The sequence below is a fragment of the Schistocerca serialis genome, chromosome 6, assembly GCF_023864345.2.
Source record: "Schistocerca serialis cubense isolate TAMUIC-IGC-003099 chromosome 6, iqSchSeri2.2, whole genome shotgun sequence".
NCBI lineage: Eukaryota > Metazoa > Arthropoda > Insecta > Orthoptera > Acrididae > Schistocerca > Schistocerca serialis.
This window is the reverse complement of record NC_064643.1, coordinates 682,033,510-682,177,688: the sequence shown is the minus strand read 5'-3', so window position 1 is coordinate 682,177,688 and position 144,179 is coordinate 682,033,510. Positions and strand designations below refer to the sequence as shown.

Here is a 144,179-nt window from a genome sequence, read left to right as displayed (position 1 = left end):
GATTCTTGTTGTCGAAAGTGTTAGAAGATGCATAAATCTCTACTAAACTTTGGATGTCGTCATCTGTGCATCCTCTTTTGAATTGAGAGAGCAACAGCTTTTGCTTCCTCAGCATTTTCCAAATTTTGCCATTGAACCATGGTGGATCTTTTCTTTTATTAATCCATTTACTAGGCACATATTTGTCCAGTCATGATTTACAATCTATTTAAACTTTGCCTATAATTCCTCTATGTCCCTCACTCTGGAACTAAATGACTGCAGCTCACTGTCTAAGTGAGATGCTAACAATGGCTTGTCTCCCCTTTCTAGCAGAAACACTCTTCTAACCTTCTTGACTGATTTATTAACTTCATAACGATAGTCACTATGATAACATGATCACAAATCCCTATCTTCCTGTCGGTTAAATTTCACATCTGAAGCACGTCATCTTCGTGATGTAGCAATTTTAATGGCCGGTAGAGTAGAAATGCCTGCATTATGATCATGGGGGACTGGAATGCAGTGGTGGGTGAATGAAGTGATGAAGAAGCAGTAGGAAAATTTGGATTAGGAATAAGAAATGAGAGAGGTGAACAACTAATTAGTTTCTGTAAAGATAATTCATTAGCAGCGGGTAACACATTATTTGAACACCACAAAAGGAGATGTTACACATGGATATCAAATTTGAAAAGGGAAATATATCAGTTGGACTACATCCTGATACAAAAAAAGTTTAGGAACTGTTTGAAGAATGCTAAAGCTTATCCAGGGTGGATAAAAATTCAGACCACAACCTAGTAATGGGAGAAATATAGGTGAAGTTGAAAAAAGTCTGGATAAGTAAAGCAAAGGAAAGATTAAACATAGAAAGACTGAAATAGGTAGGAAAGGCATCAGATTTGGAGAACAGATTGATGGAAAAATGGCAAAGAGGTAGTGCTGATGAAAGTGTTGATGACAAATGGATAAAAATGAGGGAAGGACTCATGGACTCTGCCAAAGAAGTACTAGGAATACCCAAAGCACCAGGAAAGAATGGATAAAAGAAAACATGTTGAAAAAGGTGGAAGAGCAGAGAAAGTGGAAAAGTGTAGAAACTGAAGAAGGCAAAAAGAGGTACAGGAAGCTGAATAATGAATTAAGAAGAGAAACTGAAGAAGCAAGGGAAAAATGGATGAAACAGAAATGCAACGAAATAGAGAAAATGGAGAAAGAGGGAAAGTATGAAATGATGTATAGACTGGCTAGTGAGATAGTTTTTGAACGTAAAAGAAAGAGGACTAACATGGTAATAGAAAGAGAGAATGGTACTCTAGCAGAAGAACCACAGAAGGTTTTGAACAGATGGCAAGAATATATTGAATGTCTGTTTAAGGGGGATTAAATGCAAAGCGAAATTATGGTTGAAGAGGAGCAATATGTGCCGGAAGATGAAAGGGATTCACCATCTTGGAAGCAGATGTAGAAAAGGAGATGAAGAATAGGAAGGCATGTGGAATTGATGATTTGCCAGCAGAACTGTTGAAGAGTCTGGGAAACAAGGCAAGAAAAGAAATAGTCTACCTCTGTAATGAGATATATGACAAGGGGAATGGCCTGAGGACTTCTTTGCAACAGTAATGATACCAATAGAGAAAAAGAGAAACACTAAAAAATGTGAAGAGTATCAGACCATCAGTCTAATTTCTCATGCAGCTAAAGTCTTGCTGAGGGCGTTGAATAGAAGGCTATATGGCAAGCTGGATAGAGGGATTGCAGAGGAGCGGTCCGGATTTAGAAGAGGAAAACGAACAAGAGATGCTATTGGCCTGTTAAGAACTTTAGGGTAAAGGCATGTGGAAAAAGGTAGATAAATCTTTGCTGCTTTTATAGATTTAGAAAAGGCTTTTGACAGAGTTCAGTGGAACAAGCTGATGGATATTTTGAAGAGGGAAGGAGTAGATTGGATAGAGAGATGACTGGTACAAAATCTATATTTATGCCAGAAAGTAAGGATGAGGATAGGAAATGGAATGTCAGAAGGAAGCAGCATTGGACGAGCTGTTAGACAAGGTTGTTGCCTTTCCCCACTGTCATTTAATGCATACCTTGAAGAGATTATAGTGAAAGGCTTAGATGGGAAAAGAGGAATATGTATTGGTGGAAAGAGAATAGAATGTATAAGATTTCCTGATGACATGGTATTAGTGGCAGAAAGTGAGCAGACAGTTAATAACATGCTGAAAGATCTGATTGAAGCTTGTGTGGAATATGGAACGCAAATAAACACAGCAAAAACAAAGAGTATGGTCATCAGTACAAGACGTAAACTGTCCAATATTAAAATAGGACAATCTACCATTAGCCGAATAAGTGCATTTAAATATCTTGGAAGTACAATAACTGAAGACTTGAGATGTCACCAGGAGGCGAAAACTCGAATTACCATAGTGAAGGAGGCATTCAACAGAAAGAGGAGACTCTTATGTGGCAAATTAGATAAAAGTCTAAGGAAAAGGCTTGGCAAATGCTATGGCTGGAGTGTGGCACTATATGGGGCAGAAACATGGATGCTGAGACGAGAGGATGAAAAAAGGTTAGAAGCGTTTGAGATGTGGATGTGGAGGAGAATGGAGAGAATAAGCTGGATGGAAAGAGTGAGTAATGAAAGAGTATTGGAAAGGGTTGGTGAGAGAAGATGTCTGCTGAAGGTTATAAGAGAAAGGAAAAAGAACTGGTTGGGACATTCATTGAGAAGGGAGATGCTTTGGAAGGGTTGGTTTGTGGGAGGAGACTGAGAGGAAGAAGGAGATACAAGATGATAAGACAACACAAAGGGAAGAGCAAGTTATGCAGACCTGAAGAAGATAGCAGAAGACCAGACAACCTGGAGAACTACCATGTGAAAACCTGCCTTTTGGCAGAACACTGATGGTGATCATGGTTAGTAATGGAGTGAAGTTCAGTTATTAATTACAAGAACAAATAAATTTTTATCTTTTTCGTATATATTTTCTTTCCTGTTTGTGTGATCTGCACAAATATAGCAGTGTCCATGCACTTATATACAAGTATATAATAAAGGATAGTCTGCATGTAATGGCAGAAATCATGTTCTATGCTCTGATGCCTTAAAACAGACCCACTTCAGAGGAAGACAGACAGAGAGTGAAGGATACTCAGAAACATGTGATGAGTGAAATTCTGTCAGAGATAATTCAATTTAATTTTCTGGTGCTATTACCATTGAAAATATGTATTTTTGAAGACCTAAATTATTGCTATAAAGTCTGTAAGTTTTGTGGTTGATACCTGTATAGCAAACCTGGAATTTACACACCATGCTCTGCCGCTTAGGTTCTGACATGAAATGCAGTATTCACATTTCATTTCCAGTGACAATGCGGTCCAGGAAACTGCCATCCTCCTTGGCCTACTTTTGGAGATGATTTATTGAAGCAAAACATTCTCTTGCCTTTCATTGTGTCATCCAACAGCTTAAGGATCATTGACATGAAACTTTCCAGTACCCTAAGGACCACTTTCACTAGTGCATCGACATGGGATACGTTGTCGTCAGCCTGTAATGAACGCAGTCTCCCTGAACTGACATAGTCAAAGTCTTCAAGGTCTTTTGTGAACTTACAACACTACTACCACGCACTTCTCAAAGCTAGACACTTTTCCCCATATGTCGGCTGCATTTACCTGTGGATTTTGATAGGCGTTTGTCTCTTGATCCATAGAAAATGAATCACACTTGGTTGCTCACATACCATGAACATTCAACAACTGACAGCAGCATTGTGTCATGGAGCTACTGGCAGATAAGCCATGCTGGTCAGAAAAGGTCTGCCGCTGAGAATGAATATGTTGTCTTCACATTCACCCTCATATTTCTGTGTTACTTTCTTTACTTTTTGGTACATTTATGTTGCCCTCTGATGAATACAATTCTCTTTAGATTCTCTTATTACCTCGTTGAAATATTAGTATAGTTGCCACTTGAGGATACAGAAATTTTGAAGTTTTTGTCTGAGAAGATTTCAATGAATGCTTTCTCTAATTTAAAATTTCTATTCTCTCGACATTAAATATGAATGATTGAATATTAAATATTGTAAGTGTGATGCAATATGAATGATTGTTAAATAAAGTTTTGATTTTGATGCTTGGTGAGTCATTTAGGTAATGCATATGAGATTAAGTTTTTGCACATGTTTCGTAATTTCTGTTTGAGATATTCATTGGGCTTCTACATTTGCATCTGCATCTATACTCTGCAAACCACTATGAGGTGCATGGTAGAGAGTATGTCCTATTGTACCAGTTATTAGGATTTCTTCCTGTTCCATTCACATACAGAGCATGGGAAAAATGATTGATTGAATGCCTCTGTGCGTGCAGTAATTATTCTAATCTTATCGTCACGATCCCTATGAGAGTTATATGAAGGGGGTTGTAGCATATACCTAGAATAATCATTTAAAGCCGGTTCGTGAAACTTTGTTAGTACACTTTCTCAGGATAGTTTAATCAATCTTCAAGAGTCTTCCAGTTCATTCCCTTCAGTATCTCTGCGACACTCTCCCACAGAGTAAACAAACCATTGACCATTTGTGCTGCCCTTCTCTGTTATGTTCAATATTCCCTGTTATTCCCATTTGGTAGGGGGCCCTCACAATTGAGCAATACTCTAGAACTGGTCACACAAGTGATCTGTAAGCAATCTCCTTTGTAGAATGATTGCATTTCCCCAGTATTCTACTAATAAACCAAAGTCTACAACTTGCTTTACCCATGACTGAATCTGTGTGTTACACCTGGTATTTGTAAGAGTTAGCTGATTCCAACAGTGGCTCATTAATATTATAATCATAGGATACTGCGTTTTTTCGTTTTGTGAAGTGCAAAATTTTACATTTCTGAACATTTAGAGCAAGTTGCCATTCTCTGCATCACATTGAAATCTTATCAAGATCTGACTAAAAATTTATGCAGATTGTTTCAGATAGTACTTCATTACAGATAACTGCATCATCTGCAAAAAGCCTGATTTTACTATTATGTGGTGTTGCAGATGCAGTGTAGCGAAACATTCTCTGACATAAGCACAGGTATAGCAGGAGACCCCAGTGCAATATATCATTTCACAGAATACTTCAAGCAGAGCCCTTCCTTAGAAAAGTGTTAACAATGTTACACAAGAAAAAGAGAATTCAATTCAGCTAGGACAGAAAGATTGTTGTACAAAAGCCGTTATGTTGAAATACAACAATAAAACTGTTTGTTGCGTGAAAATCCTTAGTTATTCATTATAGTAAACTTAAATAACATCAGTATGTCTACATTTAGAAGAGGAAAATGGATCAGTGTTCAGCAGGATTGGAAGACAAATAATTTTATACTGCTGGACCATCACACCGTTTCCTTCTTTATTCTGGTATATCTGTCTTTTAACTCCTGATCCCTCACATTTTCTAATCACATCTTCCTAACTGATCTTCTCTCTTCAGTTTGTTGCTGGCACTCTTTACTGAACCACACCTTATCTAAGGTCTTTCATTTGCCTAGAATTCTGGAGGCTACCCTGTCATTTGTAGGTTTTATGCTAGTGTTGACTTGTATTTTCTTTTAATATATTTATATCATAATATGTAGTCTGCTTAGCTATTCTGCATACCTTCTTCAATTAAATATTCATCCTACGCTTCATCAGGAAGTGATCAGTGTCACCATCCACTCCTGTATAGGTTCGGGTATCTTTGATGCTGTTTGCTTGCTACTTCTGGATACATGTTGTTGTTGTTGTTGTTGTGGTCTTCAGTCCTGAGACTGGTTTGATGCAGCTCCCCATGCTATTCTATCCTGTGCAAGCTTCTTCATCTCCCAGTACCTACTGCAGCCTACATCCTTCTGAATCTGCTTATTGTATTCATCTCTTGGTCTCCCTCTATGATTTTTACCCTCCACGCTGCCCTCCAATACTAAATTGGTGATCCCTTGATGTCTCAGAACATGTCCTACCAACCGATCCCTTCTTCTAGTCAAGTTGTGCCACAAGCTCCTCTTCTCTCCAATTCTATTCAATACTTCCTCATTAGTTACGTGATCTACCCATCTAATCTTCAGCATTCTTCTGTAGCACCACATTTCGAAAGCTTCTATTATCTTCTTGTCTAAACTATTTATCGTCCACGTTTCACTTCCATACATGGCTACACTCCATACAAATACTTTCAGAAACGACTTCCTGACATTTAAATCTATACTCAATGTTAACAAATTTTTCTTCTTCAGAAACCTACTTCGACCATCGTCAGTTATTTTGCTCCCCAAATAGCAAAACTCCTTTACTACTTTAAGTGTATCATTTCCTAATCTAATTCCCTCAGCATCACCTGATTTAATTAGACTACATTCCATTATACTCGTTTTGCTTTTGTTGATGTTCATCTTATACCCTCCTTTCAAGACACTATCCATTCGATTCAACTGCTCTTCCAAGTCCTTTGCTGTCCCTAACAGAATTACAATGTCATCGGCGAACCTCAAAGTTTTTATTTCTTCTCCATGGATTTTAATACCTACTCCGAATTTACTTTTGTTTCCTTTACTGCTTGCTCAATATACAGACTGAATAACATTGGGGAGAGGCTACAACCCTGTCTCACTCCCTTCCCAACCACTGCTTCCCTTTCATGTCCCTCGACTCTTATAACTGCCATCTGCTTTCTGTACAAATTGTAAATAGCCTTTCGCTCCCTGTATTTTACCCATGCCACCTTCAGAATTTGAAAGAGAGTATTCCAATCAACATTGTCAAAAGCTTTCTCTAAGTCTACAAATGCTAGAAACGTAGGTTTGCCTTTCCTTAATCTTTCTTCTAAGATAAGTCGTAGGGTCAGTATTCCCTCACGTGTTCCAACATTTCTACAGAATCCAAACTGATCTTCCCCAAGGTCGGCTTCTATCAGTTTTTCTATTCGTCTGTAAGGAATTCGAGTTAGTATTTTGCAGCTGTGACTTATTAAACTGATAGTTCGGTAATTTTCACATCTGTCAACACCTGCTTTCTTTGGGATTGGAATTATTATATTCTTCTTGAAGTCTGAGGGTATTTCGCCTGTCTCATACATCTTGCTCACCAGATGGTAGAGTTTTGTCAGGACTGGCTCTCCCAAGGCTGTCAGTAGTTCTAATGGAATGTTGTCTACTCCGGGGGCCTTGTTTCGACTCAGGTCTTTCAGTGCTCTGTCAAACTCTTTATGCAGTATCATATCTCCCATTTCACCTTCATCTACATCCTCTTCCATTTCCATAATATTGTCCTCAAGTACGTCGCCCTTGTATAGACCCTCTATATACTCCTTCCGCCTTTCTGCTTTCCCTTCTCCGATTAGAACTGGGTTTCCATCAAAGCTCTTGATATTCATGCAAGTGGTTCTCCTTTCTCCAAAGGTCTCTTTAATTTTCCTGTAAGCAGTATCTATTTTATCCCTAGTGAGATAAGCTTCTACATCCTTACATTTCTCCTCTAGCCATCCCTGCTTAGCCATTTTGCACTTCCTGTCGATCTCATTTTTGAGACGTTTGTATTCCTTTTTGCCTGCTTCATTTACTGCATTTTTATATTTTCTCCTTTCATCAATTACATTCAATATTTCTTCTGTTACCCAAGGGTTTCTACTAGCCCTCATCTTTTTACCTATTTGATCCTCTGCTGCCTTCACTATTTCATCCCTCAATGCTACCCATTCTTCTTCTACTGTATTTCTTTCCCCCATTCCTGTCAATTGTTCCCTTATGCTCTCCCTGAAACTCTGTACAACCTCTGGTTTATCCAGGTCCCATCTCCTTAAATTCCCACCTTTTCTGGATACATAGACAACATGTATTGTAGAAATTCCAAGTTCTTAGGCATGCAATTGATGAAAACCATATAGTAAACCTGCTAAAATGTTTAGGTTCAGCTACTTTGGCCATAAAAATAATTGCCATTGAGATATAGAAGTCAGTAACGGAACAGATTTTGCCTATTTTCATTCACTTATGTCTTATGTGGTAATATTTTGGGGAACTCCTCACCTAGACAAAAAGCATTTATTGCAGTAAGAAGTGTATGAAAGAGGGCTGACTACACCTGTAATATAAAGATTTAAGCAATGCTTTTCACTGTCTACCACATGGTATCTCCAGATCCTTAAGCAACTTACAGGTTCTCTGATCAATGACACAGGAAATTGTGATAAAGAAATAAAATAGTAAATCATCGTTGGCCAAGCCTTAATGGTTAAACTCACTAAGATCTGGCAGAACTGGTAATATCCAAAGCAACAAAGATGTGCTTGGTGGAATCACTGGTGTTAACTGTGTTCTTGTATGGCTGTGAGACGTGCACCATGAAAATTAGTGCAAGAGTCTAATTGATGCCTTCGAGATATTGTGTCAGAGGAAAATGTTATACATATCACAGGCAGAAAGGACAAATGCTTCCATTACAGGAGAACTTAGCATCACAAGAAGCTTTTTTTTCTCTTGTCTTTTAAAGCTATTTCCATTTCCTTTGCCACACATTGAGAGAGATTGAGCTGGATCACATGAAGAAGATTACTGGCATCCCTCCTCATATTGTATGAAGAAGAGCTGAAGTTCTCTGTGAGTGAATGGAGATGTCTGGTTGAAGATTCAGTTACTTAAGAAATGAATAAGGAATGAGGTCACGGCACTTACTAATGAGTAATCTGACTAATGGTGATAACAGTCACGTCATACAGTAATGAAGAAGTTAGCACTGTGTGGATTGAAATAAAACGCCAATTATTTTAGCAAGAGACCATAGCTGGTATATGTGAGTACAGATCATCATTACTTAACATAAAAATACACTGAAGCGCCAAAGAAATTGGTACAGGCATGCGTATTCAAATACAGAGATACGTAAACAGGAAGAATACAGTGCTGCAGTTGGCAACGCCTGTATAAGACAACAAGTGTCTGGTGCACTTCTTAGATTGGTCACTGCTGCTACAATGGCAGGTTATCGAGATTTTATTGAGTTTGAACGTGGTGTTACAGTTGGCGCATGAGCAATGGGACACAGCATCTCTAGGTAGCAATAAAGTGGAGATTTTTCCATATGACCATTTCATGAGTGTACCATGAATATCAGGAATCCAGTAAAACATCAAATCTCTGACATTGCTGTGGCCGGAAAAAGATCTTGCAAGAATGGGACCAATGACAACTCAAGAGAATCGTTCAATGTGACAGAAGTGCAACCCTTCTGAAAATTGCTGCAGATTTCAATGATGGGCCATCAACAAGCGTCAGCGTGTGAATCATTCAAACAAACATCATCAGTTTGGGCTATCAGAGCGAAAGGCCCACTCATGTACCCTTGATGAGTGCACGACACAAAGCTTTATGCCTCACCTGGGCCTTTCAACACCAGTATTGGAGTGTTAATGAATGGAAACATGTTGCCTGGTCGAACGAGTCTTGTTTCAAATTGTATCGAGCAGATAGACGTGTACGGATATGGAGACAACCTCATGAATCCGTGGACCCTGAATGTTATCAGGGGACTGTTCAAGCTGGTGGAGATTCTGTAATGGTGTGAAGTGTGTGCAGTTGGAGTGGTATGGGTTTCCTGATACGTTCAGATATGGCTCTGACAGGTGACACGTATGTAACCATCCTGTCCGATCACTGGCATCCAGTCATGTCCATTGTGCATTCCAACAGACTTGGGCAATTCTAACAGGACAATGTGACCCCCACACATCCAGAATTACTATAGAGTGGCTCCAGGAACACTCTTCTAAGTTTAAACGCTTCCGTTGGCCACCAAACTCCCCAGACTATTGAGCATATCTGAGATGCCTTGCAACATGATGTTCAGAAGAGATCTCCACCCCTTGTACTCTTACATATTGATGGACAGCCCTGCAGGGTTTGTGCTGTCAATTCCCTCCAGCACTACTTCAGATACTAGTCGAGTCCAAGCACATTGTGTTGCGGCTTTTCTGCTTGCTCGTGGGGGCCCTACATGATATTAGGTAGGTGTACCAGTTTCTTTGGCTCTTAAGTGTATGAATTCCACAAACAACTTCTATCAGACCTTACTTACTGCTTTCCTGTGTTAATGACTGTTTGCATTATACAATATGCAAGACTGTGCCATATACTGATGATATGAAACTTATGACTACAGAAGAAAATTTGTGTCCTAGGAAACATTAGAGAAATAATACCAGAGATGAGTGACTGTGTTACACCACCCAGCTATGTAGTAACCAAAAAAAAAAATAGAAGAAATTATCTTTACACTCAAGGTAGCCAAAAGTAAAATATTGAAAATAACTAAAATCGATGATTGTCCAAAAACAGTCTTCCAATGACACATCATCTAGGCAGCAATCTTGTTCACGTACTTTTTTAAAGAACTTAGTAAATACAAAATAGTGTTCAAACACTTATTCATTCATTATATTCTGTAGATACCAAGGGACATGGAATGCGTAAAGATATACATTAATAACAGACAAACATGTCATAGAAACTTAATCTGTATACCGTATTAACAATAAATTATCACTATACTGTTTAATGCTATTCATGCTCATGCCAGCTAAATTTAATCAAGCAAATTACAAAGAAAGCTGCTAATTTGTCATTTTGGCTGTCTTCCATTCTTCTCAGTTCTATCATTAAGCTTTTCTACACCTACTGGCAGCTTAATATTTAATTGATTACATCAATATTTTTGAAACAAAATTACTCATGTCCCTCGTCATGTAGCTTAATGTCATTATCTACTCCCCCCCCCCCCCCCCCCCAGATACAGCTTGTCATCACCGCCACTTTATGTGTCACTGATTTTAGTTATATTAATAACAACAAAAACATAAAGAGTTTAAATTTTGTAATAATAACAATATGTTTCATTGTAACAAAATACATAACACATTATTTTAATAATAATCATAATTTGTTTACATCAGAGCTTAGCATGAGTGATGTTTAATAAGTAATGCAACACACTTTGTCTTCTTGGCCTAATTTGGTTGAAAAAATGCAGAATTCATTGTGGGACATCACAGAATATTCCCACTTCATCCTCTAAAGTTTAATGAAGTTCTGATAGGTGGTGGCACAATACGTAGCTTTCAAAATGGAGTCTGTAGTGGAGGTGCATTCCAAGCAGAGAGCTTTCACTTAGTTCCTTTTGGCAGAAAAACAGAGCATCACAGATATTCACAGGTGCTTACAGAATGTCTACAGAGACCTGGCAGTGAAAAAAAAGCATAGTGAGTCACTGGGCGAGGCATCTGTCATCATCGCAAGAAAGTTGGGCAAACCTGTCCAATCTTCCAAATGCTGGCTGGGAGCACACAGCTGTGACTCCTTCAATGTTGGAACTTCAGCATGTTTGTTGCCACAAAAATGCAAATGAATTTCTCCTTCTCCATGACAACGCAAGGTGTCACACAAGCCTGGGCAACTGAGAGGAGCTCAGAAAACTTCACTGGACTGTTATTCCTCTTCCACCCTACAGCCCAGATCTGACACATTCCAGCTTCAGTCTGTTTGGGCCAATGAAGGATGCACTCCATAGGAAGCAGTACATGGATGATGGGGAAATTATCGATGCAGCAAGACATTGGCTCTGACGTTGACCAGTAGAATTGTACCATGTGGGCATACAGGTCCTCCCAGTAAGATGGTCTAAGGCCGTCGCACTGAATGAAGATTATATTGAAAAACACGGTTTTGTAGCCAGAGGAATGGGTAATAATATAGGATATTGGAATCATTAATGAAACCAACCTGCTTTTAGAAAAATAAAATGTGTTGCATTACTTTCTGGATGCCCCTCATATATCATTTTAACATATCTTCCTAAAAATTGCTGTTCAGAGAAATCAGCATCTGAAAAAGATTTTCAAAAAATATGAGAATACGTCATGCAATTGGCTTATGGACACTAATAGCAACAAACTCACAAAAATTTGGTGTCGTCATGATTTATACAATATGAAAGTGTATTGTGCACTCACATTTCATTAAGCATTATGACTGTGAAAACAGATCTGCAGTCTAGGGCTATGCAAGTGTCTAAATGAGAGAACTGCTCTTTCTTTCAGTTGTTTCTGCCTATATTCGGGATGTAAGTATTTTTTTTTTTTTTTTTTTTTTTTTTTTTTTCCTTAGTGAAGGGTATTTCTCTTTCTGTACTACCTTACTCAGCTTCCTGTGGTTTGCCAGGTCGGTCTGTGGACTCATGTTCCTTGTGGGATTAGTAGTTTGGTAACTGTTTATGAAAGTACACCGTTACTGGCTGGAAAATTCTTTGTAGGCAGTCAGTCTCAATGCCCATCCACATCGGAGGTCCTCATACGACCAACTGAAAGGTACCCTGTGTTAAACATAACTTGTAGGTTCTACAATTCCTTTGCAATTTTGAGATACTTATTTTTCACTATACTTTAGTCTACAAAGACTTAATTTGTGGGATCTAATATTGTTCTCTCTGTGGAAAATCCTTTACAAAAGCTACACTGAGAGGCAGTTAGTTAACTTCTGCTTAGTTAAATGAGACAGTGTTCTATTATAGGCTACTTGCTCAAATACTTTTGAAAAGATGGGAGGGGTGAAACAGTTCTATAATTAGAGGCAGTTTGCTTATTTTCAGTTTTAAATACGGATGTTACTTCAGCATATTTCAGTCAGGAAATATGCTCAGAGTCACTGATCGAGTACGAAGATAATCCTATCAAATCAGCATATGATTTTAATATACTACTAGAAACATCATCATTGGCAGCAGAAATGATACTTTTTTTGTAGTGACCATATCAATTTTGGAATCTCCTTAAGTGTTGTATTTTTTACACTAATGTCTACTGGTGGTGCACACAGTGTTTGCACAACTAAATCTAGTGCACACGTATTTAGTTGCTTATTACAGGGTGCAATGATTGCTGCCACAGTGACAAGGTAATCATTGAACTTGGTGGCCAATCATTTCAATATGTCACTTCTTCCACGGCTGTTTCCTGGGGGTTGAATTTCATTTGGATTGCTACTTTTGTTTGTCTTTGTTTAATATTGTTCCAAATAGTCTGTGCCTTATTCTTGGAGTATTATTTCTTGGCCAAAGTATGCGAGTTCACTTTTTTAATGACAGACTGGAGTATTTTACAATACTGGCAGTATTAGTTTCATTTCTGGACTACAGCTTGTGTTACATGTTAGAAAGAGATACACTACTGGCCATTAAAATTGCTACACCAAGAAGAAATGCAGATGATAAATGGGTATTCATTGGACAAATATATAATAGTAGAACTTACATGTGATTACATTTTCACGCAAATTTGGTGCATAGATCCTGAGAAATCAGTACCCAGAACAACCACCTCTGACCGTAATAACGGCCTTGATACCCCTGGGCATTGAGTCAAACAGAGTTTGGATGGCGTGTACAGGTACAGCTGCCCATGCGACTTCAAAACGATACCACAATTCATCAAGAGTAGTGACTGGCATATTGTGACGAGCCAGCTGCTCGGCCACCATTGACCAGACATTTTCAATTGGTGAGAGATCTGGAGAATGTGCTGGCCAGGGCATTTGTCTATTTTCATTCCAATCATAAGCTACATTTTCGACAATTTACAATTCTGCTTTAAGTACATGTCTAACTAACCAGTGGGAATCGGATTGTCGTCAATATCTGCCCACAAGGCAAACTTCTGTACTTTTGTTCATGGAGGTAAAACAAAGACTTTTAATATACCATCGAGCAAATCATCAGAATGTAAAAGTACTATCAGAAAAAAGTTCCGTTCTTAAAAATATTTGAATTGTTTTCCAACATTTGCGGACTTCGTCAAAATTGCTCTCAGATTCTACCAATTCACGTATATTTGGCTATCATTTAGGTGAATATACCTGAGATCACCCTCTTTTCTGCAGCCAAATTTAGTACTGTTTGGTGGATGATTCTTCACGAGGGAGCGTCCTTTTGTGAATGGTCACTCAAAATTGTTGATGTAGTTGATACTGAATTGTATGCTTTATCCCTCCCACAACTTCATGCCTCTGAGATTCAGACATAATTTTCAGATGGCGAAATGGTGCTCATAGGATAGTAGCAAGCTCAAGGTGGCTTTTCCTATACATAACTTTTCAGCCGGATTCGCAATATTTGTTTCAGGGGCTTCTCCATCCTGAGGTTCTTTACTTAAGCATTTCAGGAGCTATATCTTCCATGGCAATAGGATGTGCAGTGAAGATAATTTTTCTGTTTTCAGTTCTTTTGACATCTCCTCGAAGGGATATAAGAAAAATACATGTTTTACAATTCTTCAAATTATTTACATGCTAATGAATACTAATTTAATATAAAAACACAACAGCATACATACCTTTAGAATGGAAATCAGTTCGTCCATCCACGTGATGGCAATCCTACTCTCTGTTTCTCATTTCTCAGAGAGCTTTTTACACATTACCGAATGCTGCCTTTTGACCGATTAAAGCATGGCCAGTCATGTGTTCCAGCGAGTACCTTTCGACCGTTCTCTCTAGGCTATAAACAAGGCCACTTTGCTTTGCAAAGTAATTCACTGTGGTTGGAACAAAATGAAGTCTCGGAAAATTGGATGACATATACCGCACATTAAAACCATTAATTAGCACTGTGTTCAGCATGTGACAGGAACAATTCAATCTAGAATATCCACTAAGAGCAGTGATTGTGTTGGCACCTCGGTCAATCATAAAAGGTACACTACATCTTTGAGATAAGACGTCTAAAAAACCTTTCTAAATTTTTTATATATTTTAGACTCGTCTGGAAATGGGGTCGTAAACAACAAGCATGATCTGTGGCGCCAGTTAACAATATAAGGAACTGTACGTGTCAGGTAACGAATCCTCTTTGCGTTACACATCCACCTACAGGGGTACTAGCAAAGTATTGCAAAACGACGCAGCAATAAGTCAAATCAAATGGTTCAAATGGCTCTGAGCACTATGGGACTTAACATCTGAGGTCATCAGTCCCCTAGAACTTAGAACTACTTAAACCTAACTAACCTAAGGACATCACTCACATCCATGCCCGAGGCAGGATTCGAACCTGCGACCCTAGCGGTCGCACGGTTCCAGACTGAAGCGCCTAAAGCCGCTCGGACACTCCGGCTGGCTCAACAATAAGTTGCAGGAGGCTGATTGTTGTGGTGTTCCGAGAACACTTCATACTTGCATTGTAGCCAAGTCAGTGGGTGCAGTCATTTATCAACACATTGACTGACATGAAGAAATTTTGACCATGCATTGGTATGCCACACTGATATCAGGAATATTAACTCTGAAGCCAAATTGATTCTTTGCTTCAAATGTCTTCTTTTGAACATGCAGAATTAAATTACTTGATAAAATGTCAATTTATGACTGATCTGGACTGATAACAGGCGTGAGCCATATGTGGCTCAAGTGGCCCAACAACATTTCAACACAATTATAATCTGTGGCCACAGGTTGCTCACATTATTTAAAACCAAAATAGGTAAAAAAAAACCGTGTTTCAAGAAATGATTCAAACACTTAGTTTATTTGATTATATTAGCTACATATAATACTGCATTATTTACAATTTTTTTACTTGTTCTGACAATAATGTTCATGAATAAAGATCTTAGAATATTCCACTTCTTCAACACAGCATTGTGAATGTCACTAAAACACTTGTTGCACGTAAAACTGTTACATTTAGTGCACACCCTCTTCACTTTCTTAGCAGCATCCTTTCTTTCTTCTGCTCTCTGCAGGCACTTGTAACAGCACGAACATCATCTTTGATTGCTCTGCTTTGGTCTCTCTACTGTCACCTGGCGATGGCGGCTGTTATCTTCGTGAAACTGTTGTAGTGTTGCTTGTGGTTGTGGATCTTTGGCATTCAATAGTAGTAGAGTCAAGAGCTCTCTGAAAGGAATTATTTGTATGCGACACGTGGATCCTTTTTTCGCCAAGTTGAACAGCACTTGAGCATTTACAACAGATGTTCCAAAAAGGAATTAAAAAACGATCTTTCCATGCCATTTAACTGTACACCAAACTGTCGTTGAGTATGAGCTCATTTGATTGGATACATCAATAAATGACTTGGTGGCATTGTAGTCCATGACTGCTTTGGGTTTCAAAACTTCCATGGCATTTTTATGTTTTACAGACACCATATCATCATTATATGTATCTCTGATGTTTGCAATTAGGAATCACCATAGCTACCAATTGCAAAAATATTGAGTGCTACGAGCATGAGAGTGTTCACTGGAGCCACCACTTTTAAACTCATGGTTCAAACGCATTATCTGTGAGGCCTCTAAACATAACTCACCATGTGAGCCAGTTAGGCCTCACACATCCCACAGTACAATGTACATGTTAACCAAATATGGCTCACGTGGCGTCACAACCCATGTAACTGTTAGCCAACATTGGCTCACGTGGCAGTCAATGTGTTAAAAGGGTTAAGATGATGGTGATGATGATGATGATGATGATGATGATTGGTTTGTGGGGCACTCAACTGCGCGGTTATCAGCACCTGTACAAATTCCCAACCTTTTCTCAGTCCAATTCTGCCACTTTCATGAATGAAGATGAAATGATGAGGATAACACAAACACCCAGTCATCTCTAGGCAGGTGAAAATCCCTGACCCCTCCGAAAATTGGCATCGTGGTCACGGAGTGAGATTCGGTCAGTTTTGCGATACAACTTCGCCCGTTCTTTTCAATATAGACCAGAGCTCTGAAGAAATTACTCTTGCACTAAGTCCACACCGTGCAACTATATTTGGTTGGTACGGAGAACTGCAAAGAGGAAATTTTACTCTGAAGGAAGCTGAGAGAACGGGAAGGCCATGATCATCAGTTACGAAGGAAAACATTGATGCTGCGAGGAACACAGGCGAGTGACCTGTAAGCAGATAGGGGATACCTTAGGGCTAAATGCACCAGCAATTCGTTCGATTCTGCATGAAAGTTTGCAAGTAAAGAAACTTCGTTGTCTCTAGGTGCCGCATAGACTAACAAAAGAGCAGATGATACAATGTGTGGCTTGATGCCGGGAGATGTTAAAGAAGTTTTCTAAGGGACAATCTCAGTATGTGAATAACATTGTGACAGATGAAAAGACATGGCTATATTATTTTGACGTGCTGACAAAGACTTGAAACGAAGTTTGGATCTTTGAAGATGATGACACACCCCTAGCTCTCAGAAAGTCCCGATCAGTAAAGAAAATATAGATTTTTTTTTTTTTTTTTTTTCCTTTCAAATCAAGTGGAATTGTGGAGCATGTTGTTTTGGACATACAGAAGAAGGTCACAACTAAGTGGTACACTGAACAGTGCCTGCCCAAAGTCATCCAATCTTTGAAGAACATACGACCGAAGTCAAGACTGAACACTTGGTTCCTCCATGACGACAATGCTCCCACTTACTGCACCAAAGCATGCACCGAATATTTATGGGGTACAGGACTGAAACTACTTGAGCACCCTCCTTACAGTCCAGACATTGCTCCTTGTTACTTTGCATGTGCACTGTGCATGTGAAAATGAAGCTTAATAGTACGCAGTTTTCAAGTGGTGATGACCTCCTGAGGGCTTGGGGCAACGAGTGTGCTTTATTCCCTTCAGAAACTTGGGAGGATTGGTTTCGGCGGATGGAGAGGTGTATTCAGTGTGGTGGAAATTACTTAAAAAAAAATTAAATAAATAACGCTGTATTACAAAACTTTCCTAGTACCCTTTGTATCTGTCGGCAAGCATTCACATCCGTTCACGTATTAAATTAATTCAGGCATAATTTCTTTTCTAATGTTTTTGACTTTTTCTGCAGTGTGTCGTGAGGTGAGGCATAATAGGTTCTGCAGATACTTTTCCAAGTCACTGCAGTGTCAACTAATCTCTGAGCCAGATCCAAAAATCCGTCACCTCCAATAGCTTCAGAAAATCTCAAATCTCGTGGACAGATAGCGGCGCATTTCTCAGTAATCTTGCCCTTTGCAGATTTGGGAAGGTGTTTTTGGTCAACAAATGTCACTTGTTTGTTAGACACACACGAACAGTGCGTCCCTCTACTGGGGAAGTAAAGTTCATTGCGCTGACCAAATTGAACTTTTTGAGATCTGGATCAGGCTCTATGGTTCTGTTCTCACCAGCGATTAGATTTTGTTGTACTTCCCGCTTTCTTTATTTACTTTCCTTTCTTTTCGAAGCACTTGCAATTTCTTCAGTCATTCTCTGTATTGCAAGAAAACATGAAAGTCTCTTTTACCATCACTTCTGTTTGACTCATAATAAGACAACATACCTTTGCAAAAGATTAAATACGAACTTTTTTAAACAATTACCTAGAATTTATTAACGATTTGCGCCTCATTTATGCCCGTCGCAATAAGACTGCTGCTAATTGTGTTGGAGCAGTTGTGTTACAAAGCATCTATTTTAGAAGTATGAAGATGTCACAATGTCGTACAACTGCAGCCATCCTGGTTATGATAATTTGAACAGCGTAAACGGTGCGCATGAAAATGGCTTCGGCGATTAGTGTCATTTGATGAGACAATAAAGTGGCCGATGTGAGGAAAGATGGCACCGAATTAACCCAGATAGTCCTGAATTATTTGTTTTTCAAAATTGATTTATATCTTACCTACAATGATTCACAAGGTTGTAAGGAAGAAAGTAAAAACAATTTTGAGTATTTATTTTTATTTAATATTTCCAAAAATGGGCGTCCTTCCAGAAGGACGTCAGGGCAATAAGGGAACATGTTTTTAAAGTATATGACATTGCACAATTAACTTGTTTTGGTTTTTATACTTTCAAATAAACATAAATAAATTTGAATTATGGGCTAAAACAGCTAATAAATACAAAAAACAAAGAAAATAACCTATACACATGTTTTATGCACTAGTATGGTAAGACAAAAAGCAACAAACATGAAGTGGTTCGTCACATTTTACGCACATAGTAGCAGTTTTTTCTGTGGCAACTTCGACATTTCAGCTGCTTCTTCTTTTTTGTTATCTCGTCCGTTGGTAATTCAGCAACCTAATGTTCTCTTCCATCAAATCTAGAATCTAGTTTTGCCCTCTTACAAGGACGTCCTCTGCTGGTAGTGACTCTTCTGTTACTTTCAAGAATTGCAGTGACAATTCGACGACAAAATGTCAGATGATCTATGCGTTTTTCGTTGTGCATGTAAAGATCCCAGGCATTTTGCTCTGCAATGACTATAAAATGTGCAATGATTGGGAAATACCACTTTTTCCCTCTTACAGAGCATCTATATAGGGATACATTTTGGTCAGCTCGATCTATGCCTCCCATATGAGTATTGTAGGAGTGTAATAAGTTAGGTTGAGGCACGCTAATCTTTTTCTTTTGTTCCCTGGAAAATCTTGTTACAGAGCGTAGTGGTTGCACTCTGTGAAAGTTGGTGGCTACAGTAACAACATTGTTGTCATTCCAACGTACAATGGAAATCCCAGATGCTGAGTCAGAACAAACTTCATATGATCGTCTATCTTTTATCATTTTATCTACAGATGATAGAGTACAATTCTTAGCTGTTTCTTCTTATTGTTCCTGTTGCTTCCATGCCCCTCTCTTTTAGGTCATGTAGTAGTTCAACACTGCTAAAGAGGTTATCAAAGTATATTCGATATGGAACATGTGGAAGTAACTGGTCAACGTAAGTCATTACCACACTGTACTCCATACCTTTCATTTCATAATCCTTACTACACGTGCCAGTGTTAGGTATTTCCCCATCTTTTGATTCTAACATGTCCAAAAGTTTCATCAGTGTACATCATTTTCTGTGAATACAACAAGACAACATATTACCCTGACGTACTTCTGGAAGGACAGTTGAAAACATTATTGAATTACAACTAACAAAAAACTTTCAATCATAATATGAACCCGTAAATAATATAGGTTAATTCTTGAAGATATTATATGGCAAGTTTCAGAATTATTGATGCAATATGAAAGAAAATATACATACACATCCATGACAAGGTCGGTCAGTTCGTCCATGGTAAAATAGGCCCTATTTTCAAGAGACAGTTTCTCACTCACTATGAACGACAGCGTCAAACTAACTGTCGCAGCGCACAAGTGACTCGGCCTACTTCATATAACAATGCGTCACAGTCCATTGCAACAATGCGTTATTGCTAAAAACAAATAATTTCAACAGTGAGTGACGCCATACTTCCAGAAGGACGTCAGGGTTATCTGGGTTAAGACGCAGTATGTTGCAAAATACAGAAGCGAGTTTTTCTACGAGTGCTTCTGCAAAGTCGTATGCTCCAAGATTTCAGACAATACGTTTGTTTGCGGATAAGAAAACAAAAATCGCAATATATTGAGAAAGGAGGATAGTCTCTGTTTGATAATGATCTTGATTGTACGTGAAATAATATGAATGGGAGGAAAACGGCCTCAGAAGAAGATAACGAAAATCGAGAAAAGACAGGGAACGTATTATTATATGATTGTGTATATCAAAGCAATAATAGTAGTTAATTTATTGTTGAATGACGACTCCAGATGTAGCTACTGAAATTAATAATAGTTCTACGCTATAGTAGGAAGATAAGTAAACACAAATCCAGATATATCTGTCGATGTTTTAACGCAGAGTCATAAATAAAGGTAATTTCCTTTGATAAATACCGACTGACACACATCTCAAGCAGGTACCCTCAATCCACAAATAAAGCCAAAATAATATCTTTGACTCTGTATCCAGTAGTGAATTCCTCTACGTATTTTCCTGAACGAAAGTATTTGCCTCAATTTTTTTAAAACGAATTTTTCAATGTACGGTATATCAGTTCGACTTTAACAATAACCATTGCTAACGTTCACTATCGAATTGTGGCCGGATTATCTTTGTTTCACATTGCATGCGATATTTTGTATGTTACATATTTGATTACGTATTAACAATCCTTATGTACTTAGCTCTATAATTATTTTCTTTTAGCGTAATGCATACAGCATTGGGAAAATGATCGTTATTTAACACCCTATGTACACATGGGGCCAAACCTACAACTTTCGCCAACAGAAGCAAAGATCTGCAAGTGCACAGCGACAAACACCAGAAATTTTCAATCCAAATACATTTAAGACGCCACATTAGGATTTCTTACAATCAACTTTGTAATATTCCAGCTTCAGACACTACAAAAACTACACACAGTTTCAGAAGCTGTGTTATGCTAAAATTAATAAAAAAATCTAGTAAGTAACTATGATAAAAATTATTCTGAGCCTTACGCCGTGGCAGCGGCGAGTGAATGCTGCAGTTACAACACCGAGTTGCGTGTGTTGATTGAAACGTTCTTCCCAACATAGCTCTAATTATACTACATGGGCGGCGCCCACGACATGTAGTTTTTATTAAAAGTAAAAATTAGTTTGTGAAATAGGATTACATAAATTAATGATAAAATAAAGTGTGTGTTCACAATTGCGGGAATAAAAGGAAAATACTGTGTGGAGCAGCCTGGCCTGCGCAGTGGCATCATGGTCTCGCTTCGACCGACAATCTATTGCCGGTGCGGTGTCAAGGGCAACGCCGGCTCGCCACATTCCCGTCACACAGTGTCCCAGCCGGGCCCGTGCAATGACGTCACGAGCTCGTTACTTCCAAGATTGCTGATGCCCAGTGCGGTTTTTATTAAAGCTTGCTAGTATTGAGGAAGTAGACGTAGATTTGAACATTTACTAATTGTGTTCATGCCAGACGTAGTTTGATTGACCTGCCCTAGTTGCATTTGCCTGTATAAGTACTATAAGAAAGTAGCCACAGAAGTATTCTTGTGTGAAGGGAGATATATATATATATATATATTGACTGTAGAACATTTATATGGTTTTAACTAGGGCAATGTTTAAGATGAGTCAAGCAGAGCAGAGCAACACGCAACAGCCTTCAGCTGGGAGCACGGATAATAGTGATGTAGTAAGAAGTGTTGTAGAACCGATCGATACAGATAGTGCAATAGAACGCCCGGTAGACACGGCTGGAGATGTAACAGCAAGTATGCAACATGGATTAGATCCATTAGTAATTATCATGAGACAGATGCAGATGATAACCGAGAGCATGAATAATATGAAAACCGACATTAATGCGAAATTGGCCTCAGTTACTGAGGGGCAGGAAAATCTGAAAGCTGAGATTAAGCAGCAGTTACATGACAGTTTTTCCGAATTAGAGCAGCGGATAGAGGCGAATGATGGCCTCGGTGGTGTAGGCTCCCGGGCGGTCGTCTTCTCGCTGACCCTTTTAAGGAATTAATCTTCATCTGACGCTGGCACAAAGGCGCGATGGAGGTCGGTGGGCTAACCTGACGCACTGCTCGCCCACTGAGCGGTGTTTTTGCACCCGCTACTGCCTGTCGGCGGATGCCCAGGCCCCCCCACACACTACTGCATGCTTGACAATCAGGCTTGCGCAAGCGTACACAAATTCCTCGCGCCTCCAAACTCAAGCACGCACATACAAGCATCAGTTTGTTTACGTTGGAAAACGTCGAGCACAGACGACAATGCGTTTGCTGTTGCAGCCTTTTTGCTTGTTTTACGGAAAAAACAAAAGGGGAAACGCGATATGTAGAGTAATGAGTGGCTTAAAAAACGAATATCGTATTTTCATACAAATTTACTGAGTGAACTGAAGATATATCCTAGTGATTGGCATAATTACCTCAGGATGAATGCAGAAACGTATTTGAATCTTTTGTCCCTTGTGACGCCTTTCATTAAGATGCAGGATACAGTCATGAAGGAGGCTATAACACCACACGAAAGGCTAACAGCAACCTTAGGATTTCTCGCGATAGGAAGGAGTTACGAAGACCTCAAATTCACGTCTGTAGTTTCACCACAGGCACTATGTGTCATAGTGCCTGAAACCTGCCATGCTATCTGTGAGGTGCTCCAAAGTAATTTCTTAAAGGTAAGTTAAATACGTTTTCTGATTATGAAGTTTTTCTCTGGCCACTGAATGTATTTTTGTTTTATGTACTTTAACTTCTTGGAGGCAAAACCTTATTGAGCCCATGGCATTTACAGTCCCTACTATATAAGTATTGTAATAGTTGTTCACACCAAATAACTGCACATTTTTGGACTTGAAATGAAAACATTTCATATGCTAGCAAACTATTTTTCATCAATGCATTCATGGCAACATTTCATCAGTCTGCTACCTGTGAACCTCTTGCTTTTGTTTCAAATGGTTGTTGCCGTACCATACAGCATAATTTTATTTTATGGGCATTTAATGACAGCTGTCTCTCTACCTTTTGCTTTGGTTTGAAATGGTTGTAGCAATACCAAACTGCATTACTTTATTTGGTAGGCCTTTGATGACAGTTAATTCAACTGGAAAGTTGCAGGTCATTAATTGCAAATATCTTGACATTTCAAAGTGAATCTTCAATACTGTATGTCTTTACTTATTATTAACACTCGTTTTTCTTTTGGCACTGCCTGCAGTTACCCAAACCATTACATATAGGAAAAATATGGTACTAGCCATTAAAATTGCTACACACAGGAAAAAATTCAGATGATAAAGGGGTATTCACTGGACAAATATATTATACTAGAACTGACATGTGATTACATTTTCACGCAGTTTGGGAGCATATATCCTGAGAAATCAGTACCCAGAACAACCATCTCTGGCCGTAATAATGGCCTTGATACGCCTGGGCATCGAGTCAAACAGAGTGGTGTGTACCGGTACAGCTGCCCATGCAACTTCAACATGAAACCACAGTTCATCAAGAGTAGTGACTGGCGTATTGTGATGAGCCAGTTGCTCGGCCACCACTGACCAGATGTTTTCAGTTGGTGAGAGATCTGGAGAATGTGCTGGCCAGGGCAGCAGTCAAACATTTTCTGTATCCAGAAAGGCCCGTACAGGACCTGCAACATGCGGTCGTGCATTATCCTTCTGAAATGTAGGGTTTCGCAGGAATCGAATGAAGGGTAGAGCCACGAGTCGTAACACATCTGAAATGAAACGTCCACTGTTCAAAGTGCCGTCAATGCGAGCAACAGGTGACCGAGACGTGCAACCAATGGCACCCCATACCATCATGCTGGGTGATACGCCAGTATGGCGATGACACATACATGCTTCCAATGTGTGTTCACCACGATGTCGCCAAACACGGATGTGACCATGATGATGCTGTAAACAGAACCTGGATTCAGCCGAAAAAATGATGTTTTGCCATTTGTGCACCCAGGTTTGTCATTGAGTACACCATCGCAGCCGCTTCTGTCTGTGATGCAGCGTCAAGTGTGTAACTGCAGCCGTGGTCTCCGAGCTGATAGTCCATGCTGCTGCAAACATCGTCAAACTGTTCGTGCAGAAGGTCGTTTTCCTGCAAACGTCCCCATCTGTTGACTCAGGGATTGAGATGTGGCTGCACGATCCGTTACAGCCATGCGGATAAGATGCCTGTCATCTCGACTGCTAGTGATACGAGGCCGTTGGGATCCAACATGGCAATCCGTGCTGGATCCACCCCATACAATTTGCAATGTGAATGCAGACTCCACTCTGCTGTATAGCAATTACTGTGCAACAGTGGGCAGAAGCAGTTCAGAGTCACTTGTATCATTTGTCAGTAATACCAGTGACAATGTATAATTAATATGTAAAGTTATTCATTTTGTAATAAAAAATTAAAATAAAATACCATTCTTCATTTAATACAAGTTCATTTGCACTTTTAGAGTAAAATTTAAATTTTTCCAATTTTAGAAAGTTACACTGTCCTTTTGATTACACTACTGGTGGCCATTAAAATTGCTACCACACAAGGTTGGCACCAGTGGCGACACCTACAACATGCTGACATGAGGAAAGTTTCCATCCGATTTCTCATACACAAACAGCAGTTGACCGGTGTTGCCTGGTGAAACGTTGCTGTGATGCCTCATGTGAGGAGGAGAAATGCGTACCAGCATGTTTCAGACTTTGATAAAGGTCGGATTGTTGCCCATCGCAATTACGGTTTATTGTATCGCAACATTGCTGCTCACGTTGGTCGAGATCCAATGACTGTTAGCAAAATATGGAATTGTTGGGTTCAGGAGGGTAATACGGAATGCCATGCTGGATCCCAATGGCCTCTTATCACTAGCAGTCGAGATGACAGGTATCTTATCCGCATGACTGTAACAGATGATGCAGCCACATTTCAATCCCTGAGTCAACAGATGGGGACGTTTGCAAGAGAACGACCATCTGCACGAACAGTTCGATGACGTTTGCAACAGCATGGACTATCAGCTCAGAGACCATGGCTGCGATTACCCTTGACGCTGCATCACAGACAGGAGCACCTGCGTTGTCATCACCATACTGGCATATCACCCAGCATGATGGTATGGGGTGCCATTGGTTACACGTCTCGGTCACCTCTTGTTCGCAATGACGGCACTTTGAATAGTGGATGTTACATTTCAGATGTGTTAAGACCCGTGGCTCTACCCTTCATTCGATCCCTGAGAAACCCTACATTTCAGCAGGATAATGCATGACCACATGTTGCAGGTCCTGTACGGGCCTTTCTGGATACAGAAAATGTTCGACTGCTGCCCTGGCCAGCACATTCTCCAGATCTCTTACCAATTGAAACGTCTGGTCAATGGTGGCCGAGCAACTGGCTCATCACAATAAGTCAGTCGCTACTCTTGATAAAATATGGTATCGTGTTGAAGCTGCATGGGCAGCTGTGCCTGTACACACCATGCAAGCTCTGTTTGACTCAATGCCCAAGGGTATCAAGGCCAGTATTACGGCCAGAGGTGGTTGTGCTGGGTACTGATTTCTCAGGATCCATGCACTGAAATTGCGTGAAAATGTAATCACATGTCAGTTCTAGTATAATATATTTGTCCAATGAATACCCGTTTATCATCTGCATTTCTTCTTGGTGTAGCAATCTTAATGGCCAGTAGTGTATTTAATGACTACTGTGAATCAAACTTATGCCCCACGTGATTCTCTTGATTTCGAGGACATGGAACATGGCTTGTTCCATAATGGCTTAACAACAGAGGATTCTAATATGCTACCATTCCAAAGGTCTACTGCAGGACACATTCCACTTGATGCCAAACATCTGAGAGAGGAATTTATGAACTACTTTGTGAATGAAGGACAAGTTCCTTGGCAACATAATTTTGTGCATTAGCAGTAAACAAAAATGTAAAAGATAACAATGTGTATTGCAGTATAATATAAACAAATAAAAGCATAGGTATATATCTTAATTGTAACAGTGCTACTGTAACTAAATACAACTACCAACCTATCTCACTTACCTCTATTCCTTGTACTCTAAGAGCATCTTGGTGTCTCGTGTTCACTTAAAAAGCGGAAAATGATCAAAGTACCACAGAACATGTCTGTAAACTTCGTCTGCTGCAGCCTCTGATTTGTAACTGCTGTCATGTTTCCTTTTTTTCGCCTGTAATTCGTTCGTAATGTATTAATTTTCTTAACAGTATCTTTAGTTGCTGATGGCTCTCCTGCTCTGTACTTTGTGAGAAGCACCTCATATGCTGTGTCTATTTTCATTTTATCGCAATATTCTTTACTTTTAATATTCCATAAACATTGGTGTACGTAATAAATTCCTCCAGCACTTCCTACTCTGACATCAGAACGAAGAAGGAAATGACATAAAATCTAAACAAACGCGCACTCTCCACAGCCTGTGCCTGAATGACAGATGTGTGCTTGTTCGAAACAACCCTGCTCTAGGCACACACGAGCAAGCACAGACACGCTTGGAGGCTTGCACAAGCACGCATAATCGAAATTCAGTCATGCGTCAAGCTGCTTGTGCAAGCCTGATGCTTGCGCTAATTTACCCTACACACGGTCAAGCATACTTGCGCAAGCGTGATTGTCAAGCATGCAGTAAGTGTGTGTGTGTATGGGGGGGGCGCTTTAGTTTCTTGCGCAAATATCTGTATGGCAGTGGCCTTTTGCTGCATCTTGAGCTCTATCATGCCCATCATTTGATGGGGCATAGACGTAAGAGCTATGACTAGGCTGCTGATGTCTCCTCCTCTCATGGCATCAGTGAAGCTGTTGAGCGGCACCAATGTTGCCACCGTCAACGCCTTCAGCGTCACTCCTGGTCCTCTCTTCTGTTATAGTGGGCTGCCCTGCACTTCCAGCTCATGTAATAGACTGCCCACCTGCACCTCCATGGTGCGCTTCCTAGCGTGGGTGAGCCATCTTCTTTGGTGACTGGCAGTCCTGTCTGCTGTGACAGTGGCCAGATGCCATGACACATCTGCGCTGCTTGCCCTGCTCGCACTGAGAGTCCTGTCTGTGGACGGATGGCATGCTTCTAGATCTACATCTATATGGGTACTCTGCAAATCACATTTAAGTGCCTGGCAGAGGCTTCATCAAACCACCTTCACAATTCTCTATTATTCCAATTTCGTACAGCGCGCAGAACAAACTAACAGCTAGCTCTTTCCGTACGAGCTCTGATTTCCTGTATTTTATCACAGTGATAATTTCTCCCTATGAAGGTTGGTATCAACAAAATATTTTCGCATTCGGAGGAGAAAATTGGTGACTGGAATTTCATGATAAGATTCCGTTGCAACGAAAAATGATTTTGTTTTAATGATGTCCACCCCAAATCCTGTACCATTTCAGTAACACACTCTCCCATATTTCGTGATAACACAAAACGTGCTGCCCTTCTTTGAACTTTTCTGATGTACTCCATCAATCCTATCTGATAAAGATCCCACACCACACAGCAGTATTCTAAAAAGAGGACGGGCAGGAGTAGTGTAGGAGGTCTCCTTTGTGGATCTGTTACATTTTCTAAGTGTCCTGCCAATAAAATCCAGTCTTTGGTTAGCCTTCCCCACAGTATTTTCTGTGTGTTCCTTCCGATTTAAGTTGTTCATAATTGTAATTCCTAGATATTTTGTTGAATTTACTGCCTTTAGATTTGACTGATTTATTATGTAAATGAAGTTTTACAGATTCCTTTTAGCACTCATGTGGATGACCTCAAATTTTTCATTAGTTAGGATCAATTGCCAATTTTCGTACCATACAGTTATCTTTTCTAAATCGTTTTGCAATTTGTTTTGATCTTCTGATGACTATTATTCAATAAACGACAACATCATCTGCAAACAATCCAAAATGGCTGTGCGGATTGTCTCCCAAATAGTTTATATAGATAAGGGACACAAGGTACTATTGGAAGTAAAGCTATGATGGGTTGTGAGACATGCTTGGATAGCTCAGATGGTAGAGCAGTTGCCTCTGACAGACAATGATATCGAGTTTGAGTCTCAGTCCGGCACAAAGTTTTAATCAGCAATGAAGTTTGATAAGGAAAAGACAGTTTGCTGCTTACTGTAAAGATTACATTAAGTTGTAGACAGGCATAAATTAAAGACAATTACACATCAGCTTTCAGCCACAGCTTTCATCAGAGTAGGACACACACACACACACACACACACACACACACACACACACACACACACATTCATTCAAACATACAAGCAAGCACATCTCAAACACACATGATCGCCATCTCTGGCAGCTCAGATCGGAATGCCAATTTTTGTTTTTTTTAAGGACAACTCTGAGCCAGACACCGTGTAGCATGTATTACACTGACCCCAAGCCACTGCCATTTGCAACTTCAGTGGCATCAAGAGAGAGCTCATTGGAGGGCAGCATGGAGGTCTGATGCTTTTACTGATGAAAGCAGGTTCTGCCTCAGTGCTGATGGGCACGTGTGGGTTGAGGGCCCTGATGATTCGAACTATTGTGCTGTCATTCATGAATAGTGTTCTAGGGGGATGTTTTATAACAGGATAACACTCACCACATATTGATGTTGCAACCCAACATGCTCTACAGACTGTCGGCATGTTGCCTTGGTCTGCTCAACCACCACATCTGTCTCCAAATGAGCATATATGGGACATCAGACAACTCCAGCATCAGACAACTCCAGCATCAGACAACTCCAGCATCAGACAACTCCAGCATCAGACAACTCCAGCATCAGACAACTCCAGCATCAGACAACTCCAGCATCAGACAACTCCAGCATCAGACAACTCCAGCATCAGACAACTCCAGCATCATCCACAACCAGCAATAACCACCCTGTACTCACCGAGCAAGTGTAACAGGCATAGAATTCTGTCCCACAAACTGACCACCACCTATACAACACAATGCATGCACATTTGTATGTTTGCATTCAACATTCTGGTGGTTACACCAGTTATTAATGTACCAGTATTTCGCATTTGCAATGGCTTCTCATGTGTACATTACACTGTGGTCTTGCAATGTTATTCACTTACACGTTACCTAGACAAACATATTCCCAAAATTTCATTACTGTACACTAATTATTTTTTAGCGTTGAGATTTTTTTTCTGTCAGTGGATCTGTATGTGACAAACTGATCAAAATGTGAGGATTCACAACTGCCACCATATGACAAAATACTGGCTAGATCCAGATCCAAGGAACTATAGTTCACTCCAAAACAGCAGGTCGCTGTGTTCCGAGAAGGGGGAGCAATGCCACCTGCTGTATGTAATCCTCTTGTGTGGCATTGAGCCACTGGCTGTCAACATTGCCTTTTGCAATTATTTGTCATTTAAGATTTTTATGTACATAAAGGTACAGGACCTTACTTATTTACGGCATATTGTAATTTACTACAACATTCTAGATACTTAGAAATGTTCTCACATTTGGTGCAGAAAGAGATGCTTGGATAGGGGTGACTACAGAGGGGCTGCAACTAGGATAACTGTGAAGTAGTTAGAGATTTAAAGCAAAACTTCAACCTGAATTATATAAGGGACTTCCTTACCAAGAAGTGGTGAGCTTAATAATTAATGAAAATGTGAGAAAGAATCAGACTGGTCAAGATTTCCACAGGAGTTAATTATGGTTGGCTTCAAACAAAAACAGCATTATCTCCACAGTTTAATAACTGAAACAGGACCAGACAATTCAAGTCGTTTACACAAATGCACTCACAGGAAAGCAAATTTCCAACCAACCTTTTTCAAATAGGATTGAAGGAATCTCCATTACATGACTTATGCGATGGAGAAGATGTGAAGCGTCTAGCATTCTTTTGCACCCTCTACTAGATATAATAAAAATATTTCACCAAATATTAGCTCCAGAAGAGGTTCCCCTCTTCAACACTGGTGCAGTCTTTGTATCAACCAAAAAGAATGGGCTTTTTTTAAAATGTGATGTTAAACACTTAAATATGTGTCATCAACTATCTACCGACACAGTATATATGTTGTGTGGATATTTGTCATGATGCTGTGTTTTTAATGGTAAATTTTTCTAATAGCCATGTTTCAATCATTTATTTACACCTTTTTTAAACTGCAATTATCTAAACGCATAACAGAACAGTCATAAAGAATGACAATGTGTAGATGTGATGGATGGCTGGATGGTGTATGCCAAATGTCAACAGAAGAAAACAACCTGTGCAGAAGAGCTTTAAACAAACACTGTGCATGACAATTTCCTAACAGTGTCCAGCCAGATTACATCAGGAACTATAGATCCAAAAGTAACTAGATTTTATTTAGTTATGGAAACATGGTGGACACTGTCAAAAAATAAGCTGTAGATGTGAACCACTGAGTCATTCTGTCAAGCATTAGATAGAAATACAAAAATATGGATATTTCCTGGGATTTTATCGATTTTTGACTGGAAGATTACGTCAATTGGTGAACAAATAATTACCACTACTAGTCAGATCTTACCTGAGTGTATGGATAACAGTCATATTTTGGTTCCCATAATGAGGTTGGTGTTACCGAGAGATTTGGTACACAGTTGTGACTAACAATTGTGTTAAATACAGGGCGACAGTTACTGAACTACATGAAATACAATCTTCAAACTGCATGGCTGGCCACAGGGCATGATGGGAATTGGCATGCACAGTATGGTTTGGTTTAGCGGTGAAGCCCGTTTTCATTTGGATGAGTTCACCAAGAAGTAAAATTGGCGCATTTGGGGGACTGAGAATCCAAATTTCACAATCGAGAAGTCTTGTCATGCTCAATGGGTGGCTGTGTGGTGTGCAATGTCTGTTCACGGAATAATTGCTGTGATATTTCTTGAGGGCACGGTGACTACTGAAAGTCAGGTGGAGGTTTTGGAAGATGATTTCATCCCCATTATCCGAAGTGATGCTGATTTTGACATGATGTGGTTCAATCAAGACTGACCTTGACCCCATCAAAGCAGGAGTGTTTGATGTCCTGGAAGAGCACTTTGGGGACCGTATTCTGGCTCTGGGGTACCCAGTGGTCACTGGCACTCGATTGGCCACCATATTCTCCAGATCTGAACACGTGACTCCTTTTTGTGGGGCTTTATTAAAGACAAGATGTACACAATAACCCCAAAACTACTGATGAGCTGAAAACAACCATTCAGGAGGTCATCGACAGAATCGATGTTCTGACACTTCAGCGGATCATGTAGCATTTCGTTATTCGTCTGCGCATCATCACCAATGATGGCAGGTATATCAAACATGTCATAAGCTATATCCAAATATCTGTGGTGATGTTTACATGTTGAGTAAAGTGTGTGTACACTGAAGTTTGTATCTAATTTACGTTTTTTTTTCCATATAGTTTAATAATTGTCATCCTGTACATTCAGATAGTAGGCAACTGTGTTAAATACATTCAGATACTATAACCTCAGGCACCAAAGTATTTCTTGTTGTAAACAGTACAGGACATTCTGTTAATTGCTACCATCATTCTTTATAAATCAGGAGAAGCGAACTGTGCCATTCAGTCACTACAGCTGTCAACCATGAACAAAAGGAGATCAGTGACAGTCAGGTAAGTACAGTAACAGCAGCACTGCCAGTTCCTAATGACAGCTGTGGCATGAGAATGGGGCTGCTGCAAAATGTTCCTGAGACCCAGCAAACACGAAAATCAGGTTGCTGCTTCTGATTCCCACTTTAAGAAAATGCTTATGCTGTACGTGATATGTCTTGTCTACATAGTGTTTGTTCTATTGCATGATCTGAAGTGATAAATTTAATTTTATAATCACTATTTAAACAAACTGTTATCCTGTTTAAAAGTTCAATTCTTCAAACTGGAATACTTCAAAAGTACCTGATCATGCAAGGGACAGGCATAAATCGAGTGTGTTCCATCCTCCAGACAGCCCTCCATTACAGCACTTGATGAAAACACAGTCTGTTGTTAAAATATACACCTCTGCTACCATTATCAGATTGATTTCTTCATAAACTGAAAAATTCTGTCATCCTAGTATACATATTAGTATTACACGAGTGCTGCACAAAATACGTATTTACTAAGAGAAAAACTATTTTGGAAAAGCTCTTTTCATAATTCCAATTATGAAAGAAAATAAGATACATAAATAGGAGAACAATAAAAAGAAATTGCTCCACTTTGAGATCAGAGATTTTGTTTCTCAGATGAAAGGGAAAGAAGGGAGCCAGGGAGCAGGAAGGTTACTATTTAACATCACTTCATTGTTACTAATGATTAACGTTAATTAATGATGTTAATGTTTACGGGGCAACACACCAATATGAATGGCATCCATTTCCTGACATGTCACGCTGTAACATTATACCTCAAAACATGTGTTTTTGAGAGTGCATTAATCTTTTATTTACCACATCTTCAGATGTTTACATTTATTTGTGTGTCTTGAAAATGGTTTCTTTACTTAAATGATGTTTTACAGTAGCTGTCTTAAAACATCTGATGCAAAATTCTGCAACACCATTAGTAAAGAAACAATGTTCTTGACTTAGTCTTTAGTATCCACAAATACTATTAGCAAGCATTTTTTAAAAATGTTTATCCAAAAATACTTTTGATAACTGACTGTAGAACTATCTGAAAATGCATTCTGGATGTAGTATAATGCGAGTACCTTGCGGTGTCTCGCCCACACAAACTACTTCTGTGGGCCTGACTGAAATCAATTACGATATGGATCTGGCTTGCATTTGTCAACTTGTGTGTTAGTGTACACAACTTTATAATTGTTTTTGCCATGTAATCTTTCAACAGTGATATTTTTCTGCTGCAATTTCAGTTAGGGTTATTCCTTGAAAATGAAAGATCTACATGCAACTTCCTATTCATTTCAATAAAAACACAAATGCCAAAGTAATTTCAGTTTGATATGAAATAAAAAAACTGTTTAAATGTTGCACCTGTAGAGTATGTTACTAAAGCTCTCTCTTTGATTATCAATTACAAAAATTATATCACACAACATTCAAAATTACAATTTAAAATTTATTTGATGCAAAGATACACGTTACTTCAATGACTGGTATCCCCACACACTTCTCTCCACATCTGAAATTATTTTATCTTCCTTTTGATTAAGTGGCCCCATGAAAATGTGTAGATTTTAGAGTAATCTTATTTAAATCACAGTCTGCCAGTGTTTGATAACACCTTTTCTCTTCAAAAATGCCAAAAAACCTGATCAATGCTTTGTCATCATCAGAGAGTAGTAGTATCAACTGAAAAGAAGCATGAAGTTCATGTATCATTCACATGAAGAGGTATCACGAACTTCGGTCCAAAAGGTGATGTGTATTTGATACCAATTTCCTCAAAAACCTGTTGTGGACACCCAAGGTTACAAAGATAAAGCTTTCCATTATTTGAACTGTGAGCAAGTGGCAAAAATGGAAGCAATGAGAATTTAGTGTCAACAAATGCTGTCCCACCAGCTGGTGGATCCAGGGCAAGAACAGGAGCACGACACTCATTTGCCCACATTGCTGCAGGCATGTAGTTAACAAAGTTCCTTTCAGGTGTGCTGGACTGCTCATCCAAAAGTGCCAGAATGATTAAATCAATAGCCAGTGATGGTAAGTCTGCAATGTAAGAAAACAGTGTCAACAGAAACATGAAAGTTGGACACTCACATCAATGACGTTCACTATACTGAACAACAAAACTCTTATAGACTAATGAAATAATAATTTAAAAAAACTTAAAACTTTCACAACAGACTTTTTCTCCATTTAATCTGATGGTTAGGCAATGTTCATGTAAATAAAAAATTATGATGTGAAGCAAAATTCCTTACTTTAAACATAGTGTCAGCCTGACTGTCTTGTTACTCACAAATGATATGGCTGCCTGCTATGACAGAAATGTGTGACAAAACAATTGGGAGGTTCTTTGTTGGTGTCTTTAGAATATGGTGATTACTATACAATAGATAAATAAAAACACTGACAAGTTAACAGTAATTTGAAAAGGAGGAATATCTACTTGGTAATTGTTGAACCAACCAAATTCAGGCACAAGCATGTGCACACGTCATGAATTTAAAGCCATTTTTATTACATATTTTCACTTAAATTTGTTGCCCATGATGTTTTATGAGAGAGACTGGAATCAGACACACACAAAATACAAATATGTCATGAAATCAGAGAAACTGACCATCTCTCAAATAGCTGAGTTTGGAAACGCTGTGTTAGGGATAAAGTGAGATTAGAAAACATTTATGGATGTGTACACTGGCAAAATTTCACCACAGACTTTCTGCCTAAGTGCGTTTTGTTTTCATTCTTTGTAGTTCACAATTTTAGAAATGTAGCTTTGCACTCTTGTAGTGCCGCTGACATTTAATTTGTTCTTGTGTTATACAAACTCTCACTACATTCTCCTATTAGTCTCCCGCTACTTCCTGTGTGTAATTATATTGGTTTATGCTTGACAACATAAAATATGGCACTTACAGCAACTTTTTAATTTCTTGTAGGTAATTAAAAATATTTAATAAAACTTAAGATTAACTTTATTATGAATAAGATGGACTGTTATTAACCATAAAAATGAGACGTGAGTTGTGGACAGGCTCAACAAAAAAGCTGTTACACACTGAGCTTTCAACCAATTGCGCGAATGCGTATTGTTTTTTATTTTCTGAAGGCAGCTTTGCCTGAAAGCTCAATGTGCAATCATCTTTTTGTTGTACCTGTCTGCAACTTGATGTGTTATCTTTACAGAGAGTAGCAATGTCCTATTCATAATATGGTTGATATTCCAAATTGGACTTCTGATTGTTTGATTAAGATTAACTTTACTGTGAACAATAATTAAAGGACAAAATAGTAATATAGATAAGAACAATTCAATATGCAATTATGAACAATTGTAATACATTTGTATTCTGCAGACAGTCTCTTATTAACGAATCATGAGAGGAAGCATTTTCATGAATATAATCCAAATTTCATTTCTGGCAACTATTAAGGGAAATAAATCTGCATACACCAAACTGTCTTATTCACAGTGCATGGTGTGTAAGACTTGTATATTTTGAATGCTTTTTGGTTTCTCTCACCCAAAGCACTGTCAAGAGGGAAGTTCAGCATGACACTACCTGTATAGTAATGTAAACAATTCTCTAGTTGTGACTCTTTAAACTTTCCCAGTGGGTGTGTTGTAAATAGTCTTCACGGGTTTGCCACCGCATCACGTTGTGCAAATTCTACAATATTTCCTTGGAGAAACTGTTCGACATCTTCAGGTGGTTCAACCTTGCTCGTGGCTAGGTACGACTGACGGTATCCGCACAACGACGCCCCGTTTTTAGAACACGGGCGCATGAAGAATGCGCAGCCGCGGACATGGACATCACGCATGCGCAGTGATTTGCCATATTCAAACTCCCTCTGCCGAAAACCGCAGAGCAGCTCTCCCGCGCGTGCGCTGTACACTGCGTTTGTCAACAGTGCGACCAGACATTACTCACCAATGGCCGTAACTAGGGCAGTGCTATAAACGGGCCTGTTATCGAAGAATCCTGATTTTCACGTTGTGATTTAATAGCAGCCAATGCAGTGTTCCAGGCTGTGCTCAGTTTAAATCCTGTATCTTTGTTGATGAGATTATACGCTGTACGGATATGTATTGCTTCCTTAATGTCGCAGTCCCAGAAAGATGATGCCGGGGATAAAAGTTCCGCCTTTTCATAAATCATACCATGTCCTGTATTCAGGCAGTGTTCCGCAATTGGCGACTTTTTCGGTTGACAAAGGCGTGTATGACGCTGATGTTCATTGCAGGGTTCTTGTACTCTACAGAATGTCTGGCCTATATACGATGCCCCACATTGACAAGAAATCTTGTACACACCACATTTCCTCAGTCCAAGGTCATCCTTAACTGAACCCAAAACTGCAAAACTGAGAAACCTGTTGGCAGAATGTGTGTGTCATACATTTGTCTTTCTCCTGCAGACTGGAGAGGGATACTATAGGCCAGAGCATCAATTACATGACATTCAGAGACAGGACTAAATAAATAAATCAGACACATTAAATACTGATGGGAACATTTCTCCTTTGAAGGCAGAAAGGGAAAATGCTATAGTGTAAATAACCTGCAGAAATACCCATGGTAAGAACTCTTAATCAGTTCCTCTCCATAAAGGAAATAATGCACATAGAGTGTTGTTGTGGTCTTCAGTCCTGAGACTGGTTTGATGCAGCTCTCCATGCTACTCTATCCTGTGCAAGCTTCTTCATCTCCCAGTATCTACTACAACCTACATCCTTCTGAATCTGTTTAAAGTATTCATCTCTTGGTCTCCCTCTACGATTTTTACCCTCCACGCTGCCCTCCAATACTAAATTGGTGATCTCTCGATGCCTCACAACATGTCCTACCAACCGATCCCTTCTTCTGGTCAAGTTGTGCCACAGACTCCTCTTTTCCCCAATCCTATTCAATACCTCCTCGTTAGTTATATGATCTACCCATCCAATCTTCAGCATTCTTCTGTAGCACCACATTTCCAAAGCTTCTATTCTCTTCTTGCTCAAACTAGTTATCATCCATGTTTCACTTCCATACATGGCTACGCTCCATACAAATACTTTCAGAAACGACTTCCTTACACTTAAATCTATACTCGATGTTAACAAATTTCTCTTCCTCAGAAACGCTTTCCTTGCCATTGCCAGTCTACATTTTATATCCTCTCTACTGCGACCATCATCAGTTATTTTGCTCCCCAAGTAGCAAAACTCCTTTACTACTTTAAGTGTCTCATTTCCAAAGTTTTTATTTCTTCTCCATGGATTTTAATACCTACTCCAAATTTTTCTTTTGTTTCTTTCATGCAATATACAGATTGAATAACATCGGGGAGAGGCTACAACCCTGTCTCACTCCCTTCCCAACCACTGCCTCCCTTTCATGTCTCTCGACTCTTACAACTGCCATCTGGTTTCTGTACAAATTGTAAATAGCCCTTTGTTCCCTGTATTTTACCCCTGACACCTTCAGAATTTGAAAGAGAGTATTCCAGTCAACATTGCCAAAAGCTTTCTCTAAGTCTACAAATGCTAGGAACGTAGGTTTGCCTTTCCTTAATCTAGCTTCTAATATAAGTCATAGGGTCAGTATTGCCTCATGTGTTCCAATATTTCTACGGAATCCGAACTGATCTTCCCCGAGGACGGCTTCTACCAGTTTTTCCATTCGTCTGTAAAGAATTCGCGTTAGTATTTTGCATCCGTGACTTATTAAACTGATAGTTCAGTAATTTTCACATCTGTCAGCACCTGCTTTCTTTGAGATTGTAATTACTATATTCTTCTTGAAGTCTGAGGGTATTTCACCTGTCTCATACATCTTGCTCACCAGATGGTAGAGTTTTGTCAGGACTGGTTCTCCCAAGGCCGTCAGTAGTTCTAATGGAATGTTGTCTACTCCCAGGGCCTTGTTTCGACTCAGGTCTTTCAGTGCTCTGTCAAACTCTTCACGCAGTATCGTATCTCCCATTTCATCTTTATCTACATCCTCTTCCATTTCCATAATATTGTCCTCAAGTACGTTACCCTTGTATATACCCTCTATATCCTCCTTCCACCTTTCTGCTTTCCATTCTTTGCTTAGAACTGGGTTTCCATCTGATCTCTTGATATTCATGCAAGTGGTTCTCTTGTCTCCAAAGGTTTCTTTAATTTTTCTGTAGGCAGTATCTATCTTATCCCTAGTGAGATAGGCCTCTACATCCTTACATTTGTCCTCTAGCCGTCCCTGCTTCGCCATTTTGCACTTCCTGTCGATCTCAATAATGAGACGTTTGTAATCCTTTTTGGCATGCTTCATTTACTGCAATTTTATATTTTCTCCGTTCATCAATTAAATTCAATATGTCTTCTGTTACCCAAGGATTTCTATTAGCCCTCGTCTTTTTACCTACTTGATCCTCTGCTGCCTTCACTAGTTCATCTCTCAAAGCTACCCATTCTTCTTCTACTGTATTTCTTTCTCTCATTCCTGTCAATTGTTCCCTTATGCTCTCCTTGAAACTCTGTGCAATCTCTGGTTTAGTCAGTTTATCTAGGTCCCATCTCCTTAAATTCCCACCTTTTTGCAGTTTCTTCAGTTTTAATCTACAGTTCATAACCAATAGATTGTGGTCAGAGTCCACATCTGCCCCTGGAAATGTTTTACAATTTAAAACCTGGTTCCTAAATCTCTGTCTTACCACTATATAATCTATCTGAAACCTGTCAGTATCTCCAGGCTTCTTCCATGTATACAACCTACTTTTTTGACTCTTGAACCAAGTGTTAGCTATGATTAAGTTGCGCTCTGTGCAAAATTCTACTAGGCGGCTTCCTCTTTCATTTCTTAGCCCCAATCCATATTCACCTACTACGTTTCCTTCTCTCCCTTTTCCTACTACCAAATTCCAGTCACCCATGACTATTAAATTTTCATCTCCCTTCACTATTTGAATAATTTCATCATACATTTCTTCAATTTCTTCCGTCATCTGCAGAGCTAGTTGGCATATAAACTTGTACTACTGTAGTAGGTGTGGGCTTCGTGTCCATCTTGGCCACAATATTGTGTTCACTATGCTGTTTGTAATAGCTTACCCGCACTCCTATTTTTTTATTCATTATTAAACCTACTCCTGCATTACCCCTATTTGATTTTGTATTTATAACCCTGTATTCGCCTGGCCAAAAGTCTTTCTCCTCCTGCCAACGAACTTCACTAAATCGTACTATATCTAACTTTAACCTATCCATTTCCCTTTTTAAATTTTCTAACCTACCTGCTCGATTAAGGGATCTGACATTCCACGCTCCGACCCGTAGCACGCCAGTTTTCTTTCTCCTGATAACGATGTCCTCCTGTGTAGTCCCCACCCGGAGATCCAAATGGGGGACTATTTTACCTCCGGAATATTTTACCCAAGAGGACGCCATCATCATTTAACCAAACAGTAAAGCTGCACACAGAGTAGCAGGAGAAACAAAAAAAAAAAAAAAAAAAAAGATCTGAAACCAGAAGTGCTTAATCTGTGAAATATTAAATTTTGGCTGGAATATATATTGCAACTATTAGTTAAACAGCATCTAATTATTCCAGTATTTCATTATCTGTAAGATACAGTGATTAAAATTTCATCCTTATTTTCATTACTGAGAAGAGCCTGTAGCCTGTCCTACAAATGTAGAACGTAATGCTATTGGGTATGTGGGGCTTCACTGCAACTTTTCAGGTGTAGATCATAACACTGCATACCCAGAGAACATGCACATGCAGTTGATTGTTATCTTTCAGATTGAAAATGGGTGAGCCACTAGCATGAGGAACATGGGAGAATCATACAGACAGACTGCACAGACAGTTGCGTGTGGTGCAATGAGATGTTATATGATTGACTCAGGACAACAAGGTTACCAGACGGCATGGGTTCTTGTAGAAGATACCATGAGAAGGTCGTAGGACTGATTGACTGGTTCTGGCGAATAGTCAGAAAACAACACCTGAAATCATGGCAGATGCAACAGCAAGATCACTATGAACTGCCAGGGACAGATTACTGGAAGTTGGGTTGACATCTTGAAGTTGGGTTGACATCTTGAAGTTGGGTTGACATCTTCAACTGCCAAACATCACCTACTGCTGTCACTGTATCACGGACAACAGACATTCTTTGTGTAGAAACAGGGACATTGGGCAGCATTATGTTGTATTCAGTGTTATGTCTCACTACTTTTGCTGGCAGTCAGGCCGACATTAACACGACCATAGATGACTTGGTGAAATGCCTTGGGAAACATCAATCCTCGAGATGCATACCCCACCAACTCATGTAATCACAGTGTGGAGAGCTAGTGATTATAACAGGTTTTACTTGTTAATTGATGGAGGAACGCTGAATGCTCACCATTATGTGGCAAGAAGGAAAAACCATGTTGTCATACCAATATCCTTCATGACCAGAGTACAAAACGGCATATTTTAACATGATAATGCAAAAATCCATGCCATAGCTCACACCTAAAACACTTTGAAGAACACAAGGACCCTTTACTGGCCTGGCGATGATGATGAAATAATAATAATAATAATAATAATAATAATAATATGAAGGTTGAATGAAAAGTAATGCCTCCACCGTCGTTAATTGGGTTTGGATGCGAACATTTTAATAAATCAAATGCAGAAATAATCCTTAGAATGTGATCTTTAATTATCAATATTCACTTTTCCAGGTAATCACAGCCAATTGGATACATTTCTGCCAATGATGAACAAGTTTCCTGAAGCCGTCACAGAAGTCGTCACACTGTTTCCGCAACCAGTCTCACAGTTCTCTCAACGTCTTCATCAGAAGCATAATGATGTCCCCGTAGATCGTCTCTCATTATCAGGAACAGATGGGAGTCAGACAGTGCTAAATCTGGACTGTACGGAGGATGCTGTACTGTGGCGTGATTCAGTCTCTGAAGTCTGCTATGGTTGCACCCATCGTGCACTTATCTTCCAGTAGCCAAGCAAAGCAATGTGACCCACACGTTCTTGTGAAATGCTGATTGTGCTTGTAATTTCTCTCCAAGTGATATGATCAGCACCCTGAATCGGTCAACATATTGCTTGTGAAACTCGTTGGTTGCTGTCACAGATGTCCAACTCTGTTTGTCGCACAGATCAGATGTTCCTGCCTCAACATCTTTAAACTTACTCGCCCAACGACACAAGTACTCACATCAACACACTCACCATAAACTGCTTTCATTCTCTGATGAATCTCCTTTGGGGTGACACCTTCTACTGTCAAGAATTCTATGACTGCACGTTGCTTAAATCGCATTGACCGACTGTCTGTGCAGGGTTCCATACTTTACACTGTAACAACACAACCGTTCCATGCTAAGGTTTCCCATCAACTGGAGCTTTAGAGAAGAGGCTACGGTACAAGCCAGTACCTGCCGCATACCAATGCTGCCTACTGTTTAAGAGTTACGAAGGTGGAGGCATCACTTTTCAGTCAACCCTCATAATAATCTGATCATCACCAACACTTCATTTAAATGTAATATGGAGAAGGTTCCATCGTTAAAGTAATTGATTTTTGAAGAGGTTAACCTTATATAATTGTGTAGGCATCTGTGGCCAGCGTCAGTCAACATGAAAGTTTTCTGGGTATGGTACCGCGTCATAATGTATAAAACTAATGCTGCTGAAGAAAAACCAATGTCTCGACCAGTTGCAGTGGCCCTCTTCTGGGTGTACTGGTAGACTCAGGAGGAGGTCACTGCAACCGTGGCTGAAACACTGGTGTTTCTTCAGCAGCAGTAGGTTAACCTTATCTTATTCCCTCCTCCCCCCCTCCCCTCTCCCCCCTCCCAAGATACACCAGTGTGACCCGTGTAGTAGTTATAGCCTTGGAAACTTGAGCGAAGACAAGTGGAAGCAGCACTTAGAATGTAAAGGGCAAGCAAGGCTGCAATATGATCTGTAGTTCAATTAAAATTACATGATAGTTGACCAAAGCTATGCCCAAACCAATTGCCGTTGCCAAACTACCACTTCCAATTCCTTGTCCGGCTTTCTTTCTTGATGAGTGTGGATCCTGAATCCAGGGTCTGGTTCTTTAATTTGTATTTCATCACACACACACACACACACACACACACACACACACACACAAACGAAATACACACGTGTCATACAAGGACTAACCAAATACTACTGGATCCTTCTGTACAAGACATGATTCAGTGTCATTTATACATTAGATAAGCTTTGCACAACACTTTGTGAAGCCAAATTTTCAAAGGTTGTCTATCATTGCAACTGGCACACAAGAGTCATAAATAAAACAATATTTTGCAGTGTACTGGTATAACTTAGTGGTTGGCTTATAAACATGATGTGAAGAAGGTCGAAGGTTTGGATCTTGTCAAAAGCTGCACAATTTTTAATTTCTGTAAATCTAATCAAAAGATTGATTATTATTTTATTCATCTAATTGGTTTTAATGTATTTTTGTTAATTTCTAATACTTTGCCTCACCTTTTTCATCATCATACTAAGTTTCTTATTTGCTCTTATTTTATTCCTATAATTCTTTTTCGTGTGGAGTCTGCTTGTGTTGCCTATAATCTGCAACCAAGTGCCGACTAAGACTGCTCATTGATTGGTAACATGGCATCGCTTGTAGCCAGTGTGAGTATAGTTTAGGTAACCAATAACAGCAAGAAATTGGTTTGCTTTTACAGCAAAAACTGAAAATTTCATATGGAAAATGGTTATGCAGACAGACATACTATGAAATTTTTCTGTCTTGAGTTTGCTCATAGAGGTTAGCCTTAAATGCCACAAACAAAATGATCATGATTTAGTTCTGCCGACCGCTGATTACCATTTTCTCAGATACACTGCACACCACAAGGTTACGGTTAGGTTAGGATACGAGTTTCAGTCCAGGACTATGAAACCCATCATCTCCTGCAGTTCAGTGGTTGGTCACTTAGAATCAGCTGTCAACAGAGTCTCTCCTACTTCTGTCATACCTTGCAGTGGCTGCTTCCAACATTCCTTCGTGTTGTACATTAACAGTATTCATGAAGTGACCATCCATATTTGTGTGTCACCTGTAACTGAGCAATAGCCAGCAGCAGATGTGGCAACACTGTAATGGCAAGTGACAGACATCAACTATCAAGTAATTTTAATTGGACTGTAGATAAGAAAGATGCCCAGTGGAAGCTATGCTCAAAGTACACCATTGACTTGTAGGCGATGAAACTAGCTCCATTTTCACATGCAAGTGCAGTTTATAATACACAAAATTGGTTGTTCATAACTTTACAATGTATAATTTACAAAGTCAAGATGCAGTATGATACTGGTTTGATGAAACACAAGGTGAATTAGCTTCTTCAGGTTCATGTACAATGGAAACTCTGTCCAAAAATAATTAAAGAAAATCTTGTCCCCCAGTCATTTAGTATTCTGAAGGCTGCACATACCAGAACAGAAAAGTGATACTATTAAATTCTTTTTTGAGATTAGCATTTGATACTAGATTACTGATCATGCAAAAGTTTTGAAAGAAGGTCAGACTCAGATGGAATGAAGGATTGTTCACAGTTCCATTGAGTGCAAGCTTAAATATGAAGTTACACTTCCTAGTTGACAAACCTTGAACCTGAAGAGGAAAAAAGAAAAGCCATGAGCTTACAAAGTCCATTACCTAGATTTTACCTGTTTCAACAACTATGCAGAGAAAAGTTTGTGGTTGTATCATTCATTTAGGCCTGGAAGAGCAGTAAAAAATGAGACTATGGTTACTGACCTGAGGGTGATACAGTACCATGCAAATGGTATTATCTGCTGCAAGTGCACTTTCAATGTAGTATTCAAATAGTATTATCTACTACACGGTGCACTTTCAACAAAGTTTGGCAAGAAATACCAAGATGTTCAAGAAAAAATCTTAGAAAAGTTTGCTTCCTGAAACTATACAAAGAAAGACTGTACATCAAGAAAGCCAAATGGGATAATTCACAACAACTTAAAGCTGTTCTTCGTAAGGACTGTCATTGGTATTATGACAAATCTCTAACAAATGATTATCACTTGGAGGTTATGGTTTTAGGAGTGACAGCGCAGTGTAGCATAGTTCTTTGTTGCTATTTCAATGACATTTGGCACTTTTTTTGGTATCAAAACTGAACAGTATGGATATTTGGAGTTGTTTTTGTGAGGCCTTTCAATAAAAAATTGTTAATGTTCCAAAATGGTGTTTTTACTAGCTTCCTCAGCATCACAAACAATGTAAAAAAGGTAAGTCTTACAGGATACACTGGCAAACAAATAGCGCATGAATAACTTAGCCTGTCATAAATACTGAGAAAATTCCGCGTATCTCCCATAATTACGCTTTCCAAAGGGTATTTTCTTTGTTTCAGTTTCTGGTCTGATCCAAAATCTGATTGTAATGCTACAACACAAATTTAGTGTCCCTATGAAACTTATCACACAATCTAGGCAGTTTTTTCTCTCTTCTGTAAAATTCATATTTTGCTGGTTACACGCTATTATTTCTTTAACAATGAATTATTTATACACACCTAATTTCTTTTATTTATTTATATTTAATTCACATTAAAATACCAAAGTATCACATGAAGTTGTTATATTATTTCACATGAAGTAAACTGTACGTAATGGATGTAAAAATACTTCCGTTTGATAGGAAATGTAGAAAGAGAAGGACAAATGAATACAGACAGTCTTAAGCTGGACTCAGGTGTAGAGATGGATGGAAGGGACATGTCTGATTTTTAAAGAAAAATCTGTTATATTTTGAACAGTGTTTTCTTGTAATACTGAATGTACAGGGTAATGCGGAGAAGAGAACACAAGTTTTGAAGTGCTCTTAGTCTGTGCTGGGATTTGGAAATGTGATGATGGATTGAGTGTGAATATGCCATTAATAGGGAGCAACACTTAAAGTAGTAAAGGAGTTTTGCTATTTGGGGAGCAAAATAACTGACGATGGTCGAAGTAGAGAGGATATAAAATGTAGACTGGCAATGGCAAGGAATGCGTTTTAGAAGAAGAGAAATTTGTTACATTGAGTATAGATTTAAGTGTCAGGAAGCCATTTCTGAAAGTATTTGTATGGAGTGTAGCCATGTATGGAAGTGAAACATGAACAATAAATAGTTTGGACAAGAAGAGAATAGAAGCTTTTGAAATGTGGTGCTACAGAAGAATGCTGAAGATTAGATGGGTAAATCACATAACTAATGAGGAGGTATTGAACAGAATTGGGGAGAAGAGGAGTCTGTGGCACAACTTGACTAGAAGGGATCAGTTGGTAGGACATGTTTTGAGGCATCAAGGGATCACCAATTTAGAACTGGAGGGCAGCGTGGAGGGTAAAAATCATAGAGTGAGACCAAGAGATGAATAAACTAAGCAGATTCAGAAGGGTGTAGGTTGCAGTAGGTACTTTGGGATGAAGCGTGCACAGGATAGAGTAGCATGGAGAGCTGCATCAAACCAGTCGAAGGAACTTGGAAGCAGGGGGAAGAAGGGGGAAACATAGCAATTTTTTGGAAAGAGAAGCAGTTTTCATTGTGGTGGAAGTCAGAAAATTTAAAGAGGAGAAGTGAAGTATTGCACTGAGAGAGAGAGAGAGAGGATGCCTTAAGAAGCATTTGAATATGGGCGAAACATATAAGTTTACAGAAAACTATTGCACTGACACAGTTGCAGTAGAACAAAAATTTTCGAGAAGAGATACAATTCCACATTTGTACAAAGAGGAAGAGTCAGAAGAGGGAAAAACTGGAACAAAGAAGAAAGCAAGAAGCAAGATTTTCAAGACGGGAGAGTCGTCAAGAAATAGGTGCAGAAAAGAATGGGCAGTCAAAACTAAAAATACATTAGGAAGAACAACACTATAAATGGTTACATCATGAAACAAGTGCCAGATAAATTTGACAAGGCATTGTACTGAAGAGTTATCATCATCATTTTGGTTTAGGATAGACTATGAAATATGTCAGTGCTATGGACTGTGTTACTAGGAGAGCCTGTACGTTATCATTCATGTTCGGAGAATATGGACTGCAAACAGACTGTTTAGTTGTTGGATAAGTTGGAGTACCAAAGCACGCTATTTGAAAATGAAATATTAATAAAATGACAATATAAAAAATGGAAACTCCAGGATGGAATGTAACAATACCAGAGAAGGAAAGTTACTACTCACCATATAGCGGAGATGCTGAGTCGCAAGAGGCACACTAAAAAGATTCACACAATTAAAGCTTTCAGCCATTAAGGCCTTTGTCAGCAGTAGAAGCGAGCGCGCGCGCGCGCGCGCCCACACACACACACACACACACACACACACACACACACACACACACACACACACACACACACACACACACAGAGTCATAAATACTGAGAAAATTCCGCGTACCTCCCATATTACGCTTTCCAAAGGGTATTTTCTTTGTTTCAGTTTCTGGTCTGATCCAAAATCTGATTGTAATGCTACAACACAAATTTAGTGTCCCTATGAAACTTATCACACAATCTAGGCAGTTTTTTCTCTCTTCTGTAAAATTCATATTTTGCTGGTTACATGCTATTATTTCTTTAACGATGAATTATTTACACACACCTAATTTCTTTTATTTATATATATTTAATTCACATTAAAATACCACAGTATCACATGAAGTTGTTATATTATTTCACATGGAGTAAACTGTACGTAATGGATGTAAAGCGCGCGTTTTCACACAAACACACACACACACACACACACACACACACACACACACACACACACACACATATCTGCAGTCTCAGAGAGCTGTGAATTGTGTGAATCTTTTTACTGTGCCTATCGCGACTCAGCATCTCCGCTATATGCTGAGTAGCTACTTTCCTTCTCTGGTATTGTTAAAATGACAATATGCTACACAATTATATTGTTAATTAAGTCTACTGTTAAGCTATAAAATACTGTTTCAGCATTTCAGCCAGGCACATTCCAGTCCCACAGCCTCTTAAAAATATTTTTAAAATTCAACAACGAGTTCTACACCGCAGACAGATAAACTGGAGCAGCAATGGATCGTTTAGTGTTTTTCTCAAATTAATTTTTCATTAACAAGACAGCACTCGCCATCTAATTCTGTTCCCGAAAATCATCTAACATCTACAACACAATGACACCAGAAATTGTCTGCAACTGTGCAGCATCCAGGTGAGAGAAGAAAACATTCTAGCGATTCAGTTCTGTTGTTAAACTTTGTTTTGCTTCTCAGTAAATTTAATCTCTTAACATACTCCTACATCATCATTTACAAAATACAATGAACAGTAAAAACTGAATCAATAAATAAAAAGTACAACTTGAGATTCTGTATGTATTATTTTCCTGTCAGCCTTAAATTTTCTCATGGTTAAAAGTTGTTACCATGCTATTTAAATTGACTGTGAAAGTGTAAGAGCTTAACTGTTGAATACCACATTGAACTACAGATAAAATATTGACAATGTAATTATGGAGTTGTTCATTTCTCTAAGAACATTCATATTCAATAGTTTCGATTACTTACTCTTCATGAGAATAAAATTAAAACAATACAATGCCATAGCATATAGTGGAAGTTTCTTAATAAATCTTATGTTACTGTCTTTTTAAGTTTTAAATTTTATGTAGAAGTAGCGCCATAAATTTCAATTTGTCAAGTCAATTTATACATCAGTTACTGTTCTATGTAAGCTGCATGCATTTACACACTCTTAGCTTCACACTGTAAAAGACATATTTAATGTACTCAAACAACATTTTTCAGAGAATCCAGAGAAACAGTTCATCTTTCAGATAGTTGTCGATTTATAAGCCATTCTTATTCTGTTTCTCTACTTGCCATTTTCACGTAAAGAGGTGTGTGTGTGTGTGTGTGTGTGTGTGTGTGTGTGTGTGTGTGTGTGTGTACTCTGCCATACATCAGAGGTGTTCATGTGTATGAAAACAGTAGCACAGCACGCGTAGGCAATCGTGTAGTGGCAGTACATAACATCATCATCAACTACTGACGAGCAGTTAATTAAGTATTAAACAGTTTTAGTCTGTTGCTCTGTGAGGCAATGAACTTGCCAAAGAGTTTGCTGTAGCTTTGTTGGTCATATGCTGGATTGTCATCTGACGACTGTGGCTTAAGTCTCAATTAGCAGAGTCCATTCTTCGCAGCGTGTTCAACTGGTGGCACAGGTTGGTGCTGAAGATCAACAGACCTCTTCTTTAACATTACCTATAAACTCCTGATGTATGGGGTCAAATTCATGGCCACTATCTCTTGTGTACTCAGTCTGACATTTCTGGCCACAATACACAGCTGTATCTCTTTTCTTAATATCTGGCATATGAGACAGGCAAGATCACACAGGCCTTCCACAACTGCCATAGGATCACAGTCAGGAATCACTCATATCTCTTTCATCTGACTTTTTTTCTGTTGCATTTCTTCGAAATGCTGGCACAACTTAAGAAATTATTCTACTGTTGTTACCTGCTTTACAAGAAAAGCTTAGTACATCATCTTCTGCGACCCATTTCATCAAATTTGAGTTTCTATTGGCTTCTGTCCTATCAGATTCACAATGTTGAATAGGGCCAAAACATCCTGTATGTCAGAGTGTGTTGTTTCCCAATGACAATAGGCCCCTTCTGCAACTGTTCTTTCTCTAAGTGGACTTGCTGCTGACTGATTCCAGCTCAGTCTGGAATTTATCCCAGCTATTGAGCTGATTTTCGTTGTGCTGGTACCACTGTTGGGCTGTGCCAACTACGTAGAAGTAAGTACAAATGCTATCTCATTTGCCACATTTGGAGACTCTGGTGAATCTTTGCAGCCATTTCCTTGGGTCTTGTTCATCATGTCCAGAAAATACTAATGAATGGCTGGTGGTGCAGCTGACGCACTGCTGCCTCGGAATCCAATGGTAACCTGAATATATGGATCTTGGGAATGATGTACTGCTTGTATTCACTGCCAAAGTGAAGCCATGGTGATGTACATGGTTTGAAGTACCCTGTGTCCCCACCAAACTCTTAAATCCAAAAGCAGGGTCACCAATGAAGTACAACACTTAGCACTGAAGGCATGATTACAGACATCAACTTCCAGCCAGAAAATAACTGAGCTCCTGGACAGACAGTGCTGCTACTTATACAAACATCACTTGTGTGAGTGACTGTGGTTATGACATGACAGTATAGCATGTAAGTTGCAAGTAAAAATCAAAATTTAAAACTGTGTATGTGCTGTTCCCCCCCCCATGAACCATGGACCTTGCCGTTGGTGGGGAGGCTTGCGTGCCTCAGCGATACAGATAGCCGTACCGTAGGTGCAACCACAACGGAGGGGTATCTGTTGAGAGGCCAGACAAACGTGTGGTTCCTGAAGAGGGGCAGCAGCCTTTTCAGTAGTTGCAAGGGCAACAGTCTGGATGATTGACCGATCTGGCCTTGTAACAATAACCAAAACGGCCTTGCTGTGCTGGTACTGCGAACGGCTGAAAGCAAGGGGAAACTACAGCCGTAATTTTTCCCGAGGGCATGCAGCTTTACTGTATGATTAAATGATGATGGCGTCCTCTTGGGTAAAATATTCCGGAGGTAAAATAGTCCCCCATTCGGATCTCCGGGCGGGGACTACTCAAGAGGATGTCGTTATCAGGAGAAAGAAAACTGGCGTTCTACGGATCGGAGCATGGAATGTCAGATCCCTTAATCGGGCAGGTAGGTTAGAAAATTTAAAAAGGGAAATGGATAGGTTGAAGTTTGATATAGTGGGGATTAGTGAAGTTCGGTGGCAGGAGGAACAAGACTTCTGGTCAGGTGACTACAGGGTTATAAACACAAAATCAAATAGGGGTAATGCAGGAGTAGGTTTAATAATGAATAGGAAAATGGGAATGCGGGTAAGCTACTACAAACAGCATAGTGAACGCATTATTGTGGCCAAGATAGATACGAAGCCCACACCTACTACAGTAGTACAAGTTTATATGCCAACTAGCTCTGCAGATGACGAAGAAATTGAAGAAATGTATGATGAAATAAAAGAAATTATTCAGATTGTGAAGGGAGACGAAAATTTAATAGTCATGGGTGACTGGAATTCGAGTGTAGGAAAAGGGAGAGAAGGAAACATAGTAGGTGAATATGGATTGGGGGACAGAAATGAAAGAGGAAGCCGCCTTGTAGAATTTTGCACAGAGCACAACATAATCATAACTAACACTTGGTTTAAGAATCATGAAAGAAGGTTGTATACATGGAAGAACCCTGGAGATACTAAAAGGTATCAGATAGATTATATAATGGTAAGACAGAGATTTAGGAACCAGGTTTTAAATTGTAAGACATTTCCAGGGGCAGATGTGGACTCTGACCACAATCTATTGGTTATGACCTGTAGATTAAAACTGAAGAAACTGCAAAAAGGTGGGAATTTAAGGAGATGGGACCTGGATAAACTAAAAGAACCAGAGGTTGTACAGAGATTCAGGGAGAGCATAAGGGAGCAATTGACAGGAATGGGGGAAATAAATACAGTAGAAGAAGAATGGGTAGCTTTGAGGGATGAAGTAGTGAAGGCAGCAGAGGATCAAGTAGGTAAAAAGACGAGGGCTAGTAGAAATCCTTGGGTAACAGAAGAAATACTGAATTTAATTGATGAAAGGAGAAAATATAAAAATGCAGTAAGTGAAACAGGCAAAAAGGAATACAAACGTCTCAAAAATGAGATCGACAGGAAGTGCAAAATGGCTAAGCAGGGATGGCTAGAGGACAAATGTAAGGATGTAGAGGCCTATCTCACTAGGGGTAAGATAGATACCACCTACAGGAAAATTAAAGAGACCTTTGGAGATAAGAGAACGACTTGTATGAATATCAAGAGCTCAGATGGAAACCCAGTTCTAAGCAAAGAAGGGAAAGCAGAAAGGTGGAAGGAGTATATAGAGGGTCTATACAAGGGCGATGTACTTGAGGACAATATTATGGAAATGGAAGAGGATGTAGATGAAGATGAAATGGGAGATATGATACTGCGTGAAGAGTTTGACAGAGCACTGAAAGACCTGAGTCGAAACAAGGCCCCCGGAGTAGACAATATTCCATTGGAACTACTGACGGCCGTGGGAGAGCCAGTCCTGACAAAACTCTACCATCTGGTGAGCAAGATGTATGAAACAGGCGAAATACCCTCAGACTTCAAGAAGAATATAATAATTCCAATCCCAAAGAAAGCAGGTGTTGACAGATGTGAAAATTACCGAACTATCAGCTTAATAAGTCACAGCTGCAAAATACTAACACGAATTCTTTACAGACGAATGGAAAAACTAGTAGAAGCCAACCTCGGGGAAGATCAGTTTGGATTCCGTAGAAACACTGGAACACGTGAGGCAATACTGACCTTACGACTTATCTTAGAAGAAAGATTAAGGAAAGGCAAACCTACGTTTCTAGCATTTGTAGACTTAGAGAAAGCTTTTGACAATGTTAACTGGAATACTCTCTTTCAAATTCTAAAGGTGGCAGGGGTAAAATACAGGGAGCGAAAGGCTATTTACAATTTGTACAGAAACCAGATAGCAGTTATAAGAGTCGAGGGACATGAAAGGGAAGCAGTGGTTGGGAAGGGAGTAAGACAGGGTTGTAGCCTCTCCCCGATGTTGTTCAATCTGTATATTGAGCAAGCCGTAAAGGAAACAAAAGAAAAATTAGGAGTAGGTATTAAAATTCATGGAGAAGAAATAAAAACTTTGAGGTTCGCCGATGACATTGTAATTCTGTAAGAGACAGCAAAGGACTTGGAAGAGCAGTTGAATGGAATGGACAGTGTCTTGAAAGGAGGATATAAGATGAACATCAACTAAAGCAAAACAAGGATAATGGAAAGTAGTCTAAGTCGGGTGATGCTGAGGGAATTAGATTAGGAAATGAGGCACTTAAAGTAGTAAAGGAATTTTGCTATTTGGGGAGCAAAATAACTGATGATGGTCGAAGTAGAGAGGATATAAAATGTAGGCTGGCAATGGCAAGGAAAGCGTTTCTGAAGAAGAGAAATTTGTTAACATCGAGTATTGATTTAAGTGTCAGGAAGTCATTTCTGAAAGTATTCGTATGGAGTGTAGCCATGTATGGAAGTGAAACATGGACGATAAATAGTTTGGACAAGAAGAGAATAGAAGCTTTCGAAATGTGGTGCTACAGAAGAATGCTGAAGATTAGGTGGGTAGATCACATAACTAATGAGGAAGTATTGAATAGGATTGGGGAGAAGAGAAGTTTGTGGCACAACTTGACCAGAAGAAGGGATCGGTTGGTAGGACATGTTCTGAGGCATCAAGGGATCACCAATTTAGTATTGGAGGGCAGCGTGGAGGGTAAAAATCGTAGAGGGAGACCAAGAGATGAATACACTAAGCAGATTCAGAAGGATGTAGGTTGCAGTAGGTACTGGGAGATGAAAAAACTTGCACAGGATAGAGTAGCATGGAGAGCTGCATCAAACCAGTCTCAGGACTGAAGACCACAACAACAACAACAACAACAACAACATGTGCTGTTCATGACAACCCTTATATCTATTTAATAGAGGGAAACATTCCAAGTGGGAAAAATATATCTAAAAGCAAAGATGATGAGACTTACCAAACAAAAGCGCTGGCAGGTCGATAAACACACAAACAAACACAAACACACACACAAAATTCAAGCTTTTGCAACAAACGGTTGCTTCGTCAGGAAAGAGGGAAGGAGAGGGAAAGACGAAAGGATGTGGGTTTTAAGGGAGAGGGTAAGGAGTCATTCCAATCCCAGGAGCGGAAAGACTTACCTTAGGGGGAAAAAAGGACAGGTATACACTCGCGCGCGCGCACACACACACACACACACACACACACACACACACACACACACACAGACACAAGCAGATGGTCTGCTTGTGTCTGTGTATGTGCGGATGGATATGTGTGTGTGTGCGCGCGAGTGTATACCTGTCCTTTTTTCCCCCTAAGGTAAGTCTTTCCGCTCCCGGGATTGGAATGACTCCTTACCCTCTCCCTTAAAACTTATGTCTATTTATTTACTTTAAGGTTACATTTTACTTTTTTGTGCTCTCTCTCTCTCTTTCTCTCTGTGTGTGTGTATGGGGGGGGGGGGGGGGGGAAAGGGGAGGGGGGAAGTGGAGAAAGGGGGGGAGGGGATGAGTGCACATTTTCTGTTTGTCCTTTCGATTTTGCAAATTATCTGTTAATGATATTTTTAACACTGGTCAGGTCTTTTGCAAAACTTCCACAGAAAATTATGACCACTATATGCCCACAAACACAGCAGTTTGCAATTGTGATAAATATTTTAAGAATAACCACATAAAATGGAAAAAAAATTCAAGAAGCTGTTGAAATTATAGTTATAAAAAGGCTGGTCAGCATTTAACTTCAGGAGATACAACAGAGTACTGCCAACAGAAATGCTCTAAACAGAAAAAAACAGTCTGTCTAGTTTTTTAATTATTTCTTGTGTCTTCAGGGAGGAAGTGATGACTCTGGAGGGGCTGGAAAGAGTGAAAGACCTGAAATCTACCTCCCCATTTCCCAGTTTCCTCATACAATCTGGCTTTCCTCCCAGAGAAAAGGGATGCACGTTCTTGAAAACCAGGAGGAACTTTTTTTTCTATTTTAAGCATTTTTATTGAAAATACTGCTCGCCATGCCTTTTGAAGACAAGTACTGGTCAGCCCTTTTATCTCTCGAAAATGTTCTGAACAGAAGTTTAAAGTATCCATTTGGCAAACAAACCTTCAGTATTTGTAAGGATGGTGTTTCCTGTAAACTTATAAAGCTGAAGTTCAGTTCTAACTTCTGGCACCATATTGAGTTGATCCAGTAGAAACACAACTGTTTTCACACCATGGCTAGCCAACTGCCGAGCACAACTTATAGCATATGCACCCTGACGATGTGGGCCACATAACGCTACTACAGTTGGCCACTGGTGAACATTGTGAGGGTTGAGCCTAGTAAAAGAATGAATACGATTAAGTAATCAGCTACATGTATTAACGGAAACAAAAATGACCTGTAGTATTCAAGTTAACAATGAAAATAAACAAACTCTAACTACATTATAACATACAAAATAAAATTTAACAAACACTAAATCATGTAACTGAAGTAAGCATGGTCACTGCTTTTCAGTTGATGTGAGAGTATTAATTAAGTTCACTATTTTTGAAGGGGCAGTGCAGAAGATGTCTTGTAACATTTCCCACGGGCAAAAACTGGTTTATTATTAATCAACTTGCAGTTATTCCTTGTGGGGTGGAAATGGGAATTTTACATGAAAACTTAACATGCTGCTTGTATCTTTTCTGTGTTGTCACTTATCTGTTGCATAAAGATTTGTGTGTGATATGATAAGCCGGGTGGTTATAATTAAAGTGCAGCTACTCACAGAGGTCCACAGTGGGCTGTACTTATAGTATGGCAGTGAAACTTGGTAGATATGCTAATATGTTAATGCAGAACTGATGTGCACTCGATAAAAATTTTTTTCAATTTTGGCCACCAGGTGCAAATCTGAGGAGGCACTGATCTCATCACCTCTGATGCTCATACTGAACTAACTGTGTAAGTGGTGGTTAATGTTATAATCAACATTATGCCCTTCTCACTTGTTTGACCTTTCCTGCCCACGTCCCATTCCTAACCAATCATAGATGGAAACATCTCTATACATCTTTCTTGCATTCACAGTGCCTAATTTGTACCTGGTGGTTAAAAAGGCAACTAGTTTTTTTCCAGCATTACTGCATTAAAAATATCTACCAAGTTCCACTGCCATATTCCAGCCCACACTGGACCTCTGTGAGTAGCTGAGCTTCAATTATAACCACCTGGTATTATTGTTGTTGTTGTTGTTGTGGTGGTGGTGGTGTTGTTCAGTCCAAAGATTGGTTTGATGCAGCTCTCTGTGCTACACTGTACTGTGAAAGCCTCATTATCTCCAAGTAACTACTGAAACCTACGTCCTTTTCAATCTGCTTACTGTATTCATCTCTGTCTCCCTCCTCGATACAATTCCCCCCCCCCCTCCAAAAAGCTTTCCAGTACTAAATTGGTAATCCCTTGATGCCTCAGAATGTGTCCTACCAACTGAACCCTTCTTCTAGTCAGGTTGTGCCACAAAGTACTTTTCTCCCAATTTCTACTGAGTGCTTCCTCATTAGTCACCCAATTGATCCAACTAATCTGCAGCACTGTTCCATAGCACCACATTTCAAAAGCTTCTATTACTGTCTTGTCTAAACTGTTTATCGTCCATATTTCATGGCTACACTCGAGACAAATACCTTCAGAAAAGACTTTCTAAGATTTTAATCTATATTTGATGTTAACAAATTTCTCTTCTTCAGAAACACTTTTCTCACCATTGCAAGTATACAATTTATATCATCTTTACTTCAGTCACTATCAGTTATTTTGCTGTCCAAATTGCAGAACACATCTTCAGCTTTGTGTGTCTCTTTTCCTAATCTAATTCTCTCAGCATCCAATTCCATTATCATTGTTTTGCTTTTGTTGATGTTCATTTTATATCGTCCTTTCAACACTCTGTCCATTCCTTTCAACTGTTCTTCCAAGTCCTTTGCTGCTTCTGAGAGAATTATGTCATTGGCAAAAAATCAAAGTTTTACTCTGAAATTTTCTTTGATTTCCTTTACTGCTTGCTAAACCTACAGACTCAATAACATTGGGGATAAGCTACAAGCCTGTCCCACTCTCCTCTCAAACACTGCTTCCTTTTCATTTGCTTTGATTATCGTAACTGCAGTCTGGTTCCTGTACAAGTTGTAAATAGCCTTTTGCTTCTTGTATTTTACCCCACTACCTTCAGAATTTCAGAGAGAGTACTTAAGTCAACACTGTTAGAACTTTCTCTAAGTTTACAAATGCTATAAACATAGGTTTGCCTTTCCTTAGCCTATAGTCTGAGACACAGGGTCACTATTGCCTCACATGTTCCTAAATTTCTGAGGAATCTAAACTGCTCTTCCCCAAGGTCAGCTTGTACCAGTTTTTCCATTCTTATGTAAAGAATTCATGTTAGTATTTTGCAACCATGACTTATTAAACTGATAGTTCAGTAATATTCACACCTGCCATCACCAGCTTCCTTTGGAATTAAAATTATTATATTCTTCTTGGAGTCTGAAGCTATTTCACCTGTCTCATACATCTTGCACACCAGACGGAAGAGTTTCACAAAACTGTCAGCAGTCCTGATGGAATGTATACTCCCTCCACATTTCAGCTTCCTCTTTTTTGCTTAGTACTGGTTTTCCATTATCGCTCTTGATACTCACACCTCTGCTTCTCTTATCTCCATAGGCCTCTAATTTTCCTGTACGCAGTATCTATCTTTCCCCTAGAGAAATATGCTTCTGAATCCTTACATTTGTCCTCTAGCCATTCCTGATTGCCCATTTTACAATTCCTGTCAATTTCATTTTTTTAAATGTTTGTATTCCCTTTCACCTGTTCGTTTATCGTATTTTTATATTTTCTCCTTTCAACAATTAAATTCAATATCTCATGTGTTATCAAAGGATTTCTACTAAGCCTTATATGTGTTTGATTCTCTGCTGCCTTACCTGTTTCATCTCTCAAAGCTATTCAATCATCATCATCTGTATTCCTTTCTCCTGTTCTTGACAACTGTTGCCTATTGCTCCCTTTGAAACTCTGAACAACTTCTGGTTCTCTCAACTTATCCAAATCCCATCTCCTTAACTTCCTACCTCTGTGCAATTTCTTCAGCTTTAACCTACAGTTCATTAGCAATAAATTGTCATCAGAGACAACATCTGCCACTGAAAATGTCTTACAATTTAAAATCTGGTTCTGAAATCTCTGTCATACTATTATATAATCTATCTGAGATCTTCTGGTATCTCCAGGTCTCTTCCACATGTACAACTTTCTTTTGTTATTCTTAAACTAAGTGTTAGCAATGATTAAATTATGCTCTGTGCAAAATTCTACCCGGTGGTTTCCTCTTTTATTCCTTTCCCCCAGTCTATCCTCAATTACTATTTTTTCTTCTCTTACTTTTCCTAATATCTAATTCCAGTCCCCAATTGCTATTAAATTTTTTGTCTCCCTTATTCATCTGAATAATTTATTTTATCTCCTCATACATTTCTTCAATCTCAATCTCTTTGCTATCTGTGGAGCTAGTTGGCAAATAATCAATTTGAAAATTTTCAAAAGTTTTCAAGTTGTGAATTTATACATTATTGACAGTACTGTTCTATATTTGTCTTCTCTCCATATTTCGGTGGTAGTACATGGTTTTGAGGGCTCATTTCCCCGAAACTGCATTATATATCTATGTGATCAGCAATTGATTTTACATTTTAAAATTTCTTTAGCTCATCACAAATGTCCAATTTGTGTTATTTTCAGATTTATAGTGAGAATGTTCTGTACAAATTATGTTTGTTGGGACCACAGATATATTGTGAGGTCACAGATTTTCAGTTTCACTTACTGCTGATTTACTTTATATTTTTATTTGGCAGTGTTTCCACACAATATGCTACATTTACTCTAATTGAGCTATTATTTGTTTGTTTTAATTAAGAACAACACTACTGTTAACACTGTTTCCAAACACAGGACGAGATCGCTGAAATTTACAGCTAGAAACTGTGTTTACAGTACAACTTCTGAAGCCTGTAATTCAGCTAAATTTGTAGTAAATGATTTAATAATTAAGTATACATCTGACAAGGAGAGGGCACGACTTGAGAAATTTGTCATGTAGCATTGGTAAAATGCACTGGCTAGCCAACTCCCAGGAAAAAGGTTTTGAAGTTTTACACCCACTTTATATACTAGTTTAATGTTCTCTTGAACTTACAATTTTTAACCTGCTGATCCAGGATAAATCCTGGCTCCTGTCATAAGTTTTTTAAGTTATAGTTGGAAGGATTTTTAAATAAAATGTATAAGCAAAACCACTGCAATTGAAATCATTAATGATTTTATTTTACATATAATGCAACGGTTGGTTGGTTGGTTTGTTTGGGGTATAAAGGGACTAAACTACAGGGTCATCAGTCCCTTTCTCCTCACACAAGCAAGGCTCAAGGAACACAAAAACCCAACACCACACCTAAAAAGAAAATGAATGGAATGAACAAAAAATGGGGAAAACATACACCACAAGGAAAAGTAGAAGAAGGTATTAAAACCATAGAGCAGATGGTCTGGGCCGGGTGATCACAATAATAAAAGAAGGTGAGCCAGCCACTCTGCAACAGATTAAAATGTCCACCCCAAAAAGACAAGGCGAGATGAACACATGTAGGGAAAAGACGACCACCATGACAAACAAATGCAAAGAAAGTGCGACAGAGTTAAAATGGAGGGTGGGTGGTGACCTCAGAGAGAAGGCTAAATGCCCACCCTTAGATGGTACGATAAACCCCACCCCCCTCACGAATAAAATGTAAAATTAAATCTGCTGTTACGGCATTGTCACCCCAACACTGAAGGTAGGGTGCTGGGAAGGTTAAAAGTCCGTCGCAGTGGGCAGTCCAGCAAGATGTGGACGACAGTCATATGTGAGCCACAGTGACACTGAGGTGGATCCTCGCGAGGTAGGAGGTACCCATGTTTTAGCCACGTATGTCCAATGCGGAGCCGGCAGAGATCCACAGAGTCCTTGCAAGAGGCCTGCATGGAGGTCTTCCACACATTCCTAGTCTATTTAAGGACACACAGTTTTTGTGTGTACTGAGATTATGCTAGATCATCATTGGTAGAGCAACCCCGGCTGAATCCGCCCTGACATGGAGCCAGTAGGCCACGTGACTCCAGGACCCAACACAATCGCTGACTTACATACATTCTAAAAACTTACAAAAAAACGTTGGTGAGGCTGATGGGCCGATAGCTATCCACATCAAGCGGGTTTATACCAGGTTTGAGCACTGCTCTCCTGCCATTGCGATGGAAAGACGCCATTGCACCAGATCCGGTTGAAGATGATGAGGAGATGTCGCTTGTAGTCGGATAAGAGATGTTTGATCATCTAACTGTGGATCCAATCTGGCCCAAAAGCTGTGTCGGGGCAATGCGCAAGGACGCTGAGGAGCTCCCACTCTGTAAATGGGGCATTATGGGGTTCACTGCAGTGTGACACGCACTCAGACAGATTGTGCCAAGAAAACAAGAAGAAGAAACTGAAGAACACAAGTCATTGGCGTGCATTCCGTTTGTCGGAAACACCTCCAGAAAAATCTGTAGAATCCTGGGGAAACACAATGTGACATGAGTATTCCGACCCCCTGCAAAAACCTTGACTACTGGGTTCAGTGAAACATGACCTAGGCCTTCGAAAACCAGGCGTTTATCAAATTCCCTGTCAGTGCGGAAAGTCATACATTGGGGAGACAGTGCACACTGTAGAATAGAGGTGCGAGGTGCCGCGAACACAAGCGACATACAGAATTACACCAGGCCACTAAATCAGCCGTGGCTGACCATTGTATAAAGACTGGTCATACTATGGACTATGAAAAAACAAAAATACTATGTCGATCCTCCTACTTTTGGGACTGCGTTAATAAAGAGGCCATCAAAATCCGAATACAGGATGATCTAATTAACAAAGACAGCAGCCTTCAACTTAGTCGGGCTTGGAACCCTGCACTCAGCCTGGAGAGAAAGATGCGGTCCCAGAGATCGAGGACCGCCCCCGACGGCGAGGACCGCCCCTGACGGCGGCAGCAGGGAGACTGCAGACCCCAGTTCAGACCCAGCCGCTGCTTCCCCCACCACCTCCAGTAGCCGCCGTGCCAGCCGCACCAAAGACACCAGGAGAGGAACGGTGGACGGGGTAACGGCTAGTATATATAGGGCACCGAGAGGAACAGCACAGCATTCGTCAGGAACCACCTGAAGATGGCAGCGTGTAGGTCTGCTGAAATATTGTGGAGAAATTACGACGCAACCTGGTCAGATACCCGAGAACTGTTCAAATTGGAAATACGCCGGGAAAACTTCAGATCGCACAGTTTTCATTGTTGTGGATGAGTTCTTTCTCAGTAACAAATATTTTTTCAGTCAGTAAGTCCATAGTACTCAACTATCAACATCGCTTCACAAGAAATCAAAGTTGAAGATTCTGGTGCAATCAGATCACCACCACTCAGCAAGCCTATGTAATGAACAACCGCATCTCTCAACAGTAACTCAGCTTTTCACTGTATAATGAGTGTTTAGTAATTTTATCTCCCACATCTCCTCGTAGTTTCCTTATTAACTGACATATTCACTTCAACAATCTTTAACAATATAAACATTCCAACCTTGGCAATATTTCAGAAATAACTGGCATGTGTATTCGAGTTTATTCAATACAACCAGTTAAATGTAGAATATGGAAAGCCTGTTTGTACTATTATTTGAATAGCTCCTGTAGTGCCTTGGATGCTCTGAAACATCTGCCTATCAACAGTTAAACTCTTCCACAGAAGAAACATGTTAAAAAAGTTCGAATGAACAACTCGCACCTGTTCACGTATAATAATAGTTAAAAAAAACACTAATGACTTTTTAATGGAAATAGTACTGTACTAAATCTACTTCTCTAAAAATGGATTTACTGTTACTTATCTATTTTAAAATACAATACATATTAAGTCATTTCATTAGTTTTAATAAATAGCTGCATCAGATACAAAATAAAATCATTAATGATTTCATTTACGATACTGTTTGCAACTACAAAAAATGTGTGTTTTTTTTTCACCAGACATGTTCCACATTATTGAGGTAAAGCATCATCAATGATCTGTTATTATGTTATTTACAGTTTGATTTGTTTCAAGGTTGAAAAACAGTTCATTAACAATATACTGATTTTTACTTACAGTGAGTTCTGCTTGATTTCTCACCTACATTGGGAAATGCTGTTGCTAGCACATCATTGATGTTTTTCTTCTTTAGATACTGATAGTTATTGTCTAATTGTTAGTTGCTCTGCAGAACTATGCATTTTTATTTTTTTTTTACTCAGCACACTTTTTTGTACACCACTGCCTTCTGTTAGTTAAGTATGTATTGTGGTTTGTGTTTTGTACTGTTGCCATTGTCATTAGATTGTTTCTGATCTACACTTTTTATTTTTTTAGTTTATTGTACTTGTGTAATTCTATTTAATTATGCTGCCATATATTTATATACTGTGGGAGAGTATTGAAGGAATAGTGATGGAGGTTTTTTTTGGGTGGGGGAGGGAGAAGCCATGATGAGTGGACATAAGTATGTACTAATGTGATGGAGTGTGAGTTGAAGAAGAAGGTGAGGAGCAAGAAGTGAAATGAAACTGGGAGTGGGGGATTGGGTGTGAGAGTCGGAGATGGTGAAGGATGAAACATGCTCTTTTCTTTTTCATGTAATTTCATCAATTATTTTATATAGAGTCTGGTTTCCAATATTTGTCACTGAGCAACTGTTTATTTTGTGTTAATGGTTTGGGTATGTGGAAGAATTGGAAAGCAACTACAGACAACATGGCCATACAAATGAAGAATTCATTTACAATAGTTTTGGTTATTCATTTTATTTAAAATTCCTTCGAATTATAACTGGATAAAAAATTTTTTGGTGGAAGCTGGGATTAAACCCGGATCAGCAGATTAAAAAGTAAGCATACTGCCAATGAGCTATTTTTACACAAGTTCAAGGGAACATTAGACTAGTCTACAAAGTGCATGTAAAACTTTGAAACCTTTTTTCTGGGGACTGGCTGGCCAGTCCATTTTACTACTGCTACAGGATAACATCATTTAGGTAAATGACAAACCAACCAAGCCTTACTCCAATCTGAATGTTCCAAGTCATGTCCTATCCTTGTGAGGGGCGAACATCCACTCTTTAAGCTCTAATGTAAATTACCTTAGGTATTCTGACATGTTACGGTACTATAATCATAAGCATATAAATGTCAGGACACCTTACTTATGGACTTGCACTGACCACGGTGTTACAAATTCAAATAGGGCAGAATTAGTGATGAGAACTACTGAAAACTCTCCCTCGAGTGATGATGCTCTATCCACGAGATAAACAGACTGCCAAACAGTTCTACATAGCGATTTAATCACTTTTTTAAAAAATCGACCATTATAATCTTGAGGAGGACCTTCCACGCACAAAATGGTAGCAGTTGTACACATCAGATTATGATAATGGATAGTATCTATTCATTTATATTATATTATGTTACCAATAACTGATTATTTTCATTGTTAGATTATGATAAAGAGATTTATAACAGATATTAAACCACAGTTTTAATGGGGCATGTGCAAGGGGTAAAATCAGTGATGAAATCAGATTATTCAAAAGATCTTAAAAATTCCCCAAAGAATTCACTAGTTGAAGGAAAATATGAAGGGCATGAATGTGTTGTTCCAGGATACAAACTTGCAACAATGCCTAATGAAGTACAAAAGCAATAGAAAATCACACAGAGGATTCCTGAAGACTAAAAGCACATAAGGGTATTCATTATCACTAGTAAAATAGCCTGAAACATAATAAACAATGGAAGTGAAAATGAATATGCCCGTTGTTGTAATATAGCATTAGGAGAACACTGAATGCTGATGAGCAACTCAAAGACAGTATGTGAATCCTTCATAGAACATTTTAGTTAGACATGCTAAGAAGAAGTTTTTGAATCAAAACTAACAATAAACTCAATTAAAATAGGTAATTCATGTTTTCTAAGAAATGTAACACAATATGTGGTAATGAAAATAACATCAAAACTAAAAATAGAATGTCTAGTGGCTGCATTACACAAAGAACATAGAAATTAATTAATAATACCAGTGACATGTTTAGTAAACAGTTCAAATGGCCAAAGGACCTCTCCTGATATTTTAAAAATTAATGCAATACCACTAACATATAAAAAGGGAGCAACAGCTGACATACATAATTGCAGGTGAATTTCATTTACTTCAATGCCTTGCGAGCTGCCTGACACAATAATTTTAGACCAAACGGAATCTTTCTTCTGGAGTTGCTGTCTACGCAGGAGGTAGTGAATCATGTCTGATGTTTTTGAAGTAATACTGTGTAGATCTTGATAGTGTACAGCATTCTGTTTCAGAACATGGGACAAGACTGCTACTAAAACGTGGAAAAATGCAACAAATTGCCTGTAATGTCCTACGTAATAACTCATGTTACAAAAAAGGTTAAACCTTGAAAGCTGTTGTGGAAGCAGGATCATATTGCTGGAAATATTGAGTCAACAACACATCAAATAATTTATGGACAACCAACAGAAATCAAAAATAATTTCATTGAATATTAACTTGAAAAATATTAATCAGTAATTCTAATTTCATGTTATAAATGCTTTCCATGGCACTGGGAAGTAATTAAACAAATCATGTAACTGTGGCAGTTAGTGAGTTTATGAAGTATTATCATCATTACTTACAATATTTCTGCATTGTACAAATACAGGTTAGCAGTAGCAGCTTTTTTCCATGAACTGATAAACAGGTTGGATAAGAAGAAAATCATTGGGAGTTTTCTAGATTTATCTAAAGCGAAACTCACACATGCTGCACACTCACTTCATTTTGAGCAATGTGAACCTCAGCCCAATCTGCTGACATTGTGAGTGAGTAAATCTACAAGACTAAGACTCGTATAAATGTGAGGATACCACAGTTTGTCACTGGCAATGGAAGTGCTACAATGTGCATTGTTTACTTGGGTGCACAAGACCCCAAACTGGTGCAAACTTTGAGTAGTATCAATCCCTGTGGTCAGGACAACAGTACCAAATCTACAATCTCTGTGCAAATTGAAGGGGCCAGAAGAAGAAAGTGTTAACTCAAGAGTATGTATTTAGTGTTACTGCATGTTAAATGATAGGTTAAATTCAAAGATAAGAGTGTAAACACAGTAAGATAAAGCAGTATATATATAAAAAAATAGAGGGAAGCATTCCGCGTAGGAAAAAATATCTAAAAACAAAGATGATGTAACTTACCAAACTAAAGTGTTGGTATGTTGATGGACACACAAATAAACACAAACACACACACACACACACACACACACACAAAAAGGTGAAGCACCCATAAGACCTAGTCCAATGTCAACATAACTTATGCACATGCATACTATCAGTGGTTATGTACATGACTAGCGAACCCAGATATGCTCCGCAGTTGCTAAATATGTATGAGAATTGGTTACACGCCCTAATCTGTGTATCTCTAGGAATTGTCAGTATGCAAATTTTGGTTCCTTACTGAAATTTTGCACAGTACTGAAGGTATAGAACTTCAAAGTGTAATAAATCACACAGAATATGAATGAAAGGAAATCTGGTAAGTTCTTAATTTTTATGATACTCTAATAAACATTTGGACTGGCACAAGCTTTATTTTTTTAACAATATATAGTTTTTCTGTTAATACTGAATGCAAGAAAGGAAGGGCTGTGCTGTGAAAGTGTGTCGAATAAAACACACACACACACACACACACACACACACACACACACACACACACACAAAACAATCTGATCTGTCCACAACTTTGTAATGCTACCCATTTGTAGAGTGAAACTGTGCAAAATAATGTTACTGAAGCTGCTATGCTCAAAGATACAGCAGCTAGAGAAGTCCTCCTCACATCCCATACACCAATGATCCCAACTGATTTACCCAATCAATTTAAGCTGTCTTAGTTAAAACCTACTGCGAGAAAGAAAACAAAACTGCACATTTATACAGGAAAGCACAGTCCAGCATTTTCTTCTTCCTACTCGGTTTGAACATAGAACCTACACATTATTTTTTTTTATATATATCCCATGGCATATACACAAACCAGTAGTGGGCATAGGACACCACGTGATTGACAGATGAAACACGCAATACCTTTGTCAGTGGTGCCGAAAATGTGGAAGATTTGACTGTGTGATGTGGTATTTTGCACATAGAGGGAAAATAGTATGTTTCCAGACATAAGTTCTTATGCTGAACTTAATCATCTTGGCCCAAACTACAGTCCTCAACATCTGTAAAGAGAATTTAGTTACACTGTACAGTAGTACACATTGGAGCTGCAATTCTCTGGGACCAGTAAACTCACAATTCTTTAATAATCCAATACTTGTGTATATAACAGCTTCAACTGTCCGATTACTTTTATCTCCTGTGTATCATATAATGATATTTTTTGCAAGCGCATTCAGTGATATATCTGTACATACTGTCTGCAAAGTGTATTGTGACTAAAGTAAAAGAATAATATATTAAAATGTCACGTCTGCTGATGATTTCTGCCGAATGAACAGCAAAAATGTTGTAAGCAATAAACTTATTTCCTTTTGTCATTTTGTGATTGGTGACAGTGACAAAAAGTTTTGTAAATGTTTAAAATTATGTTTAATGTTTATTTCAAGTAGTTCAGTATTCTAATTTTCAGATACTGGATGAATGATGCCTGTGTATTTGTGTGCTGTCAGTTATGTTGGCTCAAGACAAACACACAGTTTCTAACAGTAATACTTTTCTTATTGTGTTGGAAGTTTCAATATCAAATTCTACCCCTTAATGTGCAGATTATGGCAGCATTTTAAATATTTAAATTCAATGAATAATTAAATGAAATATGTTGCCCTTTGAAACTATTAGGTAGGCCACCTGCAACTGATACCAGATTCAGGTTTCGCTGCTTAGTAATGTAGATACATACAATGGCCACTGGAGAGCATTAGCACTGTTAGTGTTTAGTTTTGTTACCAGGCCTTGTAGGATATATAAGGGGGTGTGAACAGTGTCAGATGTAGAGTGATCACTGTGAGGGAGACATATCATGTACTCATGCAAGACAGCGTTATCAGAACCAGACAGAGTTTGAAAGGGGCCTCATTGGTTAGTCAAGTAATGCAATACCGAGAACTGAGGGCACTCATATGTGACAGTGGCCCAATGTTGGATGCATTGCACCACCAACGGATGACCACAAGATAAATGAGGTCAGGAGTACTCGTCTTCAAGGTTCTGGTCAACCATGACTGGCCACCACTAGGGTGAATTGCCATACTGTGCACCAAACACATAATAAACTCTTCACACCTGTGCATGCCATATGAAAAGAAGTAATTTACTCACTGCAACAGTCTGTGACATGCTGCACCACTGCTCAGAGATGATCAGCAGCTGGACAAGAGAATTATCATTCCATGCACATAAACAACACAGCTGCGTTCGGACTGGGGCTGTGACTGGGAAGCATAAACTACAGATGTATGGAGTTGCATTGGGTTCAGAAGTAACTCAGATGACCGTCGTCAGCGAGTATGGTGAGAACCTGGGGAGAAGTTCCATCTTTGCAATGTTTGGGAGAGGCACAGCAGTGTTACTCCTGGTGATGGCTGGCAGTGATGGGGAGAACTATGTTGGTACAAAAGTACATCACAGATACCCTGTGTCCTCACACTACCTCTCAAGAGACAGAATGTCAATGGCATTTTTCAACAGGACAATGATCGTCCATGTGACAAGTGTACCTATCAACTGCCTGTGTGATGTTGACGTATTCCTGTGGCAAGCAAGATCCTCAGATCTGTCCCTGATAGAACATGGGTGGGCCAACTTGCCTCAAGAGGGGATGCAACAGCTTTATGCCACCCTTCCTAAGCAGTTTAATGCATGCAACTATGATGTAGATAGTGCAATGTCAGACTGATACATGGGCTAATAACGCCAAGCTCTATGTAAATTTTATTCAGTAGTGTGATCCTTGAAACATAACATGTCTTCCAACCTGTTAAGTTTCATTTCATTTCCTCCTACCCTTCTGAGTGCTCCCTTCTTTTTTTTTTTTTCTGTCAGGCACTGCAGTGGACGGCATGTTATGAGGGTACAAGTGGAACCCTTTGGGTGCTTTCAAAAACAACAAGATGATCAGACTAACCCTTATTAAACTGGAGATCAGTACTTTCTTCCACCAAACCCTTCAATTATCCACAGCCAAAGCACATAAATTTACTTGGAAATCATCCAACATCTACATGCCAATGCAGTAGAACATAGTCTCTTCTGCAGTGTGGAGATGATGCGAACAGCAGCATTTTTATCAGAAAATAAACGCCCATAAAACTTTATGAACAATGTGTCACAACGTATCTTCACCTTCAGGGAGTCCATTCTTTTTAATCAACCCGTGTAATGGCTCACCATACAAGAATTCCTCTCAAGCTGCACATTTTAACCACAATTATAAAAGAAGGAAATTTACACAGAAATTAGAAAATTTTGACATACTGATGATCCGCACCTGTGCCCACCACCTAAAAGTTGCAGAGCCATTTCAGTAGCTGCACGGCCCATGAGCTCTATCTGTCGTTCTGCTGTCAGTCCTCTTTCTTCGGCAGCTCGGAGCAGATCACAACGCAACTCTAGACTGATACTGGGGATGACCAAACCATCATCTATAAACAGACAAATCTCTGTGAGTTATCCAACATCATTAATCATCACTGCATTTTTTTGTAATTCTGACTATGAGTGCAACTGTCACAGTGATACTATGACTTGCTAGTACATGATGTACTTAGTTTGTATGATAAGAAGTCCAACTGCAGTGGCCTCATTTAAAAACCGTACTTGTATAAAACACTCACCTTATAATTTCTTCAATTTAGCAGACAGCTATTAGAATTGGCAACTGTTAGACTCGTCTCACTTTTATTTGATAAACACTTATATCTCGTACTGTGTTTTTATCACATACTGCTGATAACAAATGTGCACTTGTGAGCATTAATTTATTCCAGTTTCTCTCTGTTCAAGACAATGTTGCTGATGTGAGCTGCATTGTAAACAGCATCGCAATAATCTTTATCATACCACAGTATTTGCCTTAGGCTAAAGTTTGCCTTCGTTAGGGAACCATGGAAGAAAACTAAGCAATTTTTTGGTCTGCCAAACTTGAATCGGTGAATGTTCCTCATACATGTAACTTTGGCCTGTAAGTTTATTTAAGAGGAGAAATCTAAATTAATTATCACAATTGCAAACATTTCTTTAATCATCCGAAAGATGACATCTGACTGCTGAAAAGAAATAATCATGGACAGAATCTGTTTACTACATTTGCAACCGTCTTTGCCTATTTACAAGGCAGTTAAGTTCTAGTTTTTCTGTTACTGCTTTTCACATTATTAATTATAGCTTGAACTGTAATGTAAACTCTTCAATTAGGCTGAGCAATATTAGACTTGGCCATTAAAATCAAACATCTATGACATTACATTAGAATACCACACACAACTGCACAATTTCACTTCTGAATTAATTAATTTATTTTTTTTTTATTTTTTTATTTATTTATTTATTTTTTTTTTTTTGATCTTGCCGTTGGTGGGGAGGCTTGCGTGCCTCAGCGATACAGGTAGCCGTACCGTAGGTGCAACCACAATGGAGGGGTATCTCTTGAGAGGCCAGACAAACGTGTGGTTCCTGAAGAGGAGCAGCAGCCTTTTCAGTAGTTGCAGGGGCAACAGTCTGGATGATTGACTGATCTGGCCTTGTAACATTAACCAAAATGACCTTGCTGTGCTGGTACTGCGAATGGCTAAAAGCAAGAGGAAACTACAGCCATAATTTTTCCCAAGGGCATGCAGCTTTATTGTATGGTTAAATGATGATGGCGTCCTCTTGGGTAAAATATTCCGGAGGTAAAATAGCCCCCTTTTGGATCTCCGGGCGGGGACTACTCAGGAGGACGTCGTTATGAGGAGAAATGAAACTGGTGTTCTATGGATCGGAGCATGGAAAAGTTAGATATAGTAGGAATTAGTGAAGTTCATTGGCAGGAGGAACAAGATTTTTGGTCAGGCGAATACAGGGTTATAAATACAAAATCAAATAGGGGTAATGCAGGAGTCGGTTTAATAATGAATAACAAAATAGAGGAGTGTGGGTAAGCTACAACAAACAGCACAGTGAACGCATTATTGTGGCCAAGATAGACACGAAGCCCACGCCTACCACAGTAGTACGTGTTTATTTGCCAACTAGCTCTGCAGATAATGATGAAATTGAAGAAATGTATGATGAAATAAAAAAAATTATTCAGATAGTGAAGGGAGACGAAAATTTAATAGTCATGGGTGACTGGAATTCGAGTGTAGGAAAAGGGAGAGAAGGAAATGAAGTAGGTGAATATGGATTGGGGCTAAGAAATGAAAGAGGAAGCCATTTGGTAGAATTTTTCACAGAGGACAACTTAATCACAGCTAACACTTGGTTCAAGAATCATAAAAGAAGGTTGTATACATGGAAGAAGCCTGGAGATACTGACAGGTTTCATATAGATTATATAACGGTAAGACAGAGATTTAGGAACCAGGTTTTAAATTGTAAGACATTTCCAGGGGCAGATGTGGACTCTGACCACAACCTATTGGTTATGAACTGTAGATTAAAACTGAAGAAACTGCAAAAAGGTGGGAATTTAAGGAGATGGGACCTGGATAAACTGACTAAACCAGAGGTTGTACATAGTTTCAGGGAGAGCATAAGGGAACAATTGACAGGAATGGGGGAAAGAAATACAGTAGAAGAAGAATGGGTAGCTTTGAGGAATGAAATAGTGAAGGCAGCAGAGGATCAAGTAGGTAAAAAGACGAGGGCTAGTAGAAACCCTTGGGTAACAGAAGAGATACTGAATTTAATTGATGAAAGGAGAAAATACAAAAACGCAGTAAGTGAAGCGGGCAAAAAGGAATACAAACATCTCAAAAATGAGATTGACAGGAAGTGCAAAATGGCTAACCAGGGGTGACTAGAGGACAAATGTAAAGATGTAGAGGCTTATCTCACTAGGGGTAAGATAGATACTGCCTACAGAAAAATTAAAGAGACCTTTGGAGAAAAGAGAACCACTTATATGGATATCAAGAGCTCAGATGAAAACCCAGTTCTAAGCAAAGTAGGGAAAGCAGAAAGGTGGAAGGAGTATATAGAGGGTCTATACAAGAGTGACGTAATTGAGGACAATATTATGGAAATGGAAGAGGATGTAGATGAAGATGAAATGGGAGATACGATACTGCGTGAAGAGTTTGACAGAGCACTTAAAGACCTGAGTCGAAACAAGGCCCCGGGAGTAGACAACATTCCATTAGAACTACTGACGGCCTTGGGAGAGCCAGTCCTGACAAAACTCTACCATCTGGTGAGCAAGATGTATGAGACAGGTGAAATACCCTCAGACTTCAAGAAGAATATAGTAATTCCAATCCCAAAGAGAGAAGGTGCTGACAGACGTGAAAATTATCAAACCATCAGTTTAATAAATCACGGATGCAAAATACTAACACAAATTCTTTACAGACAAATGGAAAAACTGGTAGAAGTCGACCTCGGGGAAGATCAGTCTGGATTCCGTAGAAATATTGGAACACGTGAGGCAATACTGACCCTACGACTTATCTTAGTAGCTAGATTAAGGAAAGGCAAACCTACGTTTCTAGCATTTGTAGACTTAGAGAAAGCTTTTGACAATGTTGACTGGAATACTCTCTTTCAAATTCTAAAGGTGGCAGGGGTAAAATACAGGGAGCAAAATGCTATTTACAATTTGTACAGAAACCAGATGGCAGTTATAAGAGTCGAGGGACATGAAAGGGAAGCAGTGGTTGGGAAGGGAGTGAGACAGGGTTGTATTCTCTCCCCAATGTTATTCAATCTGTATATTGAGCAAGCAGTGAAGGAAACAAAAGAAAAATTTGGAGTAGGTATTAAAATCCATGGGGAAGAAATAAAAACTTTGAGGTTCGCCGATGACATTGTAATTCTGTCAGAGACAGCAAAGGACTTGGAAGAGCAGTTGAACGGAATCGATAGTGTCCCGAAATGAGGATATAAGATGAACATCAACAAAAGCAAAACGAGGATAATGGAATGTAGTCGAATTAAGTCGGGTGATGCTGAGGGAATTAGATTAGGAAATGAGACACTTAAAGTAGTAAAGGAGTTTTGCTATTTGGGGAGCAAAATAATTGATGATGGTCGAAGTAGAGAGGATATAAAATGTAGACTGGCAATGGCAATTGCATTGGTAAAACGGGACCTTCCATAGTGTACAAAAAAACATTACCCCACTGAATTATAGCATGCTGTTACCGAATGTAAAATAATGGTGTTCTTTTCCGACATATGAGCCAATGGATTCAAAGGCTGTATTCTGTAATGTTATTTCATGTGTCTGAAGTCTGTAATACACCCTTGCATGACAGTTAATGTACAGACGCTGATTTGAGAGCTAGGGAGGTGCTCAAACCATGCAAGTTTGTCCATAAAACTTAAAGAAATTGTGTAGCATAGATAGTTTATTTCTTTGAATTTTAAATTCTCGCTTTTTCTTTACCCCGATGAAAGTTTCGAAAGAACGAGGACATTCTACAGTGATCGGTAGTTTTTGGGGCAAAATAGTGAAATGCATTTCTGAAGAAAAGAAATCTGTTAACATCGAGTATAGACTTAAGTGTCAGGAAGTCGTTTCTGAAAGTATTTGTATGGAGTGTAGCCATGTATGGAAGTGAAACGTGGACGGTAAATAGTTTGGACAAGAAGAGAATAGAAGCTTTCGAAATGTGGTGCTACAGAAGAATGCTGAAGATTAAATGGGTAGATCACATAACTAACGTGGAGATATTGAATAGGATTGGGGAGAAGAGAAGTTTGTAGTACAACTTGACTAGAAGAAGGGATCGGTTGGTAGGACATGTTCAGAGGCATCAAGGAATCACACATTTAGTATTGGAGGGACGCGTGGAGGGTAAAAATCATAGAGGGAGACCAAGAGATGAATACACTCAACATATTCAGAAGGATGTAGGTTGCAGTAGGTACTGGGAGATGAAGAAGCTTGCACAGGGTAGAGTAGCATGGAGAGCTGCATCAAACCAGTCTCAGGACTGAAGACCACAACAACAACAGTCCAGAACAGTGAAACTTATGTGTGAAACTGTAATAACTGAAGGAAAATGGAAGCAGATAGTTATGTATAATATAACAGTCATAAGTGAAGCACAACATCAAATACATCTAATAAATCATATGTTGTATTATTTCACAGAAGTCTTCCAGTTTTCCAAACAGCTCCACCTAACTGAAGACACTTGGAAAAAGAGAGGCTGGATTCATTTAAGAAAATACTGTCATTTTTCTTGTGATTTGTTTATTGTACATGGTATCTCTTCTCTTTAAAGATAGTGACAATTTTCTTTCCCACTAAAAAAAACCACTCTCAAAACAAACAAAAACAGAATCACACTCCTCTGTCGAATAAATCAGGTAGCCATAAGCTGAAATCTCACTGTATCGGCAAAAGTAAAAGCTGGAGATGTTTCAAGCATGTAAACATGTCATTACAGATGACTTACATGCATTCCAAGATTAAATGCATGACAGTTTCAGGAAGAGTTTGTTCACTCAGTGACAAAGCTGAGAGAAGAAGCACTGCTAATTCTTTATCACTGTCCAGTTCAGTTCATGCACCTACTGATGTCTCTCAGTCAGAAGATAAAAAAATAAAAACTGTTTTTGCCCAAACACACAATGGTATTAATTCAGCCTCCAGATCAGGACTTCATAAACATATTTAACACTCATCATCACTGTGAACTGCTCACACACGAATAATAAATTTAGATGAGGAAATGAAAATGTCCTTTAAATCTGAAGACTGCTGCAATATTCAGCAGACCTGTCATGATGAATCATCAATCTGACCACTACTAAGAATTGCCAGAACAATGGTTCCTCTGAAGGAAATGCAGCAGAAGAAGAATTTAGTGATGTAGTGACACAGGTTTCAACATCAATGATATCAGGTCTGCACATGGAGTTCTGTAGTGCAGTAATGATTTTTAGACTTGAACCACAGGGCAGTCAATGAGGAATCAATTTCAGAGATCATACAAGACAAAGACATTGCTGATGCCGTACAGAATGAGAGGGGTAAAGCAGACACAGGTGATGATTACGAAGAAGAAAACAATGAAGGTGCTCCCAGTACACCTAAAACATTGGGTAATATAACTAAGTGAGAGAAACTGAACCAAAACTGTATTCAGCTGTGGCATTTGATCAACATAAAAACAATAGACACAAAAGAAAATGCTTGAAATGGCCTGCTGAAGAAATCTTACCAACTTCTTTAAAGCAGTGGAAAAATGAACTTACAGTAGCTTGGATACAGTGTTGTTAATTGTGACTCGCATTCTAATGTATTTTATCCACCATAGAGCAGTACAGTATTTTATTTGAACTACCGTACTGTTCTTGGTTGGACAACATTTGAGTCAAGTTTGTCAAATTTCTGTATTTGTTAAGGCTTTTAAACATTTTTTTTAAATTTAAACATTGTACATTATATAATTAAGTATAACACTGCATTATGTGCTTTTCCAATCTTTGCCATTCTGTAGCTCACTCTAGTTTATTTTGTTAAGCTATAAAAGGAGGGTCATACATTTTTCCTGACAACAGCATTAGATCAAGCCTATACTGTACCTTTTAATTCGATTTTGAATGACATAACTAATTTAAGATTAAGAAACATCAAACGAGAGAGAGAGAGAGAGAGAGATTTTGTTTCTCTTTTAAATCCTCACTGATAATTCTGATAAAAATACTATAACAAAAATAGTAATTTTTTGAAAATATTACATACCTAGTTACATAAAAAATCTACTCATCAAACAGGGGCGGGAGGAAAATATGTAAAGGTAGAAATTTTCAATCTTTCAGAGCCAGTGGCTCCTCATTCTGATAGAAGGGTAAGGAACAGGATTGAAGGAAAACGACTGGTTAGGTTTAGGAAATGGGAAGAGTTCAGAAAAATCACCCAGAACCCCAGATGTGGGAAGACTTACCAGACAGGATGAGAAGGAAAGACCAATTGTTGGGGACGGCACTGGACGAGACAGAAAAACCTGAGAGCTTAAAGGTGGAAGGTAGGGCAAGAAGCAAGACACACATTACTGAAAAAACACCATACAAGAGTTAATAAGAGCAGAAAGCTAAGTGCATTGTATGTGGTTGAGGTAGAGGATGGGAAAAAATAGACATGTCAGAAAATAAAAGATACAGAAAACTAAAGCAGAATGAAGAAAAAGTGTTTACTGAGAAGAAATGTTGAGATCAAAGAAATTAACATAAATTAATGCCAATTAGGTGGCACGAACCAAGGGCATGTTGTAATGCCAGTTCCCACCTGGGGGACTTTTCTGAACTCTCCCCATTTCCTAAATCTCACCAGATGGGTCAATTATCACACAGAAAACTATTTTTCAGTCTCTTGAGTCGTCAATATGCAAAGGGAACCTTTTTTTTTTTTTTTTTGGAGCAATTGATAACTGGTGATGAAATATGGAGTTTCTGAGCACAATCCAGATATAATAATTGATACGAGTGGTGGACTTCAATATCTCATTGGCCACAGAGTGTTGACTAAGCATGTCTTCCATAAGAAGTTTCTGTAACAGGGACAGACAGGCCTGGGAAAGAAGTGGGAAGTGTGAGATATGTGCATGTTCACCCTGATACTGCCAAAAGCGAGATTCCTCACTGTAATAACGCACCCAGGAGAAAGATTACAGTTACTAAAACAGTTTCTGCGAAAGCAAATCAAAGCACCCCCACCTCATCCTTTCACCAACTTCATCTAAGTGCCACCTCTACACAATTTCTATTTCCATGTTTCAAACTTGTCAGATCATCATTTCAAATCTTCTAAGTTGAGCAGGATTAATTATTTTTAGATTTTAAAAGCACTGAGACAAAATAAGGCAAGTGAAACACCGGAAATGATTATTCGAGCTCAGCAACGTTACTTTAAAGATTATTAGGCATACATGGAAACATCTGTAAAACAATTTATCCTCAATTTTCAGAAATATCTTTTGATTTATAAAGTCTCTGAAGCTAAATCACAGACATAATGAAGCATATTGAAATTATCATTGTGTGTTGTCCTCTTCCGTCTGAAGACTGGTTTGATGCAACTCCCCCGGTTTGTCCATCCTGTGCGATCCTCTTCAACTCTACTTAACTACTGCAACCTACATCCACTTGAACCTGCTTACTGCTGTCAAGCCTTGGTCTCCTCTTCAAATTTTTACTTTTCCCTCTCCCTCTCCCCTCCTCCCATTACCTAACCAATAACTCCTTGATGCCTCCAGACTTGTCCTTATCAACAGATCTCTTATTTATACAGGTCGTCCCACTAATTTCCTTTTACTCAGTTTGATTCAGTACCTTCTATTCAGTTACTAAATCTACCCATCTAATCTTCAGCATTCTTCTGTAATACCACATTTCAAAAGCTTCTATTCTATTCTTGCCTTTACTGCTTACTGTCAACATTTTGCTTCTGTACAAGGCAATACTCAAGACAAATGCCTTCTGAAAAGACTTCTTAACATTTAAATCTATATCTGATGTTAACAAAATTCTCTTTTTTAGAAATGCTTTTCTTGCTATTGCTAGTCTGTAATTTATACTCTCTTTACTTCAGTCCAAACAGCAGAACTTACGACAAAGCAAGTTGGAGCCATTCTCTTGTTCTTATATCACCACTGACAGTAAATACAAATTAGCTACTTTATTATTCAAACAAAGAATATTAAAGTCTAACTGTTCACAGTGTAATTTCCACATTAATAAATCTACCAGCCTAACTGGTTTACACAGAAATAATTATTATGAATAAATATTCATGATTTGGGGCTCTCAGATGTCATGTGGAGATAGAATTTAGAGTGAGCTGGTAAGTGGTTCTGACTGAAGCAATGTCCTTCATCCGAAAGCCCTCATACCTATCTTCTCAGAAAACATTTCATTTTTTTCCACAAAACTTCCTATTTCCTACGTTATTTGTCATCAAAATTTTGCATAGTTTGGAATGTTCCATTTTTGACTGGTGCTTATTTCCAAAACTCAGAGCCATAGTTTTGAAGCCCTGATTTTTCAGATTTGAGAAACATCCACTTGCACTATGTCAGCTAGCTCATTGTTCAATCTAGAAAATTCCATATTTTAGCCATTTCTAGCATTAACTGTGGAACCCCATGGGAGTAAACACAGTATTCACAACATAGTCCACATAAATTTGACAATTTTCCCGTTTTGAACCCATAGTTAAACCAGATTATGCCTTCATTTAATGTAACTCCATATCCACTAATTTTGCTAGCTTTACTGTTATAAAGTAAAATATAACAAAGACATTTATTCACCTGCACATCTGTAAATAGTAGTAACAATGCTTCAGGCAGTTCGTGGTTTGCATTCTTTTCGTCAACATCTTTATGATCAGATCTATCAGTCATTCCTGGGTTAGTTATCAATGTGCAAACATTTAAGTGTAAATGTTTTTGTGAAAATTTTGAGTCGATCTGGGTTAAGTAATCAATTAGTTAACATCTTATGATCACTCCAAAATTGAAGCATACCACTGGTCAGCTAAATGATTCCAGTCAAATATACTAATAGGATGAGAACAATATAAGGAAAAGCCAGATCATTACTCACTGTAAAGATGACATGTTGAGCTGAAGACAGGCACAGCGAAAAGACACTTACACACTAGCTTTCAGCCAAAGCCTCTGTCAGAAAAGGAAAAACAAACAAACACACACACACACACACACACACACACACACACACACACACACACACACACAGTCTCCAGCAGCTCAGATCAGAATGCAAATGTCATGTAGAACATAAGTAGCAATTTGTGAGGGGTTGGGGAAGGAATAGCAGGGTACAGCAGCAGGGAGATGACAGCATTGTATAGCGGAATGTGCAAGGATTAGACTACTGCCAACAGGCACAGCATCAGAGGCTGTGGGGAAGGGAGGGAGGGGATTGTGTGTGTGTGTGTGGGGGGGGGGGGGGGGGGGGGGGGAAGGGGGGGTGAAAAAGGAGAGGAGCAGGCAAGGGAAAAGACGGACAGGCACATTGGTAGAGGGTGGCACACAAAGGTCGGAGACGCGAACAGACAGGAGGTGACAGGATACAGGGGGTGGAAACTGTAATATCTCTTTATATTCGATGAATTATTCTGATACAATTCTACCCTTGAATGACATTTACAAATTTTCTATCTTCATACTCGCAGAATCCATGTGCAAAATAGTTTCATACAATAGCTATGCCATGAGCGCATAATTATTCTTTGTAGTACTCTCTCTGGGGGTTGTTAGAAAAAAAAAAAAGCTTCCGAGATTGTCTTCATGCCGATTAGCCTGAGCTTGGTTTGAAGAATTGTAATTTGAATATTGAGATTTATGACAAAAGATAACTGAGACGAAATTGTACGATTAAAAGGGAAATATACATATATATCGCTCCTTCATACAAAAGGTGTGTATTTGACATTTGAGAATTAATGAAATTCATCGATATATTGTGTAGTTGTTAATCAGAAGGGAACTTCCGAAAGACGGGATACGAACCTGCATTTAATAATCCAAGAGCTCCATTACTTCTTCGGAAGGTTAAACATCATCAAAGCCAAATATCCGCTTGATCTGAGGTTTTCCGACTGATTATACAACGCTCCCAAAAATTACGAGGCATTTTATTTGTACAGATTAGCAGACTGCTGCAAAGCATGAGCCTCCAGAGAAGAAGAATCATTGCCTGATTTCATTCTAACAAGTAAAGTTTCTGAATCATTTGGAGTGAATGAGTTATGACTGTTTCATATTATGAATGACTGATTGCTCGAATGAATTGAGAGCTACATAATCACGTAGATAGGACGAAAAATTACAGTGGCGCCAGTGTGACAGGACTCTCTTGGTTTGTTATATAATATATGTATTTTTTGTTTCATGAAAACCAACGAGAACGAGAGGTAACTAATCTGAAGAGAGATTCGGTGCCCATATTAAAAGATTGCTGATACCAAGGAATGATTTCAACTATTGGACAACACTGAGACTACAGAACAGGGCCAAAGAAATCTAATTTTTTTTTTCCTGTAGTTAAAATAGTTTGAAATCAATTTAGAAAGATCTTTTTTCCAGATAGTGGTTAGATTGTAGAACTGTATATTGTGTGATTTTCGTATCTGGACATTGAACTTTATACCATCTGTGAAGTAATTTGAAAGTTAAGTGTGTCTACAACAGCAAATTTGAAACTGTATTTAGTGATTAGAACCTGATATTGACAGTTATTTAATGGTATTGACTAGAGCGGCATTTAATGTCATTGAATCAGCAACGAGACGTGCAACAGCCTTCAGCTGTTTGCGCAGAAGCAGAGGCCACGGATAGCAATTCTGAGACTGTTGTGGCTAGCGGTAGCAATATAAATAATCCTGCTGGTTCAGAAAACATTCATACAACAGCTGATCAGAGGGTTGTTAACACATTATTTGTTATTATGCAACAGTTGTCTCTATTAGCCGAAGGCCAAGCGGAGGTAAAACGAGGCTTATCCGTTACACAACATGAACTTCAAACTCAATTAGCCGAAAATCAAACAGAATTACAAAATCAATTAAGAGCAACCTTTACTGAATTAGATCAGAGATTAAATACCCAGACACAGGAAATAAAAGAACAGGCAAAAAGTACCGAACAGAATCTTATTGCTCAAATTGAGCAGGTCCGCCAACAATGCCAAGAAAACAATAGTAAATTAAAGGCGGAACTAGCCGAATATGTATCCGTCAAAATTGACACGATACAAAAACAAGTAGAATTGTTTCCTCAAGTAATACAAGCTCAAGAGGACATACAGTGTTCCGTAGCTATGATACCAGAAATTATAGAATCACAAGATAATCTAAAGAAGCAATTTGATGAAGTGAGGGAAAAACAGACGACAGTGGAACATAGAATGAATGTACTTGCGGGAAAGTTTTCAGAAATGACATTAGAGCGGCAAAATTTTCCTTCGGAAACGATAGAAGAAACTGTGAAAGTAGCTTTACAGTCAATTTCGGAGAGTTCCGAGGAGAATTTTTTCAACAAAGGGTTAAAGGAAGTTCATGAACAACTTGGCAAAGAATTCTCGCGTTGGAAAGGAAATATCGAAAGAGCACTAAATCTCTAGCAGGAGGATTTATGTAGAAACAGCGAGAAGTAGGAAACAAAACTCTCAATCTGCGCGTGACATTCCGTCCAAGTCAAGATCCGATGTAGATAGAACTGGAACGTCACAAGTTAGATTCGATATAACGGATAGCCACAGGGAAGAGTACGAACAGGATGATTTTTGGAATCTTAGTACCGTTGAGGAAAAGATGATTAAACAGAGACAATTTCAAGTCTTTAACCCTGACAAAAAGAATGTTCATCCTGTAGTCTTTATTTGAAGTTTAAGAGGTCTATTTCCACAATCTTGGACAGAATGGCAAAAGATTAGTTTTGTATCTGGATATATACAAGGATCAGGAGCATTGTGGGCATCCGAACAAACATCTGCTTGTAAATGTTATAAAGAATTTGAGCAGGCTTTTCTAGCAAAATGTTGGTCTGTTGGAATACAAGAAAGACTTAGGCAGGAAGTATTATATCCTGAGCCTTTCTCATTTTCTAGAGGATCTCTAAAGAGATATTTTGAGAAATACATTAATAAATCTTTGTATTGGGATGTACCGATTCCTTTGCCGGATATACTTAGGATACTCAAGTCCAGACTACCCACCAGTATAAGGAATCAGCTGTTATATATAAATGATAAGGATATAGACTCATTTATGACTACGCTTGATCATATTGATATAACTGAGGAGGACAATAAAAGGGCAAGAGAAATGTCATATCAAAGAAGAGTAATAGAAGCGAATCTGAGATGCAACTCGAATGGGAATGGCAGTAATGGTAGCAGTAACAATAATCATAACCAACTACACTCTCCGAGGAGACTTAGAAAGGGACAAAATGCAAACAATAATTATTACCATAATGGAAACTTTAGTAATGGTGCAGCGAGGGGCTATTTTAGGAACAATAGGAATTTTAATCGATATAATCCAATGTATGCCAACACAAGACAGTTCTACCAACACCAGCAGAACAACAATAATAATTACACGAATCAGGCAAGACAATATAGACAGAATTCACCACAACAACCGATAATCACTGAAGTAGCTGAAGAGACAAATACCAATCGGACCAACAATCAGTCAAACTAAACATGACCGCATCTTGCCCCGGAGGAGCGGTCAGGGGATCTGTTAGGGGCGAAACAGTAAAATTACAATTGTTAAAATATAATGATGGTGAGCTGTTGACTGAAGAGTTAACAAAGGATTTAATAACGTGTCATAATGACAGATCGAGTGTTCCGGTATCTGAAGTATTTGTTGAAATAGAGGAAGTTCCAACGAATGTGATATTAGACACCGCCACTTCCACCAATGTCATCTCAGGCGCTCTTTTTAGGAGAATTATTAGGAAGAAGAAGGTACCAACTTTGCCGATACAGAACTGCAAAATCATCGGAGCTGTTGGAGCACGCTCTCCCAATGTCAAAATACAAACACAATTAGAGATGAAAATGGGAAATGTAGCGATAAAATGCACGTTCCTTGTAGTGGAGAAGTTATTAGTGGACTGTATTCTTGGTATTGGGAGTATGCAGGAGTACAATTGTCAGATTGATTTTTTGGAAGGAATAGCTAAATTTAGATTAAATGGAGAAGAGATAGCACTGGCTTTAAATAGAAAGGAAACGGTGCAGGAGAAATATTGTCGCGGTGTCATAATTCAATTAATTGACACTACAAACGGTCGTTGGAAGCAGCTTTCAAAGGATTTGATACAACAGGAGGACTTTAACCAAAAAACAATGATAAAAGCTAGTGAATCAAATCAGCTTACCGGAGAACAAAGGCAGCAGCTTCATTATTTGTTAAAGGCATATGAAGAGATTTTTGATGAGAAACCAGGAATTATTAATGGGTATATTTGTCACCTACAAGTGAAGCCACATCAGACTTACTGTTACACGCACTATCCGATCCCCTGGCATTTAAAACAATCTGTTCAAAGGGAGATAAATAGAATGTTAGAATGGAACTTGATTGAGCCATCAGCTAGTCCATATTGTTCTCCACTCTTAGTCGTTCCAAAACCTGGAGGCAACGTAAGATTAGTTCTGGATGCGAGAGAGATTAATAAAATAATAGTACCTGTAAGAAATCACCCAGAAAATACAGATGAATTAATTCAAAATTTCCAGGATGTTTCGTACTTAACTAGTGTTGATTTGAGAAGTTCGTACTGGCAGGTCCAAATGGATGAAGAATCTAGGAAATATACCGCATTTATCTATGCTGGGAGAAGTTACCAATTTAGAGTTAGTTGTCCCATTCGGACTTAATATTAGTGCTGGAATATTTATTTCAGCGTTGGATTATGTTCTTGGACCAGAATTGCGTAGTCGTATAACTGTGTTTGTTGACGACTTATTAATAGCCACGAAAACATGGGAAGAGCATTTGCATATTTTGGAAAGGATTTTTGCTGTTTTCAAGAAAACTGGAATTACAGTAAACTTACAAAAGTCTCATTTTGCTTTACCACAAATTAAGTTCTTTGGACATATGATAGATGCGAAAGGTATCCTGCCTATCGAGAAGAAGATAAGTGCAATTCGAAATTTTCCATCACCACGGAATAAAAGACAGCTGAAGGGATATCGTTCTTCCGTAGTTTCATGAAGACTCAAGCCATGAATTCTAAGGCATTAAACCGGCTTCTACGGAAGGATGTGCCATGGCAATGGACTGAAGAATGTGAACTAGCTTTTCGAGACATTAAAGACCAACTCGTTAACGCATCCTTATTATATCACCCTGATATGAATTGTGAGTTCTGTCTGTCCACAGATTCATCGGATGTTGGATTAGGTGCTTGTCTCTTCCAAATAAGGAAAATAAAAGGGGTACCAACATTCTGCCGGATAGCATTTGCTAGTCGAGTGTTATCGCCCTGTGAAAGAGCCTATACGACCACAGAACTTGAAGCACTTGCAGTTATCTGGGCATTCAAGAAGTTTAACTATTATTTATATGGTTCGAAAACGATTGTGTATTGTGATCATCAATCACTAACCTTTTTGCAAACATGTAAATTATTACATCCCAGACTGTCACGTTGGACAATGACACTACAACAGTACCAATTTAAAATTATTCATGCGTCTGGCAAAGAAAATATTATTGCGGATGCACTGTCAAGATCCCCAGAAGGTTTAACGCCGGAAATAGAATCAGTAAATATTTCGGATTTTCCAGTATTACTGTTGCAGGACAATATCTACAAGACTTATTATGTACATCTTTGTAGAGATATGGGAAATTTACAACGAAAAGACCCTCGATGGAAGAAGATAATTCAGCTAAAAGAACAACAAAATTCAAGGGCTAGTTTAGATCATTATAAATTAGTAAATGGAGTATTATTCTTCATATGTGGGAAGGACAACAATCCATGGTGGTAAGTATGTATCCCAAAGGAATATGAGGAAAAATTAATTTGGTTTACCCACTTATCATGGGGACATTTTGGTATAATTAAATGTGCCAATAAAATAGGAACATACTGTTATTTTCCGAATATTCGGAGAAAAGTGCACCAAACAATACAAAACTGTTTACTCTGTCAAAAGGCAAAACCGGATAATAGAAGTAGTAAGCATGTTCTGCATTCAATTATTCCACGAGAGCCAAGGGCGTTAATTTCGTGTAATATCTGTGGCCCTCTCCCACGATCAAGAGGAGGAGTCAAATTCATTGTTGGATTCTTTGACGTGTTTACAAAATATGTAAAACTATATCCATTTAAGTGTGCTACTGCTAGAGCTGCTGTTGTGAGTTTGGTGCGTGACTATCTTCCACATGTAGGTTTACCGAAATCCATAATTACAGATAATGCCAGAATTTTTACCGGATTTAAATGAAAGCAAACATTAACACAGCTTGGTATTCGACAAATTTTGACATCATGTTACCATCCACAAGGTAGTCCAATAGAATGAGTTTTCCGAGAATTAAACCGATTTATGCGTACATACTGACACAGTAAACAAACATCACGGGCTGATTATTTGTCAGAATTTGAACAAATATTTAAAAACCTGACACGTACCTCAACTAACTTTACTCCAACAGAGCTTATGTTTAGTCAGATTGAAAAGAACTTCTGGATAAACCATCTGCAAAGTATGAAGACCAGAATTTAAAATGGGAGGAAAAGATTCAACTCGCACTTGTCAATATAACTAAAAAGGCAATACAACGGAAATTGACATATGATAAACGGATTCACCGGGATTCAGACGTTTCATCTTGGAGAAAAGGTTTTATTGAGGCGACACATCCATTCCTCGAAACTGATCAAGAACATAAAGAAATGGAATCTTATTTATACCGGACCATATGTTATTGTAAATATACCAAATCCTGGATCATACTTGTTGGCATATCCCGAATCGAAAAGAATAAAGGGATTATTCCCCCATAATGATATTAAGAAATTTTTTGAAGGATCGTAGATCTGTGATTTAGAAGAATTTAGAGTGGAATTTGACTACGAGTCGAATGAGTATATAAATATCAAGATGTTTATGCTGTTTAGAGGGTAAGAGACAGTGAGATTACTCCTGTGATTGGTTAAGAGACAGTGAGATTACTCCTGTGGTAGGTTAAGGGACAGTGAGATTACTCCTGTGGTAGGTTAAGGGACAGTGAGATTACTCCTGTGATAGGTTAAGGGACAGTGAGATTACTCCTGTGATAGGTTAAGAGACAGTGAGATTACTCCTGTGATAGGTTAAGAGACAGTGAGATTACTCCTGTGATAGGTTAAGAGACAGTGAGATTACTCCTGTGATAGGTTAAGAGACAGTGAGATTACTCCTGTGATAGGTTAAGAGACAGTGAGATTACTCCTGTGATAGGTTAAGAGACAGTGAGATTACTTCTGTGATAGGTTAAGAGACAGTGAGATTACTCCTGTGATAGTTTAGCACAAAATTTTAAGATAGGTAGAAGAAATTGTTAATTACTAGTGTTTGTAAGTGTGGACTATGAGCAGAAGCCACAGTGATATACAATGAAAGTGCATCAACTTACGTGAGGATTGCGTGTGACACTTGAACAGTGCGGGATATGTAGGTAAATACGCCGTGTGTATGATGTGCGCTATTCGCGCGAGAAAACAAATGAACTGTGAAATGGAGCAACAGTCGATAATGTCACTGCTGCAAACAATTGAAGAAACTCTCTGGTTGCGCGAGAGAAAATTATTATAATTTTTAGATTTTTCATTATGCCTTCTCTACCAGGAGAATTAATTTAAGAATATTAATTAACATTTTAAGAATAGCAGTTTGTGTGTTTCATATTATGGACATAATGGTTGAAATATATTTCCATAAATGTTCATGAGAGAATGAAGAAGATCCTGCGAGTGGCTGATTTGTTAAATGAACATATGTCATCATTAATGATATTTATTTGCAGGTGGATCTATAAATCAATTAATTATAAGAATAATGAAAATTTTTCAGAGAATGTTTTTTTCTAGAAATTATTCCTTTTGTGGACTCAGTGTCATATGCCTATGTTTAAAATTTTTCATCAGGTGTAAACTGAAATTTTATCCATAATTTCGTAATTGAAAGCAAACCTCGGACAGATTCAATGCTCTACTTCCACCTGCACTATAACAAAACGAAGACTAGATTAAAAAAAAAAATTTTTTAAGAGGAATACATTCGATATGAGCTACAACAAAATTTAAATGCCCACAGTCTATTTGGCAATGTTTTGGACAATCTGCAGTTGTAATGCAAAACAACTTTGGTATTGAGGACTACAAAAAAATTCGCGATTATCAGGACTGATGGATGTTCCAGTCTAGTACAGATGGAAGAATATAAGAATCCACTCCGACTTTGAGTTCAACGATGAAATATGGACTTCGTTGCCTTAATCCACTCTCTTCCAGGGATTTATTCAGTCAGAACCTTTTCTTATCCCATTTTAAACCTGTTCCATGTTCACGTCCATGACCATCTATTCCTGAGATCATCTTGCTGTTTCTACGGCACATTACCAGTTTCTATCCTGTACCATAAGCCATCGCTTGTCCTCCGTACTGCCTCAACCAAACGCTGTACGTTGCCTACCCGCTGTCCGTACCAAGTGTTCCTGTTCCATCGACTTCACAACGAGATCGCCGGCTACATCGCTGAAAGAAGAATTTTGAAAATTTTTTTGAGCAATATTGTAAAATTTTTTTGGCTATGAGGCACTTTTCCTTCGATCTAATATATCGAGCTTCTATATATTTCAAAATTACTGGATTTAGGCTTTCCTGTCTTCTTTAATACGCGAGCTGGGTTCTATTCTTCTGCGTTTTCCAGGGTTTCCCTGTGAAGGCCAGTTCCCAAATGGGTAGACCTTTTTCGTAATTACACCAATCTACATATTCCCTGGTTATGTACTCGGGATGCGGGTATACCCCGGTACATGTAAAAGCTACAGCTTAGGTATTCTCCTAACTTACTGTCTTAACATGATACCCATACTCTCTATAGTAAAATTCTATTAATTCAAAATATTCCTCTTTTGAATAAACAACCCAACAAATTTTTCCTGTTAGCTCGCAAAGTGTATTATCATTAACTTTGCTCGCTGCGAGGGGCAATTGTAATATCTCTTTATATTCGATGAATTATTCTGATACAATTCTACCCTTGAATGACATTTACAAATTTTCTATCTTCATACTCGCAGAATCCATGCGCAAAATAGTTTCATACAATAGCTATGCCATGAGCGCATAATTATTCTTTGTAGTACTCTCTCTGGGGGTTGTTAGAAAAAAAAAAAAAAGCTTCCGAGATTGTCTTCATGCCGATTAGCCTGAGCTTGGTTTGAAGAATTGTAATTTGAATATTGAGATTTATGACAAAAGATAACTGAGACGAAATTGTACGATTAAAAGGGAAATATACATATATATTGCTCCTTGATACAAAAGGTGTGTATTTGACATTTGAGAATTAATGATATTCATCAATATATTGCGTAGTTGTTAATCAGAAGGGAACTTCCGAAAGACTGGATACGAACCTGCATTTAATAATCCAAGAGCTCCATTACTTCTTCGGCAGGTTAAACTTCATCAGAGCCAAATATCCGTTTGATCTGAGGTTTCCGACTGATTATACAACGCTCCCAAAAATTACGAGGCATTTTATTTGTACAGATCATCAGACTGCTGCAAAGCACGAGCCTCCAGAGAAGAAGAATCATCGCCTGATTTCATTCTAACAAGTAAAATTTCTGAATCATTTTGAGTGAATGAGCTATGACTGTGTTTCATATTATGAATGACTGATTGCTCAAACGAATTGAGAGCTACATAATCACGTAGATAGGACGAAAAATTACAAAACTGTAGCATGGAGGGTGTGGGGACAAGTATGTTACCATATGTTGAGACCAGGACAATTTCGAGAGCAGAGAATGTGTTGTAAGGATAACTCTCATCTGCACAGTTCAGAACAGATGGTGGTGGAGGGAAGGATCCAAATGGCTCAGGTAGTGAAGCAGGCATTGAAATTAAGGACGTAATGTTTAGCTGCATGTTGTGCCACAGAGTGGTCTACTTTGCTCTTTGCCACAGTTTGGCAGTGGCCGTTCATCCTGGTGGGCATCTGGTTGGCAGTCACACCAATATAAAAAGCTGTGAAATGACTGCAGCAGAGCTAGCATATAACATGTTTGCTTTTCCCAGGTGACCTGGCCTCTGATGGGGAAGGATAAGCCTGTGACAGGACTGGAATAGTAAGTGTCACTTCCAATCCCAACCCCCTGCCACAGGGATCACATCTCTGTGGAAGCCTCTGGTGCCGGATCCACCCAGTTCACCCACCCGGATCATTTAGCTAGAGACTTCTGTGTTTGTGTTATGGGTGCAGACTCAGTTACTACTGGCAGTTCCATTTTAAGTAGACGGAACTGTGCTAGTCAATCACCATCTCTGTGTAAAGACCTGGTCTTTTCGTCAGTACAATTCCTTTAGGGCAAGTATATCATGAGTTGGTACTGTTTTCTGAATATAGTCAGAAGTTGTGAAACCACATATGTGTCATCCCAGTATTTGTTCCAAGTCTTAACTTTGTTTTTAAGGGAATTTTAACAATATTGTCAGGTCAAGACCCCATCTCACTTAGGCGAACCAACTATTTCCTTCTTCCAACACCTTGTCACCCAACTCCAAGTGACACTCATGTTTGGGATGCAACAAATCATCAAGTAACAATAAATGTGAAAAGATTTCAAGTTAACCACCATGGTGTTGCGTCCATCGTTTCACAATCAGGTTTGACTACATCTTGTTACCCACATTCTACTTTTGTTGATATTTATCTTATTACCTCTCTGTCCATTCTGTTTAACTGATCTTTGAAGACCTTTGCACCTAAGACAAAGTGTCATACGCAAACCTAAAAGTTTTTATTTCTTATCCCTGAATTGATTTTCCAAATTTCTCTTTAGTTTCCTTTACTGCTTGTCCAATGTACAGGTTGTTGCAGCCTATCTCCAATGTTATTCAATATCTCAATCATTTCTCAACCACTGCTTTCCTTTGATGTTCTTCAAATCTTGTAACTGCTATTTGGTTTCTGTACAAGTTGTAAATAAACTAAAGCTTCTTGTATTTGACCCCTGGTAACTTCAGGATTTCAAATATCATATTCCTGTCAACATGTTCAAAAACTTTCTCTGAATCTACACATGCTGTAAATGTTGGTTTGTCTAGCTTAAAATTGATGTGCTAGGGTAAGTTTTATTGTATTGCTACATTTATTCAGAACATAAAATAATCTTCCCTGAGGTTTATTTCTACCAGCTTTTCCACTCATCTTTAAATAACTGAAATCAGTATTTTTGCAACCATGACTTATTAAACTGATAGTTTGGTAATATTCATACTTGTCATCACCAGCTTTCTCTGGAACTGGTTTCATTATATTATTCTTGAAATCTGAGGTTTACCTGTCTCAAACATCTTGCACACCAGGTGTAATAATTTTGTCATGGCTGGCATTCCCATGGATATCTCTAGTTTGAAGGCATTTCATCTACTCAAGGTGCTTTGTTTCAAGTTGAGTTTTCCTCCTCAGTCAAATTATTCTTGCACTATATCTCCTATCTCATCATCTGTTACTTCTTGTCCCCTTTCTATAATATTGCCTTCAAGTTACTTTCCCTTCTACAGTGATTTTATATATTCCTTCCACCTTTCCCTTCACTGTTTTCTAGCGGTTTGCCACATGGGTTCTTGGAATTCACACAGCTGCTCCTTTTTTTCTGAAGGTCTCTTTAATTGTATAGGTGGCATCCAAGTTTCCCCTAATCAGAAATGCTTTCACAACTTTCCCTCTTTTGCATTTGTCAGTCTCTTTTTTTTTTTTTTTTCAGTTCTATATTCCCTTTACCCTTGTTCATTTTCTGCATATTTTTTCTCTTTTTATCAATTAAATTCACATTTTGTGTGTTATACAAGGATTTATGCTGAACCTCTCCTTTCACCTATTTGATCGTAACTACCTTCACTATTACCTCTGAAAGCTACCCATTCATCTCGTCTTGTATTCCTGTACACTGTTTCTGTAAATAAATTACCCCAGTCCCATTTCCTTAATTTCTTACCTTTCTGCCATTTCTTCAGTTTTAATCCACAGTTCATAACCAATAAATTGCAGTCGGAGTCCCTGTCTGCTGCTGCAAATCTTTTTCCATTTAAAAAAATTATCCTGGATTTCCTTTTTTTCATTTAAAACCTTTTTAAAGCTCTTTCTTACCACTATATAACAAGTTTTCTGAATTATCCACATCTCTCGCTTGTGTACAACCTTCTTTCATTTATAGCAATGATTTGTAATTAGTTTGGGTGAAATAGAGAAAGCAGAGAGATAAGCATATGGTAAGATACGTGTCAAATTCTCATGAAACCACCACATTTGACAAAAATACATTACCTGTGACATATTCTGCCAACCCTGGTGCTGGTACTATAATTTGTCTGTATGAAGCTGGTGAGCTTTCTATAACATTTTCATAATGGCGATATTTTTGATTTCGTTTTGCAAAGTCTGCTTGTCGAATCACATCAGGCCTTTGTGATGCATTGATCTCGTCATAAATTGCCTATAAATAACAAAACAGTGGAGAGATTGTCCAAAAAAATTGTGATTTATTTCTTAACTACAAACTGTCTAAAAAAAATTAAATGTTTCTTTCTCACCTTCTTATTAAATAATGCTAAATTTTTTTCAAAATCAAATTCATGGCCTAATATGTTGTCAACTGATGAGCCAAAGCAAGCTTCATCTCTTTCTGACATTTTCTGGCGAGCTCTGTCCTTTTTGCTGGGTGTTCTGCTCCCTTCATTAACTGCAATAAGTTATATTTAGAAGGAATCACATGTTAACCATTTTAAATATTCATTCATTACACTGTAATTTAGATTAAAATATGCTTTAAATGAAGTAAATTTTGCTGATTCTTTCTCATGCACTAATTTGGTAAAATATTGCACGGTTTCTGTACGTCATTCAACAACACCCAAAAGCTTCACCAACGTGGTTACTCTGAACTGCATAGAGGAACAGCAGATAACAATACAGATAGACAGACAAAATCTTCATTTTCAAAATATGAAGCAATGATACTGCTTTGTTTTATGAGGACTAACTGTAATCAAGAACTGAAGATAATACAAATAATACAGTGAAGTTCTTTTCCAAGAATTACCAAATGAAAGAAGTCTAAAGCCGTAGCAAACATTTATAAGTAAATAAAACAAAACTTACAACAACAAACAATATGCAATGCTATTTCACATGAAATGAAAGCTGACACAAATGAGACTGAGTTCACTTAATTTGGCTGTGAAAGATAATAATACCAAATATAGCCAACATTACATAGGATAGTGCTGATCGATAGGGATGCGTGGAGGGGATGAGATGTGTGCATGCGTGGCAGCACAGAGCAGGCAAACAAATTCCACATTACCGAACTGCGTTGCTGTGGGCAAAAATCACTTCATTTGCCTATGGTACATTGTATTATACATTCAAATCTGTAAGGGGAATAATAAATTTTAAAACCAAGTTCGATCAATCGTCTTAAGAGAAATTTTGTTTCACGACTTTATGACATTGCATCCATCTCTGCACAGCTTTAGTCCATGTGATGTCTGAAGGTGAGAACAGCTGACACAGCTTTGTGAAGATGTGAAGTACAATTTTTCTCAAAATTACAACTGTCTACCGACAAGGTCATGAAACTACTTGCAATAAAAGTCATTTATTGCGATTTGGGCTGTATTACAAGTAAAAATTTAATATACAACAAAATAAACTTCAACCACAAGCCGAAGTTAACATATTTGCTCAAAAACTCCTTCTACTCCATAGAATTTTTAAAAATGGCATAAGGCGTATATGTGGGTCTTCGACAGTAGTTCAGTGTATAAAGAATTAATGGTAGAAAAGACTAATGTAAAAAATTACTATAAAAATGCTCAGTATGGTGTTATATTTTTCGCTGTCAATGGGCATTGTGGGCATAAATTAACTCGTTCGACATGACAGTGAGAGACAGCATTTATAACCCATCGAAAAAGCAAACAATTAACCATCATCTGTGCATAGCCCACGAGACCACTGACTTATAACGCTGAAAACCACTGATATCTCAAAAAGTAACTTTCCCTGTCATTTGAAGGCATGTTCTAATTCGTACGTTGAAAGTGACAGGGATTTACCTGTGGCAATATCAGAGTTTCTGATGAATTTATCCTGCCACATTCTCATAGGTTATTAGAGCATGCAACACACTGAAAAGCTTAACTTCTCATTGGGCAATGTGTTTAATATTATAGTCTGCATACTTCCCAGGATATAAATTCCTAATCAATAAAGGCTAGGAAGTTCTTATATACTGTGTATGCTACTGATATGTTGACAAACACATTTTTTAAACCGTGAGTCTTTAAGACTACAAAATATTACTACTTTGCTTTGTTTCAAAATCTACATCATACTACCAGCGTCTGCTATCAAGAGTATGTTCGAACCACATGATCATAAATTACAATGATGGGTGAAGGATTATATCCATCTTCACCTCGCTATCGAAGTACTCTTCCTGAAGCTTTTCAGCATGCATTAGACCGTGCCCACGCTGAAGGGGGGGCAGGGGGGGAGGGGGGGGAGGATTTGTGTCTGTTATCTTAAATGATTTTTTTTTTCCTCCCACATAGTCTTTAACCTTTGCCCAAATTAATTTCATGGTACTACACTGAGAATGACATGTGGATAAATGCAAAACTGTGTGACAACACTGACATCACGGAACTTATATATATTAACAAGCTGCAGGAGTTCGGCACGAGTCTCGTTTACACTCTGTGAAATATTTAAATTTTTAAGCTAGGGCAAAATATTCATTCTCCTTGTGTTTGTACTTGCTGTTTTATAGGTAACAGTTGTATGATAATTCGCATGGTACATTACAGTGACTGACTTCGAAGCAAGGTACTGCATGAATTTTTCAGTGAACCACTTCACGAAACTGGCTGTGTTTGTTTTTGAATGGTAGTCACAGCCGTTTTTCTTACACATAAACACTAGTTCACTCTCAGTAACAGAACCAGAAGAGCCAGAATGCAGAATAATTATCGGAGAACCTATTCCTATGGGAACTTTGAAACCGCCAGTACCATCACTCATTTTCCAGCAGGTGTTCCTGGAAAGATTCTAATTCACCCACATTTCATCAAGAAAATACTCTGTTTAACTGCCGCCTCCTTCTATATTGCACATCTTTATAAGGGATGTAGTTAGTGCTGCACCTACGTCACTTCTTTCAACTAAAATCTCTCTTTTTAACATATTTTAAACCAATGTCTTTCAAAATTCTTTACATTGACAAAGTTTTTGTGATGTTAGGTATTCACCATCCACACAAAGTGCTTTAAAATCATCATTGTCAAAAGCACCCATCTGTGTTAAAGGTTTCTTGCAATTTCGATGCTTTCCAGGTGACACGAACCCAATTTTCCATAATGTTCCTACAGCTCTAATGCTTCCGTTTACAAGCTTATTTACAGTTCTCTTGCAGTTACCGTATGCTTCTGCAGTCCATTCTTGTGTCTTCTGATGTCAACAGTATGAGTTCCGCTTTCAAATTCACAATTGAAAGAGGTATAAATGTGGTAAATAATCCTCCTTGACTGCTTGTGAAGACAAGCATTCACAGCTATAATGCTACAGGAAAAAAATCATAGACAGTTGAATGAATAATTTGGTTATTGTGAAGTACAACAACAGTGCAGCATGTAGGAGACGGAGTCTCACAGTCTAGATGTAACTTGCAGCTAGCCATTTGGAAAGGGAATGAATCTTATTGGCTAACAGTGGTTAATGTAGGGGGATCCACAGAACAGCAGAAAACTGGGCCGTCTTCCTACATGATGTGGACTTTAGACTGCACCCAACAAAGTATTTAAATATTATGCTGACTTCATAGTCAGCATCTTGAGCCATCCTTCTGACTAGACACAAGTCTCAAAGTGTTTTCTCTGATGGACCCAATTATGCAGTTATAGTGAGGATTTACTAAAGAAGTGATAAGCAGGTAACCTCTGCCCATAAACTGACATCACTCCTGTGTTATAGGAGATTTTTTAGAGGGGAGTGGTGGTGGTGGTGGTGATGGTGGTATTGGGGCGGGGCGGGGGGGGGGGGGGGGGGGGGGGGGGCAGTGATACTATTGTACCAACTGCATCCTACTTTCATGTATGAAAACTGATCTCCGTACTAGAAAGAAGAGTCACACTAACAAACTACAACTCATGAACAAAATGAACCTCAGCAGGGTGGGATGTTAGATGAGTTTGGTACAGACTCCATTCTCTGATCCCTTCTGTAACCCCCTCCCCCTCCCCCCGTTGTGCGTACTGTTATGCCATTCCGTCTCCCAAAGCCTGAAAACCCTGCAGTGTAAGACAGAATGTAGGTCAGATTTGGAATGCCTATCTCCAGAGGCGGTTTCCGCATCGCCTGTTTGGCCAGCCTGTCGGCAAGTTCGTAACCAGGGATTCCGAAGTGTCCTGGGGTCCACACAAACACCACGGAATGGCAGGATTGTTCCAGGGAATAGATGGACTCCTGAATGGTTGCTATCACAGGGTGGCGAGGGTAGCACTGGTCGATAGCTTGTAGGCTGCTCAATGAGACAGTACACAGGAGAAATGACTCACCAGGGCATGAGCGGATGTACTCAAGAGCACGAGATATGGCCGTCAGCTCTGCAGTGTAAACACTGCACCCAACTGGCAAGGAGTGCTGCTCAATATGTTTTCCATGAACATATGCGAAGCCTACATGACCATCAGCCATTGAGCCGTTGGTGTAAACCGCTTCAGAGACCCAGAACACATATGTGAACCGTAATTGTTACCCTGATCTGGGCCGCTGATGCTGGAGATGGACTGCCGCGGGCTGGAAAAGGAGATGGTAATTCGGATGCTCAGGGGAACTATGAATGTGTGCTGCGTAACTGGCGAGCAGTTGCACACGTCTGATCTGCAGTGGAGGGACACCAGCCTCCACCAGTACGCTAGTCACCGGACTTGTCTTAAAAGATCCTGTCACTAATCGCACCCCACAGTGGTGCACAGGGTCAAGTAAATGCAATGCTGAAGGTGCTGCCAAACCATAAACCACACTCCCATAGTCCATTCAGAAAGGGCTCTGTAGAGCTGCAGCAGCATAGAGCAATCTGCACCCCAATTCGTGTTGCTCAGGCAACAGAGGGCATTGAGGAGCTGCCAACATTTCTGCTTAAGCTAATGAAGATGAGGGAGCCAAGTCAATCGAGTGCCGAAAACCAGTCCTAGGAATTGATATGTCTCAACTACAGTGAGTGAATGGTTCTGGATAAACGGTACTGTGCTGACAGAAGTGCATGACACACGACTTTGCAGCTGAAAAGTGGAAGCTGTGGGCTAGAGCCCATGACTGGGCCTTGTGGATGGCTCCCTGGAGGCGCCGCTCAGCAACAACAGTACTGGAGCAGCAGTATGAAATGTATAAGTCATGTGCATACAGAGAAAGTGAGACAGAGGGCCCAACAGCTGCTGCTACACCATTAATGGCCACTAAAAATAGAGACTCAATACAGAGCCCTGCAGGACTCCATTCTCCTGGATATGAATGGAACTATGGGAGTCACCAACTTTGACATGGAGAGTACGGAACGACAGGAAGTTTTGGATAAAAATCGGGAATTGTCCCCGGAGACCAATTAGGTGTTGCTGTCTGGAAAAGGCTGTTCGGATGGCAGACTCGATGGACACAAGATTATCAGTGGTAGAGCAACCCTGGCGGAAGCCGCCCTTGTCATGGAGCCAGCAAGCCACTTGACTCCTGGACCCAACCCAACCGCCGATATACCATATGTTCCAGCAGCTTACAAAGAACGTTGGTGAGGCTGCTGGGCCAATAGCTATCCACATCAAGCGGGTTTTTACTGGGTTTAAGCACCGGTTAAAGTTCCCCAGTCCGCCTGATGCTGCGGCAGTGACAGGAAGCGGTCACTACCACTCAGGTCGTCATGTGTTCTCCAGTGGATAGATGGGAGAAGTCCTGGGCTGCAAATTGAAATCAATGGCTGAGTAACTACCATGAGCCTCACTGAAATGTGTGGCAGCCGCAGTATTTAAGAGGCAGAGGTCGAATTGCGACTGTAAAGTTTCGATATCTCTGCCTCGGCCAGTAAACATGGTACTACCCCACAAGGGGTTATGGGCATTAAAATCTCCCGGAAGTAGGAAAGGGGTACTGCACCATCTGGACAAAGACATACATTGCCAACAGTCATTTCCTGTGCTGTCATTCTGACAGCCACAACTTCAAGAGAGGTTTGAAGGGGCACATGTTCACTACAGACTGAGTTTAGGACATAAACGAAAACTCCACCTGACACTCGATTATAGTTGCTATGGTTCCTGTAATATACCTTATAGCCGCAGAGGGCAGCGGTCCGCATTGCCGGGAACCAGGTTTCCTGGAGGGCAACGCAGATAGCAGGTGTAAAGCTTAACAGTTGCCATAGCTCAGCCAGGCAGTGGAATAAACCGCCGCAATTCCACTGGAGGATGACATCGTGAGATTGGGAAGGCATGGAACATTCAATGAGGCAGTTTATGCCTTAGAGTCATCTGCTGCCACCGATTTATTGCCCGAGCAGTCTATATCCATTGCGTCTGAGGATCTGGCGAGATCTAGGTCCTCAGAGGACACCAAAGTCTCCACCACATCCTCAGCCGCAGAGCTTGTAGGTAGTGGTGGTGTGGGTGCCACCGCAATTTCCTTGGTCTTAGGGGTTTTCTTTTTGGATTTCTCTCGTTGCTCCTTGGCTGTGAGGACTTCACTGGCTCAGTCTCCGGGACTGAGGATGAGCTCTTCAGCCACTGGCGGGTGTCGTCTTTCCCACTAGAAGAAACCTGAGAAGGGAGTGACCGAAGGGACCCCTTCCTAGCAAGAGAAGCCAAAGAAGACTTACACTTCTCCGGTTTAGAAGTGGGGATGGACGTCCCCGATGGTTAGGGGGAGGGGGGGGGGTGTTCCCCCTGAAGTAGGTGTTGCAGGAGCAACAGGGAGGGAAATGCCCCCCACCATCAAGGGCTCTGAGAGGTGACCTGGGTTGGCAGAGCTGATGGTGCCAGAACTGTTGTATCAGCGGTGTAAGACGATGTCATCAGCAAAGGATGCAGGCGTTCAAATTTTCTCTTAGCCTCAGTGTAGGTCAGTCTGTCCAGGGTCTTGTGCTCCATGATTTTCCTTTCTTTCTGGAGAATCCTGCATTCAGGCGAGCAAGGCGAATGGTGCTCTCTGCAGTTGACACAGATGGGTGGTGAGGCACATGGAGTATTGGGATGTGATGGGCGTCCGCAATCTTGGCATGTGATGCTGGAAGTACAGCGGGAAGGCATATGGCCGAACTTCTAGCACTTAAAGCACCGCATCGGGGCAGGGATATAGGGCTTTACATCACACCGGTAGACCATCACCTTGACCATCTCAGGCAATGTATCACCCTCAAAGACCAAGAGGAAGGCATCGCAGGCAACCTGATTATCCTTCAGATCCTGGTGGACACGCCAGATGAAATTTACACCTTGCTGCTCTAAATAGACGTGCAGCTCATTGTCAGACTGCAAAAGGAAGTCTCTGTGAAATATGATACCCTGGACCATATTTAAGCTCTTATGGGACGTGATGGTTACAGAAACATCCCCCCGCTTGCCACAAGCAAGTAACTCCCATGACTGGGCAGAGGATGCTGTTTTGATCAAGACTGACCCACATCTCATTTTGGAAAAGCCCTCCACCTCCCCAAACTTGTCCTCTAAATGCTCAACAAAAAATTGAGGCTTCATCATCATGAACGATTCCCCATCATCTCTCAAAGACAAAGATACAAGGTACCAGAGCGAATAACATCCGCTGCCATCCTTAGCCTGACATTCCTCCCATGGCGTGGCCAGGGAGGGGAACGATTTGGGGTTGTACTTCTGTGCGTTGAATTGAGCTTGTGATCGCTTAGAGACTGCTGGTGTTTTACCACCAGCAGGAGATGATGGACTATGCTTCATTGCGTGTCATCTGCCCTGATGCCACCCACTACGACCAGGGGCCCTCTCCACAGGTGCCACCCAGCCTCAGCAAAGGCCACCTGGCAGGATGGCCATTGCAGGGTGTCCCGATGCCCCAGGGGGATGGGCATCTACCTCTTGGCATACATGGGGAGTTAACGGAGCAGGCATCAGCAGAGTGATCCCTGTGTGCTCAGGGGGCTACAACCAACAGGGTACATGATGGCCCCACCACAACAGACTGGCTACCGTGCTGGATATGGGGTGCAAAGAAGTCCATGGTCATCGTCGACGCAGAAATCGACACTGCATAGTGCATGGTGGAAAATGCACCCAGGAAGGTGTCCTTGCCCAAGAGATGGAGAATGGGCAGGACTGCAATGCGATGTGGAGAAAGTGGGCTAAAGATCTCAATGCACGATGGACATGATGCACCTTGTAAGACATTCTTACCGAACTGGCTCGCTTTTCAGGAAAATTTTGAAGAATGGAGGTCAAACCCTACAGGGGACCATGACACAAAGGACAAAATGTGTGAAACTCCTTTTAGGCACCTCGTACGACAGGCAGGAATACCTTGGGCCTATTCCAACCCCCGGACCTGCAGGGGGATACTGAAGTCTTATGATGATTTCTAACACCCTGGAACGATTGGAATGACATATGCTTACAAAATAAATGTACCAACAAAATGCCAGAACTTAATTATACCAGGCACAGCTGAACAAGATCATAACTAGAGATGCAAGGTCCTTTTTTTGACAGGCTGGCTTATCTTGTAATGGAACATTAATTTGAAATCATTTTAAGAATAAACAAACTATGGTTGACAATCTAGAAACACAAGTTGCTTATTATTAATGGTAAGCCTACATAGTAATTAATGTAAGCAGGGGTAGTTAATTACAACTGCCCATCAAGAGATTTGCATCCCTGAGCAATTCCCATCATGAGAGAAATAAAAGAATACAATATTTTGAACAAAAATATATTTTAGACTGTATCAGAAACGCAAAAACATGAAGCGTTTCAAATTCAAGATTCACTAAGACTCCAGAAACAACAGAGATATCTCACCAGTGTTCTGGCGTATGCCAGAATCATCTGCAAGTTTACGTGGTGATTCACGAAGTTGAGAAGTTTTTGTAGTTGCCAAACTTTCACTCATGGAACGTCCTGGTCGTTTTGCAATTGGTTTTGTTACAGTAACAACACTTTGTGAGGATCCTAGTGATTCCACATCATCAACAGCTGATATAATTTTCAGGCTCTTAATATCAATAGCTCTGCAACACAGTTTTTAAATATAATATTAGTTCCACTATTATATACAGTAACTTCAATTAGCTGTTAGAAAAACATTCTCAATTTTGTTAAGTAACACACCGTGAACAAAACATACAAGTTTAGTTTTTATAAATATCATGAAAGTTAAGTACACAGAAAACACACATCTTATTTAATATTGGACAACATACTATGTATGTGGCCACATCTGTGAAAGATTTGGCAAATTCCTTGCATGTTCAGAGGACATATTTTGACATCATCTGCAAAATTATATTTATAAATCAGTTCCATTAATAGACAGTGCTGAAAAATCCAATATCAATATAGTACACACATATAAGAAAAGATAATAAATGTCCTTGAGAACCTTAAAACCTTCTCCCCCATTTACTCGAGCCCTTTTGATTAAGTGCACCATCATCCTGCATGGTGACCTCTTCCTCACTGATAATTTCATAAGAATGTGTGTCACCTCTATTTCACCTATGTGGTGGTGCCCCATCAATAGCAGCTCTTTTGGAAGCTCTTTGCCCTGACCTGAACAACCCCACCCCATTTAACCCTCTTCGTCAGAGCATCTACACAAACCTGTTCATGATGCATACATATCCCTAAGCTCTGCCATGACCTTTCCTTTGGACCAAAGGCTCAGCCTCATACTTTTTGATGGATTTTTTGGTTCAATAGTCCTCTATATTTACTGCTGGAAGATTGACAACAACATTGGTTACGCCTTTGAACAATGTGGTGGTCACCAAGAACACTTCATACTGTAAGAATGCAGCACTTTTACGACAGGATTAGTGACCAGTATCCAAGTACTTATTATGCTTACATTTAAATTCTCAGGAATTTCCTGATCTGTGGCGATTCTAAGCAGTCTACTGGGGTGTTATGGGACTGAACAGTGAGGCCGTCAGTCCCACAATTCTAAAGTTACGTGCATAGAGGCGTCTGTGAAAAGTGGGTGGATCCAGACAGAGGGGTTAAACTATAAAGCAAGGCAGCTAAAAACACACACAGTAGAAGGCATAAAAGATTAAGTCACATCTAAAAACTGGAAAAACAGATGGATAAAATAGTGGTCTTCGCAGGGGGGAGTGGTCATGGGTCCCAGACCCAGAAAACACTAAAAGAGATCCCAACCACAACTGCCCACCCCTGCTCCAGGAGCAAAAAGAGAAGAAGAAGAAAAAACTGAAAATGAAAACCACTTTCATGAAGGAAACTGAGGACCAGTTCAACCATTCATGAATCATCTGCTAGTATTAAAGACAAGGAATTTGGAAGGCTATACTTAGTATGAAGGACCAAAAGAAGGGAACATTCCACTACCATATGGGATACTGTCAGTCTGGCTCCACAACCACATTTTGGGGGTAGCTCGCTACACAAGAGAAAACAATGGAAGAGCCTAGTGTGACCGATATGTAGACAGCATAACACAATGGACTCCTCCTGAAACGAGTGCACGGAAGAGTGCCAAACTGCAGTAGTCTCCTCGATTTTGCGGAGTTTATTACTGAGAGCAGCAGCACATTACATGTCATTCCACTTTTGGTGTAAAGGAGATTTGATTTGGATGTGCATATCTGCTCCCGGAATCATGAAAGGTAATGAGGGTTAAGTATCTGCCTCTCTAGCAAAATAGTGCGCCAGTTCATCCGCTGGGAGGCCCACATGACTGGGGACCCAAAGATAGACAACTGAGCATGCGGCATGGCCAAGGGCAAAGAAAGAAGGTCACGGATAACAGAGACTACAGGGTGATGAGAGTAGCATCAGTCTATAGCCTGCAGGCTGCTCATTAGGTTGGTACACACTGAAACACCATGGAGGGAGGCCTGCATACTAAAATGGAGGACCCTGTTAATGGCTAGCAACTCTACTGTTAACACATTACTTGATCCCGGCAATAAATGGTGTTCCATGCCAGGAGAGACAAAAGCATATCCCGTCTTATCTATCATTTTAGAACCATCATGTAGAAGATGGTAGCAGTCTTGAACTCATCAAGTATGGAATGTAAATGACGCTGGAATACCATGGGGGCGACAGAGACTCAGGACTCTGGAATAAGTCGACCCTTATCTGTGGTCAAGGCACCATCCAAGGGGGGCACGGGAAGAAACACACATGGCAGTTTCCAGGGAGTGGAGGTGGAGATGAAGATGGAGATCCCGATGGAGGGAAGCGAGATGCATTCCAACCCGGCAACCCCATCCAAGGATGGGTATCACGAGGGATACATCCCTCATTTCCAAAGAGGACGGGGTACACAGGATGGTCAGGGAACCGTCGAATGGCGATTGCTTAAGAAACCAGGAGATGGCTCAGTTGTATTTGCAGAGGGGGAATGCCCGCTTCTGCGAGGAGGCTGTTGACGGGACTAGTGCAAAAGGCACGACATCCAGCCACACCCCATGGTTATGAACGGGGTCAATTAGTTTCAGAGTGGAAGGAGCTGCTGAACCATAAACCTAACAACCGTAATCTAATCTGGACAAAAACAGAGCATGGTAGAGAAGGAAGAAGAGTAGCACAGTCTGCATCCCAAGATGTTTGAGCCAGGAGGCAGAGAGCATTAAGCTTCTGCCTGCATGTAGTCTTCAGGTGGCGAATATGAGGCAGCCAAGTCAGCTTTTTATCAAAAAGAAGGCCCAAGAAATGGATCTGTGCTACAGAATCTAGATGCTGGTCAGCTAAAAAAAGTTCTGGATTGGGGAGTACTGTGGGTCAACAGCAAAAACATATAACCCACACTTTGGATGGAGAAAACTGGAAGTCAGAGGCCCATCAGATGGCGCCTTAGAGCTGGTGTTCAGCAGATGTTACCAAGTGGGAGATGCACCAGATTGGTAACCAGAGGCCCAAGAAAAGGTTCAAGCCCATTGATGGCAATGGGAAAGAATGTGACACTTAACACAGAACCCTGTGGGATATCGTCCTCTTGGGTCTGAGGGGTGTGGAGTGAGGTGCCAATTCGAACCTGGAAGAGCCAGTGGGATAAAAACTCTTAGATAAAAAATAAAGTGTTTCCAAAAGCGCCAGTCATAGAGGGTAACTAAAATGTGATGGTGCCAAGCTGTGTCGTATGCCTTACGTAGGCCAAAGAAGACTGCGACAAAGGGTCGGCGGTTAGTAAATGTCTGTTCGATAGCTGTTTCCAATCTGAGTAAATGGTCAGTTGTAGATCGTCCTTCCTGGAAGCCACACTGATACAGAGACACAAGGCCCCAAGATCAAGTACCCAACGTAACCTGAAGCTAACCATCCTCCTGAGCAGTTTACAAAGTACATTGGTAGATAGTTGTTGACAGACATTGGGTTCTTCCCGGGCTTAAGACAGGGATAACTATGCTGCCTTGCCATAGTGAGGGAAGGGCACTTGTGGGCCAAATGTGAGTACATATTGCCTCTGGATAACGTCCATATGTTGGATCATCTGTTGGTGGATGGAATCCGGGCCTGGGGTCGTGTCACGTGAAGAGGTTAGAGCCTGCACAAATTCCCATTCAGTGTTGTTGTTGTGGTCTTCAGTCCTGAGACTGGTTTGATGCAGCTCTCCATGCTACTCTATCCTGTGAAAGCTTCTTCATCTCCCAGTACCTACTGCAGCCTACATCCTTCTGAATCTGCTTAGTGTACTCCCTCTACGATGTTTACCCTCCATGCTGCCCTCCAGTACTAAATTGGTGATCCCTTGATGCCTCAAAACATGTCCTACCAACTGATCCCTTCTTCTAGTCAAGTTGTGCCACAAACTCCTCTTCTCCCCAATTCTATTCAATACCTCATCATTAGTTATGTGATCTACCCATCTAATCTTCAGCATTCTTCTGTAGCAGCACATTTCGAAAGCTTCTATTCTCTTCTTGCACAAACTATTTATCGTCCATGTTTCACTTCCATACATGGCTACACTCCATACAAATACTTTCAGAAACGACTTCCTGGCACTTAAATCTGTACTCGATGTTAACAAATTTCTCTTCTTCAGAAACACTTTCCTTGCCATTGCCAGTCTACATTTGATATCCTCTCTACTTTGACCATCATCAGTTATTTTGCTCCCCAAATAGCAAAACTCCTTTACTACTTTAAGTGTATCATTTCCTAATCTAATTCCCTCAGCATCACCCAACTTAATTCGACTACATTCCATTTTCCTCGTTTTGCTTTTGTTGATGTTCATCTTATATCCTCCTTTCAAGACACTGTCCATTCCATTCAACTGCTCTTCCAAGTCCTTTGCTGTCTCTGACAGAATTACAATGTCATCAGCGAACGTCAAAGTTTTTATTTCTTCTCCATGGATTTTAATACCTACTTCGAACTTTTCTTACTTACACATTCAGTGTAGGGTTCATTATAGGCTTCAGCTTGGCGAGGCTTGAAACAGAACGGTGTTTCTTCAACTTGTTCCTGCCGGAGAAAGGTAGCAATATAGGAAGAAGACACCGTTGCTGTCACGAAGTGTGTGCGAGGAGTGTCGTGACGTGTTCTACAAGGACTGATGGATCAGTACATAGAGCACCCTGTAGGATAAGACCCTAGACGGTTGGTTGTCACTGGTGGCCCAGAAGGCTACGGAGCTTGGAACAAACCTGCAATGAAGCATACATCCACAAGGAGAAAACTAGCATCTCAGTATTGCTTTTTACTCTGGTTAAGAAGGTAGCGAGCCTTAGCATGGAGACACTTACAAGCAAGAAGGTTCACCTGTGAAGGATTTTGTTTAAATCATCGCAACATCCGTCTGTGGTCCTGGATAGCCAGGGAGAGGGAGTGGCACCCAGAGGGGAGGTTGTGGGAACTGTAGGGGGTGGGGAGGTGGGAGGGGGTCAGGGCTGGGATAAGGAAGAGGGACGAGGAGGAAAGGATGTAACAGAGGCAAAAGCTGAAGAAATCTACAATTCCTGGAGTCAGTCCTATTTTTGGTGAGCCTAAGCGTAAGATACACAATCCAGGGACTTGTACTCTTGGATCTTCTTTTCTCTCTTTTAAGCTGGGCAGTCTGGCAAGCGTGGAGAGTGGCAGTCGCAACAATTTACACACACAGGTGGCAGAACACAGGGGCTTGCTCCATGGACTGGGTGTCCACAGTCATCACACAGAGGGTCCGAATACGGCAGGAAGACATATGCCCAAAACGGAAGCAGCAGAAGCATCTCATGGGTTGTGAGACGTACGGTTCATGTCAAATTGGTAACATATGACCTTCACCTTCTCAGGGAGGGTATTTCCCTCAACAGCCAGAATAAAGGTGCTGTATCAGTGTGGTTGACTTTATGACCTTCTACACACGACGAACAAAGTGAACGTCGCATCGCTCCTGATTAGCCCTGAGTTCCTTATCAGTTTTCAGGATGAGGTCCCAATGAAAAATCACTCCCTGGACCATATTCAGTGACTAGTGAGGGGTTATAGACACCAGGATATTGCCAAGTTGATCACATGCACGAAGAGCTGCAGATTGGATGGCAGAGGAAGCTTTGATCAGCAAGGAGTCTGACCGCACCTTACTGCAAGAATGGCCAGATTTTTTAACCTTGATACGCTTCATGCACCAAGCATCCACCCTGATACTACCCACTCCAATCAGGGGCTCTCCCCATGGGTGCCAGCCAGCCACAGCAAGGGCTGCCTGGCATGGTGGTCATTCCTAGGAGTTCCAATGCTCCAGGATGACAAGCAACCACTACTTGGCACACAGGGAGAGGCAACAACTATCAGTAGTGTTATCTCTGCGTTGTCAGGGGGCTCAGCTAGATGGATACATAACAGCCCACCACATAGACTGGCTACATGTGCTGGTGAGCTAGTAGGCTTGAAGGGGACTATGGCACAGAAGGAAGAGGGGAAGGACAGGTGGGGGGAGAGGAATCCGTGCCGTAGATACTGGGGAGGGAGTTGTTCTCCAAATGGCTCACACAAAAGACACAAAATTTAGAGGTGGAAGTTGAACCCCAAGGGAAGCCTAAAATGCCAAAAGGGATGAAAGAACAAGCAAGAGGAAGAAAATTGCAAAGAACACAGGGAACCAGGTGTATAGCTGGGTCAACACAACTCAGAACACAGAGAGGGGAAGAAGGGGACAGTGGAGAAGGAGTGAGGATAGGGAAGGAGGGCATGGTGAAGAAAATGCAACCATGGAAGGAAGCTGCAATAGCTCAGGACCCCATGTATGAACTCACAAAAGAACTGTGAGCCCCCCTGGGGAAAAGTTGATATGGAAGTCCTCTGTAATGACTGACTGACTATACACTTTCATGATTGGCAATTCTCATAGTAAATTTCTTAAAAGCAGCAGACTGGGTTAGGGATTTTGTGATCCTTTCCATTCACATTAATACTGCCACAGATGAAGATAAAAAAACCAAGTATCAGTATCGTGTAGTGATTAAATAGTTGGACTATCACGTAAAGGGTCATGAGTTTGAGATCCGCCCTCTCTGGAAACTTTAATTTGAATACTCAATTATAGTACATTCTAGTTGTTTTCCAGAATAAAATTCAGTTTTCAGTGGCAAATACTTTTTATTACACCTTACTGGTTTCAACAAATCAATCTTTAGTCTTCAGGTGCCTACAGAATTAGAACTATTATATATCTTTAGTATTCTGCTATTCATTTATGTTGTTGTTGTTGTTGTGGTCTTCAGTCCTGAGACTGGTTTGATGCAGCTCCCCATGCTAATCTATGCTGTGCAAGCTCCTTCATCTCCCAGTACCTACTGCAACCTACATCCTTCTGAATCTGTTTAGTGTATTCATCTCTTGGTCTCCCTCTACCATTTTTACCCTCCACACTGCCCTCCAATGCTAAATTTGTGATCCCTTGATGCCTCAGGACATGCCCTACCAACCGATCCCTTCTTCTAGTCAAGTTATGCCACAAACTTCTCTTCTCCCCAATCCTATTCAATACCTCCTCATTAGTTATGTGATCTACCCACCTAATCTTCAACATTCTTCTGTAGGACCACATTTCGAAAGCTTCTATTCTCTTCTTGTCCAAACTATTTATTGTCCATGTTTCACTTCCATACATGGCTACACTCCATACAAATACTTTCAGAAACGACTTCCTGACGCTTAAATCTATACTCGATGTTAACAAATTTCTCTTCTTCAGAAACACTTTCCTTGCCATTGCCAGTCTACATTTTATATCCTCTCTACTTCGACCATCATCAGTTATTTTGCTCCCCAAATAGCAAAACTCCTTTACTACTTTAAGTGTCTCATTTCCTAATCTAATTCCCTCAGCATCACCTGACTTAATTCGACTACATTCCATTATCCTTGTTTTGCTTTTGTTGATGTTCATCTTATATCCTCCTTTCAAGACACTGTCCATTCCTTTCAACTGCTCTTCCAAGTCCTTTGCTGTCTCTGACAGAATTACAATGTCATCGGAGAACCTCAAAGTTTTTATTTCTTCTCCCTGGATTTTAATACCTACTCCAAATTTTTCTTTTGTTTCCTTTACTGCTTGTTCAATATATAGATTAAATAACATTGCGGAGAGGCTACAACCCTGTCTCACTCCCTTCTCAACCACTGCTTCCCTTTCATGCCCCTCGACTCATAACTGCCATCTGGTTTCTGTACAAATTGTATATAGCCTTTCGCTCCCTGTATTTTACCCCTGCCACCTTCAGAATTTGAAAGAGAGTATTCCAGTCAACATTGTCAAAAGCTTTCTCTAAGTCTACAAATGCTAGAAACGTAGGTTTGCCTTTCCTTAATCTTTCTTCTAAGATAAGTTGTAAGGTCAGTATTGCCTCACATGTTCCAACATTTCTATGGAATCCAAACTGATCTTCCCCAAGGTCGGCTTCTACCAGTTTTTCCATTCGTCTGTAAAAAATTCGCGTTAGTATTTTGCAGCTGTGACTTATTAAACTGACAGTTCGGTAATTTTCACATCTGTCAACACCTGCTTTCTTTGGGATTGGAATTATTATATTCTTCTTGAAGTCTGAGGGTATTTCGCCTGTCTCGTACATCTTGCTCACCAGATGGTAGAGTTTTGCCAGGACTGGCTCTCCCAAGGTCGTCAGTAGTTCTAATGGAATGTTGTCTACTCCCGGGGCCTTTTTTCGACTCAGGTCTTTCAGTGCTCTGTCAAACTCTTCACGCAATAATGTATCTCCCATTTCATCTTCATCTACATCCTCTTCCATTTCCATAATATTGTCCTCAAGTACATCGTCCTTGTATAGACCCTCTATATACTCCTTCCACCTTTCTGCTTCCCCTCTTTGCTTAGAACTGGGTTTCCATCTGAGCTGTTGGTATTCATAGAAGTGGCTCTCTTTTCTCCAAAGGTGTCCTTAATTTTCCTGTAGGCTGTATCTATCTTACCCCTAGTGAGATAAGCCTCTACATCTTTACATTTGTCCTCTAGCCATGCCTGCTTAGCCATTTTGCACTTCCTGTCGATCTCATTTTTGAGACGTTTGTATTCCTTTTTGCCTGCTTCATTTACTGCATTTTTATACACTCCTGGAAATTGAAATAAGAACACCGTGAATTCATTGTCCCAGGAAGGGGAAACTTTATTGACACATTCCTGGGGTCAGATACATCACATGATTACACTGACAGAACCACAGGCACATAGACACAGGCAACAGAGCATGCACAATGTCGGCACTAGTACAGTGTATATCCACCTTTCGCAGCAATGCAGGCTGCTATTCTCCCATGGAGACGACCATAGAGATGCTGGATGTAGTCCTGTGGAATGGCTTGCCATGCCATTTCCACCTGGCGCCTCAGTTGGACCAGCGTTCGTGCTGAACGTGCAGACCGCGTGAGACGACGCTTCATCCAGTCCCAAACATGCTCAATGGGGGACAGATCCGGAGATCTTGCTGGCCAGGGTAGTTGACTTACACCTTCTAGAGCATGTTGGGTGGCACGAGATACATGCGGACGTGCATTGTCCTGTTGGAACAGCAAGTTCCCTTGCCAGTCTAGGAATGGTAGAACGATGGGTTCGATGACGGTTTGAATGTACCGTGCACTATTCAGTGTCCCCTCGACGATCACCAGTGGTGTACGGCCAGTGTAGGAGATCGCTCCCCACACCATGATGCCGGGTGTTGGCCCTGTGTGCCTCGGTCATATGCAGTCCTGATTGTGGCGCTCACCTGCACGGCGCCAAACACGCATACGACCATCATTGGCACCAAGGCAGAAGCGACTCTCATCGCTGAAGACGACACGTCTCCATTCGTCCCTCCATTCACGCCTGTCGTGACACCACTGGAGGCGGGCTGCACAATGTTGGGGCGTGAGCGGAAGACGGCCTAACGGTGTGCGGGACCGTAGCCCAGCTTCATGGAGACGGTTGCGTATGGTCCTCGCCGATACCCCAGGAGCAACAGTGTCCCTAATTTGCTGGAAAGTGGCGGTGTGGTCCCCTACGGCACTGCGTAGGATCCTACGGTCTTGGCGTGCATCCGTGCGTCGCTGCGGTCCGGTCCCACGTCGACGGGCACGTGCACCTTCCGCCGACCACTGGCGACAACATCGATGTACTGTGGAGACCTCACGCCCCACGAGTTGAGCAATTCGGCGGTACGTCCACCCGGCCTCCCGCATGCCCACTATACGCCCTCGCTCAAAGTCCGTCAACTGCACATACGGTTCACGTCCACGCTGTTGCGGCATGCTACCAGTGTTAAAGACTGCGATGGAGCTCCGTATGCCACGGCAAACTGGCTGACACTGACGGCGGCGGTGCACAAATGCTGCGCAGCTAGCGCCATTCGACGCCCAACACTGCGGTTCCTGGTGTGTCCGCTGTGCCGTGCGTGTGATCATTGCTTGTACAGCCCTCTCGCAGTGTCCGGAGCAAGTATGGTGGGTCTGACACACCGGTGTCAATGTGTTCTTTTTTCCATTTCCAGGAGTGTATTTTCTCCTTTCATCAATTGAATTCAATATTTCTTCTGTTACCCAAGGATTTCTACTAGCCCTCATCTTTTTACCTACTTAATCCTCTGCTGCCTTCACTACTTCATCCCCAGAGCTACCCATTCGTCTTCTACCGTATTTCTTTCCCCCATTTCTGTCATTCCTAACATTTATGTTAAGTATAAGAAATAAATGACTAAACTTATTTAGTATTAGTTTAGCGGCTATTAACATCTTCTTCATAGAAGCATAACATCATGATATGTCCAGAAATGTATATATTGAATGTCATTATTGTAAACACAGATTGAACGGAATGGACGGTGTCTTGAAAGGAGCGTATAAGATGAACATCAACAAAAGCAAAACGAAGATAATGGAATGTAGTCGAATTAAGTCAGGTGATGCTGAGGAAATTAGATTAGGAAATGAGACACTTAAAGTAGTAAAGGAGTTTTGCTATTTGGGAAGCAAAATAACTGATGATGGTCGAAGTAGAGAGGATATCAAATGTAGACTGGCAATGGCAAGGATAACGTTTCTGAAGAAGAGAAATTTGTTAACATCGAGTATAGATTTAAGTGTCAGGAAGTCATTTCAAAGTATTTGTATGGAGCGTAGCCATGTATGAAAGTGAAACATGGACGACAAGTTTGAACAAGAAGAGAATAGAAGCTTTCAAAATACGGTGCTACAGAAGAATGCTGAAGATTAGATGGGTAGAGCATATAACTAATGAGGAGGTATTGAATAGGATTGGGGAGAAGAGAAGTTAGTGGCACAACTTGACTAGAAGAAGGGATGGGTCGGTAGGACATGTTCTGAGGCATCAAGGGATCACCAATTTAGTATTGGAGGGCAGCATGGATGGTAAAAATGGTAGAGGGAGACCAAGAGATGAATACACTAAGCAGATTCAGAAGGATGTACTTTGCAGTAGGTACTGGGAGATGAAGAAGCTTGCAAAGGTTAGAGTAGCATGGAGAGCTGCATCAAACCAGTCTCATGACTGAAGACCACAACAACAACAACAACAACAACAACAACAACCTACAACAGAATATTTTATCACATGACCCTTGTTTGTTATTTGACAATATGCCTAACAGTGGACTTGGGTATATGTTGATCCTTGTGAAACATATCTGATGAAATAAATACTTTTAGACCTGAAGTGGTAGGGAGCTGGCTGGGGAGTGGAAAAGAGCTGGGAATGAAAATAAAGTTTACTACAAGGAATTTATTAACACAAAAATTGAACCTCTTACCATGAGAAAATACACAGTTAAACACATTCCTTGATATGTAGGAGAGTAAGATGACAATTAAAAAAAACAACAACATAGATTGACCCACACCGAAGGGCCAAAATGAAATTATCAAGTAGCTCAAGAACATCAATTGACTCTACTCAGCAACTGCAAAAATGGATTGAGGCCCAGTGATACGTATCTTTAACAGTTATGCCACAAAAATTTAATGTTTTAAGTAGCTACAGTACAAGTGGTTAACAGAGTTGCAGGTTAAGACCAACCAAATAATTATTCTTCACAAGAGAGAAATGGCTTAAGGCCCAATGACGAATATCCACCATGGTGAAATCATTTCCAATAATACAATTATGTGGCCTGGTGCATGAATCTGATAACCTAAATTTAAGAAAAAAAAAGTTAGTACAACTGAGTGACAGTTAATGCCATCTGTTATTTGCTAAATAATGGAGTTTATATTTGTTTCCATTTTCACTCCACAGAGGCCATTAGTGGTTCTATGTATTTGTAAGTAAGCATCCTCTTGTGCAGTACTTTGAATTTAAAAAATTGAAACGTACTATTAATTGGATAAACATACGAATTTGCTTATTGTGAGAACCACTGATTCAATTAATGTAACTGAAGGAGTGTACCGTATCATCACTAGTGGCCAAAGAGAATAAATTAGTGAAATCTGAATATTAATGTTGCTAATATTCTATTTTCCACATTAATTTCAAGTTAGACAACATCTAAGGAAAGAGGAAGAAAGCATAAGCATGACGAATCACTGTGGCACAGGAAAAAACAGGTAATGAAATGTAGAGAAGGAAAGAAGTACATTGGCTACTAAGGAAGACATGATGCTAAAATTAAAGAAGGTAAACCATGTAACTGCTCGAAGAAATGCTTCCAGAACATTCAAGAACATGAGGTCCAATATCCGATCTCAATAGTACAGCCTTACCGATGCCACTGCTCAGACATTATATTTCTCTGTGAATGCATTACACTTTTGTCACCAAAGAGGTGTTACGTAGCTAGCTCCCAAGAAAAGAGAGAGAGAACTATCAGTGTACACCACCATCTATTTGTAAGTACAGAAAACATTGTAATCTGTTAACAAGGACTAGCCAATGTTCTTGGAATTAAAACTGCATAAATTAATTATATAACTGACATGATGAAAGCGAATGGAACATTGACAGAAGACAAAATGGAAAGAATGCCAATCAAGACCAAACAATACAGCTGAAGAACGGGGGAATATTACTCGAGATTTCATTAAAAGAATATCAAATACAAGAGTCATTGCACAAGAAGACATAATCCTAATAGAAAGTAACTGTCTCCAGAACTCTCTAAAAGAAAGCTGTAAGACTTATATATGGAGAGTTGTGCTGGCAATGCACGAGAACCAACAACGTTCACCTTCTTCACACACATTTTCAGAATGTAATTTAATTTACATTTTGGCAAGCCCAGTTTGGATATGTTAGAGAAATGACTATAAGAAGCACTAAATCAGAAACAGAGAAAAAGGAGCATCCCAAGAGACAAAGAGCTGCACCTTCAGAACGCTGTAAAAGCCCAAACGCAAATGCTGCTGGAAGTGAAACACTTTTCACAACAGCATTTGATATGCTGCAAATGTCTACCAACTCCATACATATCTACCAGTATCACATTTTATTTCAGGCAACTGTGATCACAAAACCTTGGAGTCCATAACTCTAAAGGAGAATGTCACATGCATATGTGATAAGAAGTTACTGCTAGTCGGGGATCACAAGAAGTACTATCATGTTTGTACACATACCTGAAATGATTAGAAGGCTCACAGAAGCCAAACATTTGATTGCTTGGTCACACTCATGTGGAGGCCAAAAACAAAAATGTGTGTGTAAACTATTCCATACAGTGTAACACCAATTTCCTACACCTACGTACACATTTTTATTTTTATCTTGTGACTATGACTTCGGTGTTACAGAAAAGAAGGAAAGGAAAATCCCTGCTTTCTATACACCAGAAGGCCAGAAGGTTGGTATAAATTAGGAGAAATGTACAAGAGAAATCAGCTTTTCATGTGAAACAGATGGTCCAGGAAGACTGCCAGTTGAAAGTTTGAAGAACTATCTGATATTTAGGAGGAAAGACACTGATAACATTGTGAGAATACAAAAGGCTGCACCCACATGATTAACCAATGCTTACCAGGAAAATACTGCATTGCATATTCACACAGCCAGAAATGGAAAAATACAAAGCAGTAAACATTGCAAGGACAGGCAAGATATACCCACAACATGCCTAACACCTGTCCACCAATACGGTCTTCCAATCAATGAAGATAAACTGAAGGACCTGAGGAAACTGAGCCAGTTTATACATGAAGAACATCGAGAATTTTATGCTGGACTGAGGAGGAAAGTGCCTACATCATGCAAACCACGGGGTAGAAGGTGACAGATCTACAAACAGAAGATGGGGAACAGCAACACACACACACTGAATGTGTCGGAAAATTCAGGGGATGATGACGAGTAAGAAAAAAAATTATTGTGGTTTATCAGGTCCATGCAGTGAAAGGCTTAAATTTTGTTTGGTGCATATTTTCATTTTTATTTTTTTCATAGAGAAAACATTATTTTATATTGCCAAAAATTTGTGGATGATTAGTTTATATTGTTAGCTTTGAAAAGGCAAACATAAATAAAATATAATCCAATCACAACCTGTAAAATATCACCAGTTTGCATTTTACTACAAATCTCAAAAGTAACATTGTGTGGGTTATCAGGTTCATGCATCAGGCCACAGAATTTTACCTGCAATTTTCATTAAGGAATATGGATCCTCACCCACGAAGACCAGTTTACCAGTAACATCGGCCAAACTTAAGGGGACTGAATTACTCTACAAGGAACCTTTATAGCATTTCCAACAAAAACAGGGTAACAGAATTAATGGCCAGTGGCCATGCAACAACTCTACAACTGGTGGAGGTGCTTCAGGGTTTATGGAAATTAGTAGCACACACAGAGAACTTTAAATGGCCAACCAAAACATCAGGTGTCGCTTAGATTGACTTAAACAGGATTTAGAAGAAATTGGTGGCATTGAAACACCAAAGCAAGACAAATGCTTGATTTTAGAGATTACAAGAAAGCAAACAGAGGCAGTAGCTGATCAAATATACAGACAAAATCAACTAAGCCTGGTAGACAGAAACTGTTACTAAACAAATGACAAGACAACTATTACACAGGCAGCTAGTTCAGAAAACAGCAAAAGACAACTAATGCAGACTTGCTATAATCAATTTGCCAGCTGTCTTATAAGCTATATACCTTTTCCACAGACATTTGAGGATTTTAAAAGATCATTTAGTAAATGCCACCATACCAATCAAAGCATACAATGAGGCCTCTGATAAACAAGGCACTAAATAACGGCTAATCTGTCCTTTGACGCACATGTATGTATGATTGAACACTGTCCTTACTAAATATAAACACCACTGCATAAGACAAATTTGACAAGCACTATGCCCTTAACACAATTCTAGTGAAATGCCAAAACCATCAATGAATTAAAAGGCTGGCGAGTGTTGAGTAAACATTACACTACACTACATTAGATAATATGCCAGGCAGGTACTTAACAGTTAATCTCAGCACGAAGAATGTTAAACACTATTTCAGTAACATGCACGACACATCAAAGAAAGCAGGCAAGCACTGCATAAGCAGTAAGCCAGGCAGGTAACTACAGAATGATTTCACAGAAAGCACATAAAGCATGTCTTGCACACACAAACAAGACAGCCATATTGCTCAGTAACGTAACGAATAGACAACAAATCAAAATCTAATAATTATTTATCACAAACTGAGAAAATGTGTTCAGAAAATTGGCCAGATACATCCTAGAAGCACAACACAAACATGTGCCTTTGGCTCACAATAGTGGACCGGAGGAGTGACAAACATCAAGTAGGCCCAAAAGGAACCAGTATGCAAAGGCTCAAACATAGGTTGAAAACAAAATTAGTGCTTCACCATATAATCCACAATATGGCACTAAACAGCTCCCTGAGCAGGCTCACTTCCTTGAATGTTCAAATGTTTGTTAATTCCTAAGGAACCAAACTGCTGAGGTCATCGGTCCCTAGGCCTACACGCTACTTTAACTTAAAGTAACTTATGCTAAGAACAACACACACAACCATGCCTGTGGGAGAACTCAAACCTCTGGCAGAAAGGGTCACACAACCTGTGCCGTGGTGCCTCAAACTGCGCGGCTAACTGACAGTTAAACACCAACCATCATAGTGCCAATAATACTGACAAACCAGGCCACCACCTATCAACTATGTTTGGCCCATCAGACTGCTCACACTTCCTCGATAAACCCAGACCTCCAACTGCCCATTGCTGCCAGCGAGTCACTTGCCATCACTAGCCGGGCACATCCCTTTCCTGTCCTGTGTCCCCCCCCCAGCAGCTTGCATGACCCCTTGTGGCCCAGTGTTTTCTCTCATCTCCCAGCAATGGACCACAAACATGGGGCAGTTACAATCGACAGTAGACTGCCAAGGATGTCGTGTGTGCGTGGAATGGGACCCCTACAATCATCCTATATTCAAACTCAATATTCCCTGTCGTCTCATTCCAACAGAAAACACTGATACATTTCAACTGCACCTTTACATTATTTTACTGATGTCACACTGAACATATTCAGCATTGGCAGATAGTGCTTTTTGGTTGCGAAGTGTTTTTGTAACTATTCTGTGGCTGCACTATTGGCATTTTACAATGAATTATCCCGGAATACATATTTTCCATTTCAAAAGCATAAAGTCAAAATGACAATAAATACACAACTAAAATATGTCCGTCAAATTTGCTACTGCAACTAAAAAAGTAAAGCAATAACAAACTAGTCTACCGATGGAATATTTATACAAAATCACACAGTGAATATTCACTGGTGATAATAATTGCTACTGTGATACTAAGAAATTGTGTAGCTGCTTACCTCAATGTCACTTCTGTGGAAGGATCCGGAACACCGTTGCGAAATGCTTTCCTCAGTGTTAAAGTTTGGTCCTTCCCATCTACATGACATATTTGCCCCTGGTACTTTCCCAGAGTGTCACCACAGTCAATAGATACAGTATAACCAATCCACTTCTCTGCCATGTTGATTTCTTATTTGTTTCTATAAAATACATAAATTAAAAATGACAGAACATTAAATATTAAGTGCTTGTTCCTATACAGTAATGACTAATAACAAACTTAAATAGGAAAATTTCTCCTCTGAAAAAATAAACTTAGGGGAGAATCTGCAAAGAGTCCCAAACCAAAAGTTTTATGGAATAAAGTGAAAAAGAAAAAAACAGCAACCACTTACTCACAGGCAACTGAATGATAGACTTTAAGGATCAGGAAATTCATTACCTTCATGAGTTCTTAAACTAGGCTCTTCTGCATTTCCACACCTATTATTCCAGGTTAGTAGCAAGCTGTCCTGCTGTGTAAGACAGTACAACCACTATCAAAATTTGGAGTAAATTTATGATCATTGTTTAGCTCTAATTTCAAATTTACTGAAACACAAAACAGAATGTTCCACATGGCGTTATTCTGGCTTGAATCACTGCAACTTTATGAACCAATTAGTTCTCACACCATCAAATCTGAATGCGGAGTCGACAAGGAATTTAACTAAAGACCCATTCATTGCAAACTGTTTGTGTTTGTCACAGTACCTCCATCCTTTGTACTGTCAATAACACACAACCACCACTGACACCAACATCCGAAATTGCTGCAAGGTGGCAGCATATGTCTGTCATGGATTGACTCACTGCGACATACGCCCAATAAAAGCCACAGTATAATGGAGTTAAGATAGTTCAGTTCAAAGAATCTCATGAACCCTTGGTACTGAACAGCACAGAAATAACTACTTCTTCTGCAAAGAAAAGGAGCACTATAACTTGGACTGGACTGGACTGGACTGCACTGAACACACAAATTCTAACTGTAAGAAGTTGTCAGTGTCACTTAATTCCTACAGAAATATAAAAATGTGCATCCTTTGAACTTAAAAACAAACTTTTAGTCACTAATACTGTCCATACTCTATTACCATGATCCTATTTTACAAAGACTATTGTACGAGAGCTCACACTGGCTGGACTGGCAACAAATGGTTGTGTGTGACACATATGTGATGTACACTTTTCCGATATCACTCCTGCCTATGAACAATTATCACGGGTACGTACCCATAAGTGTAAAGACTAGCATACCCTTTTCTCCTCTATTGTCTTCTCAATCATTGCACTCCCTCTCATTTATCTTCAACTTTTACTCTACTACCAGAACAGCACAGAAGAAACACCCACTCTCAATAAAGTACAATCCTCTCCACCACTACTGGGTCGACCAAAGTGTCCGATCCCACCCGTTGGCTTTGACCTGTGACGTAAGGCTGTTGTGGTGCGTGACGTCATGACGGCACAGAGTTTGGTTTGTGAGTGTGGTGTGTTTGTAGATGTTGTCGTGTTGCGGTTCGTGGTGGCCTCTGGTGGTGTGTTTAAGGGTTTCGTGTTGTGTGGGGTATTGGGTTCAGTGGCTGGTTCTCGTTTTGGCTGTGTTTTTGGAGTGGAATTGGTTTCAGTGAGTTAACGATTTAGTGTTTTTGCGTGAAAGTTATTGTAGTGCTGTTCACTGTAGATTGTGTGTTAATTTGAATAAATTAATTTGTTGTTGCTCTTGTTAGGTATGGATATGACCGATAAAATAAATAGTGTGCAACTCCATGCTATGATGGGCACGACTCAGTTGGAACTGATCAAATTTCTACAGCTTTTCGGGTTGATTGCGGAGGTGGTTAAGTACACTGTCTGTCAGAATGAAATGACATTGGCAAAAGTTCCGGCATCTCGGACCAGGGACAGTCATGTGTGGCGGTGCCATAGGGATAACCTATGGCGCTCCATATGCTGCGGTTCCTGGTTCGAAAAGTCTAGGTTGGACATGCACGAGATTGTGTTGTTGGCATATTATTTTTGTTATAGATCCTCTCAAAGTTTTTGCGCAGATGAGACTGGTGTGAATGAGATGAGTGTGCTTGACTGGTTTCTGTTTTGCCGTTAAGTACGTTTTGAGTTTATTAAGGACAGGGATAAGATGGGTGGGCCTGGGGTTTTGGTGAAGGTGGACAAGTCGCAGTTTGGGAAAAGGAAGTATGGGAGGGGTAAGTCTGTGGTTGGTCCCTGGGTGCAGGGAGCTGTTGTGCCAGGGGATTGGTGTTCGGAATGTGTTTTTAGGGTTGTGTATGGGCAGTCTAAGGCGGAGTTAGTGGGGTTAATTGAGGAGTTTATAGAACCGGGTTCCACTCTAGTTTCTGATGATTTTTTTTCTTATAGGTGGTTGGGTGAGAGGGGGTACAATCATTTAGTTGTTAACCATAGTTTAGAGTTTAAAAATTATGAGACGGGGGCTTCTACGAATACTATAGAGGGGATGTGGGGGGGCCTTAAGTCAGATCTTGGGAGGGAGATGAGGCGCTCTTCTAACCTTCAGTCTCATTTAGATGAGTACTGTTGGCGGAAGAGCGTCCCTGAGGGCAATTGTGTGTGTGTGTGTGTGTGTGTGTGTGTGTGTGTGTGTGTGTGTGTGTGTGTGTGTGTGTGCGCGCGCGCTTCCCCCCCCCCCCCCCCCCCCCCCCCCCCTCCGAATTTTTTTTAAAGGGCTATTAGTAAGATGTACAGGCCGAAGGTGGTTAGTTAGGGTGGTTTGGGTGGGTGGGTGGCTGCAGCGCAGCTCAGGAGGGGAGGGGGGGGGGGGGGAGTTAGTTGTTGGTAATGTTTCTGAAAGGTGGGGGGGGGGGGGGGGGGGAGGGGGAGTGTGTTGGTTTGTGATTTAGTTGCGGAGGATCTGTTTTGTTGCAGTTTTTGTGGAGTTGTAGTGTGCGATTGAGATTTTTTTTATTTTGCATTTGGTTTTTGTTATGGGTATTTTATTTTGGGGTGAGGGGGGAGGTTGGTTTGGGGGGGGGGTGAGTGGGTTGGGTCTATCTTTTGGTTGTGTACTTGTTTTCGTTGGTATTTTGTGTGTGTGTGTGTGTGTGTGTGTGTGTGTGTGTGTGTGTGTGGTGGCCGACCTAGGTTGCGGCGCTGGAAATTTGTTGTGGTAAATTTTCCTTGTTTTTAAGTGTATTTGTTGTGTGTTGGGGTCAAGGGAAGTGTTCCATTACAATGTGTGGTTGCAGCTGTAGGTGTTCCGGTATCGGGAGTTGCTGTTTAGCTATATAGGTCAAGGGAAGTGTTCTATTCCAATTTGTGGGATCCAGAGCTGCTGTTGAGTTATATAGGTCAAAGGAAGTGTTCGATTCCAACTTGTGGGATCAGGAGCTGCTGTTGAGTTATATAGGTCAAGGGAAGTGTCTGATTCCAGAGAATATTGTGTTTAGTGGAATTTGGGGAGTTTTGTCTTGTCAGGTTTTTTCGTCGTTTTATGTGGTTTGGTATGGTGGTGTGTGTTTAAATTTGTTTATATTTACTTTGTGCCCACCGAAAAACCCGCCATTTCCCATGCTTGTCCCGTTAGTGTCACTAGGTTTTTTGTGGAACGTGTGTGTGTTGGTTTTTCGGTGTATTTTCGTGTTTGTTGTCATGTTTACGTAATGACGTCATAGGCGCCATATTGGAGTCATGGTGTTTGGTCGTTTCCGCCATATCTGTGACGTCAAGGGTCAAAGCAGACGAGTGGAATCGGATGCTTCTGTATTTCCCTGCTACACAACACTGCCAAGTTCTGTAAAAGTCATGGGATACCTACTAGTATCACGCTGGACCTCCTTTTTCCCAGTGCAGTGCAGCAGCTCGATATGGCATGGACTCAACAGGCCATTGGAAGATCCCTACAGAAATACCGAGCTACACTGCCTCCTTAGCTGTCCATAATTACAAAATATAGCCAGTGCAAGACTTTGTACATGAACTGACCTCTCGACTATGTTCCATAAATGTTAGATGGGATTCATATCAGGCGATCTGGTTGCCCAAATCATTCGCTCGAATTGTCTAGAATGTTCTTCAAACCAGTCACGAGCAATAGTGGCCCAGTGACATGGTGCATTATCATCCATGAAAATTCCATCATTGAATTGCTGCAGATGGTCTCCAAGTAGCCACACATAGGCATTTCAAAGTCGGTGCTCCGTGTGAACACAGCCCACACCATCAGCTTGCACAGTGCTTTGTTGTCAACTTGAGTTCATGGCATTGTGGTGTCTGCGCCACACTCGAACCCTACCATCAACTCTTACTAGCTGAAATCTGGACTCATCTGACTATGCCACAATTTTCCAGTCGTCAAGGAAACTAACAAGATTATCGTGAGCCGAAGACAGGCACTGCATCAGTCATCATCTGCTGCCATAGCCCATTAACACCAAATTTTGCTGCATTATCTTAACAGATATGTTCTGTCATACATTCCACGTTAATTTCGGCAGTTATTTCACACAGTGTTGATTGTCTGTTACCACTCACAACTTCACACACACGCCACTGCTCTGGATCGTAAAGCAAAAGGCCAATGCATTGACCGTGGTAAGAGGTAATGCCTGGAGTTTGGTGTTCTCGGCACACTCTTGATGCTGTGCATCTCAGAATATTGAATTCTCTAATGATTTCTGAATGGAATTTACCTTGCCCCTATCCCCAACCACCATTCTGCATGAAAGTCCATTAACTCCTGTCATGCAGCTATAATCAAGTCGAAAACCTTTTCACATGAATCTCCTGAGTATGAACGACAACTCCAAAACTGCACTGCCCTTTTGTATTTTGTGTAGCCGATACCCCCGTCATCTGCATCTATGCATGTTGGTATCTCATAACTTTTGTCACCTCAGTGTGCATGAATGAAGCAATTGCATACTTAACCGCTATACCACGATTTAGTGGTTATAGTACTAGCTGTAGAGCTAATTATGTTTACTCAAATAACCTTAAGGTAAACACTAAATCCTGAAAATCTTTATGTTCAGCTTATATCAAATATCATTACAGTATTATCATCAAATTTTCCTTATTAAAAGCACAAGTAATTTATTACATTGTTTCTGCTTCTAAGTATAATGAATGGGAGTACTGATGGTTGCGGTGACAATGTGGTGGAGGTTATCCTATGGCAATGCTGAACATCAACATACTATATTCCTTTTATGAACAGTGATAACAAGACTTTCTGCTCAAACAGTGTTACTATGACAGCATCCTATGGTAATGTATTAGTAGCTTCCTTGAGAACATTTAGATATACATCTACATGTATACTTTGCAAGCTACCTTACTATGTGTGGTGAAGGGACTTTGTGTCATTGTCAATTTTGCTTTTACTGTTCTAGTCGTGAATGATTCGCAGGAGAGCAATTACTGGCGAGCTTCAGTGTGAACTGGAATCTCTCTAACTTTACCTTCATGGTCTTTTTTGGCAGATATACATAGCAGGAAGCACTATATTAGTTGACTCTTCTAGGAATGAACACACTAAGAATTTTAACAGTAGACTATACCATGATGCACAACACCTCTCTTGTAGTGCATGCCACTGGAGTTGACTGAGCATCTCTTATGATTTCCTGCTCACTAAATGAACCTGTAATGAAACGCATTCCTCTTCTCTATTTCTTCTCAATGCTGTCTGGTTGTCTGGTACACATCCCACACTAACGAGCAATATTCGAGTATTGTTCGAACAAGTGTTTTGTAAGCTACCCCCTTTGTTGATGGACTACGTTTCATGATTTTATTTTCACTTTAAACTGCACTGTACAAATACTCCTAGATATTTTCTGGGCATGGCTGCGTCCAGTGATTGTTCTGCAATTGTTTAATCACACAGTAATACTTCTTTCTGCCTATTTATGCAAAATATGTTACATTGTCAATGTTGAGGGTCAGTTGCCAATCCCTGCACTATGCAATGATCCACTGTAAGCCTTCCCGCATTTTGCTACAATTTTGTATGCTGTGACTTCTTCCACTGTGTTATTTACACATATTGTGAAATTAAACAGTTCAATAACTCTCCTTTGACATACACCCATGTTACTTTTACACCTGAAGATTTCTTTCCATAGAGGATGACGTGTTGTGTTCAATTTAGTCACACAGCTGGTCCTGTAGGTGGCAGTGCAGAACTATATCAAACACTGTACTGAAGTCTGATAGTAATGTGAAAGTATGAAGAGCTGTCATTATCAGTCCTAGGGGAAGAAAGTGACCCCACAACTGCCACCAAGACAAGCACTGCCTGACTCAATACTCTGGTAGGATCAATCCACAACCTTTCTTGTCATCATTGGGAAATCCATACAGAAAGGTGAATGGACATCACAGACAGATTATTCAGATCTTTGCAATACAGAATACTTTGCACAAATTAGATGTTGTCAACGTTTGGGAGTGAGAGGATGGCTCCATTTATGGACCAGACCCATCACGACAGCCAACTTGCTGCAAATGCCACTGATACCAAAACAGACCAAGCACCCCAGTTCTTACAGGATTAGAGTGAAACATTTTTTCTGTTCATCAATCTACTTTCAAGTAGCAGAATCACCAATTATGTTTTTCTTTCCACACACATTTGTAGAACAATTAATGCCAGAACAAGAAACTTCAGAAGAGGGAGGGAGGAAGATAGGCAGGATTTAATGTTCCTATACAAAACAGATCACAAGAGACTAAGCACAAGCTCTGAATAAACAAGCTTGGGAGAGGGAATCGAAAGGGTGAAGAGACATCTGGTAGTGTGTTTCCTTGCACTGACCTTAAAAATTTACATAGCCCAAAGCAACCTGAATGGCCAGAGGTGTTTCAACCTAGTTCCTTATGGATTTGTGCCTTATCGCTTCCAACACCTCTCAGTGCTAAAGAATGGCAATTTGTATCCAATTTAATACAGCTCTTAAGACATATCAAATCATTCTAAAGTGTTGATTCAAGTATTTGTTAGTGTAATCTGTAAATAGCCATAATAAAAGCAAAGTATTAATCGTAATATGAAAATGAATTTCCCCTAATGTGCATAACAAAATTATGAGCTTACTACAAGAGCATGCTGAAAAGTGATACCTACAAATTTACGTGAAAGCCCTTAAAGCTTTTTATATAAAACAAATTTTATTAACATATTACATATTTATTCTCCATGTCTACACATTTATTTCTCAACATGGTCAACCTGATGCCAAACAAATTTCTCCCAACGAAATACCAGTTTGTTGATACCATCACTGTAGAATATTTGAGTTCTTTGATTGGAGCCACAATCTCACCTCTGCTTGCACCACTTCATTACCATAAAAATGAAGTCCTCTAAGTTTTTTTAAGTTTTGGAAACAGAAGGAAATTTGTTTTGGAAACAGGAGGAAATCGGATGGGGCCAAGTCGGGACTGTATGGAGGATGATCAATGATAGTGAACCCAAGGCTTTTGATTGTTGCAGATGTCACAGTGCTCTTTGTTGGTATCACATTGTCATGATAAAGGACAGAGCGCTCTGTGAATGGATGAACTCTTCTAATTTGAAATTCAATAACAGCACATTGTTTCTCAGGCATCAATATAGTAACATTACACCGCCATGTTCCATGCTACAATATGGAGTCCCTAGCAGCAGAGGGTTGCAAATATGTAGACATGACAACTAAATACGTAGAATGTTAATAACATATCTAAAAACAAAGATGATGTGACTTACCAAACGAAAGCGCTGGCAGGTCGATAGACACACAAACAAACATAAACAAACATACACACAAAATTCAAGCTTTTGCAACAAACTGTTGCCTCATCAGGAAAGAGGGATGGAGGGGAAAGACGAAAGGATGTGGGTTTTAAGGGAGAGGGTAAGGAGTCATTCCAATCCCGGGAGCGGAAAGACTTACCTTAGGGGGAAAAAAGGACGGGTATTACTCGTGCGCGCACACACACACACACACACACACACACACACACACACACACACACACATACAGACACAAGCAGACATATTTAAAGACCAAAACCCACATCCTTTCGTCTTTCCCCTCCTTCCCTCTTTCCTGATGAGGCAACAGTCTGTTGCGAAAGCTTGAATTTTGTGTGTATGTTTGTGTTTGTTTGTGTGTCTATCGACCTGCCAGCACTTTCATTTGGTAAGTCACATCATCTTTGTTTTTAGATATATTTTTCCCACGTGGAATAATTCCCTCTATTATAAGAATGTTAATAACATTTATTTTATTTAAAAAGCTTTAAGAATTTTCACATACAAAATTGAGAGGCATTACTTTTCCGTTTGCCCTCATTTTCTATACATTCTACAAAGTTAACCATCATCGGATTAGAAACTTTCTGGCAGATTAGAACTGTGTGCCGGACCACGACTCGGAACTCGAGACCTTTGCCTTTCGCGGACAAGTGCTCTACCACCCGAGCTACCCAAGCACGGCTCACGACCTACCCTCACAGCTTCAATTCACCCAGTCCTGTGAGGACAGGTTGTGAGTCATGGTTGAGTAGCTCAGATGGTAGAGCACTTGCCTGCTAAAAGCAAAGGTCCTGAGTTTGAGTCTCGGTTCAACACACAGTTTTAATCTGCCGGGAAGTTTCATATCAGAGCGTGCTCTGCTGCAGAGTGAAAATCTCATTCTGGGTTATCTGGTTAGTTTAAGAGTTAAGCTGCAACACAGTTGTCACAATAAATGCTGGTTATACTTAATTGTGCATCTATAAGCAGTCCTGTAAGCAGTGTCACAGTACAAGTATTAATGCCCTAAATAACAAGCTATTAAGCATGAACACTCAAAGTATTAGGCTGCAAAGTAATAGGGAATCACAAAAGATACGTATTCATTGTCAGAAATGTTACAAGTATTCAAGCACAGCACTACAGTACAGAGTTACTGGTTGTAGTGGGCAATGACAAGACTATGAACTTATCAGTAGCACATCATATGACATCTTGCAATAGCAAGTGAAGCTTTCTTGAAAGATTTTTCAATACTGAATATAAATTTACACGTTTTTCAATACTGAATATAAATTTACATGTTTGGAAGTATTTGCTGAAGATATATGGAGTGTGGCCTTCTACGAAGCCAAATGTGGATGATAAAACAGTATTGGCAATCACAACAGAAGCCTTTGAAATGAGGCAATACAGAAGAATAGACGATTAGGCTTAGATAGCTAGTGCAGATAATTGATCAAGAAGTACTCAAACAGATTCGGGGTAAAAAAAAAGGAATTGAACGTACAACCTGTTTAAAATACAGTATATGTTCAATTGAAAGGACACATACTAAAGCAGATGTAATAGTTAGTTTGGCAATGGAAGGAAGTGCGGGGGAAGGGGGTTAAGTTATGAAAGGTGTCCAAGGCTTGTCAGCAGTAATCAAGGTCAAGTAGATTGAAATTGGTACTTCAAGATGAAAAGAACTTTCAAAAGAATGACTAACATGGAGACCTGCATTGGACCAGTCTTCTGACAAGAGACCAGAGAAATACCATAAAGTACTTCCACTGTTTTCAGAAATGCTGACTGTCACTCACACTCAGTGAAACTTTAGTAGATGAAAAATGAGTAGTAGTTTACCTTGGACATCTGAACTCTTTTTTAAAAACAGTATTGCAACACCATAAATCCAGCTTTGCTTTACAGTTAGTGACAATTACAGTGGAAGCCAAGAGATAGAGGAGGTAACTTCTGAGTTAGAAGTATCTAGTAACAGAGAGAAGAGAACTTCCTTTACTATAAAGGATTACCTCTAATAAAGATAAAGGGCCACTTCAAGCAGTATTGCAAAAGTCACTGGGCTATCAACAAAGCAAAACCCATACATATACTACCCACAAACATTTCAAAACTCCAAGGACAATGCCAAGACAATTTGGAACAATATTATGCGTTATTCAAATAAGCTTTGCAAAGCAAATGATCCAGCATTGAGACATGTCCAGAAAAGATCAATCACTGTGACATTGTATACACGAACAGCAGAGATCAGTTTTCACAACTCATCTGCTGGATCACAATAATAGTCACTCTTATAGGTACAATATTTTCAAGTACAAAAATCTTGTTCCATCATGGTAAAACAAAGCAAGAAAAAATATTCAGATTGTATTTTCTGTGACTGCCAAAGTCTTCGATTCTGTTGGAAAGAAATTTCTAACGGGGAAAATAGAATTGAATGGTATTATTAATAGCATTTTCCTTGGCTGGATAGAGTCATTGCTTAACAGAAAACAAACGACTACATTAACGAATGGTATCATGGGAACTGATCTGAATTCAGATTGGGGAATATTGGTACTCTGTAAGATTTAAGCTTGGCCTTATTTTATTATTGACATTCATGATCCACCAGGAACTTATCAAAAAACAGAGTTGATTGCTGGTAACTGGAGTACAAATGACCACAGGTACTGAAGGAGAGATCATGGTCCACACATTGGATAAAGCTTCATGTGTGAAGTCCCAAGGCACCAGAAAGGATAAATTCTGGTGGTACCACTTAATGGATACATTAAACAAAAGGCTCAGTTTTGCCTACATTACAGTAAGAAATTTCTGTTACTGTATTGACCTTACTCGTACCACACAGAAGACTGCTCGGTTGTAGGTTTAACGGAACTTTATGTGTAATAGGAAGCACAGTTATAATTGTTTTGTACGATAACTAGTTATAATAAGCTCTACTATTATTTTACATAAATTCAATGGGCCTTGCGCTATTGAAATGTCTATTAGTTTCTCTGTACAATTCTAAACAAGGAATTTGAGCTCCGTTTTGTTTTCCCTACATGACCATTCAAAACTTCATTAACATGAACATACTCAATGGTGGATTACCTTTACTTTTAATGATGTTACGAGCTCAACGTTTTTTCCTCGAGTTACAAATAGTTTAAGGTGAGGTTCGACGCATTCAAAATAACAATTTGTTCGACATTCTCAAATCGTTTACTCAGTTACGATTTCAGGCACTTCGCTTATTGTTACGATATACTTTCCACATCATACGTAACTACACGGATTGCATAGAATGCTTTCAAACGCGAAAATGATTTACAACCAAAATGACAGTACTCGCATACAGCCTGCTCGCAATTTATTTCTTCTTCACCTTCAGTATCTGAAGTTGTCAAACAACTTGCATTTAATTCTTGTTTGTAAAGATACTTTGCCTATTGGTTCTAACCTCCTTCGATAGTTCGACCTATTGACACACATGCAACGATAGTGTCGCCGCAGTTAGTGGCATCTGCAGATGCAGTTCTCTTTATTTATTTATTAAACTATGGAAATTATTTGCCCATGGACTCTATGTTAACTTACCACCGACAGTATAGAGGCCAATTCACGCTGTCCGTCGAGAAACCGTCATATCATGTTACCATCACGTCAAGGTGTATTCACACTGTCTGAGTGTCCGTCACGTTACGACACTTCAAGTCATTTGATCTCAACTGGCATTGCTGTCCTCAAGTATTCTTTTAGCGGGAATTGCGATCTTCGTATGATGATTTTCAACTGTTTTATGCGCGAAGTGCACATACAGAACGCGGTAGCTTATATACGTGAATTCTAGAATCCACATTTGTGCGAAAATGAAATTGCGTGGACCCGAAAATATGTCATTACCTTGCATAGAAAGGGAATTTCACAAATTATACAAAGAACGTGAGTGGGGTGGATCTCCATTTTATATTCTGGAACGTGGAAGCATCACTTTTTTCATTTGTCATATCAAATTGCGCCAGAATTACTAAAAAAACACAGTGTTATGACTTGCCATCACATCCGTCAATATTTGGTTTATTTGAAGTTAACTTCAGTTACTAGCCCAATGCAAATTTTTGCACAATAGTAATGTCTCCCTCCATACGTTCCCATTCATGTTATATAGATTTTCTTCTCGTGTTGTTAAATTTGGCTTTTAATAGCACATAACGAACAACTGATATTAGCCGCGAACACCACGACAAAACGAAATACGGAAACCTGCCCATGGCCGTGTATTGTTCGCGCAAAGTTGACACTCGGCGCGGTGGCTGATGGGAGCTCCAGTAAATAAGAAATGACTTTACGGTCATTCCCGTCAGCAACCGCGCTGAGTGTTAACTTTGCGCGTGTAGTATACTCTATAGGGAGGAAATGGGCTTGTGGGTCATTTGATTAGCAACCGATGGGTGACGTCAGCAATCAAAACTTTCCTCCATAGAAACCTTGATGGTGCCATGGCGTGACGTGACATGAGGTGACATGACGGCCAGTGTGGAGGCCGCCATTTGAAATGCATGGCAGAATGTTTTGAAGGGAAGTGACATGAAGCCCAGTGTGAATTGGTCTTAATTCTTCTCTGGAGGAAAGTTTTGATGGCTGACGTTATTCGTCGGCTGTTGGTCACGTGACCGCCGGCTTGTGGGTCACGGTGACCCACAAGCTTCGTTGTGGTTTTCGTTGTTGCTAACAGTTGTTTGTTGTTCGTTATTTGTTACAAATTTTTTGCTTCATTATTTCTTTTGTTAAAATTTATAATAAATGACGACAAATTAATTGAAGCAGTGAGACATCAGTCTGAACTGAACAACATGAGCGTTTGAAATTACTTGCGCTCGACTACATTTTTGAAGTTTATCGTTGTAGATTCCATACCTTATTTAATGTTTTACAATGAAATTGATTGCAATATGGCTGCAAACTGAAGTGGAAAAGTACTGTGGGTAGAGTCAGATTGATTAGCAGATGGAATTTATTTGTATTTTGTCAGGCATTTTAGTGTTTCATAAAGAAATACCCTGAAACTTTCAGACACTGTAAATTGTTTGTTTCAATATGTACTTAGGGCAGCCCTCTCTATTGTTAAGTAGCTCTCTGAATTGCCTGTGAAACAGTTTATAAAGTATCACTGGTCAATATTTATATGGTTTCGTTAGCTAACCCAGTACAAATAAGGCACTTGAACTATTAAAAGCAAAATTTAACAACATGTAAAGGAAACCTATATATCTTAATGGGAAAGGCGTGGAGGAAGATATGACTATTGCACAAAAATTTGCAAAAAAAGTTAACCTTGAACAAATTAAATATTCATGGGATGTGATGGCAGCTCATAATGCTGTGTTCCTTTTAGTATTTCTGGGTGCAATTTTATGCAACACATGACAAAACTGATGCTTCCACGTTCCAAAAAATAAAATGCAGATTCTTCTTCCTCAGACTCCTTGTATGATGCGTGATAGTCTTCTTCTGTACCAGAGTAATGACATTTTTTCGGATAGACGCACTTTCTTTGTGTTTTTTTACACTTCTGTCTTCCTCCTCTAGCATACAAGCTATCACGGCAAGCTGCAATCCATTTAAGTCCAATACGCGTCATTTTAATATAAATAGGGACTCCAGCATCCACGCATATAAGCTCTCACGTTGTGTGTGTGCACTTAGCAAGTAAAAAGTTGAAAATCATCTTTCGAAGATCGCAATTCCCGCGAAAATAACAATTGATATGGTTGTTGGGGTGAGTGATAATGTGAATTGTCCAGACCTGAGGTAATTATCGTTTGGCAGAACCAAAAATCGTCTACCCAGAAATGCGCGCAGCCTTTATAGCATGTAAGTTTTAGTTATGGAAGATTTTTATTGTATGTTTATAGGACAGAGAAGCTCAGAAAACACCCTCACCTAGCGCGGGAAATTATTTACTATTTAAACACGTAGTAGACGTGCAACTGAGACGCAGTGCGATTCGTCGTGACTAGGCCCTCCTGTCGGGTAGATCAAGTTTTTCGATTTGACGCCACTTCAGCGACTTGCGCGTCGATGGGGACGAAATGACGATGATTAGGACAACACAACACCCAGCCCCTGAGCGGAGAAAATCTCCGACTCAGCCGGGAATCGAACCCGGGCCCTTAGGATTGACATTCTGTCGCGCTGACCACTCAGTTGCCGGGGGCGGACGCAGTGCTATTGAGACGCGGTGCAGCGGCAGCCGCCGAGACGAGAGGACGCGCAGTAGCAGCAGCAGCACTTGTGTGATGAACAGTAAATTAATTTAGTATTTCTTTTTTGTTCACATGCTTCTGCAAAGAAGTGAACTGTACATGCCTATTTTACTGTGTAGACTAGTGGTTAGAAAATTAATCGTAGTTTTTGTTGTTGCATAAGTCTTGTGAATATCCTTGCGTAGCGCGGCTTTCTAGTGTAAATTTTCTGTGTAGAGGAATTTATTTCTGTTTAATAGCTTGCGGTCTCAGACTACAGTGAGAAATCTGAACACCAAGTTTTAGTGTTACTTTATTCTCCTTTGGTACATTTTCAAACCCAGTAGCACTATTTGAGACCTTATATCTATTTTATACACAGTACGATATGGCTAGGGACTATGCTTGTTGTGAGCGGACAAAATGAGAGTTGGCTGCTGTCATTAAACAGCTGGAAGCTGCGTTAGCTTCCGTCGACAAGCTTCTAGCTAATGCTGACGTTGGGGCGCCAGTGAGACCTGCGATACCTTTTGTGCCACTGTAATTCTCTGGTGACCCAGACGTCACTGCGGCTTCCGATACACAACATCTGACCGGTCCGTCCTCACTCCAGAGTGGGTGGCAGACAGTGGTGGGTCCACGTGTCACTGAAAGGAAGATGAAAGAGGGAGCAGGCCGTGCAGTTGGCTCTCTACGTCTTAGCAATAGGTACGAGATGCTTCCCAGTGTTGATGATAACTCTGAGCCAACATGCGATGCCTCTCCTGTTGGGCCACTGGTCGATTTTCCTGCCCAGTCTGGACAAGTACAGAGGGTGGGTTTGCTAGTCATTGGGAGCTCCAATGTTAGGCTGGTGATGGAGTCCCTCAGGGGTTGGGTTGTTTAGGGGAAGAGACCAAACTGTGAGGTCATCGGTCTCATCGGATTAGGGAAGGAAGTCAGCCATGCCCTTTCAAAATAACCATCCCGGCATTTGCCTGGAGCAATTTAGGGAAATCACGGAAAACCTAAATCAAGATGGCCGGATGTGGGATTGAACCGTCGTCCTCTCGAATGCGAGTCCAGTGTGCTAACCACTGCGCCACCTCGATCGGTAGTCCCTCAGGGAGATAGCAGGTAAGGCAGGAAAGAATTCCAGTGTGCATACGGTATGTTTGCTGGGAGGTCTCATCTGTGATGTGGAGGAGGCCCTGCCGGCAGCTATCGAGCGCACTGGGTGCAACTGGTTGCATGTAGTGGCACATATCAGCATGTATGACGCCTGCTGTTTGGGCACTGAGGCCACCCTTCGCTCCTTTCAGTGGCTGGCTGATTTGGTGAAGGACAAGCTGTTTATTTGTAGCATTGTACCCAGGTTTCATCGCAGTCCTCTGGTTTGGAGCAGAGTGGAAGGTCTAAACCAGAGGTTTAGACTGAGTAGTGGAACGTGTTACCTTTACACGTAAACAAGAACGATCTGTCACACTACTACACTTTAAAACACAGTTTATATGTAATTCATGTCACACAGTCTCATACGGAACCTACATCCGCTTTCTGTTATATACTGTATAGGATAAGATACTGTCATCCCCCTTCCCTTCTGTGTGAGAGGATGAATGATCAAATGTGTTTGTAGTTGCATGCTTGAGGGTAGCAGACAAGGCTGTCTGCTAGAGAACAGTAGGACCAACGTCGGAACAGGTAGCTACGCTTTCTTAAAGCAGAGAGGTTTCTATCCTTAGTATGGTTCTGTCCGTCCGTTGTCATGTTGGTATAGGAAGCTGCCCCTCTGGCCACTTCCGTTTGTCTTTGTGAGCCACCCTCAGTAAGCACGCTCGGCGGTAGGGCAGTTGCTGTGGGACCGTGGCGAGCGTCTGAAGTGGTAAGATCTCCGGCTAAGCGCGTGTCTGCTAAGTCCGTAGGACAATGGATTTGTTAAGTTCAGCGTAACTGAAAATTTAATCATCTTTATTTCGGGTTTAGCTCTAAAATATCTAAGGTTATCTTAAATTGCAGCGTAGTGTAATTCTCGTGTGAAGTTCATATTATTTTCCGGTTGTTGCTTTGTTACTACTTTGTGAGTAAAGTGGAACCACGTGTTGATCAGTAACTCTAACTAAGTTCATCAATCTTAAATGTGAATGCTTGTGTGATTATAACGTCTCGTCTTGACAATATTTTACAATATAGCAACTTTTCTTTATGCTTTTCTTTATGTTCAACCCACGTGGAGTGTACTTTGCGAGACCAGTACCACGTGCTTATATAACTGTTTGACCCATCAGGTTAATAGTAAGACGTTAGTAACCAGTTCAAGGTTTTGCTTTTGTCAATTGCTTTTCGATCTAATGTATTTTAATTATCAAAATTATTGTGGAGTTGTACGCTTTGTGTAAACCAAGTTGACCACGTGGAGCATGTGGTGTAATCATCAAAGTAGCCCTCAGCTATTCTTTTTGCGAAGACTTCACAAAGAGTTAATATGAATTTAGTATACCAGTGTGTGGTAATTACATGACGGACAGGATTGTGGTATGAACGTAATTTCTTTGGGTAAAAAAACTGAATCTGTTGGTTGTGGTTAATTTCTTCTTGCTTATGTTTCAATGTTCTTCGTGAGTTATTTTATGAATGCAGTGTCGTATGCAGTCTCCCACTCTTGGCTCCATATTTTATGTGTTCCGTAAGATTACAATCTCACATTTTTCAATCGTAAATAAGGCACCAGCTCAGTTATAACTCACGTATAATATGCTGAAATTTCAATGAACAATCATAAAATAAATTTCCAAATATAAACTGATTTCTTTCTTTTTATTTAAATTCTCTTTTTATATATATATATATTACCGGTTTTGTATGACTATTAAAAGACTATCATTAATGTTAGTCTGCTTGGTAAACCTAGACTAAATATCTGATGAAACAGTTGCCCAGTAATCCACGGTTAACGTCCCCAGACAGATCACGGCTTTTAACCCACTTTCATTGTCAATTAGCACCGATATCAGCATGCCAAATTAAAGTTACAACATTACACAGCAGCTAAGAAAATTAATGTTACAACATTACACATGGCGACCCTGTTCTGTGATTCCGCTAGACTCTGGAATCTCTGAAACGTTAGATTGCGAGCGTGTTATAATCTTAATTTTTTTCCTACAGCGCTCAAACAACTTCTGTGTTGTTTCCGAGCAGACTTTCAAAAGATTCACGGCGTTGTTGATCGGCGTTGCGTTGTTTGTCTTGTTTTGTTTTTTATATTTGTGTGTGTTATATGTCTGTGTGTTTTTTATTCTCGCTTGTAAATTCCACTGTTTCGATCAAAGATAAAAATTTGTTTTGCGTGTGAAAAAGTGTGTACTAGGTTGGGTATCTTTCGTGTGACTGTCGTAATTTTTGGGGGACACATTTATTGTGATTAGTGTGTTGCATACTGAGTATAAATTGCACTAATGCAAACACGTAACCAAGCTAAAAGTAAGCGGTCCAACAACTTAAGCAACATGGACCAAGGGGATAATTTGATTTCCAATATTAACGCGTCGGGCGGTTCCGAAAATGCAATGGGGAATACTTCAGACGAAATGCAAAACAGCACGAACGGGCTCACAGCAGAGCCAGAAATTAATTTGCCTCCAACTAACCAAATTGATTTAGCAGAACTCATGAAAGCCTTATTGCAACAAAATAAAGAAAACACAGAGAAATCGATCCGCGAGCTAGGCGAACAAATGACGCAGAAATCTGAAAAATCGATCCGAGAGCTAGGCGAACAAATAGACGAAAAACTAATCCAGCAGACAAATAAAGTCGACAAGTCGATGCAGAGAGTGTCCGATGATATCTCACAAAGAATAAACCATCTGGCAAGTGAGATAAAAAGTGATATTATGAAAGAATTAGGCCGTACATTTGAACAAATCGATGATCGTCTGCAAGCCTTAGAACAGAGCAAGCGGAGGGGCGATGCCGAATCTAAAGAAAGCGAAGAACGGCTACTTAGGAATTTCCAAGAGCTGAGGGAAGAATGCCAAAGGGAGCACCAGCAGGTACTCTCGAGGGTCCAAGAGGCAGAAACGCATTGTCCCACGTCCGTTAGCAACACAATAGCGGACAACAGTTTAGCGATCCACGCGTTGGAACAGCAAGTAGAACAATTGAAGCAGACTGGGGCGGAGGACAAGAGACAAATTGATGATAAGATTGCGGCATTAGCGGACATTGTAGGCACGATGAAGCTGACGGAAAGCGAGAACAGTACTACACCGGTAGCGGCCGCAGAGACCGAAGAAGTGCGTTCGCTTCTGAGATTTCAGAAGGGACAGTTCGAAGTGAACAGGCAAAACAAAGCTGTAACAGGCGAATTACAAGAACGCGTGGCGCATCTGGAAAACCGCATGGCGTGTGATTCCGAACTCGCCAATAGCACTAAAAATAGCCGTACGAACAGTGCAGAGAGGGACTCCGGCCACGAGGGAGATTTTGACGACAGGGAAGAATGTAATTTAAGGGGCAGACATGAGAGACATAGAAACATTCAAGGGCCTCGCCAGGAGCGAACTGCGGGGATTTGATTTCAAACATTTCCTTACGGTAAGAAAGTTTGAGATATTCCGAAATTCGCAAAAAGGAATACATCCACGATCATGGATCGAGCAATTTGAGTTCTGTCTTCCTCCCGACTGGGCAAGTTCACATAAGATAGAATATATGTGTGGCTATTTGGAAGGCGAACCGGCGATTCGCATGAGGTCGGCAGCGCGTCACTGCAACTCCACTCGGGAGTTTCGACAAGCCTTTCTGTCCGCCTATTGGTCGGAAGCGGCACAAGATAGGGTCAAACATGGCATAATTATGCTGCCAAATTTGAACCAGTCTGGTTTCGGCAGCCCTGCACGCCTATTCGACCACATGCTGCAGGCAAATCAATTCCTATACGACCCATACGGGCCTGCGGAACTAATTAGGATATGCATCACCAAATTGCCGATGCACTTGCGGCACGTCATTCTTGCGGGACGATGCAAAGAGGACGTGGAAACGTTTAAGACGCTTCTCCAAGAGTTGGAATACAATACAGGAGAATGCCCGCCTAATCAGGCACAAAGTTATTACGGGGCACAGCAGCGCGACCGCAGTCGTGGCCGTATTACTAATCAACGGCGTGACTGGTCGTCGCGACGCGAACGAAACAATAATCGGGACCGGCCGTATAGAAACTGGGGTAACAGTCGCGAACACAGGTGGAACAACAGAAATGATCGAGGACGTGGACAGAATCGTGAACGGAACAGTTACGGCAACCAGAATCGATATCACGGTGAATACGGTGGGAATAGGACTGTAGGGGGAGCACCTCATGATGTCGAAATTCGGCCGGCCAATCCTAGACATAATCCAGCAAATGGAAATGAACAAAACCGGCAATGACAAATGATCAGCGCAGAAGGCGCCCAATCAGAACAAATGAGCGACATGGCAAATAAGTAGAAAGGACAGTGAGAAGTAGAGAGGACGGTGAGGAGAAAGAATTGATTAGTTTAAATTTGTGATGTATGCATTTTGAATAATATGTTGGTAAAAATAATGATAAAGATGTTTCTATGTGATTGATTGAAGTGATGTATTTAATTTTTTTTCTTTCCTTGTGCAATTAGGATTTAGGTTGGTTCAAATGTGAAGATAAAAGGTTTCTTTGTGAACGAGTGAAATGCTGTTTATGTTTTTTTTTTTTGTGTAAATTGAAAAGAGTCGCTCCTGAGAGAACCAAGATCTGTGTTGAATTAATGCAAAAACTCAGGGGAATATCCGATCTGTGGGTATTATGGGTCTGGCAAACCCAGGTCCCCAGCTGTTAGTAGCCTTGTTTCCGATTTTCGCTTTCAGTGCTACTATCTATCTATTACTATTCTATATCTGTCAGTATAAATGAGGATCTCTTACTATAGTATGCGTGCTGTATGAATATTTTAAGACAGGAGAACTCTGAGAAAGGAATGAGTAAATCTGGAATCTAGAAAACAGGACGCGATAATACGATTGTTTAACCATTGGCTTCCCAATATGCGATGATATGTTAATATTGATGATATATGTCTTTTTTGTTCTTTATAGCTGAGTACGGAAAGTGCTGTATGTGGATTTCGTAAGTAGATTGATTCCCTTCAAGGTGAAAGAAGAATTGTGGTTTGTGTAATTTACGTCGCCCTGAAATATTATTGTGGCAGTCAAATACGAGCAGTTTTCCAGCAAATGGAGAATGGAACGGAAATGTGGATCCTTTTTGTAGTCTTCACTGATGTTGAGCCAGAGCCTAAAAAATTATTCTGCGTTAATACTTGTCCTAGAAAAGCGACGTTTATGTATTTTGCTGATGCTGTGAGCATTACAGTTTACCGTTTTCGCTGGTGCGGGATGCACTGCAGCCTATATGATGTGTACTGAGGAAATTTCCCTCTTGAAGGTAGAGGATGATTAAATAATTTTGATTATGGGAACGAAGGAAAGCTTGGTTTAAGGTAATAAGGATGAAGCAAAACATTTGTCATTTAAACTGCAGGAGGATTCGGATCTTTTGTGTCTGTTGTAAGTTCAATATGTTAAGATGATACTGTTTTACAGAATAGAGGTGACCACAATTTTGCCATTCATGAGAAATGAATCCAGAATAACCACCACAGGCGAAATGACTGATTTGGAAGCGAGAGGTAACTTAACGAAGGAACGAAATCGCAGCAAAATGGGTAAGAAAATGTAGTATAACCGGTATAGTGCAGACATTTTTACCGTTCTCAGAGCCATCTGTGTGATTAATTCTTGTGATAACGTAATTTGAGATGAAATTTTCTTTCTGTTTTATGTGTGAATATATGAGTATGATAAATGTATAATTGCGAGTCTCTTTTCAGGTGTGCGAACTGGTATAAATGTTTTGGTGTGTAAATAACCATTGTTCTTTTTACTGTGTATGTTTAAGGAAAGTTTCTCCATATTTATCATGTGACAAGACGTATGCCGCGAGCGTCAAGAAGAGGACGAATTAGAACAATGTTGTAGTGGTATATACACGGTGTTGAAATAGCATTGAAGTAGCTTATTGGCTTAACTAGTAGTGGATAGAAGTAGAATATTGAGTAATGCATGTTTATGGGTAGTTAGTTTGTAGAATAGACAACAGGTGTGCATGTATGTGTGTGTAAATAACATGTGAACCCTATGCTGTCCTGACCTATACTTGCACAAGGCATAATCCTATTCATTTTAGTGAATTACTAAGTAGCATTGGATTTATTAAAACGTAAGTGAACCACATTAGTGATGTGGATTTAAATATTATATTGTCAGTTCATTTAATTTTTTATTTTTTTTACATTGTAAAGTCATTTCATTTTTATTCTTTTACATTGTCAAGTCATTTAAATTTTATTTTATATTGTCGATTCATCTAATTAAAAAAAAAATTAAGTCTCACGTTTGTTCTTAAAAATTGTGAAAGACAATACTAAGTGGTATTATGGATGACATTGTGTAATCACATAACTACGATTAAAAAGAAAAATTTTCTGTGAATGCAGTTGAGAACGTGAAAGCGAACCGGCTAAACTCTTACGAGACAGCGGGAGCAGCCGGACTAGTTGTAAACTGGCGGGTTTCCCAGCTGGACACGCTGTCAGCCAGGCCACTTCGGGAGCGCGGCCGGCAACAAAAGAAGGTACGCGGCAAACACTTTCCCTTGCACCTGGAGCTAATGGGCGGCCGCCCCGGGCGACCCTTCCTCGAGGCGATGACCTGAGATGGGCGAGCGGTCCACCGCGCGGAAATCCATCTGCTGGCAACGCACCGCACGCACGCGACCGTGACGAGACGGCCGCGGAGAAACAACACAAGGGGCGTGGAGCCTTTTGACACATACTGTCCAGAGAAACTTGCAGACGTCAACGACGCCTATCGACATTTCCTGACGGATGCCTACTGTCAAGCGATAGTAAATCATGGTTCGATGTTCTCTGGTCGCTAAGGGTGGCACAAAAGAAGAGCCATTAAGTGTCATCCTTGCCCAGGAATATCAAACCGGCGAGTGAATTGAGGATAACTCAAGAATGTAACAACACAAAGGGCGTGGAGCCTTTTGACACATACTGTCCAGAGAAACTGGCAGACTTCAACGACGCCTATCAAAATCTCCTGACGGATGCCCACTGTCAAGCGACAGTAAATCATGGTTCGATGTTCTCTGGTCGCTAAGGGTGGCACAAAAGAAGAGCCATTAAGTGTCATCCTTGCCCAGGAATATCAAACTGGCGTGTCAATCGAGGATACCGCACGAATTTGACAACACAAACATGGAACCAAATCGAGATGTACATGACACAGACCACCAAGAGAAACTTCATGAGAGGGCAGAGACGGCGGGATTGCACGCAACAGATGGACAAAAAAAAATCCCTACTGACAGCGGCGGCGACGCACCCCCTTCCCCTCCCCTCATATTGTGCCTCGGAACAGTGGAACTAGTGAGTGTATCAGTGAACAGTGATTATACGGTTCTTTGTTCAATGCATATACGTGTGTTTCTGTCACAGAAACTTTGACTCGTGTGTTTTGCAGGGATTCGATCTATTGGTGTTTACTAGACTGACTCTTGTATTTTGCAGGTGTTCTATTTATTAATTTTTTTTAGACTTTGACTCTTGTATTTTGCAGGTGTTCTATTTATTATTTTTTTTAGACTTTGACTCTCGTATTTTGCAGGTGTTCTATTTATTGTTTATTTTAGACTTTGACTCTTGTATTTTGCAGGTGTTTTATTTATTGGTGTTTTTTTATTAGATATTGACTATTGTACTGTTTTATTGATCAATGTTTGTTCTTGTGTGATGTATTAGATTTGTGTTATTTTGTTCCGTAAATTCATTCATGTGGCATTGCTTCGTTTATCAGTCAGATTGCTATTCATTCTCATTGGACTGTGATCGATTAGCACTTAGCAAGTAAAAAGTTGAAAATCATCTTTCGAAGATCGCAATTCCCGCGAAAATAACAATTGATATGGTTGTTGGGGTGAGTGATAATGTGAATTGTCCAGACCTGAGGTAATTATCGTTTGGCAGAACCAAAAATCGTCTACCCAGAAATGCGCGCAGCCTTTATAGCATGTAAGTTTTAGTTATGGAAGATTTTTATTGTATGTTTATAGGACAGAGAAGCTCAGAAAACACCCTCACCTAGCGCGGGAAATTATTTACTATTTAAACACGTAGTAGACGTGCAACTGAGACGCAGTGCGATTCGTCGTGACTAGGCCCTCCTGTCGGGTAGATCAAGTTTTTCGATTTGACGCCACTTCAGCGACTTGAGCGTCGATGGGGACGAAATGACGATGATTAGGACAACACAACACCCAGCCCCTGAGCGGAGAAAATCTCCGACTCAGCCGGGAATCGAACCCGGGCCCTTAGGATTGACATTCTGTCGCGCTGACCACTCAGTTGCCGGGGGCGGACGCAGTGCTATTGAGACGCGGTGCAGCGGCAGCCGCCGAGACGAGAGGACGCGCAGTAGCAGCAGCAGCACTTGTGTGATGAACAGTAAATTAATTTAGTATTTCTTTTTTGTTCACATGCTTCTGCAAAGAAGTGAACTGTACATGCCTATTTTACTGTGTAGACTAGTGGTTAGAAAATTAATCGTAGTTTTTGTTGTTGCATAAGTCTTGTGAATATCCTTGCGTAGCGCGGCTTTCTAGTGTAAATTTTCTGTGTAGAGGAATTTATTTCTGTTTAATAGCTTGCGGTCTCAGACTACAGTGAGAAATCTGAACACCAAGTTTTAGTGTTACTTTATTCTCCTTTGGTACATTTTCAAACCCAGTAGCACTATTTGAGACCTTATATCTATTTTATACACAGTACGATATGGCTAGGGACTATGCTTGTTGTGAGCGGACAAAATGAGAGTTGGCTGCTGTCATTAAACAGCTGGAAGCTGCGTTAGCTTCCGTCGACAAGCTTCTAGCTAATGCTGACGTTGGGGCGCCAGTGAGACCTGCGATACCTTTTGTGCCACTGTAATTCTCTGGTGACCCAGACGTCACTGCGGCTTCCGATACACAACATCTGACCGGTCCGTCCTCACTCCAGAGTGGGTGGCAGACAGTGGTGGGTCCACGTGTCACTGAAAGGAAGATGAAAGAGGGAGCAGGCCGTGCAGTTGGCTCTCTACGTCTTAGCAATAGGTACGAGATGCTTCCCAGTGTTGATGATAACTCTGAGCCAACATGCGATGCCTCTCCTGTTGGGCCACTGGTCGATTTTCCTGCCCAGTCTGGACAAGTACAGAGGGTGGGTTTGCTAGTCATTGGGAGCTCCAATGTTAGGCTGGTGATGGAGTCCCTCAGGGGTTGGGTTGTTTAGGGGAAGAGACCAAACTGTGAGGTCATCGGTCTCATCGGATTAGGGAAGGAAGTCAGCCATGCCCTTTCAAAATAACCATCCCGGCATTTGCCTGGAGCAATTTAGGGAAATCACGGAAAACCTAAATCAAGATGGCCGGATGTGGGATTGAACCGTCGTCCTCTCGAATGCGAGTCCAGTGTGCTAACCACTGCGCCACCTCGATCGGTAGTCCCTCAGGGAGATAGCAGGCAAGGCAGGAAAGAATTCCAGTGTGCATACGGTATGTTTGCTGGGAGGTCTCATCTGTGATGTGGAGGAGGCCCTGCCGGCAGCTATCGAGTGCACTGGGTGCAACTGGTTGCATGTAGTGGCACATATCGGCATGTATGACGCCTGCTGTTTGGGCACTGAGGCCACCCTTCGCTCCTTTCAGTGGCTGGCTGATTTGGTGAAGGCCAAGCTGTTTATTTGTAGCATTGTACCCAGGCTTCATCACAGTCCTCTGGTTTGGAGCAGAGTGGAAGGTCTAAACCAGAGGTTCAGACCGCTCTGCGACGGTATCGGATGCGAATTTCTCGATCTCCGCTGTCAGATGCAGAATAGTAGGGTTCGCGTTAATAGGTCAGGCATGCACTACATGCAGGAAACGGCTACTAGGGTAGCGGAGTACATGTGGCCTGCACATAGGGTTATTTTTTTAGGTTAGAGGACCCCTCCCTTGGGTGCAAACGCGATTTGCCTGTTAAAACAGCCACAGCGATCTCAGAGGATCTTGGTCCTCACAAATCAGAAATATAAAAGATTAATGAGTTTAATAAACTACAGGAGTATCCAAGTAAAGGTCTCAGACTTAATATCGCTTACTGAAGGTTATAATGCACAGATAGTATTGGAAACAGAAATCTGATTGAAGCCAAAAGTCAATGACAACGAAATCCTAAGTTGAGATTGGAATCTTCCAGTAATTTTCGGATCTGCAACCGGATCCCATGAACATTCTGCCACAATATTTCGGCCCAGAGACGTCCGGCCATCCTCAGGTGAGTAGACGAAGTACTGAAGAGACCTGATGAAGTCATGATATTTATAGCGAATTCCGTACATACGAATTGTACTGGTGGTTTATGGCGCATGCGTTAGAAGGTGACATGTGCGAGGCAGCTGAGTCGTGTGTGCTGCCCTCTGTGGTGAAGTAAGAACAAACTAATCACTAAGTATCGACTGAGCATGTCGATTACGTTGTGACTTCATCATTTTAATAGTAGGATTCCAATTTTTATCAAGCTTAAAGCCATTGTCACGATTAATTAAATTATCAGCAAGACACATTTCCACAACTTGGCTGCCTCGCGCATGTCACCTCCTAATGCATACGCCGTAAACCACCAGTATGATTCGCATGCGCGGAATTCGCTATAAATACCATGACTGCATCACGTCTCTTCAGTAGTTCGTCTACTCACCTGAGGATGGTCGGACGTCTCTGGACCGAAATATCGTGGCAGAATGTTGATGGGATCCGGCTGCAGACCCGAAAATTGTTGGAAGAAGAAATACGCTGGGAAATTTTCAGAAGTCACATCAGATTGGAATGTTTTTCATAAGGACAGGTTAGTCACCAATGGTGGCGGCAAGTTTATTACAGTAAAAAAAAATCGATAAAATCTAGCGAGGTTATCAAGGATTCCAAATGTGAATTAATCTGGGTGAAACTGAATATCAAAGAACAGTCAAAAACGGTGTTGGATGCTTTTGTAGACCACCTGGGTCAGGATCTGTAGTTGTAGAGCGCTTCAGACAGAACTTGCAGAATATCATTAGTAATTTTCCTGACTATGCCGTTGTAGAGGGGGTTACTTCAACTCGCCAGGTATATATTGGGAGTGTTATGCCACCAAAACTGGTGCCAGAGGCAAGGAATCATATGGTATTGTTCTGGATGTCTCGTCCGAAAATTACCTTGAGCAGATAGAGAACCAACTTGTGAAGGTAACACCTTAGACCTCCTGGCAACAAATAGACCTGAACTTATCGAATCAGCTAACGTAGAGCAAAGTATCAGTGATCATAAGGCCGTGACAGCATTTTTGACGATGGACCCTACCAAGAGTGTTAAGAGAGGTAGGAAGATATATTTGCTCAGCAGGGGTGACAGGATACAAATTTCAGAATATCTCAGCAGTCAGCATGAAATATTCGGTGATGAGGACGAAGATGTGGAGGACAAATGGAAAAAATTCAAAGGCATCATTCAATATGCCCTAGACAAATATGTTCCTTATAAGAATTTAAGGGATGGGAAAGATCCACCACGGTTTAATAGCCGTGTTAGAAAAGCACTAAATAAACAAAGAAGACTTCATTTCAGATTCAAGAGAAGTAAAAGGGATACCGAAAGTACCCTCCGCCACACACCATTAGGTGGCTTGCGGAGTATGATGTAGCTGTAGAGGGGGGCCAGAACTAAGTATGCACTGTAGCTAGCTTTAAGATTGGCAATCTCTGCACATGCGCACAGAACAGGGTAAGCCAACAGATCACTGCCAGACGACAATCGTACCTTAGCAAAGAAATGCCAGGCAATCTACACTTAGAGAAAGTTTACAATATAAGTTGACTAGTAAGGAAGTAAAACGTCTACACTACAGAACTAAACTAAAATTACGAAATCAGGAAGAAGTAAGCTAGGGAATATACACATCAAAAAAGTTTTGCATCACCCCAGTTCCCAGAACTCCTATACAGACGTTGACTGTGGATATTGTATCACAGACACAGTTCGTTTGACTGTTCAGAGATGTCACTAAACCCGACCAAAGATGTAAACAACCATGCATGAGCAGCGCCTATTAGACAGAGGGGGTCCGACAACCGATCAGTTCCAGTCATACCACCAGGGAGAATGTACATGGCTCCTGTTGTCCGTAGTTTAACTGTGCCTAGACGGTCAATACCGCAGTTCGATCGCGTCTGCAACGTTACTCTGCGCCAGGAACGGCTCTCAACAAGGGAAGTGTCCAGGCATCTCAGAGTAAACCAAAGTGATGTTGTTCGGACATGGAGGGGTTACAGAGAGACAGGAACTGTCGATAACATGCCTCGCTCAGGCCGGCCAAGGGCCACTACTGCAATGGTTGACCGCTACCTACAGATTATGGCTCGGAGAAATCCTGACAGCAACGCCACCATATTGAATAATGCGTTTTGTGTGGTGTCACCGCCAGACACCACACTTGCTAGTTGGTAGCCTTTAAATCGGTCGCGGTCCGGTAGCATACGTCGGACCCGCGTGTCGCCACTATCAGTGATTGCAGACCGAGCGCCGCCACACGGCATGTCTAGAGAAACGTCCTAGCACTCGCCCCAGTTGTACAGCCGACTTTGCTAGCGATGGTTCACTGACAAATTACGCTCTCATTTGCCGAGACGATAGTTAGCATAGCCTTCAGCTACGTCATTTGCTACGACCTAGCAAGGCGCCATTATCATTTGCTATTTATCTTGTGATGCCTGTACCGTTAGACCGATGTTCACCAATTATGGATTAAAGTTAACTATTCCAGAAGCTACGTACTTTTTTTACTAGACTCCACTCCTTTAACTGTTCCAGACCTCACGCCAGCCTGCGTGAGCTTAAACGCGTGCCTTTCGGCTATCTCATAGTGGCTTGGCTGTCTTGCCAAGTCACAACAGTTTGGCGCCGAGGATTGGCGACGAGCTAAATCGCGTTCGTATCTCTACAGACTGATTTACTTGTGTAATGAATTCGCCACAATCTCCAGATGTACTGTCCGAATTTTAACACTTACAGAATCAGCAGACGCAGGCCTTACTGGATGCCCTTGGACAGCTCGTCCAGGGTCAACGTGCAATGCAAAAGGATGCGGCAGCCGCCGCTTCACTGCTACTGCAGCCACAAAACGCAGTTGCACCACCTTTTCGTCCTTTTGATGCTGCACTGGAAAGCTGGACGGAGCGGTCACACCAATTTGGATTCCATCTCGCCGCCTACAGAATTCAAGGTAACGAGCGGCAGCCTTTCTTATTATCGTGTGTCGGCGTGTCCACTTACCATGTGATAGTGAAATTGTTTCCCCGACGCGACGTAGCAACTCTGTCCTACGACGAAATTTTGTCTGCATTAGATGCACATTTCAAAGAATCATTCAATGTAGTTGCCAAACGGTATCCGTTCTTTTGTACAAAACGTACGGCCGGTCAGACTAATAGGGAGTGGGTTGCAACCTTGCAAGGCCTTACTAGGGATTGTGCTTTTGAGTGTCAATGTGGACTCCCTTATTCAGATACTATGGTACGTGGTGCAATTGCACAGAACGTTTCTGATGTTCGTATACGGGAACAGATTTTGAAACTAGTCAATCCCTCCCTTCAACAAGTGATGGACATAATGGCTCGGCAGGACACACTTGACTTTGCTCAGGAATCATTTGAAACTTCACCGGCCGTGTGTCACATTAACTGGCCCGCCGGGCGCGCTGCACGGAACAGTAAACAGCCCTCGCGCCCGTCCGCACAGCTGCCGCCAAGCTCTCAGCCACGTGTGCCGCGCAAGCGAGCAAATGCGGTAATAAAATCATGCCCGCATTGTGCTACTAGACATTCGCATGAGAATTGCCTGTCACGCCAAGCTATTTGCTTTTTCTGTAATAAAAGAGGACATGTTCAAAGTGTTTGCCAGAAAAAGCTCAGATCGGACACTCACAACCATTCCAGGCCCTTTGCTTCGCGCCGGAATCGGAATCGAACCAAGGATACTCCAGCTCGCGAACCTTTGCCCATGGAAATTCATGTAGTTCATTCCACTCTGCCCAGCGCCACTCTCTCTAACGGTGACTGTGTTCATCCCACAAATAGTGTGCGTCGACGTCGACGGAAATCCCGTCACGTCGCAAGTGATTCTGTACCAGTGTCAGTTCACGTTGCACGAGGCAGTCGCTCTTGTTGTCAACAGGACAATGAACTTTTTGTAGACTTGGACAATAATGGCAACATGATATCATTCCAGCTCGAGATCAGAGCTGCAGTTTCCTTGACCAATCAAGACATGTACAAACAGCTGGGCACCCATCCGTTGCGTGCCGCAAATGTTAAGTAGTTATTCAGGACAAGCAATCCCTGTGTTAGGACAGTGCAACCTTCTTGCAACATACAAAGGACAAGCAAAACTTGTGTCATTGTACGTCCTTCGTTCTTCTTCTGCAGTGAACTTGTTTGGTTCAGATTTATTTCAGTCGTTTAACTTGTCTATAGTCAATCAGGTACTATCAGTGAACCAG

The 144,179-nt window shown here is 40.2% G+C and overlaps 1 protein-coding gene across 3 annotated transcripts; it reads right to left on the bottom strand.

The window, feature by feature from the left end:
- Positions 1–33,466: 33,466 nt before the first annotated feature.
- Positions 33,467–126,000, bottom strand: LOC126484276 (enhancer of mRNA-decapping protein 3). Of its 3 annotated transcripts, none has more exons than XM_050107701.1 (8): positions 125,856–126,000; positions 114,478–114,660; positions 98,033–98,241; positions 89,531–89,679; positions 89,265–89,433; positions 67,498–67,651; positions 53,900–54,117; positions 33,467–34,080 (listed from the first exon to the last, which is right to left on the bottom strand). In XM_050107701.1, exons 2-8 carry the CDS (start codon positions 114,639–114,641, stop codon positions 33,740–33,742), a joined length of 1,404 nt encoding a protein of 467 aa, XP_049963658.1. In that variant the 5' UTR covers positions 114,642–114,660; positions 125,856–126,000; the 3' UTR covers positions 33,467–33,739. The 3 variants fall into 3 exon arrangements, with proteins under 3 accessions (XP_049963658.1, XP_049963657.1, XP_049963659.1); XM_050107700.1 differs by lacking the exon at positions 125,856–126,000 and adding an exon at positions 125,370–125,680; XM_050107702.1 differs by lacking the exons at positions 114,478–114,660; positions 125,856–126,000 and adding an exon at positions 102,596–102,750.
- Between the last annotated feature and the right edge of the window lie 18,179 nt (positions 126,001–144,179).

Coding starts and splice junctions, on each gene's coding strand:
- LOC126484276 (XM_050107701.1), bottom strand. CDS start 114,641: ATGGCAGAGAAGTGGATTGGTTATACTGTATCTATTGACTGTGGTGAC. Junction 67,652..89,264: donor GTTGGCAGAATATGTCACAG/GTAATGTATTTT, acceptor GTCTGTTTATAG/ATGATGGTTTGGTCATCCCC. Junction 54,118..67,497: donor CTTTTAGGTGGTGGGCACAG/GTGCGGATCATC, acceptor TTCTTTTACTAG/GCTCAACCCTCACAATGTTC.